We start from the raw sequence: 118,600 nt of genomic DNA on the forward strand, positions 1-118,600 counted from the left end.
CAGGTGTGTGAATCTGCAATACTCTGCAATGAGTGCCCTCAGTGGAGGATCTTCATTGGCGGCACACATAGGCAAGGTCTCCGTGTGCCCACCAGCAACCACTTCTCTCTTCCCCAACAAGGTCTATGACAGCAATCATCTCCTTGCCCCCCACCTGGGTTTCTTACCTGATTATGCCGCTGTAGAAGGAGGCTGTGCGGCCTGTGTAAATGACTACGTGCTGCCTTTTTAACACAAGAGGCGTGTGGTGGGACTACAAAGACCAGGTGCTCTATGCTATGGGGCTCATTATACTATCTTTAAAGCAATACATTATAATAAATCAAATGATGGTGTACTCGAGATGTCTATAGTATTATTATATTTAGACACTCAAGCTATAGATTACAACGGACAAAAAAAATACATTCTGTTTACCATGAAATGATGCATATTTTATAAAGGTTAGTACTTGATCAGAAATGAGAACAAGGCCTATTGAAAGTTCTACATTCAAAATGAGGAACGATTTGTGTATACCCATGATTCAAACATTTTACTTCCTTATTGGCATTGCCCTGTCTGCAAGAAAGTTCAATACTACAGCGCACTCAGCTGGTGCCAGCTGTATTGCAGTTTAGCTAAGGAGGTTTAGTTATATGATTTTTTTGCAAGTAAAAACTTATCCAAAAAATGTATTACATTAAAGGTGGAAATGGAGCATATTTTATTTTGTTATAAAAGTTTAATAATCAACCTCTAACTAGTAACTGGCTACTGCACAGGACACATTATTTTCATCACGTTATGCCACCCAAGAAAATTACAGATTTGTACAATATTTCAAACACATCACATTTCCTGTTCTTTCATATTAACACACCATAAATGACTGCAATTTACCACAGATAACACTCTGACTATAAATCATTGTTGAAGGTGACTGTTTAAAGTAAATGGGAGTTATTTGAAAGTGTCCTCCCTGTTTCCCAAGCATAAACACATGGTAATAACGAACCAACTTTGTGCTGGGAAAATAAAATAATTCTAAGAGTATAGCAGCATGTTATTGGGAAGTCCAGTAATTTATATTTTATGTTTATTGCTAATCCCGAATATGACTGTGGGGTTTAAGTTTAGGGCAGTGATGCCAGGGCAGTACAATGCACCTATAGAGGCAGCCATTTTGAATGCTCAACCTACTTATGAAACTTTAGCCAATCACTCTACTACAAGCCAGTGATAACACTGAGGCATGAGCACAACATATGTAGAGGTACATTTTAATTCTTGAATTCTGTTTCACCGATAATTTTTAATTGCAATGCAATAATGATAGCTAAGCCACTAATATACAATATTTCACTGTGCCAGGAGCGATTAATGGATCATTTCTATCTACGAATCAGCTTTGTGGCCCACTGCTTAATTTTGTATTAAAAAGTGTACTTTAATTACTTTATTATTTAAAATGATTGTATTATTGTTAAGAAACATAATGCACAAAAAATGAGGTGCATTATGTTATTATTATTATTATTATTAATAATAATAATAATAATAATATAAAACATTATCAGTATTTTTTTTAAAAGAGGATCATGGGATAATGGCGCCCATCTTCTTGACCCTTATTCACAGGTAAGGGAGCCCTGCACTATGCTTTCCCCAAAAAATGGACTGTATTAATTTGCTTCCATATGTTTTATTTTTGTTGCTAATAGGGCACAATATGTATAGCTATATTGTATATAATAGAACACAAAGCAACTTTATATATATTTTATATATACCTGAATGTGTTTTACCATACACAACACTTCCCCAATATGTCAATCACTCCATATTACTTCAAAAGAGGGGCTCATTAACTTGAATTCAGACATTTTGAAGGTGTCTCTAAGGTGCAATGAGCAAAGGAATAATCAAACATAGCATACTAATATAACTAAATATTACATTTGCGCCTCTCCTGGTGAGAGCTACCCCAAATTTTGCCATATTAGAGGTCTGTTAGATGTCTGTTATGGCAGAATTCCAAAGCCTTACTGAGAAGTGCTGACCCATGCTACCATAAAATTCACAAATATATATAGTAATTCACAATACCTTTATATAACCAAAAATCTAAAAGGTAAATTAAATGTATGTTTACATTTGTAAAGATCCTGTCAGCAGTTTACTATTTTATTTTTAAGGATGATCTTCATTAATGTTTTCATTGCTGATCAAATGACAGAGGCTAATGTTATAACCTGCATGTTGTTATGAAGGAAAGCTAACCCTTACCAGGGCAGAACATCACCATTATCACTGGCTGGCACTTCTGGCTAAGGGGGTGATTATTTTCCCTGCCTAAAAATGATCTGTATGTTGGACTATTACACACACGTCTGACTTACAGGAGATATTAGCAGTAATGTAACAATATTCCCCATTAGTGGGAAACTGCTAACAAATTCTACAAGCAACCTGTAACGTTATTGTTATTACTTGATGTTGGTGAAGGATATAATTCGTGTGGTGCATTATGAGTTGGGATTTTTGGGTGGAAATTGGAAATTCTGTGCACTTCCTGTGATTATAAAAGAGACTTGTAAGCACCTTACTAGTCAATGGCATGACATGAAAACACAGCGAAAAGTGCAACTCATCAACATGCACATGGAGGGTGACAGAGCTGAGGGTGGAGAGTGTCAAAATAAAGCTTAAAAAAAAGTGGGTGGAGGAAGAACGAAAAATGTCCTAAAAAAAATACACACACAATATTAGAGAAGGCAGAGAGTGAGCGAGGGGAGCAGCGCGCATGCGCAGTGGCAGCCTCTGGGCCATATTGGAATGAGGCAGTGAGCAGCGGCGGGGGGTGAATAGCTGAGAAGCAGAGGGAAGAGAGAGCGGCGCACCGGGCCAAGCAAATCAGCCTGGAAAAAGTCCGTGCGGGTAAGGAAAAGCTCTGCAACGGGTGTCCTTAGACAGGGGAGAGTCTGAGCTACCTGCTGAGGGGGTTTTCTCCGCTTTCTATAGGTTGTCGGCTTTTTTAAGAGCTTCCCAAGTTTGCAACAATGTATTCCTGTAGGAGGATGTTGTGTATATGTGTGAGCATGGGAGGGGGGCCAGCTCTCTGCACTTTAGCAGTGCATGGGTAATAGCTATACACCAATATACCCAGCAATGTGTGCCTGGGTGCTGGCATTGCCCTTCTACTCTCTTCTGCCCTTACTTTCTCTAGATCCATACATTTCAAACAAGAAAAACACAATACAATAAAAAAAAAAAAAGAGATATGGAGATCAACAACTTCATGCAAAGTCAGCAGCTATAGGGCATCATGTGTGTGAGTCTTGGTCACAGTAATATTGGTATTATAGAGGGAATGGGGAGAAGCGTTCATTGAGTCCCTCACAGTCTGATTTGTTTGATATGGTAGTTGTATCTTCTCCTGTCTTACAAGTGTCTCCCCCCCCCCCCCCCCCACCGTCTGTGTTATTGGCAATCATAAAAAAAACTGCATATATACAGTAAGCACAAAATTTAGTTCTCAAATGTAGTGATCTACTTAATGAAAATACAGTGTCAGTGTTTCCCTGGCACTGTCTTCCTATGTAACCCCTTCAGTGCCAGGTTGTAGCATTTTAACTTGTTTTTTTTTTCTGTATCCACACCTAGCTTTATCCATTCAAATTTTTAGTTATATTTTTTTTTTATTGTTAAAGTAGTTATTTTATTCTATTTTTGTGAGCTAAATATCTATCTGGAAAGAGACACAGTTGCAGACTACAGTAACATCAGACAAATAACTACAATAAAATAAATCTCAATGAATTTGAATGATACAACTTTATAATAGTTATAGTAATGCTTTGCTTCTTTGGCTAGAGATTTTTAGTCTGTGAGTCACTAAGCAAGAAAAAAAAATCTGATTAGGGAAGATCCCCAGAAGTATCTTTTTTTTTTTTTTTTTTTTAAAGTACTAAAAATAAAGAACTAATGGATCCTAATTGATTATCTGTATTTTCTACCAGTTGTATAGTAATACAAATAACTTGCAGTCAACAGTCGGACAATTACAGGAAATATGTCATCATTTAGGGGCATATTTATCAAGCCTTGTTTTACATAACATTAGGCAGAAACCAGGTAATTTCACTGAAATCTAACCAGCACTGAAAATCGCAGCCCCCATTACTTTCAATCTGGGCTACAGTCTGACCCCTATGGTACCAAGGCCTGATTCAGACCCGCTCGTGAGCACACAGCGCTTGCAAACAGGTCGATATTCCCCCACTGCGCATGCGCGAGCCTCAGTGAGCAACGGCAGCTCTGGGGCTCACTACAAGACGGGGCGGCTGTCTATGTTGATTGACAGCTCGCCCCGTTTTGTAGGCGGGGTGGCTGCACAAATGCAGGCGTTCCCTTAGGAATGCCTGCAGTTTGTGAGCGGCCCTACTGACCTCATTCGTGAGGTCAGTAGTGGACTTCCTTGTCTATTAGAGCAGGAAGTCCTTTCGGGCTTGCGGGAGCCGAGACCCTCCCGCAGGGTCCCGACGCAAGCCCGATTGTCGCAATAATTGTGACCACTGCCAGGCTGCTCGCACTAGCTGTGGGTGGTCACCCACAGCTTTGCGAGCATCCTGGCGGCCAAAAAAAAAAAAAAAAGCCCTGATTCAGAGCCAGCGCGCCTCTGAATCAGGCCCCAAGCTCCACAAACAGTGTTTTTTGATGACACTGTACTTGTGTACTTTACGGACTCATTGCAGAGAGAACCCAAGTGTCCTACACTCATTATTATTATCGATCATCGTAATGTCTAAATCCTCTTCACAGAGAGGACCCTGACGTCATCAGCTAGTGTCCAGAGTCATTCCCTACCATGCAAGTGGGCATAGAGGGGGAATATAACCTTGTGGTGAGCCACCGAGCCCGAAGCGTGGTGAGCACACAACTTAATTCTTTAGGTGGGGACAACTTTCAGTACTTGTGTACGTAAAGTACACAAGTACCATTTAACAAATTCATTGGGTTCTCTCTGCAATGAGTCTGTAAAGTACACAAATACTGATGACACTAGTCATTTTATGCTTATCAAGGTATTTCTGATGGAGAGGAATTGTGAATTCTCCTGTAGCCTCAGGGTCTCATTGAGACCCGCTCGCGAGCGCAGGACGTTCGCAAGCGGGTCGATGGTACCCAAATGCGCATGACGGAGGGAACTCTGTCGTGCGCATGCGCGAGACCCGGATAGCGACAGCCAAGCTGTCGCTCCGGGTCTTGCACCAAAGGGGGCGTGCTGTCGATGGTGAGTGACAGCACGCCCCCTTTGGTGGGCGTGCTGGGGGCGGTGCTGCCAGACGGAGGCGTTCCCATGGAAACACCTACCGTCTGGGGCCGGCCCCACTGACATCACTAGTGATGTCAGTGGGAGTGATTTTGGCTCTGATAGAGCCAAAATCACTCCAGGGCTTGCGGCAGCGAGACCCTACCGCAGGGTCTCGTCGCAAGCCCGATGGTCTTGACCATCGCGACCATCATCATGGACGCTCGTATAAGCTGTGGGTGGTAACCCACAGCTATGCGAGCGTCCAAAAGGCCGCTCCAAATTTAAATAGTACGGCCCTGATTCAGAGCGAGCGCTCTAGTCAGAGCGTCCGGCTCTGAATCAGGGCCTCTGTCCGGTGCAGAGGAGTTTCAGAACCTGACACTATGCGATGCACAGTGACAGTCTTTGTGGAGGAACACAAAAACACAAAACACTCCTCTGATATGCTGATGGGTATTACTCAGGGAATGTAGAGCTTTTTAGTACATAGCGAGTACAATCATGTAAAAAAAAAATTTCCACTGTGATATGGATTGAAAAAATAATGCTGCTTCTGTGATATTATTACTATACAGGCCTCTTCATGTTTTCTGTACTAGGATGAAAAAATATATATATTTCATACTTTAATAGGAATATATTGGATTCCTACAACCAAAAAAACCAATCCATTCAGAACTGTAAGAAAGTGGATGCCTACAATGGCACAGGGTTTCATACTAAGTGGAAGGTTGTTGGCAAAATAGATGTAAATGACTAACAAAAATAGAAATAATAAAGGACACACATAAAAATATCTACTTTCCGCCTCTATGTAGAGCTATGTGCCTTTGCACCAGCAGCATATACAGTATCCCCATTTTATGACAAGTCATTGTTATCAGTGAGTACTTGAACCTGCTATGTTTCAGGTGCATAAGATACGTCTCTGAGCAGGTGTCTGTGTATTTCTGCATGAGCCATGTTTGTGAAAACACTACTGTCCTCAGCCTATATTACACCGCACCCTCTCTCATCCATCCTGCCTCTCCAGTCGCAGGGAGTCATAAGTGTCAGCTGTATGCAGGCCTGCAATTGTGCATGTGTCTTCACTTTCTGAGCAGTGCGTGGACTAGAGTGATATCTCTCATAATACAGTACGCAAACTTACAAAGCACTTACTCTACAACAGCCTCTAATGGTCAGAATAACTCAGCGGCCCGCAAGTAAAGTGCCCAGAGCTATTCAGTTACAAACTATTTGGAGGCTTGAGCAGAAACAGAAATGAGCACTAACTGCTGCCTCGTAACTGTTCATGGGTTTGTAATGGAATTGCTCTGGGCACTATACCTGCAGGAACAGACCACGTGACTCAGTCCACGACTTATAAAGCCTTCCCCTAAGACTTAATTCATGTAGAACATATACTATTTAGATACCTATGCTATAAATATTTTTCTTGGAGAAATTAAAGATTGTGGTTTAGTATACAAGACTTTATTTCATGCAAGACATCACAGGAGAATTAATAAATTAGAGGGCTGGTTATCGCTTTTTGATAGACTCCTTTTTATGGTAGGTAAGAAACAGGTGTTCTCTCTTTCATACTGATCCATGTGAGCTACAAGATTTAATTATTTCAAATGGAGCTCCTCCAGTGTGAAATTATAGATCTAGAGAAGGACTATTTAATAGCTGCACTTGCCCACTTTTACAGTTCGTTAGATACACTCTAATGCTGGCCATACACCTGCACGATTTCGGGCCGATTGCCAGATTTTCGTTGAGTCATAAGATGGATCTTGTGAAAATCGTGTATTATTTTAGTAAGATAAGATCCGATGCGCGCTCCCGCAGCTCCTATAATCGGATCTTATGATCAGATGTGCAGCCCATATGTTCCATCGTAGCATGTGCAGATCGTGACGTTTATTTTGTACATGCGATCCATCGTGCAGCAATTCAAGTAATTTCAATGACTGTTTCCCTAATGAGCATGTGAGGCATAGGATCGATCATACGACAGATCCTGTGCTAAGAAAAACAGCAAACATGCTGCCGGGACTGCCAGGGAGCTCCGGGGAATCGAAGGGAAATCGTATGATGAATCGGATCTTATGCTGGTCGTATAGGTGTATGGCCAGCATAAGAGTTTATCTTGATACTTGTATCTGAAGATTCTTCTGTTCAGTGGGAGGGAGAATAAGAATTCCTCTACTTGTGTGTCCAACCCCATGCCACATCATAAACCACTGTAATTCGGCATATGGGGTGTTTTTTGATCTGCTCTATAAACTTTACACTGAATCCAGTGGCAAACGCAGGATTTCTAGAGGGGGGTTTCCAAATGCCTGATTTTAGAGTGAGTGTGGCCTGTCCATGAAGAGGGCAGAATTAGTACTCAACCAGTTTTAAATATGCGTCATACAAAGTATATTGTGTGTAATAATCCCAGCATATACAGGACCAGCGATGACAGTAAGCCATTAGATGCGGCAGTAGGACCATCCTTCCTGAGCTGGATGTATTTATTTTAGATGTGGGCACCATTCCAGAGTATTAGAGCAAGTCCGGGAGTCTGGGGGAGCAGCAGAATAACCTAGCTCTGCCCTGGACATATATGTACATATTGGGCTCTATAGCAGTGCATCTCTAACAGTGCATGTTTTCCAGATCTTCTAGTTGGTGCACAGGTTATTTATTATGGATGGATACATGTTAAAAGATCTTCGGGTGTTGCTAATTATTTAATTTGTGATACTGATAAGAACATGCAGCACTAGTAACAATCTATTATATTACTATTTCTATTGTGGTCATTGTGTGGGTTGGGGAGGGGGGTTTCCAGGCAGACGGAAACCACCCCTGCGTTTGCCTATGGAATCCTGGGTTCCAAAACAGATTCCCAGATTTCTCCATCCAAAATGAAAGAAAATGAATGAATTAGTTCTATCCATGGAAGCTAGTGCTATTATGTGCTACAGGTTGAGTCTCCCATATCTAAAATGATTGGGACCAGAAAAATTTTGGAGATCAGAATTTTCTGTACGTTTGTAGCGCTATCATTATGTATATAATGAGATAACTTGGGGATGGGATTCAAGTCTAAACACAGAATGCATTTATGGCCCTCATTCAGAGCCGCTCGTAAGCGGCCGCTCGCTCGTTCTGACTGATGTTCGCACATCTGCGCATGCGTACGGATTTTAATACGCATGCGCGAACCAGTCAGTGCGGCCGAAAATCGTTTGTTCGCTATATAGCGAATGCCTGCTATTTTGAGTGACAGAGGGAGGCGTATGTGGGTGGTAACAGGGGAAGGTGCTTGAAAACGGGGGTGTGGAATTAGATCGCAGGCGTGCTTAAAGGTCAAAACGGGCGTTTTAAGGGAGTGCATAATTAATACAGCAGCGTCATTAACCACGTCACTTGGTTTTTTTTTTACTCCGAACTGCTCGCAAAATAGCAGTTGAAAAAAACAGCCACAAGAATAGCGAGCAGTTCATATGCTGTTCGATGTACTCGATTAATCTAATAAATAGCGGACATGACGTAGGATGCGAGCGGCCAGGGGGCGTTTTTATCAAGATTACAACCGCAAGTTGTGAACAGACCGCAATTAGCGAACGGGTCATTTGAATAGCCACCCATTGTTTTAGAACGAACGACCGCAAATAGCGAGCGGCTCTGAATCAGGCCCAATGTTTCATATACAACTTATACACACAGCCTGAGGTAATATTGTACAATATTTTTAATTTTGTGCCTTAAATTTTGTGTACATTGAACCATCAGGAATCAAAGGTGTCACTATCTTGGTCATGCTCAAAAAATTCAGTATTTCTGAATATTCAGTATTTTGGAATATTTGGATATGGGAGACTCAACCAGTATGACATTAAAGACCTTATTTATCAATAAGTTTATCATTCACATTGAGTGATAAAACCTGTTGCGTATGATAATGGTGATAATCAGCTCCTAACTGTCATCTGTTTGAAAAATTACAGTTGGGAGCTTTATTGAGTGCATCCTATAAAACAATCCAAATTGACCCACTATCTATCGTGCATCCTATACTATTCCTGTGCATCGTGATAAGATTTTCAGATCTTGCCTGCAGCAGGCAAGATCTGAAGATGCAATGTATGACCAGCGAGTACGCGCATCGGCATCGTAATCGTGAGTAGAGACTCACGATTAGGACATATTTTACACGATCTGTCGTCCCGATGCGTTGGAATCGGGCTGATCGTGTAAAATATTGTCTAGTGTGTGGGCACCTTAAGTATATTAGTGTAGCGGGGAGAAACTGGTCAAATAATATTTATACATTCTTGGGACCTAAGCTGAGTGCGTTTTCTGTTGTCCTTACAGAAATTGATGTCAGCATGCATGGGTAGGAAAAGTTTTCAAAGGTGCCCACACATTGGATGATTTTTGCCACGACTTGCACTAAAACGACACATCGAAACTGCATTGTTTAAAAACGTGCAAATCGTGCAGCTTCCAGGAACGATAACGATCTTATGCGTGGTCCCGTGGGTGGTTTTTCGTATCTTCAGATCTTACCTACTGCAGTTAAGATCTGGCAATCTTTTTAACGATGCACTGGAGATCATTAAGGACGCACGATAGGTCGTTAGTCACACTGCACAGTTTAGCAAGATATCATCTGTCCAGGAGTGCCAGTGAGTTGCCCAGGGAGTTCAAGGGAAATTGTTGATGACATCGCATCTTTTGCGAGTCGTCCAGTGTGTGGGCACCTTTTAGAGAATGATCACCTTTATTGGACCTTTAGAAAATCTTGGTAGACAAATCCGAGACATGGATGTATTTGTTTAATTTTATTAAAAATTCCTATGCGCGCATTGTAGTTATTACACTTCTAACTGGACAGTAATTGTGCCCACAATTCAACAGTCAAGCGCCAGGGTTATTGTTCATGGTGGCCAAATTGAACAAGATCGATCCGTTCAGCTATTGGGATAAGTGGCTACACTACTTCTGGCTTCATTCCTGCCTGTTAATGCAGTCAGAACATTACCACACAAACCGGTCATCATATTGACCACATTCCCTTCCACGCCCTGTAATAATTCTATTGATTTCAAGAAGATCATTACCAAGCATTGAAATCATTTTGGAACTAAACATGTTGCAATATCAGGCAATCTGAAGACCATCAATTTCAGCCCTTCACTCTTCTGTTTACAAGTAATCCACAAGAAAGTGGAAAATATATGAATAAAATAAATATCCTATTGAGTTAAAGAGGGACAAAAATTACAGATGTCCTGCTACATCTTTGCTGCATACGCAGCAAATCGCAGCACCTGCAAGGCGTGCACCCGTGAGCGGATAAGCTCACTGCGTTCGCACCCACGCCTCCATAGGATTGCATGGTACGATCTCAGTGCGCGCAGTAACGCACCATAGCATATGCTGCTGCGGGTAATCACATGCCGCAATGCGTGCGCACATATTTTAGCGCTATCGGCAAAGATGTAGCAGGACACTCTGTAATTCTACTGATTCACAAAACTAGGTGCCCTGGTGCTCCTTTTGTATAATTTGCCCCCTCAATCTGACTGCAGGAGCCTCCGTACAAAAACAATATTGTGTATTACTTCTGTATTTATATAATATTTTGTATATCATACTCATTAGCAGGAGCTTCTAGAGCATTTATTTTGTTTAATCTTATACGGTATATTATTATTTATTACCAGTTATTTATATAGCACACACATATTCCGAAGCGCTTTACAGAGAATATTTGGCCATTCACATCCGTCCCTGCCCCAGTAGAGCTTACACTCTATATTCCCTACCACATATACACTAGGGGTATATTTTTGGAGTGTGGGTGGAAACCGGAGCACCCGGAGGAAACCCACGCAAGCACAAGGAGAATATACAAACTCCATACAGTTAGGGCCGTAGTGGGTATCGAACCCGCGACCTCAGCACTGTGAGGCAGTAATGCTAACCATTACACCGTCTGTGCTGCATATAATGTATATGTATTAAAATATTGTCTATGTAGATATTACTGTATTTCTAACTGTGCGTGTGGGTTCACTTGTTATGTTTGATATAACTGTGTGTAGTAACATTAGTAGGATGGGAGACCATCTCGTGTAGATTTATTGGTTTCTGCAGAGGCTCTAGTTAAGGGACTCCGTGAAATTTTGTTTGAATGAGGAGATTCCCACTTAAGCTGGGTACATACTTCAGCAATGTGGCGATGCGATGCAATGATATATTGCATCACTGTATATACTGCACAATCCGCTGTACGATGACATGATATATTGTTACAGGCTTAATGTACTTAATGTAACAACACCGTGTCGTCCGTCACATTGTCCAATCTGATGTGCAAGGAGTACATACTATACAATGGTCGTCGCAATCTATTGTAGATCGCAAGTACCTAGTTTTAGAGCATTTAGCAAGCCCCTCATCATAAGGCTATTAAAGGTGCAACCCCAAATAGGTTTGGATTTTCTTTTAATAGATTTAAAATTAAGCTATTTTTATGGCTTCTACATCTGGAAATGGGTTCAAGTCAATAGATCTACACTAAAAAGGTTGACAATATCTAATATTCATTAGGGTGGACAGGGACAAAACATGCGTGAAGATAGACTCTGTCAAAGGCTTGACCGTGAAATGGTCGACAAAAAAAATGGTAAACACATGTTTTTTTTGTTAGGGTCAAGCACTTACCGGGGGGTAAGGGTTAGGCCCTTACCCCGATAGTTAGGGTTAGGCCCTTACCCCGATGGTTAGGCATTAGGAGGGACGGTTAGGCACTAGGATGGATGGTTAGGGTTAGGCACTTACCCAGACGGTTCGGGTTAGACACCAGGAGGGAGGGTTAGGGTTAGGCACCAAGTGGAGGATTAGGATGAAGAATAGGGTTAATGTGCGTACACACTGTACGATTAAAATAGACAATATGAATAACTATATCGATTATATTGTTCATATCGTGCATTTTTGGCCCACCAAAGACCTGCGATGCGCGGGCATGTATTGTCGATATCAACCATCGCTCATACATGCAGGCTAACCTGGTCAATATCGACCAGGTTACTATAGGGACCAGCGATCATTTATCGCGGGTCGTTATAGTCGTTGGTGGGTAAATGGTATGCTGTATGATCGATATCGATCATCCAGCACACTCGGGAGATCGAACAACGATATTGTTATTTATCATCCCGTCTGTACGCACCATTAGAAAAATAAATAAAAATGTGTCAACCATTTCAGTGTTGATCTTTTGATCCTGTCAACCTTTTGTACCCATCTGTCTTCAGGATCGTTGTGTGTGTCGACCTTTTGTCCCTGTCTACCTATTGACTGATCTTTTATACCAAACCTCCTGGAAACATGTGATTTCTGTTGGTCCCAGAAAAATGTAAACTAAAATCTTCTGAGCCAGTTTGTCACCAAGCATCTTGGTGATCACATGATGTCAAAGAGAGGATAATACTGGCAAAGTTGTATTCTATACATTTCTCAAAGCCCCTCTATTTACTGCACCATATCTCTTGTGATTGTGTTTATCATGGCACTTGGCAAACTGTACATTTTTAATACCTATAATCAAAAGATTAAGGGGGTCATTCAGACCCGTTCGCGAGCGCAGGACGCTCGCAAGCGGGTCGATGTTGCCCCACTGCGCATGTGCACGACGGAGGGAGCTCCGTCGTGCGCATGCACGAGACCCGGATAGCGACGGGCTCTCCGTCGCTCCGGGTCTCGCACCAAAGGGGGCATGCTGTCGATGTTAATTGACAGCACTCCCCCTTTGGTGGGCGTGCCGGGTGCATGGCTGCCAGACGGAGGCGTTCCCATGGGAACGCCTACCGTCTCAAGCCGGCCCCACTGACATCAGTAATGATGTCAGTGGGAGTGATTTTGGCTCTGATAGAGCCAAAATCACTCCTGGGCTTGCGGTAGCGGGACCCTGCCGCAGGGTCTCGTCACAAGCCCGATGGTCTTGATCATCGCGACCATCTTTTTGGCCGCTCGCATATGCTGTGGGTGGTCACCCACAGCTATGCGAGCGGCCAGGAGGCCGCTCCATTTTCAGGGAGGAGGGCACTGATTCAGAGCGAGCGCTCTGGTCATAGCGTTCGGCTCTGAATCAGGCCCTAAGTTTAGAAGTACAAATAGTAAGGTACAATTCCATTACAAGTTTATTATAAACTGCAAACCAGAATAGTGACCCAAAACAAGTACCATGTCCAAGAGTAACATACTCAAAATTAGTTGGATGATTTTCAAACGTGTCAATGGCTTCGGCGCAACCTCCAAACTGCAAAATCATCCATCTCGCATGTGCTTCTGGATTGGAAAGTCATCATTTGTAGTTACAGCTAGAACATGGAAGATATGGCAAATTATGTATTGTTAATATAAACCCTTTATGCACATTTAATTTCGCTGACTACATCTGTCAGTTGTCTCTCAATACCAGTGTATCTGGTGCATAGAGGTTGGTCTGCCCTTACATTAAAGCAGAGGTTCCCACACGCGATCCTCAAGGCACCCCAACAGTTCAGGTTTTAGAAATAACCAAGGTTGAGCACAGGTGGTTAAATCAAATTGACTGAGGTACTAATTAAGTGACCTGTGGTAAAGCATGGATATCCTTACCATAGGCAAACGCAGGGGGGGTTTCCGTCTGCCTGGAAACCCCCCTCCCCAGCCCACACCATGACAACAATAGAAATAGTAATATAATATAATTTTACTAGTGCTGCATGTTCTTCTCAGTATCACATATGAAATAATTAGCACCACCTGTGGATCTTTTAACATGTATCAGCCAGTAATAAATAACCTGTGCACCAACTAGGAGATCTGGAAAACATTCACTGTTAGGGATGTGCTGCTATATATGTCCAGGGCAGTGCTAGGTTATTCTGCTGCTCCCAGATTCCCGGACTTGCTCTAATACTCTGAAATGGTGCCCACATCTAAAATAAAAACATTCAGCTCAGGCAGGATGGCCTACTGGCACATCTAATGGCTTAAGGTGATTCCTGGTTCTCTATATGCTGGAATTATGACACACAATATACTTTGGAAGATGCATATTAAAGCTGGTTAAGTGCTAATTCTACCCTACTATGGACTGGCCACACTCTCTCTAAAATCAAGCATTTGGAAACCCCCCTCTAGAAATCCTGCGTTTGCCACTGCTTACAACCTGGACTGTGAGGGTGCCTTGAGGACCGCGTTTGGGAGTCTCTGCACTAATGTCTTACACTTTTTTTCGGTTATTGCTCTTTTAGTCTGTGGGGATCCTGGAGTACAGAACAGCTGCCTTAACAGAGGCAGCTGCTTACATGTTCTCTATAACATCTTCCTATCACTGCTGGTCTGACTAGAGCTTACTGCTGACAGCTGCTCCAATATGTGATCTCCTTAGCCTTAAGCACTGTTTTTTTTTAACTAAATATTATTGTTTTTGTAACTAATTTTGGTAAAGGTATGTTCCATTCCCAGTGGAGACTTTATTACATTTGAATATTGTGAGGAAGTCATACACATTTAATGTAGAGACTTTGCTTTGTAAAACAGTTGTATTACACATATACACTACCGTTCAAAAGTTTGGGTCACTTAGAAATGTCCTTATTTGTGAAAGAAAAGCACTGTTTTTTTTCAATGAAGATAACATTAAATTAATCAGAATTACACTCTACACATTGTTAATGTGGTAAATTACTATACTAGCTGCAAATGTCTGGTTTTTAAAGGAATATCTACATAGGTGTATAAAGGCCCATTTACAGCAACCATCGCTCCAGTGTTCTAATGGTACATTGTGTTTGCTAAGAGCGTTAGAAGACTAATGGATGATTAGAAAACCCTTGAAAACCCTTGTGCAATTATGTTAGCTCAGCTGAAAATGGGTTTGCTCGTTAGAGAAGCTATAAAACTGGCCTCCCTTTGAGCTAGTTGAGCATCTGGAGCATCACATTTGTGGGTTCGATTATACTGTCCAAATGGCCAGAAAAAGAGAACTTTCATGTGAAACTCAGCAGTCTATTCTTGTTCTTAGAAATGAAGGCTATTCCATGCGAGAAATTGCCAAGAAACTGAACATTTCCTACAGTGTGTACTACTCCCTTCAGAGAACAGCATAAACAGGCTCTAACTAGAGTAGAAAGAGAAGTGGGAGGCCCCAGTGTACAACTGTGCAAGAAGACAAGTACATTAGAGTCTCTAGTTTGAGAAATAGATGCCTCACAAGTCCTCAACTGGCAGCTTCATTAAATGGAACCCGCAAAACGCCAGTGTCAGCGTCTACAGTGAAGAGGCGACTGCAGGATGCTGGCCTTCTAGGCAGATTGGCAAAGAAAAAGCCATATCAGAGACTAGCCAATAAAAGGAAAAGCTTAATATGTGCAAAAGAACACAGACATTGGACAGAGGAAGATTGGAATAAAGTGTTATGGACAGAAGAATCGAAGTTTGAGGTGCTTGGATCGCACAGAAGAACATTTGTGAGATGCAGAACAAGTGAAAAGATGCTGGAAGAGTGCCTGATGCCATCTGTCAAGCATGGTGGAGGTAATGTTATGGTCTGGGGCTGCTTTGGTGCTGGTAAAGTGGGAGATTTGTACAAGGTAAAAGGGATTTTGAATAAGGAAGGCTATCACTCCATTTTGCAACGCCATACCATACCCTGTGGACAGCGCTTGATTGGAGCCAATTTCCATCTCAAACAGGACAATGACCCAAAGCACACCTCCAAATTATGCAAGAACTATTTAGGGAAGAAGCAGGCAGCTGGTATTCTGTCTGTAACGGAGTGGCCAGCGCAGTCACCAGATCTCAACCCCATTGAGCTGTTGTGGGAGCAGCTTGACCCTATGGTACGCAAGAAGTGCCCATCAAGCCAATCCAACTTGTGGGAGGTGCTTCAGGAAGCGTGTGGTGAAATTTCTTCAGATTACCTCAACAAATTAACAGCTAGAATGCCAAAGGTCTGCAATGCTTAAATTGCTGCAAAAGGAGCATTCTTTGACGAAAGCAAAGTTTGAAGGACAAAATTATTATTTCAAATAAAAATCATTATTTCTAACCTTGCCAATGTCTTGACTATATGTTCTATTAATTTTGCAACTCATTTGATAAATAAGTCAGTTTTCATGTAAAAAACGAAATTGTCTGGGTGACCCAAACTTTTTAAAAGGTAGTGTATATCAGTGGTTCCCAAACTGTGCTCCACGGCACCCGGGACACTTGCAGGGGTGCTTCAGGTTGGCGGTCCAGCATCAAATCAAATTATTTATGGTCAATGTAATGTAAATATGTGCACAAACCTGTCCACCACTATATAACAAACCTAAGGATAACAGGTAAACACCATTTACTTCACTACATTTTTTTCTGAATTTCTCAATAACAAACTTTTGGGGTGCCATGAAAACATTGCTCATACACAAGGGTGCCAAGATTCAAAAAAGTTTGGGAACCACTGATATGTATACTTCTATATAACCAATGTGATGGGGAAAATGTATCACAGTTAAATATTCTATTTTTTTTTATATATAACTTTAGAGGTGAGGTTCTACATGGTGGCACAATTATAAGGTTAATGCCTCTCATTGTCAGCTATCTTGCAAAATTATTTTTGACTCCTTGGCTGAGTACCTACCTAAGAGATATATCTGGAGATGATGGTTGTTCATACACACTGAACAACCATCCTCTCCCTGCGTTTTTCTGCAGCACATGTATGGGCGGTCGTCTTACTGCCCGTACCACAACTTGGTCATTGGCTGTGCAGCACAGCCAACGTGATATGTCTGTGAACGAAGTAATTCACAGACATATTGCTGGTACACACTGGCCGACACACGCAAGATATATTGGCCAGTCAAATGATTAGTCAATATATCTGCCAGTGTGTACCCAGCATTAGCTAAGCTCATGTGATAGACTTGAAATTGCAAATTCTGCTGAAAGCTTGAGCTAAACCAGAAAACCATACTGTACTTGTGATTCTGGGAAGCTCTAAAGCACATTGGTGGGTTCCCAATGCCTCTAAAGCATATCTCTCAATATTGCCGGAAAGCAGATGGTTTTAGTATGTGTATATGTCCCTGCTTTGCAACTGCATGCCATCCAAAGGGCATGGCCACACCTGATGCCTAGCACTCCTGAAGCACTAGGCCTCCCTTGAAAACACCTCTGCATTGCATGAACCTAATCACACCACATTTTTAGCAGTCTCTCATATATCGGGACAGTTGCAAGGTTTGCTCTTAAGGTCCCAAGACTGAGAGCCTTTTCATACGCGCACCAGAGGGGGTTTCTGAGTACCCAGAAAACCCCCCTGCCCGCCGGACAGTAAGTGTAGTGCAGACCGCAGTGAGTGCGGTCCGCAACTCACAGTAACAATTGCACAGCCGCCGGCGGTGGGTAGTACACTCTTACTACCCAGCGGTGGTGTGTTTGGTTTAGCAGCCAATGAGAGTCAGACAGACTCTCATTGGCTGCTGTGCCCACGGAACCGGCCTGGCACTCACTCATGAGCTCCACCTTCCCGCTCCCTCAGTGGGTGATGGGAGAGACCTCATGATGACTCTCCCATAGTGCAGAGTGGGTCGGGAGGACGGAGGAGCAGACAGCGGCAGATGCAGGGATTCAGGTAAGTGTTTGTTTTTTTCTTTTCTTTGTCCTATATATGTAAGGGGCACTGCATAGGGGTGCGGGGACTACTACTGGGGCACTACTACGGGCACTGCTGTGTAGGGGGACCACTACAGGGGGCACTACATAGTGGGGCACTGTATATGGGGCACTACTGTGGCCACTGCATAAGGGGCACTGGCACTGCTGGGGGCACTGTATAAGGGACACTGCATTTGGGGACCACTACTGGAGGCACTGTATAAGGGGCACTGAATAGGGGGACCAATACTGGGGGCACCACATAGGGGACAATACTGGGAGCACTGTATGAGGCACTACTGGGAGCACTGTATACGGGAGCACTGTAAAAGAGGCCCTACTGGTCGGGAGGGGGTCTTTAAGCATGCTGGCTGTATTTATTTGCCTGCTGCATTCATGTTTTTTAGTGATAGAGGTGTCTGTGTGTGTGTGTCAGTGAGCATATACCCCGTCATGGGCTGAGTGGTATATTTTACTGTAGTGGTCCTAAATCCTGTGTAAGCTCCCTATCTATCTCTCTATCTATTTCTCTATCTCTGTGGCTAGATTTTTTTTTTTTTTTTAATTTGTTCGGTAACCAAGGATTTGGAAACCCCCCTTTCAAAATCCTGCGTTTGCCACTGCTTTTTCAAAGTGATAGCATCATTGTTGAAGCCTCTTTACCGTGAGCATGTGCATATGAAGGGAAAAATCATGACTGAGGGCACTTTACAACCGTGTTAGCAGGTGGAATAAGGCCCATACAATCAGGAGCGAGGATCACTGGAGTAAAAAAATTTAATTATTTAACTTGTACTAACATATTATGCCCAGCACTATATCATTAGTTTTGGATGGAATTGGCATTGAAAGAAAAGAGATGTGGCAAATTAAATATAAAACCTACATTGTAAACAATTACAGTTGTTTATGTATAAAACTTTAGGTTTGTAAGTAATGAAAAATAAAAGTCATTGATCTGCTGTGAAACCATGCATTTAAGTATCATTACATAGTGAGCGTTTATACTGTACACATAGAGAGCGGAACATAATAAAAAGGAAATTTTAAGGTGTGTGTGTAATTGTTGTTTTTTTTTTTTTTTTAATTTACATTTTTTTAATGTCACTGTTATCTGTTAGTTGGTCCCAAACAAGAGAAAGGGATAAAAAGATAGATATAGATAGGGATATTATATAATTATATATATATATATATATATATATATATATATATCTCCCTAACGGAGAGTGTTGTTACTGGATCAGTATCTCTAATTGTGCGCCTTTGTTGGGTCCGGCCGCTCCACTTCAGATGCTGCTTTTCCAAAATCGACTTGTCTAAGCTCTCCGAGGTGGTGGTTCCCTCCCATGAGTCTCCCTTTACTAATCGAGGTCGCCGACTTCATTAAGTCCACCCAGACGAACAAGAGCCTCCCGGATCATATGCCTTTACCATCTTATATTACAAATTATTCCTGGACAAGTTTGTGCCCATGCTAAACCAGGCCTTTAATCATATCACTGATTCCAGTCACTTTCACCTGCAGAGTTGTCCCGACACGTGAGGCCAAGGACAACATCGCCAAAGTTATTGATTTGATTAATTCTCTCTCTGCTTCAATGTCCCATATGCTCTTATTATCCACTGACACTGAGAAGGTTTTTGATTGCTTGAGTTTTATAAGGGGGTGCAGAAGCACCTGGGCGATTTTATGCCGTGCCCATATACTGGTGCTTTATGATAGCCCTTCAGCTCAGGTGAGAGTGAATGGAGGAAACTCAAACAGATTGGGTCATATCTAGCTACTGGGGAACCCCAATGTTCCTTGAAAGTTAAGTGAGAGCTATGTAGTGAAAGCCATGGACTCCATATTTTGTCAAATGATTTGGATGAGTTATTTAGGCTACTGGTCATAAATTCCATATGATAAACCAACAAATTTTGGAAATTATCATTTGTAGTGATGCATGTTTTTTTCAGTCAACTGGGATTTGTTCTGATGTCAGGTGGCAGAAGGGAGTGCTAATGGGAGAAGGACAAATTTGGGGTCATGTGGGACAGCTATTTGGAGATTAGGTCGATGTTTACTCTGCCAGAGACTCGAGCGTTTGGGACATGTCCACCAAATAGGAAGCAGAAAAGTACCATATATAAAGTAGTCTGTAGACATTCTCTTGAAGTTCTGTCCAATCATCATCTTCCAATGATTTCCCAGGCTCTGTTTGCCAAGTCAATTTGTGCAGATCACAGGGAGCGTTGGGGGTCTCAATCAGTATAAAGTTGAGATTAGACCTTTTGTAGAGGAGCGTCTGAGCATTTCAATCGCTGTGAGGGAACTATGGGAAAGGCGGTGTTTGACATTGGAGTGAAAATGTCTAAGCTGGAGTAAGTGGTAAATTTTTTTTTTTAGAGAGGATGGCAAACTTAAGGTGCATACACACGTAAAGATTTTCTGTCCAACCATCCAACTAGTTGATTGGTTGGAATGAACATTTGGTAAGGTATGAAAGCAAATGACAATCATCAATTTGCTCCCAAATGCCGGAAAAGGGAAAAAAAAATTGTTTGAAAAATTGTTTAGATCAAACATTTAACAAACTTGTCTGACGACCATTTTCATCTGTTTTCTGGCATTTAGGAGCAAATTGCTGATCATCAGTTACTCCCATACATTACCAGATTTTCATTCCAACCAATCAACTAGTTGGATGGTTGGACAGAAAATCTTTTCGTGTGTACCCAGCCTTAGATTGAATATCCGTGAAGGAGGGAAAAGTGTCACATTGAGTGAGGTTGTTTAAATATCGGACACTGCAAGCTGTCCATGGGATAAGCAGAACCTAGTGATCTGCCTGGAGGAAAATCAGGATTATGAAAAATTGGGATAATAGGAGAGGGAAGAGAAGAAAAATTAGAATTTTCTATATGCATTGTCCCAAATTGTCAGTGAGTGTGCAGCTGTTGGATGATGGAGAGTAAGTCTGGGGTGTTGTGGTCGAGCAAGCCACAGAAGAGACTAAACAGAAGCTAGGCCTAGTCTGTCTACCTCAATAACTTTTCAAATTTGATTAGCTCAGGAGTTGCACCATAATAAGCATTGAGTGAGCTGCATGGCCACATAATACAGTTTGAAATCCAGTATGCCGAGTCCACCTCCCTGTGAGGAGCATTTGAGCAATTTTAAGTTGTACGCAAGGATGCATACCTGCCACGATGAATGAGTATGGTGTTGCATGACTTTAAATACATGCAGGGGGACATGAATTGGGAGAGGAACCGAGGGAGTATGTTAATCTTTACTGAGTTGATGTGACCTATCCAGAAAAGAAAATGGTTAGACCATGTATGAAGGACTGACCTGATTTGAGTAAGGATATGGGGTTAATTAGCTTGGTAATGATAATAGTGATTGGTTATTTAATCTTCTGGGTGTGCTAGTGGAAGGGAAAAGTCTCTTCCATGGAGGTCCTGTCTGTAGCGGGGATGTAAAAGTCTGTTGACTTTTACATTCCCATGCAGGGGATGTAAAAGTGTTGAATTTATATCCCAAGAATTAAACATATAAATCAATCTCGCAAGGGCAGTGTCAGGTAATTAGAGGGTTTGCTATCGACAGGAGGATATTGTCTGCATATAGAGCAATATCTGTTCAGAAGGCCCAACTTTAGTTCCAGAAATTCCACTCTCTACCCTTATTTATATCTTGTCTATGGAAAATTTCGCTAGAGTGATCAGAGCCAACCCAGATATTTCAGCACAAATTGGCTTTGTTTGCCGATGACCTCTTGGCTATCGTTTTTAACACCATAATCTCTTTTCACAACTTGTCCAGTAAATATCATTGATTCTGCACCCTTTCTAACTTTTAAAATCAATTTCTCCAAAACAGACTGCTCTCAACCTTTGTATTCTTCTTCATATAGTGGTCATTCTCTGCAAATCATTCCCCTGCCATTGGATTCCCCCTCAAATTAAATACCTGGGGGTTTCTATACCAAACTGCATTGCTGATCTATTTGATTTAAACATTCTTCCACTGCTTCAGGCAGTCAGACGTGATTTACAAAAGTGGAAGGTTTTAGAAATGTCTTGGTTTGGTCGGATCAACCTTATTAAGATGAATATTCCACTAAAGGTGTTGTATCTACTTCAGATTCTCCCGATCCATGTTCCCTCTGGCTTATTTAAGGAACTAAATGGGGTCATGTGGGAGTTTGTTTGGGAGAGCCATGGCAGGGAACTCCATTGAGGTTCTTGCCACAGAAGGGATCATTCCCAGAGTAGGATGTGTGGCAACTACACTGACCCTGATGTGGCCTATAGCATCTGCTATCAATGCTATCCCTAGTAGTGCTTGTAGTCATGTGGAGTTTCTGCATTAATAACAAATCCAAATCATTATACTGGAGAAGGAAATGTCTTTTATTTGAGTGCAATTTTAAAATATTGTATTGAGCAAAGACACTTGCAGTTGATATCACTCTCTGTGATGATGCCCATGTTAAACTACTACACTGTTTGGGCCAGGTATGGCTTTTCTTCAGACAAGTGTGTGTGTGTGTGTGTGTTTCTGCACACGTGCCATGAATGGACACAATAGAAGATTTAAGCAACAGTTTAAATAGCATGAGTACTACTTACCAGGTGAGAGCCATGTAATTAATGCCTAGTACACACACCATGCTGGAACACTTGGCCCAACCCACCTAGGAGGAATACAACCAAGCCTCATTATCAGGCAACAAATCAGCAAGGAGGACAGTCACATGTTGTAAAGGTCACATGGGGCAGACACCCACTATGCCACCATACAACACAATTCATAGTGAAATCTCATCATCAATAATAGCTGCACTTATACCATGCAGCCAAACAACACTAGTGCATCTGTCCACAGTATAAGGCACCTGACTGTATGTGTATATCTGTGTATTAAATGAGCACTCTTGCTGGGCGAGATGCACTAACACCTCGCAATACTTACCGCCGGACACCGCCTCCCTGCTGATCACATATGCACTAACATATGCGATCAGCAGCACAAAGGACAGCTCTTCCGATAAGAGCTGTCCTTTGCGATCTGCCCTGCGCCGTGGACTTCCGGGTTTATGACCCGGGAGTCCATCTGCGCATGCGCAGCGTGACGGCCGCAGGGCATGCTGGGAGGGATCCGATCGGATCCATCATAGAAGCGCGATGCGTTAGAAGCCCATAGGCTTCTATAGGGTAACGCCAGCAAAAGCTGGCGCATTTTCCGTTTAGTGCATCCCGGCCGCTGTGAGAGCCCTCTATAGATGTATTTTTGATATCTAAGAGAATATCGCAGTTGCAATACTATACTGTTTCATGATATTGCCACTTTTTTGTTTACAAATGTTGCCTAGAGATACCTATGCTGTTTTTCTATTGGTGATTTAGAATGAACTCCCGTTATGTGATTGGCTTAATTATCTGTCAAACATGCGTGATGTGTTATTGCCTGTCTATAGAATGGGGTGCTGCGGCTGCATGTCTTTTTATGCTGTGACTGCTGTGCCTTGTATTGTGGACAGATGCACTAGTGTTGTTTGGCTGCATGGTATAAGTGCAGCTATTATTGATGATGAGATTTCACTATGAATTGTGTTGTATGGTGACATAGTGGGTGTCTGCCCCATGTGACCTTTACAACATGTGACTGTCCTCCTTGCTGATTTGTTGCCTGATAATGAGGCTTGGTTGTATTCCTCCTAGGTGGGGTGGGCCAATGGGGCTTGTGTTCCAGCATGGTGTGTGTATTAGGCATTAATTACATGGCTCTCACCTGGTAAGTAGTACTCATGCTATTTAAACTAATAATCTGTTGTGTGTGTGTGTGTGTGTGTGTGTGTGTGTGTGGCACCTTTTCTGATGGCTTGAGCATTCTGTGGCGTTCTATTTACCTTGACAAAGGTCCCACATGGGATCGAAACGTCGGACATAGCCTGAATATTTTGACACTGGTGGTATGTAACAAATAAAAAGAACTCTTTACCTTCTGAGATGGTGAGTGCCCTCTGAATTTGAAATTTATTGTATACAAGTGAACCTCATCATTTGCGACGGATACATGGAGGTTGCGTCCCAAATGGATGAAAATGTTGCAGTGCGTGCGGGATCCCTTGGATTCTCTTATCTATATATATATATATATATATATAATATATATATTATATCTCGAGTAAACACGTCATCGTTTGTCTCAGTAAATATATTTGTAATGGGGATATTGTAATGAAAATTTCACCAAATGTCAGCAACAACCCATGTAATCCACACATGCAATGAAATCAAACCAATGACACAGGGAAGGAGTATTGAACACTCTTACTGAAATTTATTTAATACTTCGTACAAAAGCCTTTGTTGGTAATGAAAGCTGCAAGACGCCTACTATATGGAGAAACTAGTCTCATGCATTGCTCAGGTGTGATTTTGGCCCATTCTTCCACACAAACAGTCTTCAAATTTTGAAGGTTCCGTGGGTGTCTTCTATGAACTCTAATCCTTGTTATTTCCATAGATTTTCAACTGGATTTAAGTCAGGTGATTGGCTGGGCCATTCTAGCAGCTTTATTTTCTTTCTCTGAAACCTACTGAGAGTGTCCTTGGCTGTGTGTTTGGGATCATTGTCTTACTGAAATGTCTACCCTCGTTGTATCTTCAGCATACTGGTAGATGGCAGCAGATTTTTAACAAGATTGTCTCGGTACATTTTTCCATTCATCCTTCCTTCAACCTCATGAAGTATGCCAGTACCATATGCTGAAAAACAGCCCCACACCATGATGTCCCCACCTCCAAACTTCACTGTTGGTATGGTGTTTTAGGGGTGATGTGCAGTGCCATTTCTCCTCCAAACATGGTGTGTATTATGGTATCCAAAGAGTTACATTTTGGTCTCATCTGACCAGACTACTCCCAGTATTTCACAGGCTTGTCCAAATGTTGTGCAGCAAACGTTAAACGACCTACAACATGCTTTTTCTTCAGCAATGGAGTCTTGCGTGGTGAGCGTGCATACAGGCCATGGCGGTTGAGTGCATTACCTATTGTGTTATTTGAAACAATTGTACCTGCTAATTCCAGGTCTTTCTGAAGCTCTCCACAAGTGGCCCTTTGCTATTGGACAACTCTTCTAATGCTGGTCATGGCCGGTTTATAGTGAAATGATATTCTTTCCACTTCCGGATTATGGCTCCAACAGTGCTCACTGGAACAATTCAGTAGTTTAGAAATCCTTCTGTAACCAATGCCATCAGTATGTTTTGCAACAATAAGGTTGCGAAGGTCTTGAGAGAGCTCTTTGCTTTTACCCATCATGAGGCCATCAGTTGGGAGTGAACCAACTTATATTAATTTGCAATGACAAGGGGTAGGATTGCTTTCTAATTACTGATAGATTTCAGCTGGTGTCTTGGCTTTCCATGCCTTTTTGCACCTCCCTTTCTTCATGTGTTCAGTACTTTTTCCCTCATTTCACATTATTACACATAACTTAATTTATGGACATCTATGGTTTGATTTCTTTGCATGTATGGATTGCATGGGTTGTTGCTGACATTTGGTGAAAATTCCATTACAATAACCCCATTACAGATATCTTTACTGAGAAAATGTTGATGTGTTCAGTACTTATTTTACCCGCTGTATATAAATCCATTGATCTGTATGTATCTTCAATTCCAATGTGATAAAAGTAACAGTGTAACCTAAGTTATGTACAAAAATGGAAGGATTACCAGCGTTTGAGTTGTAGAACGAGCCGTGCAGAGGGAACCAGCAGCTGTTCCATGCTCATCAATTTTTTTTTAAGACTTGGTTATTTTGTGATATACTTTTGCTACAGATGTTGCACTTTTTGGGGTGAAACCTGCCCCTTGCCTTTACACTGCCTGTATTATATCATTGCCATGAGAAATAGTAATACTGAATTACCACTACCAATTGTTCCATTAATGGGCTTTGGATGTTTGCAATGTTTGTTGTGTATTTTTTACTCTAGTTTTGTTTTAAAGTATGTATGTAATGACTTGAACCTAGCGAAAAATGTATTGGGAACAACAGTGCTGTTGTGTGTTCATGCATAGTCACCACGTTGTGGGTGTATTGATAATGGAAGACCTGCACTTGGAAATGAACTGTTGAAGAAAGGAGCCAAGTAGAGGATGAGGCCCCTTTATTTATGTGACGAAGGCAATAACGTTTCTGCTGTTTGAACACACACCGTATTACATTTTACTTTATACATTTGAAGCAGTGTTTGAATGATGCAGGGTATGTAAAACCCTTTATGGCTACAATATACCGAATTATGACATTGTCAGCAAGAGGATGCTTTTTGACACAAGTCCTAGAACGTTATGCTACCCAGTCACCAACCAGATCTCAATCCAGTAGAGCATCAGTGGAATTAGATGCAACAACTGTGGGACATATTGGTCTGGGATTCCTTTGTCAAGTCTTTGACTGGTTCAGTTCATGCCCTTACAAATTTAGGTGGTTCTAAGGGTAGTGGGGAAGTAGCTATAAATCATTTGTAGTTCTGTGTACATTCAGTTAGAAAATTATATATGTATTGCCCTTAGCAACCAATCAAGATTCTACCTATGATTTTATACTAAATTAATGAAAGCTAGAATCTTTAGAAGATGTCATAAATCTTGCCCCTTAGAACTAGAGAAGAGCTGTTCAGTTTTAGCTTGGATTTTCCCATCAAGTTTGGAAGCCCAAACTAGTATCCACCTCCAGACAGAAGTAACCCTTCAGTTCTTAGTAAAGACATGTTCCGTGAAACAAGCTATAATGTTGCACAGTTGCAGAGATTTGTGACAGACAATAAACGTAGGCTGGTGTTCGATCAAAAAGTTACATATAATAGAATTAGTTCTATGGTAACAAGAAAAACTGGAGGTATTGTCTTTCTAGATGCTCCAGGGGGGACAGGAAAAACATTCCTCCTAAATCTAATCTTGGCCAAAGTTCGTAGCCAAAAGCAGATTACAGTTGCAGTGGCCTCCTCAGCTATTGTAGCAACATTGCTTATACAACATTGTTTATACCTCAGTGTTGAGGTAAGTGTCTAAATTATATTAATGGACAGTTGAGTCCTTTTCAGGATCAATAGAATGTGGTTAAAGGCAAGGACAGTGTAGAAATTGAAGGCTGCAGATGGACTTCAAGGTCCATTCTTCAACCAAGGCAAGGTCTGGTATCCTTTCTAGTTTCTAATCTAGATATTGGTTGATCAGAGTTATTTCTATTAACAAAAAAAGATGCTTGTGATCCAATTTACTATAAGCTAAAAGTATATTTCATGTAAAAAAAAAAAACTACACAGCGAACAAAACTGAAATTATGTGGTTAGAAATTAGCATTAATGTGGATATGTATATTTAGTTTCAGTGTGACATGTGGCTGGTTTATCTGCATAGCTGTAATTGTTCAGTGGTCAAGAGGTATTGCTGAACCTCATGGTGCTCTAGAAGTGTGACCGGCCAATACAAACCCTGCAATTCTGTCTGGGAACAGCTGAAATCTGTATTTTAATCATTCTCGTCCACTTATCTTGGTCTCTGGAACATCATGCACTTGGCTCTTTTCAGCTAGTTTCGTCTATATCATCTAGGTGGCTAAAAGTGAAGAGAGAAATGTATTGACAAGCAAGGGAGGTTGCCATGGAGACCTGTACATGGATTAAATGCACAGGTCTTACGAGTTTCAGCATACACTTTTTCTGGCTGTGATTTGCTAAAAGGCTATCGGTTGACAATTAGTCAATGACTAACACGTTTGTTTTGCCAAAAGCTAAAAGGCACGTTCTGATCTTGGCCAGTTCCATCTGTTCCTGCCTGAAAATGTTCCATGATGGCATCCATAGCTGTCAGCCATAGCAAGACCTGCATATGAGAATAACTTGATATGATTAGCCTGTTCGTGTTCATATTCTAAATCTATTTGTATCTATTATTTCTTTTTCTTTATTGAAGCATAATACAATAGCATTATCCAATCATGATAAATACAAATAACTAACATTTCTGTTTATATATTGTATCTATTTAAAATTTCTATAAATAGAAAAGTGGAGTATTACTTCAATTAGAAAAAAATAGCTTGCTGCTGCTTTTTCTCAAAAACTTATCACAAATGTAGCTGACTGATGGAAGAGCAATTGAAATGCAAGCTGAGATTTAGGCTAATGTGGGAAAAAATTGTTTAAAACTGTATTAGGTTTTTTTTTTAAATGATTTTAATCTGTTGAATTCATTTAATTATATGGCGACAACATAAGGAGGAACAAAAGCTTGGGGTTGCCTTCAACATGAAAAGCAGTGAATCTTATTCCAGTCTATCGCAGAGTTTTCAGCAGACCTATCCTGCTGTTTCACCCAATTGCTGCTCTCTCAAAATAATTGCCACCAAAACTAATCCAATATGAAGACATTCTGATAAACTGTAGATCTTTTTTTTTAAAAAGAAGCATTCTATTTGGGTGAGTGTTCACCTTTAAATAAAGGTCTTAATTTTAATTAATATTCCTTTGATGCATCATTTAATGCTACTAGTAACTATCTGCGAAATCTGGGCCTGATTCAGAGCCGGACGCTCTGACCAGACCGCTCGCTCTGAATCAGGGCCCTCCTACCTAAAAATGGAGCGGCCTCCAGCTTATGCGAGTGGCCAAAAAGATGATCGCGATGGTCTTGTCAGGCTTGCGACGAGACCCTGCGGTAGAGTCTCGCTGCCGCAAGCCCAGGAGTGCTTTTGGCTCTATCAGAGCCAAAAGCACTCCCACTGACATCACTAGTGATGTCAGTGGGGCCAGACCCAGATGGTAGGTGTTCCCATGGGAACGCCTCTGTCTGGGCAGCAACGCCCCCGGTACGCCCACCAAAGGGGGCGTGCTGTCACTCACCATCGACAGCACGCCCCCTTTGGTGCGAGACCCATAGCGACAGCTTGGCTGTCGCTATGCGGGTCTCGCGCATGCGCACGACGGAGCTCCCTCCATCGTGCGCATTAGGGCACCATACACCCGCTTGCGAGCGCTCAGCTCAGGGTCTGAATTAGGCCCTCTGTTTCCTCTTCTTCTATGCTGGAAAGTATTAATAATAAACCACCGAGATTATTTTTTTCCTTTTTTTTTTTTTTTTTTTTAAATTGAAATTTATGGGCAAGCTATTTACAGTGCTAGGAAAAAATAGTATGTATAAAGTATAAACACACTTTTATCTTGACTCAGAACTTCCTCTTAAATGTGCTCTGTACACCCCTTTTAACTCATGTAAACATACATCACGACCGTCCTGATTGTGGCGTGATGATCCCTATCTCGGGACTTCCTCACCTTACCGAGATGAACCATTAAAGTTGTTTTAATGTGAAAAAAGCTTACAAGGGGGTTGTGGCCACAGCATTTGCACTACACTTCAGTCACCCTGTTACTGATTTTAAACTGAGCAATTATTATTTATTATTATTTTACTATGATTCAATAGAGTCCCTCTGGAAAATTTTTACAAAACACAGGGGTAGTGTTGCTCATAAACGCATTAAAGCACTGTTACATGATTATGATTGGATAATTACAATCCAGGGCCTTTCTTAATATTGTTACACAAAATTACCTCTTGCTCATGCATTGTAGTGGCTTACCATTCGCCAAAGCATCTTTAAAGCTCCTTCATGAACTACAAGTGGATCTAGTTATCCATCCTGCACATTTCATGGTGCATGTCCAAATCCACATCTTTGGAAACTGCTGTAAATAGGTGGTGCATCTCCATTTCTGGGTTTGCGGATCCACACGAAAGCAAATGGTGGAAACAAGAAAAAGATCATTACTAAGTCTTGCATACATCTACTTTCTGTCTATCCTTCTATATTTATGTACATTTTTATGGATTTCTCTTTCCTAAACACTGTTGTTGACTTTGTTTAATTATTACTAAAATTTGTGTGAAAATCTGGATGTTTTTATTATTCGAGTCAAGCTTTTTGGGTTTGAAGCTTTTCATTACATTGGTGGAAATGCATCTACAAATGCACTTTCCAGCAACAGGATGGGGAATAGGAAGGGGAAATAACATTTTTAATCTTGAGAGGACTGAAATATTGCCCTAAAATATGAGTGCTAAAGCTCATATAAGCACGTGCTGAGCCCTGATTGGATCTGCTCAGCATTTATACCCGACCCTCAAATAAGGATCAGTGACATTTTGATAGAGCCACTATGCAATTGTGGGCACAGATGTCGAGCCTGCCTTCCGCATTATGGCATTGCTAGTGGTGACCCCAGCCGCACACACAGCAGTCAGCCATTATCACACACACACACACACACACACACACACACACACACACACTGCACCCCAGTGCACCATAGCATGCTTTGTGTAGCTGGCTGTGATGGGCCCTGTTCACTTCGCTCTCCAACTTGGTTCAGTCTGGGACCAACTCTGTGTCCGTCTCCCTGTCAAGAGATGCAGAGGTGAAGTCAGAGGGGCGGAGCATAGCCTCATGGGATTTGTAGTTTATCTTTAACTGCTATTGCAGCAATGTATATAAATTGTGTTCTTGTCCCGCACTGTAATGTACTGTAAGTTACTTGTTTCTTGTTCACTTATTAGTTCTATGTACTATGTAAGGCGCTGAAGAACACTTGTGGCGCTATATAAATAAAGGATGATAATAATAACTGCTCAGAGTCTGAGCAAGTAAAAGATAAACTACTAATCCTGTGTGCCACTCCACTCCCTTCTCTGGCCGGCTAGCTTGCCGGGTGCCTGTATACAACTCACTATCCATGCTTTACTGGGTGCAGGGGGTGCGGCAGGCCCTGGAGGCAGCCCGGGCCCCATAGCAGCCGCACCCCTTGCACCCATGGTAGTTACACCACTGTCCCCTACACTATTAATGGCTCCCTAAATGCATAAGACCAGGAAATATTCATAATTTGGTGAGAAAGCTAGAAAACTAGTTTTAATAGTCATGATTTATGGCCAACTGTGTGGCCAGCTGGTCATTACCATGCTGCCATGATGATGGGCCTCGTTTTATGTGCAGGCCCGGAGCTGTAGCTCCATCATCCCCATTGATAATCGGTCTCTACTATACTGTATATGCTTTTAAGATGCATACAGATCGTCAAGTAGTATACTGTATGTGCCTGGCTTAGCCCAGGAGGTGTGAGTGTACAGTGGTAGTACTTAATACTAAAGTAACCGTACACAATTCATGCACAGTATGGAATGTGGCTGGACAGTGTTATTAGTAACTAGTAAAGTAGTGTTTACCTTATAAAAAGGAAATTAGAACAAGATGAAAAGATAAAATTAAAGTATTAAGTTTAGATCAATACACATATCAGATGCCTATCCCTTTAAAAGATAGGCCTGATTTATACCATGGAAATAACCGTAAATATCAGGCATACCATATAATACACATGATATACAATGCAGCATACTTCATACACCTTGCAGTGTCAATATGAACTAATACAATATGTAACATTAGAATAGGATTGGTTTGTCTAATAAGCGAGTAAGTCTGTTTTGTTTTTAATTCACTGCCAGAGTTTTGTACCTAGCTCCACCAAATTTGGCATGGTGGTGTAGTTTGACCAGGGTTAGGTTTTTGCCTGAGTTTGAACTTTGTCAGAGCCACACACTGAGACACAATCCCTAAAAATGGGAACACTCTTACATTACACAGATTCCAGGGCTGGCGCCAGCGGAAATTGGCAGCCTGTCAAAAAACCTGTGTGAATGCTACAAAATGATCCTTTTAATTTCACAGGCTGAGCAATGACTCATGCAAGTTCATATTAAATCCAGAGTTAATCCTTTTTAAAGTGACTGAGGGGCCTATTCATTAAACCTAAAAATTCTCTAGAGATAATTAGGTTTAGAACTCGCATGGAGTTCTACCTAATTATAGGTGGAATTCATCATTCCACCTCTCCATAAGTATCTATTCCGAAAAGCTGTCATTTTTGCGATGACAGCTTTTCGGGAAATAGATACTTTTCCCTGCCTACACTACCTTATCGCATCTGGAAACAGTGCTGCGCATACGCTGTTACATCTGTAAAACCAGCGCATGCGCAGCACTGCCTACAGATGCGTTAAGTTTGTGTACCCCCCCCCTCCGCTCACCACTTCCCAGCAGACCACATGGAACACATGTCCGACCAGCCTCCGGAGCCTGAGGACGGAGCAGAGCGCCGGAGGGACTCGTCGGGGGACCTGCACACGCGGATACAGGTAAGTCGATGCTGCTATTCGCCACCTCACAGTGGCAAATAGTAACTGCATCAAATTCTGAAAATTGATAATTTTCGGAATTTGATGAATACCACAATTTCCACATCCCCATACTAATGTATGGGGAGTGTGGAAATTAACGCAGGGGAACTTAGCAAGGAGATATCTGTGATATCTCCTGTAACCCGGATGGGCTCGAAAGCTCAGAGACCAGATCTTAACCCCATTGATAATCTCTGGGATGAATAGGAGCGACTGGTGAGTTCTAGTCCAACTCGACCTTTTTCAGTATCACAGTTGGTCACTATATATAAGGCGGTAGGGCAAAACATACCACCTGCAGTTTGACAAGAAGGGTGTCCTTAGGTCCACCACGTGCAGTGATTACTGCAAAGTACTTTCGTCAATAAAATCTCGTTGATCTATTCGCTGTCTGTGTCCAATTACTTTTTCCCTACATAAGGGTCTATTCATAAAACAGTGAAAAAGCCCTTTTTCATTCTTGAGCTGTAAAAACTGAGCTTTTCACAGCTTTGGGCTATTCATGCACTGGGTTACCGCAGGGAAATCTCATATTTTTTTCTGCAGTTTCCCTATTTTAAAAATATTTTGCTTCCCCATACTTGTGTAGCGATCTGCCTGCAATTCATAAAGCAACGGTAAACTCCGTTTAGTGTTCTCTTTGGAAAAAATCCGGAAATGGCGTAAAATAGTCTCATGGAGGAGAAAAGGCAGAGAAGAGACATTTCTCCTGCTTCCTCCGCTGCATCAACAAGTAACTCCTCCCATTCAGTGTACAGCAGCATGGCCCCCGCTGACTATATCGCCCGTCGAAAGGCAGGAGCATGCATCGTCAGCGACACAGTCGATACGCACTGGCAGATGTCCCTGATATGTCGTTCAATCTGCTGGAGGCGGATTGAACGACATATCAGGGTGCCGCTAGGCACCCTGCTAGCCAGATGAGGCTAGCAGAAAAAAGCTCAGAGGACCTGACCAAATGATTCCGGGGGCCTTATACGGTCCCTGGGCCTGAGGTTCCCCATCCGTGATCTAGTGTGTACCCGGCATAGCAGCTCATTGCTAAAGCGCTCTTTATTTTTCATACTTTCTACCCATTTTCCCCGTGCATGTATGTATGGCCCCTACACACTACACGATATCTTTAACGATTTGGCTGATTCATACACATTGGAGCGACAAATCGTAAAAATGTGTAGTGTATACGCACTACATCGTGTACTGCGCACTCCCAGTAGGGTCATCGGCTTCATCGCCTGATCTTATGTGCAGCATGCTAAATCAGGCGATGTGGCTGGCTATTCCATGCAGCGCTATGTGGCGGGCGGCATGTCGGGCACCCAATATGTCGGCCCATCGGCGCTGGGATCGTCAGCGACCGCTGGGTACACGCATCATTTAGTGTGTACCCACCTTAAGTGAGACAAAGTAACAACTCCAAGGTCATAATTAACTAACTGAATAAAACTTATGAGCTATTCCTTCTCATTGTATTTGCAATTTTATACATGTTCTACATTGATTGTAGTGGTTGTTTATATTTTGCTGTAATATTTATTTTTGTAAGTAGATGTTTTTTACATTTGTCTTTGACACGCACACAGCTTCCTTGACTGTATGTCAGTGACATGTACACCTCTCTACTTAACGTTAAGAAATTCATTGCCAATAAATAAAAAAAATATATACGATTTCTCTGCAGCATTCTTACGGATGTACAGTAGTAATTCAATAAATCTGGCAGAATGTAGACCTCTTCTATGACCTGATAAAATTATATTGTTTTCATACTGTAGCTTTGTACTTCTGCTTACTAGGCAAAAAATGTATTATTTACAGTGTGTTTGGAAGTGTGTGAGGGCAATATGTTGAAATGAAAACGAAAGTCCTTTCTCAATTAACTGAAACATTTTATTTAACTGCTTCCTTACAAACGATGCAGTATACTGGGGAATTAAATTGCTGACTTTATAAAAACAATTCTAGGAGCTTCAGTCTGATCGGCACGGGGGGTGAAGATATTCAGAGTTGTTGTTTTTTTGTTTTTTTTTTATGTACTTTCCAGGTGAAAAACAATGCACTCTGCATTCGCTTATGGGGCACACACATTTAGGGTGTGTGTGTTCATAGTCCTTGGGCAATATAACCTGTAAATACAGTTCTACTGAAGTTCCAATTTCTTTTTCTTAATTAACCTTTTCACTGCCAAAGATGCAAGACCTAGGAGAGCTAGAGAGTATCAAAACCATTTAGCAACAACTGTTCCTGAACAACAGTTCCTCCTGCACATAAGTGAGAAAAATATACTCTCTGGAGCTGCCAGTTGCAAATGTTTCGTGAATGCTGCTATAAATTGTAAAATTAAACGTTGAGTGTAGGATTGCTTGTTAAATTCCTTTAATTTTATTTTTCTTATCAGGTTCACAAATTAATAATGTTTGTTTGTGCTTTAGTGTTCTGGGAATGGGAACCCCCACTGCTGGACTGGTGTCACAAACACAGCTCGCGAGTCCCACTGTAACCACTGACTGTCCTCCTACTAACATGAGTGTCAAGGAAGAAAATAAAGAAGGTACGTAAAAAGCCACTATGCCTTTTTAACGTTCGACTTCTCAAGTGTATTGTCTTTCAATGTGAGCCACTTATCTTGAATAATTGTGAAATTGTCATTGCTTAAGTAACTGTCTGCAAAATGGATCCTGTGTTGGTTCTAGACATATGCACTTGCTGTATTACTCCAGTGATGTAAAAACATTTTTTAATATAAGCAGCATTGTTTTATTATATTATGATCATTTCTTGCTTCAGTACTACATGGCAGCACATATAATGGTATAGCTCAAAATTCTAGATAGCTAGAAACTGGTAATTTAAAAAAAAAAAAAAAATAGCCCCCTTGGATGGTTTATAATAAAGCTCCACCCTTTCCTCGGTGACTCTATCTGTTTACAGCTGGGTAGAGTCCTGCCTTTTTGTTTTTTTACTGCCCATTGTAGGAACTTACCTTTCCTTTGGATTCAACGATGCATCATTCTCATGCTGGAGCCTGAGCACAGGTTAGCGACCTAGCTCACCAGTCTGGGGCATGTTCTTGCAGTGAGAAATTAAAATATTATACTTTCTAGACACGGTGGAGGGAGATAAAGAGCAACCAATCGGCTCCTAACAGTCACTTTACATCCTGTGTTTGAAAAATAACAGGAGCTGATTGGTACTTTTCTCTCTGCACTTTATATCTCTCCTAGGCTTAGTACATCTACCCCAGGATGGATTCTGTGCATATGCGCACCGATTGTCACTTTTTATGCAAATGAGGACTAGGGTGGTGTAACTTCTGCCACGGCACAGGGTACATACAGTACACATCTGCCCGCCGCTGATATTTGCTGCATATACATTACAAGCAGCGCTCTTTCTATACCTTCAGTTTGTGATCTACACTGCCGACTCCAAGCTTGTGCACAGATGTTCTAATGGACAAATCCTCTAGAGACCTTATGGATAGGACAATAGGTTTTGTATGTCTTCAGTGACTGCAGGAAGTTTAGTTATGTCATAGCCTTAGAGTCTAGAGCCCTCACTATGGGGAGGAACACATCAGATGGATGTCCAGTTAAAAAGACAATAAGGGATAAATTTACTAAAGTGAGTTTTAGAAGAGATGTTGCCCATAGCAACCAATCAGATTCTAGCTATTATCTTCTAGAACAGGGGTGGGGAACCTTTTTTCTGCCGAGGGCCATTTTAATGTTTATAAAATCATTCGCGGGCCATACAAAACTATCAACTTGTCTGCTATATAGAGCCCAGCGGCACAGGAAAATTAAGACTCACCCAGGCCAGTATTACACGACTCCAGTTAAGTCTCCTCTCCTCCAAAATGGCTACAGCAGCCAGACAGCAATGGGTGCTCCAGCAGGCACAGACACCCACTGTCTCACACAGTCATCAGTCACTGTGTGTGGGGGTGCAGCACCAAGGCTCCCTGGGAGTGCATCAGCAGGGCTCACTCCCTCCTCCTTCCATCCCTCAGATATTCAGCAGACCGCCTGAGGTCTGCCTGACTCCGTGTCCCACTGCTCTGCGCTGCACCTTTCCGTCCTCCTCCGCTTAAGATGTCTGCGGGCGGGCTGAAGGAGGAAAGGCGGCATGGGGCCGGACGGCGCTGCGTGACTTCTGATTTCACACTGCGGTGCCGCGCACAGCCGGGCAGCGTCTGAGCCGAGTGCTCAGGGCTCAGCGCTGCCCGGAAAAAAACAAAGAGAGGGAAGAGAGCCACAGCTGGCCCGGGCCTGATAAAATGGTCTTGTGGGCCGTATACGGCCCATGGGCCGGAGGTTCCCCATGCCTGTTCTAGAAGGTGCTAGTTAAATGTTAAGTAGAATCTGATTGGTTGCTATGGGCAACATCTCTTCTAAAACTCACTTCTAAAAACTCTCACTTTAGTAAATTTACCCCTAACTGTTAAGAAGTAGGCTATACAAATTGTGTAAAGGGGAATTGAGTTCCTATATGAAGCTTCCCTGGCCACCATTGTTTCTTCAGTTAGGTGTATAACCTCTTCTGTAGTGGTTATAAGAGCCCTTTGGTGCCTTCCCTGGTCAACAGATGCATGGTCTAGATACAGATTAACTGATCTCTCATTGGAAGTGATTTTCCTGTTTGGAGAACATATAAAATTACATGGCACTAAAATCTTCTGTAATATATCTAATAAATTGCCTTACAGATTTGTTTTCGTTATGTTTTTGTTTTTCTTTTATCCCCTTTACATATCAGCAATTTAGAGATGAAATCTATCTATAAGTCAAGAAGTCAATACAGAAGGCAGAATTTTCCTTCTTCCTAGACGGCCTTTTTTCGAGCCTTTAAATTCTATGGCGGAAGGAATCCCCACAATGTTGTCAGGATCAGTTCCCTCCAAAATCAACTGGGGACAGAATTTTGCAACATTCAGACATATGGACACCTTATATCAAAGATCATCATTGGTTTTATAAGAAATTGTTACAGGAGAGCATTTTACCAGTATCCAAGAGGAAATAGTTTTTTACAGTCCACAACTCCAAAAGAGGGCCTGATTCACAGCGGATCGCAATTCTGATTATACGCACGCAACTCACTTGCTAATATCAGCGGTGATATGTAAATGTGTGCATTCGCATTATGATCGCAGCCTAATAACAGGACGCCCACTTCCCCTTACTCACATCCATATACTTTGGCAACAATGCAAAATAATCGGTAACATCGGACCCATATGCACAGTTAAGGCAGGTCAGATCTCACTCAGGAATTGCTTACCGCTATGAGCCTCAGACTGCGTAGGCATCGCAGTGGCTAATTTGTGCACACCCCTGCAACGGCGGAAATACTAAAAGGGGCACCAGAAGCAAGGCAGTGATGGAGGAAATGGTAAAACTGTTAACTTGGATGGAAAGAAACCTACAACCATTTTCAGTTTTCCATGTTGCAGGCATGGAGAGTGTAGTGATGGACTATGTGAGCCGAAGGCAAGTGATTCCAGGGAATCTGTCTCTGAATTGAGAAGTCTTCCAGCCACTGATAAAGCCTTCGTCAAAATACCAAAGCACTAAGGGTATATTTTCTAAAGTGCGGGTTTTTAGAAGTGGAGATGTTGCCAATAGCAACCAATACGATTCAAGCAATTTTTTTTTTCTAGAAGGTGCTAAATAAATTAAGTAGAATCTGATTGGTTTTTATGGGCAACATTAACAGATAAAGAAAAATTGTGGAGTAGGTCAGTGCGCTAAAGCAGCTATTGGAACTTTTGGTGTAACTGTGTCACCAAACACAGAAAATAGTTCAAGTCATACAATGGTTCACCAATGAATTCCTGTAGCACTATGGAAGGGTTCACAACATGGGTCTGTTCTCTTCTTTCAGAAATGTAATTTCCACTTCTTTTATCTAGAGAGTACTCGGGAACACAATGAAAAACACAATCATAGTGTAGATGTATAAGATAATGTCTCCTTTTAGATCATACTGTATATATAGTGCACCTACCAGAAGATATGGTCTATCAAATGGGCAGATAATAACGCTTATGGATATCTGGTGGGCGAGGTCCCTCCTTGGAGTATGCACATGGATTTTTCAATTCTTCCACTGTGTTCTCTCAGTTTTATATGCAAAGAATTATAGAAAAAATGCTTCCATAGTGCATTACAAAATGTATTAACATGAGACCAAAACAAACATAAAAAATGCTGATAAAATTAAGGTGAAAACTACACCAAATACACATCATATACAAAAACAGGCTAAACATTCAATAGAGTAGAGCAATCTTCAATTCTTCACATCAAAGCTAAAAGAAAGGGTGGGCTCTCACCAGATTTATATGTCCACTAAAACGTAGACAAATAAGGCATATAAAGGTAGCATCCTCCAGGCGTCCCGGGATGACCTTTCGCTATAGGTGAGTTCCCACTCTTTCAGCAAAACATATTAGTTTCTCCAGGTATTCAACGCGTTTCGATACTTAAACCAGTGTGTATCTTTGTCAAGGCATCCTGGGAAACTAAACTAGTTGGGGGTATTTATACCTTCTTTCTTCTATTCATAATCAAAACCAAAACACGGCATGGATCAAGTGGATATATTGTCCCTTAATAAAAACTCCATTAGCTCTATGTAATTAGAGCCATCTCCAATTTTCATTTTTGCTGCCGCTTCTGAATAGCAGAAATGATGTCTTAATCCGGCATACCACTATTGGGGGAATTCACTTGCACGCTCGCTGAACTTCTGGTCTTCGGCAGCGTTCCCGGAAGTGCGTCACGTGGCACCCGTTGATGACCAATTCCGGCAGTGACTCTTTCAGTCTTTTGTTCACTACATGTCCTGAGGAAAAAGCCGTGCGTGGCTTTGAACAGTTGACAAGGTGATATGTAATCTTAATACACTTTATTCGTGATTGAAACATGGAGTGCTGCCCTATTATTTCCTGAAGGTATGCCTAACCAGCTGCACTTAGGAAGCACCATTTTAAGTTGTTTTGGGAAGGCAACCACACTAAAGAATATACAGATGAACCAGAGTGTCTATCCGCAACATTGTGTATGTATATGCGTGTGTGTATATGTGTGTGTGTATATATATATATATATATATATATATATATTATAATATATAGTCAGGTGCATAAATATTGGGACATTGACAGAATTATCATATTTTGGCCTCTATTCACCACCACAATGGCTTTGAATTGAAACAAACAAGATGTGCTTTAACTGCAGACTTTCAGGTTTAATTTGAGGGTAATTACATCCAAATCAGGTGAACGGTGTAGGAATTACAATGGTTTCTATATGTGCCTCCCACTTTTTAAGGGGCCAAAAGTAATGGGACTATCAACTCAAAAGCTATTTCATGGACAGGTGTGAGCTATTCCCTTGTTATTTCATTATCAGTTAAGCAGGTAAAAGGTCTGGAGTTGATTCTAGGTGTGACATTTGCATTTGGAATCAGTTGCTGTCGACTCTCAATATGAGATCCAAAGAGCTGTCACTATCAGTGAAGCAAGCCATCATTAGGCTGAAAAATCAAAAGAAACCCATCAGAGAGATAGCAGAAACATTAGGTGAGGCCAAATCAACTGTTTGGAACATTCTTAAAAAGAAAGAATGCACCTTAGAGCTCAGCAACACCAAAAGATCCGGAAGACCACGGAAAACAACTGTGGTGGATGACAGAAGAATTATTTCCCTGGTAAAGAAAAACCCCTTCACAACAGATGGCCAAATCAAGAACACTCTCCAGGAGGTAGGTGTACAGTATATGTGTCAAAGCCAACAATCAAGAGAACACTTCACAAGAGTGAATATAGAGGGTTCACAACAAGATGTAAACCATTGGTGAGCCTCAAAAACAGGAAGACCAGATTAGAGTTTGCCAAACAACATCTAAAAAAGCCATTACAGTTCTGGAACAACATCCTATGGACAGATGAGACAAAGATCAACTTGTACCAGAGTGATGGGAAGAGAAGAGTATGGAGAAGGAAAGGAACTGCTCATGACCCAAAACATACCACCTCATCAGTGAAGCATGGTGGTGGTAGTGTCATGGCGTGGGCATGTATGGCTGCCAATGGAACTGGTTCCCTTGTATTTATTGATGATGTGACTGCTGACAAAAGCAGCAGAATGAATTCTGAAGTGATTCGGGCAATATTATATGCTCATATTCAGTCAAATGCTTCAGAACTCATTGGACGGCGCTTCACAGTGCAGATGCACAATGACCCAAAGCATACTGCAAAAGCAACCAAAGAGTTTTTTAAGGCTAAAAAGTGGAATGTTATGCAATGGCCAAGTCAATCCCCTGACTTGAATCTGATTGAGCATGCATTTCACTTGATGAAGACAAAACTGAAGGGAAACTGCCCCAAGAACAAGCAGGATCTGAAGACATTTGCAGTAGAGGCCTGGCAGAGCATCACCAGGGATGAAACCCAGCGTCTCGTGATGTCTATGCGTTCCAGACTTCAGGCTGTAATTGCCTGCAAAGGATTTGCAACAAAGTATTAAAAAGTGAAAGTTAGATTTAGGATTGTTTAGTTTGTCCCATTACTTTTGGCCCCTTAAAAAGTGGGAGGCACATATAGAAACCGTTGTAATTCCTATACCGTTCACCTGATTTGGATGTAATTACCCTCAAATTAAATCTGAAAGTCTGCAGTTAAAGCACATCTTGTTTGTTTCATTTCAAAGCCATTGTGGTGGTGAATAGAGGCCAAAATATGAAAATTCTGTCAATGTCCCAATATTTATGCACCTGACTGTATGTGTTTATGTACAGGTTGAGTCTCCCATATCCAAATATTCCGAAATACGGAATATTCCGAATTACGGAATAATTTTGGCATGACTGAGATAATAAAACCTTTGATTTTTGATGGTTCAATGTACACAAACTTTGTCTAAGGCACAAATTATTAAAAATATGGTATAAAATTACCTTCAGGCTGTGTGTATAGGGTGTAAATGAAACATAAATTTATTTCATGTATGTACACAAACTTTGCTTGAGCCACAAAATTATTGAAAATATTGTATAAAATGAGCTGCAGGCTATGTGTATAAGATGCATATAACACATATATGCATTCTGTGTGTATATTGGAGTCCCATTCCCAAGATATTTCATTATGATATGCAATTATTCCAAAATACGGAATATTCCATTATCCAAAAAACCCTTGGCCCAAGCATTTTGGATATGGGAGACTCAACCTGTGTGTGTGTGTGTGTGTGTGTGTGTGTGTGTGTGTATATATATATATATATATATATATATATATATATATATATATATATCTCTCTCAAGGTGTCACAAGCTGCAGCCGTGCTCCTTTGGACGGTGGTTCTATCAGGCCAGTTGCTAGGAGACAGAGACGCCAAGCTGTCAGTTCATGAAGTCCTCACCTTTAGACGGATTTGTCATCCCTGCTGGAGAGGCATTGGTGCTTCCTCCTTTTTCTGTCCTGCTGGAGCATTGCCCAGGTGCCGGTGATAGCGTTCACGTGTTTACGGTTCCTGTTTCTGCATCGTGTTGGTCGAGTGTCCAGTACCTCAGCTTGACTGTCTCCAGCTTCCAGCCTGGTTGTGTCATCTTGGCGGCCCTAGCTATACTCCAGCGTCCTGCCGCTTGTGTCATCCTGGCAGCACAGGTCGCACTCCAGTGACATCTACCACTAGTGTCAACCCGGGGACATTAGCTGCACTTCAGCGTCCAGCCGCTTTTATCATCCCAGCGGCACAGGTTGCACTCCTGCGACATCTACGGCTAGTGTCAACCCGGCGACATTAGCCGTACTCAAACATCCTGCCGCTTGTGTCATTCCAGCGGCACAGGTCGCACTCCAGCGACATCAACCGCTGGTGTCATCTCGGCGGCACTATCCGCACCACGGCATCAACTGCTGCGCAGCCCAGAGACTGGATCTGCTACCAGCCCTCAAGGCTGCTATACCCAAGACTGTAAACAACTCTCTGCCTTCAAGGCTGCTACATTATCCAGTATCTGCATCTGTTACCAGCCCTCAAGGCTGCTACAAAGCGCAGTGGCTGCATCATCTTCTACTAGCCCTCAAGGCTGCTACATTATCCAGTATTTGCATCAGCTACCAACCTCAAGGCTGCTACTCTACCCAATGGCTGCATCTTCTACCAGCTCTCAGGGCTGCTACACAGCCCAGTGGCCGCACTGTTCCACTAAGTCCATAAGTCCATAGACTCTTGTTCAGTCCACTTAGGTCTCGTGACACAAGGCTGGATGAAATCATAGTTTTGTTATCTCCCGACAGGTGGTGATAGTACATGGGAATATCCTTCACAGAATATTATTACAATTTAGTTAGACGTAGGTGAGGTGATGTACAAAGTTAAGTTGCAGCTGTAGTTTCAGGGGTATATATATATAATTATATGTTAGGTGAATATATTGTCCGTATATATCCTGGGTGAGGCGGGTGAATTCAGTCACTTAATGTAAGATCACACGCTGTTTCTTAGGCTGTTGTACTTAGTGAATGCCTCAATGAGGTTACAGAAGACCTACACCTGTTCGGCTCTGGCTGAAGATGACTGACTTCCTGGTTGGTACAATTATATTTATAGTAACCATTAAACATAGATAATAGTTTTAATTTAATACTTATATTTAAATTCTTAACACAGTTCATATAGTCATATAACCTGTTTGCTGGATTAACCCTAAATAAAGATTACACGTTTATGGCTTGGTGTGACCTCAATTTAGTTCTTAAGGAACTAATGGATGCACCATTTGATCTAATGTTTGAAGTTCATCTGAGGTGAATGATACTGAACTTTGTTTTCGTAGTGACAATATTACCTCTGCCACAAGAGTTAAAATTACAGGTACTATTGTGCAAATAATACCCTTTTTAAAATATCTTTGAAGATAAAATGGTCCTTACAGCGGGATGCAGTCAGGAAGCCAACAGTCGAAATGCCAACCGCCGGCTTCCCGACTGTCAAATCCCGGCAAGGTACTAATGACAGGCGTTAAGGTTAGGCTAGGGGAAGGGGGGGTTAGGTTTAGGTACTATGGGGGGAGGTTAGGGTTAGGCACCCCCTAAGGGAGGGTTAGGGTCGGGGGTAGGATTATGGGTACTTATCTAAATCAGCTGTCAGGATCTTCACCCCTGCCGGGCTTCTGCTATCAGGATTTGTACCATGCAGCTGACGGTATTACATACTGATTCCCTTACAGCAAATCCAAATTTCATAATGATCAGGAAACTGTATTACCATCCTCTTACCCACAGCCATTGGAGGTAAAGGAGGAAAATCTACATTCACTCGATCTTGTGAGAGCAATCACTATATATTAATTTAGGACCAAGAATCTTAGGAAGACAGAGAAGCTGTTTGTGATTCAAATGGGATCTTGTAAAGATTATGACCCTTCCAAACAAGTTATATCCAAATGAATAAGAACTAATCACACAGCAATACAAGAAAAATAGGCATAATGTCCATTTTTGCATTCTCTATTGTATTGCCTGGCTGGTACGTACCACTGTAAGGGCAGGAGGGGTACAGAATGCCGGGGTTGCATTCTCTATTGTATTGCCTGGCTGGTACCTACCACTGTTGGTAGATACCCTAAACCTCTCTCCCCGGTGCCTGAACCTAACCCCCCCAGGGGCGTATCCATAATGGGTGCAGGGGCGCCCACACCGCACACCCTGCACCCATTATAGTCTTTATACATACCTGTCCGTTGCCTCCAGAGTGCTGCTCTGCACCATTTTCCCGGAGACCCACACATGAGCAGTAGAATCTAATGCACCCGCGGGCGCCACGGCACCACCGGAGAGATGCAGGGGCCCACACCGAGTCTGCACACGGGCCTCCTCCTCTCTTAAAAGCTACTTACCTTCTGGATTCTAAGTGCCGGCATTCCTGTGTCGGGATACTGAAAGTATCCCCTAAGACAGAGGTTCCCAAACTTTTCTACTTCAGGGTCCATAGGGGGTCCACAGGGTTGACCTTGGGGTATAGGTTGAGAACCAAATCCGGGCACCACGAAGTTAAAGCTTTTAGCTCCCAGGATGCACTTGGGTCCACTCTCCCTATAACCCCACCCCCAAGCCAGAGGCACCTCAGTTTAAGTTGGTGCCCGGTCGGAGTCGGGTCACCGTTTAGTGCAGTGGGGAGCAGATTAGCAGCCCGTAAGCTTTATTTTTTCTAAAGGACAAAGTTTTTTTTTTAAATATTTTTACTTTGGACTTTTAGAGCGGCAGCGTCGGACTGTCCATAGGACGTCTAAGCTGCCGCTCCGTCACCCCGCTGGCGCTGAGACGCCAGTACAGATCTGGGGATCTCAGCGGGACCCCAGAGTCTGTACTAGCCGGACTCTGCGGGCGCCCAGGACTGCTGCCGGATCCACGGGGAGCAGGTAAGGCGCGGGTCACAGCTTGCGGTGATCCGCGCATTTGAAATGCAGTCCTGTGCCTCCGGTCTCTGGGGACAGACCGGAGGCAGTGGCGGCGGGCCCCCCATACCCCGTGTGTCCACTAGACCACCAGGGACTTAGTGTTCGGTGCAGGGAGCCGGCGTCCCGGGAGTTAATAGCCGGCCAGGGGAGGCAGCCTTCCCTGTTACAGCGGCTCCTCCCCTCAGCTCAGCGCGCCTTTCAGTATCTATAGTCTGGCGTCGCTGAGCTGCTTCCTCCGCGGCCTCACGCTTCTTCTGAGGTCTCCAGCGGCCATTTTCTTGTGGTGCAGCAGAAATCTCTGGAGATGGCAGTGAGTCCAGTCCCCCTGCGTACCTCACCATCAGGTCAGTGTACACAGCGCTGTAGCCTTCCCAGACACTGAATCTGGGTAAGTTGCATGCAGTGTAATAGTGCAGTATATTATATGACATGTTTATGTATATATGTGTATATCTGCATTGTATGTGACTTATGCTAGTGCTGACTGTCTGTACTTTATTCTCTCACCTGTCAGTGTATATCTATCCCTTTTCCTTATCTGCCCTAATACAGCTGTACCTGGGGTGGTTCTGAGACCTCACATTTATATACTTGTTAATATTTGTGAGGTTTGTCACATACGGTTGCGTGCTGCACGTTGCCATATTTTGATTGGAACTGTGTGTTGCATACGCTGAAAATGGGTCCCTGCAGCTAATTTTTAGTATCAGTCAGGACCAGTATAGCGCTGCTTGATCGCAAGGCTTAGTCAGATATGTCTGACCAGGAGATAGAGCGTTATACTGCACCCATTTTTACTATCCTGCAAGCCATGTGCTGCAGGTGTTAGTGCGGAGGATTTAACTCTTAAAGGGTTCTGTATGTGGCGTCATCGGGTGCCGACCCCTTTCACGACCCCCTTGGGCGGTTTGTTTTCTCGGGATCCTCTTAATTGCGGATCGCTGGGCGGGCCCCATTGTTTTACCTCACTTGGGGTTACTTCACCATACTGCCCTTTTTCATCTCAGGGTATCTCGCAGTTTCTTGCACTCTTCCCCTGTGACACAGACTATCGCTCCCTGCAGGGGTTTTTCGAGTATATGAATTCTCCCTGGTGTCACAATAGTCTGTCATGTCCCTTGCAGGGATTACCACAACAGCCACCCTGGGTGGATGTTGTTTTTCTACGAAACGCAAATTGGCGTGGTTGACGCCCTGTGGTTACTTCCCAGTTGGCTCTGCCGTGAACTGGATACTGTTTTGGGCTCTTTCCCTCTTACACGGGGGGAAGCCTATTTCAAGTATTATTATCCCTGCTTTAGGGCTGGTGGCAGGTCCATTCTGGTTAGAGTGAATGTTGACCTGCACCTGTATCATACACCCTCAGTATTGCGTGCCTTCTGGTTCCCTGTTGCTGACTAGCGGGGGATCGCAGGGCGGGACTCTGGCTGTTGGCAGTTATGAGGTATTACAACAGTGTTTGGCCTCCTGTCCCAAATTCCCTGAGGGTCATCACGAGCCCCTCCTGGGGTGGATGGGCGTATTACTCATCGGATTACAGATGTTACTACGCATCCCATTCCTGCGTGGTCGGATTCTTCTGATCCGTAGGTGGTAACTCTGCCTGAAATCAGTATACTCGCTTTCAGGGGTTGTTACCCATCCTACCATGGCTATAGCATGGTTGGTTAATACTATTGCATACTGAGCTGATGCATTTGTAATGTTTTTTCCCCTCCAACACGTCTGGGGTTCAAATGTATTGGGTCGCTCACGTAATATATGCAGTTGTCATAGGTGGACATGCCTATATTGGATACCAGTCTCCTAACTTTCAGAGTTCCGGCTGCGACGGTATCCTCCGTAATACCCTATGGCTGCGCTCTGAGAATGCAGAGGTGCAGATACCATCTATAGGGTAGATCTTGTTGGGTCCTGACCTTGACAGTGGCAGTACAAATTTCCCGCCTTCAGCTATACCCACTACAGGGCCGCAGACTAAGTCTATTAAGTCTATTTGTCCTCTGGGTCAGCCTAAAGGTCTGTTTCTTCAACCGAGCAGGCCTGGACTGCCAGCCGATCCTGCTTCTGAACCTACGGATATATCGTCAGCATGACGAGACAGGCCTACCACTGGGAGATGGCGATTTTCTCAGTTCGCCCGGTACTAGTGTCTAGTTGCTGCGGCTACGTGGGTAGGAGGGTACGCCCTCTCTTTGCTCAGGCGGCCTATTTCCATGTGATGGTACGCAGGCCCTTATTCGGATCCGAACAGGGCCTTACGAATCCAGAAAGCTATACAGTTGTTGCGGTAAGCGGAGCTAATTGGGCCATCCCCACTTTCTCAGCGAGGGACTGGTTGTTCTGCTTTCTTTCTGGTGCGGTGGCTGAATGGTCCTCTTTGGCCTATTCTCTGTCTCAATTCCCTGAACCAGTTCCTAAAGCTACCTGGGCTCAGGAGGCAATCCCTATGCTCCATCATACTATGTTTGGAACCTGGGGACTTTATGGTATCACTGGATATACAGGACGCGTGCCTACGGGTACTTACAGAGACCTTGCCTCAGCATGGACTGAGGTTTGCTGTATCACAGCACTTACGGTTTTTCGGGCTCTGCCTGTTGGGACTGTTCTCAGCCCCACGGGGGTTTACCAGCGTTTTGGATTTTCTGACAGTTCTTCTGTTCAGTATATCCCAATGCTCCTAGTTTGTCTTTGACTGCGTCCCTACAGTGGTCTTACGGCTTCCCTGGCTTTGTCAGCGTTGGAATGATTAGAGCACATGGATCAGCTTTTGCTGGGACCTACCACAAACTGTGGCAGCCATAATTCTTATGGTATTATACCTGTCGATACGATCCTCTGGTGTCCAGGATTTCCAGATATTCTGGCATTCCTAACGGCTGGCTTGGGTTTCACCCTCGGCCAGGCCTTCCTGACAGTGCAGATCTCTACACTGTCCGTATGATTAAGATATGGAATTGCTCTGCTCTGATATCCAGTTCATCCTTTGGAGTGTTTTCTGGATTATGCCTCCATTTGTCCTCCCTGGGGACTCCTTGGGAGTTAGTAGTGGTTCTTCGTTAACTCCGGGGAAAGTTAATGGAACCGCTGGTTGTGATAGCCATTACATGGTCTATTGCTTTGGCTTTCTCTCTTTCTCTCAGGGAGTTTATATCAACCAGGTGAGTGTCGGAATTGGGAGCGTTCTCATGTGGCTCCCTCTTCTGGAGGGCATCTTGTCAGGATGTGAGTTGCTCTCACCCTGTGTTTCTTCTTAGTGATTTTTTAGGTTCCATATTATTCTGGAACTTATGGTGCGGCCATTCAGTCCCCAGTCCTCTCGGCTGGGGTGGCCTCATTGACTGTGGTCTGGCCTCTGTGGATTTATGTGATCCGTTCAAGTTCCTGACGGAAATCGGACTCCTTATTGGTGGTCTGAGATTTCTGGTTTTAGCAGGAAAGGATGGCCGGCCTATGGCCAAATGTTGGCTGGACGGCCTCGTATGTCTTCTTCAGGGGCCTACCCATGGGTAGGCCTTTCTGATGTTGATGCTTGTTTTTTCTCGGGCCATGTAACCCTCGTGGGTGGCTCGCTGTGGCGCCTTGGCTGTTTTGCCTTGCTAGGTGGCCACGTGGTCTTCTGTCCACACCTTTTTAAGGTTCTAGGCATTGTTTTCCTTTGCCTCTCAGGATGCTTCCTTTTTGGCGGCGGATTCTCCTCTCAGCACAGGAGCATCCCCTCCCTTGGTTGAACTGCTTTGGGACATCCCCAAGGTCAACCCTGTGGACCCCCTATGGACCCTGAAGTAGAAAACAAGAGATATGGTAAGAACTTACCTTTGTTATCTCTGTTTCTACGAAGTCCATAGGGTCCACAGGGCGCCCGCCCTGACGCACCTGGCTTCAAATGGGCTGTGTGACTGGTCACCGGCTTTCCGTCTCCCATTTCTGTGAGTATGGTTATCGAGTGTTCCAGTTTTCTCTCTCTTTTTCTCTCCTCCTCCGGCCTTTGGCTACTTACAAACTGAGGTGCCTCTGGCTTGGGGGTGGGGTTATAGGGAGAGTGGACCCAAGTGCATCCTGGGAGCTAAAAGCTTTAACTGTGTGGTGCCCGGATTTGGTTCCCAACCTATACCCCAAGGTCAACCCTGTGGACCCTATGGACTTCGTAGAAACAGAGATAACAAAGGTAAGTTCCTACCATATCTCTTGTTTTTTGAATCACACTCTGGGGTTCACATCTGGGACACAAGGCACCCCAAAAGACAATCCAGCCAAAGACCTCCTCAGGGCATCACACGAAAAGAAGGGTGACAGTGAAGTGTTAAAGTATCAAGTGTGTAAAAGTAACTAATAAGTGTTAAGATAATAATAAAAGTAGAATGTGTGTGAAAAAAATACATAAATAATAAACAAACATGAAGGTGATATACAAAGTGACTATATGTATCAAATGGTGATGCCATGAAGAGGTCCAGCCAGAACAGCTCAGGGGGCCCCATGTCCAAACGCTCACCCCAAGGTTAGGGATCTGCTCAATGAGGTGACCTTGACGATGGTGGGCAGGCCCGTATCATTGGCCATTGATATGCAAACTACCTCTGAAATTCTGTTTAATAAATTTAAATGTAAACCGGTTTGCACTTTTGTTTGTCCACATATTTACATTACATTGACCATAAATAATTTGATTTGGTGCTGGACCACAAACCTGAGGCACCCCTGCAAGTGTCCCAAGGCACCCCAGGGTGCCAAGGCGCACAGTTTGGGAACCACTGCCCTAAGGGATGGCATGAAATATTTAGAAGAAAGCAATTATTGCAACATTAATAGATTCTAATTCGGGACAGTGGGCCTGATTCAGACCCGGTCGCTAAGCTGCGGACACTCACTGTGGCCGATAGTTGTCCGTCTGCTCATGTGTATAAGTCACTGCGATCGAGAATCGTGCGCTCGTAGTACAGACTGGCCGCCACTTTGAGTGACAGAATGAGCCATTTGTGGGTGGTAACAGGGGGTGGTGCTGCCAACGCAGGCGTGTTTGGCTGTAAAAACTGAGTTTTATGGGAGTGCATACTTAGCAAAGATATGTCATTGTACACGTCACTTGGTTGTATTTTACACTGAAGTGCTTGCGGTAGGGTAGAGGCAACCACAAGCGCTGCGTTCGCTTCTGATGGTCCTCGATGTACCGATGGGTGCTTACACTTCCTGGAGATGACGTGCACTAGTTGGCGTCTTAAGACATGCTGATGGGCCTCTACATACACACAGTGATCGCACGCCTAGACATAGTGGGCGTGCTTATGCCTGGCCATGCGATCGCCTTCCATGCCGTCACTTAGCCGGATTTGCATATGCTGGGAGCGAGCGAATGCGAGCGAACGCATCTAGCGACCGATTCTGAATTCGGCTTAGTGTGTGGTTCGCAATGGTTTGCTCATTAGTACAGGTGTGATCATGCTACACGGGATGTTATTACATTACAATGGGGGCATATCCAGCATTCTGTAACACTTATTCTCTCCCACTCCTAAAAAGGCTGCTTCAATTCTGTGTGCACCAAGTGGATGGGACATATCTTACAAATGTCCCTTAATTGAGACAAAATTGATGATAAACAAGATACCACAAACATTAATTGTCCTGCCTAAATTGGGACGAGAGGTATGATTTGTGAATGTAATTAGTTAGTTAGTTAGGGCAACGTATATCATCCGTATAATGACCATGTAACTTGTCAGAGAGTTTGACATTTGGCCCATAAGGACTTGTTCAAATGAGTATTCTTTCATTCCAACCAGAAGTTGACATGAGCTCCCTGGTCTGACAATCTTGCAGACATTATAGATCACATCACGGTGCCTCCACTGTTGAGATGAGCAGCAGTGTAATCTGCAGGTGAATTTTTCTGTTATATACTGTTTCTACTTATCTGAACGGTAAATTTGTGCTGGAAAGAGTGCTCCTTTATACAGAGCAAAGAACATTATGAGGGGTATTCAATATGAAACGTTAACTTCACTGTCGAAGTTAATGTTTCATATCGGAGTTTTTACCTGCGTTAAAGTATCGGGCGCGCTCCCGCTTATACCCGTATTCAATATAAAATTAACGAAAACGGGTAACTCCGGAGTTGGATTTGCGTAAAGTTACGAATTTTTCCTTAAAAAAATTGTAAGACCCCCCCTAAAGTAGTAAAAACATGGGGGATCACTAGGGGTACCCCCGTTTTAGCCTTTAATTGAAAGTCGGGGATTTAAATAGCCGCATCAGGTGTTTTTTTTCCGACATTGAAGAAGTGATGCAGAAGAGCACTTAGGTTATTTTTTTCGGTTTTTTAAGTGGTCCCATCAAATTTGGGGTACATGAAAATGGGTACTAGAATATTTTTATGTCCCTAAAGTAAGTTTTTAAAAATTCTGCATTTGCGCACCTGCCGCTATAATTCTATTCTAGAAAACATCTGCCGCATACTTGCAGAATAGCCCTGAACCTATTTCCCTATTGTTTAACAATTTTTTTCCCATTTTTTTTTTTTCACCCCAATTTTTAAATTCATTTTTTGGGGTGTCCCTATTTTTTTTAAAAAACTTTTTTTGACACAGTTCTTTTTTAAATGTCAGTCCCAGGGGTGCAGGCTATTTTTTTTAAGCCTGCACCCCTAAACCCCAATTTTGCACTTTTTTTCGACACCTATTCAATGGTGAAAACTTATCCCCGTTTTTTATCAGAGACTTTTCAAAACTGCGATAAGTCTTTGAAATTGAATACGGTGTAAAACTAAAACCTGCGATAATGATGTCATACCTCCCGATATTAACGCAAAAACGATGTTATCGCGCCCATATTGAATACCCCTGTATATAATAATGGGAAGTATTTAATCGGATTATTTTTATAAAAGTGTAATGTTTATAAAGACGGCGGTCGTAAAAACAGAACTTTTCTGGCAGCCTACATTCCTAGTGAAGGAGCTTTCCATTCATAGATTTATTCCCAGTGTGGCTTTGGCATAGACTTTCACAGAAAGTTGCAATCAAGCAGCAGCGAGCAACAAAATGCGGTGTACCTTCCTCTTGAGAGTATTAAGTGCTATTCTGTATATAATGTCTACCAACAAGTTTTCTTATTTGTACCTTTGTGTGGCACAGATGCTGACTCCAGCATGGAGGAGGCGGAGTTTAACTGGGAGGAATATTTAGAGGAGACGGGAAGTACAACAGCTCCTCACAGCTTCTTCAAACATGTGAGTCTGTTGCTGAAAATAAACCTCACAATTTCATGTGCCTTATTGTCCTACTTAATCCAGTTATTCCTCATAAAATAAAGAAATGTAATAACATTTATATCCTTTTGAGAATTAAATAGTTATAACAGTAGAGGAAATATTCAGAAAAAAATTAAGATTTGCCACGATGTACCAATATATATAGCACCATTGTCTTGTTTTCATGTCAATATCAAAGTCCCATAATGCAGTGTAATTATGTGGCTAAAGATGCATGTGATAACATACTGCCTGGCTACACTGCAATACTTCCATATGCATGCCTTGCAAATGTTGGCCAGATACATGTATACTTACTTATATTGGATATATGGCTAACTATCCAATATAATATATCATAAAAGGAGAACAGGTTTTTTTAACATAATATTTTATTTGTGCATATATCACATTTACATCTCTGAGAACATAGTTCTCCTTAAGAATTGCATGGCATCAAAATAATCAACTAAAAGTAATAGAAGTAAAATAATAATAAAACAAATTCTAATGGTGAACCAATCGGTGGTGTAGGAAAGAAGTGAATCTTGCTAAAATCATGGAAGCCTTCTTCATTGGTCAGCCCTGCGTTTCATGGTCACTTGGCCACTTCCTCATGCTGTTAGATTTTTTTTTTTTATCTGTTTTGTAGCGATGCAATTTTTAAGGAGCATTATGGACTTGTATATGGAATTGTAATTAAGAACCGTATTCAATTAGAGCAGATCCGCGATACTTTCTCGCTTCCCAGACTTTTTGCCTACATCTCGTCTTTTGTGGGCGGAAAAGTATCGCGGCCGTCCCCGCTTTACCCCGTATTCAATATGGAAGGTTTCCCCCCCCCCCCCCCCCCCAATTTGGCTTGCTGAAGGTATTTGGTGATTTTAAACGGGCTCAATAGCTGCTAAATAGCATTTTTGTATAAGTGGTGCAGAATAGTATTCAGGAGTATTTTTTCCAGAAAATAGCTTATCCCATCAAATTTGGGGTACTTTAAAATGGGGGCCAGCATATTTAAAAGTTGCTAAAGTTAAGTTGAAAAAATTGTGAAAAATCCACCTTGCGCAAGCACCTGCAATAAAAAAAACACTTGGGACATACTTGGGGACCCCCCCCCCCAGAGTCAAGTTTGCTAGTTTTTATCTTTGTCCCCCAACATTTTTTTTTTTCCGCCCCCAAATTCAAAGTCATTTTTTGGGGTGTCCTTAAGTGATTTAAAAAATTTTGACACAGTTTACCTTTGGGGGACTGTCTGAAGGCTGCATAGGGGATCCCGCAATATTGCACCCCAAAACCCCAATTCTGCACTTTTTTCCACCTCAAATTCATAGGTGAAACTTTTCCGCCTATTACATTGCATTGACTTTCCGCCTAGGTGGAAAGTCTTTCAAATTGAATACGGAGTAAAACCAAAACAGGCAAAAATTACGTCATCTGTGAAAAGTTTTCGCCAAAAACACTTTTCGCTTCAAAATTGAATACGGCCCATAGTATATACATAGATCTTTTTAAGAAAAAAAAATGTTCTTCTTTAATGAGATATATTATATTAACCTAATTATTGCTGAAGCAATCGCTAGTGGGCAATGGTGTATGATTGTCCAAAGCACTATTCCAACAGCTAGACTGTAGTGCAGACATGTGGCTCTCCAGCTGTTTTGAAACTACAAGTCCCGTATGCTTTACTAACTGGTGGGCGGGTATGCTGGGATTTGCAGTCTCATAACAGCTGGAGAGCCACAGGTTGGCCAGGCCTGATGTAGAGGGTGAGTATCATTCATACCCACACAGACATTGACGTGATGCTCAGTGTGCAATATGTTTCTCCTTTCTCATGACATGACAAGGGACTGATAATCCCAGAATAGGCAACTATGACTAATCAAGTTTTAATATATACTAATGTATCTAGAATTATAAATACAATGGTACTCTAAAATTAATTTAGCTTCTGCTTTAGCCTTGTCTTTATTCATTGGGACAGGTGGATACTTCAATGCAGACTGGCTTGTCCCCTGGTATGAAGTTAGAAGTCCCTCTCGGAACAGACCCTCAGTCTTACTGGGTTGCCAGTATCATCACAACTTGTGGAAAATTGCTGCTTCTGCGGTATGATGGCTGTGGGGAAGATCGGTCTGCAGACTTCTGGTGTGATATTGTGACTTCTAACCTCCATTCCGTTGGCTGGGCTGAGCAGAACAAGAAGACCCTTAGACCTCCAGACAGTAAGATGCAGAATTCTTGATTGGCTGCTGATTTGTTTTGTTCCTCAGACTTGATACTTTTTTTAAAATACATTTTAGAGTCTCTAGAGTTAAATGTAAGGCTTATTTGTATTAGGCACCACGTTGGTGTCCCCAGGACATACATCCCTAAATTATGCCATTTGAAGCAGGCTAACAGCTGGTGAGCTGGGCTTTATCCTTCATCCTCTGTTTGTTCAATGACTTTTCCATGTTCCAATGATGGGGCCCAGGGGAGGTTTATATTTATTACAAGCTGATAATTCTGTTTATGCAAAAGATGTATACTTCCTCGCAGTAAGAGAGTCCCAGATCACTACTCCAGATACCCTATCTGCTGAGGGCTGCTTTCATTAGTCTTGTATCATCAGTGGGGTTATTAAGACGATCATATCCCCACTGAGTCATGAGTCGTTCATCGCATCTGCAGATCTGCCTGCAGTGCAGGTCAATCTGAAGATATTGTCAATGATTTTGAGCAAATCGTGCAGTGTGTACGCACTACTGGGCGATCAGGCGATATGTTAACGTTATATAGTTAACGACCGAACGACGCACAGTATATGCTTTCCTCGTTTGAATGATTGCACAGTGTGTATAATTTGCTCAGGAGTTCAAAAGAAATCTGGACAACCATCACGTAGTTTACACATTGTCAAATGTGCACATGGCTTTACAGTTTTGAAGAGTTTACAGTTGATGTGAAGAGACCATCATTGTTGACTTTTGGCCTGGTTCTTAGTAGAGTGGTGGAATATGTTGGTGCTTTATAATGTTTCTTCTTGTACTATTGCTTATGTTTGGGAAGCAAGATATCTGCCTATGTTCCTATGCCTTGGAACTGTGACCCCAGCTTTGGGCATTCTTTGGCTGCTCAGAAACTGCTGTAGTATGTTTCTTTACTACCAATACCCAACCAAGGCATTTGATGAATCTGTCCCTAGTCTAGAGTCTTAATCTTGTGTTTTCCCATATACACTATAAGCAGTCAGACAATACATGCTTAGGTCTAGTTGGTTGCTAAGGGTTAGTGCACTGTGTGCTTGTTCGTAAATATCTCTTTTTAATAGCTAAAGGGAAGCAAGGGACAGCTTTTGTGGACTAAACAAAATGAGCTTTGTGTGATGCAGTTAGCTGTATGAGTAACATTCTGTACCGGTAATACCACTGGCTTCATAAGCCGCAATCACTGCTAATTTATTTTTAGTTGCATTGTGAATTATGCAGTAATTGTCAGTGAATGCACATTCCGTAGATCAGGTTCATTAAAACAGTACTATGATCACAACAAAAAGGAAAACACATGTTTTGCACTGGCTAAGCTTCTATTTACTACTTCAAGCTACCATCGAGTTTGTGTACAACTCAGAATGAAGCCCATGGACTGAATTTAAGACATGGGGTAAAGAAGCTGAGAACTGCAACATCCAGAATGATTGCCAAAAAAATAATCTCTTAATTAAAATAATAGCCTCTCCCCACATCCAGCATCTACTATGCTTGTGTTATAACTCTGCCAGTAGAGAATTCACAGCACAGTGTATTAGTATCCTTCTAGCATTATCTATCCTCATAGGATTACCATAATACTACAGTACTTACTTACCCTCTTACTAACATTTATCCCTGTAACGGTCTGCTCAAATTAAAAGTGCGATGGGTACATGATCCTGGTTAGTGACTGTGGTTTGTGTAGAATACTGTGTATTAGGTTGGAATATATTAACTCTCGTTTGTATATCTAGCGATGTGCCTAGATTGAACGTTCAGTCCAGGCACATCCATCACCCCCGCACATGCTGAACCTGACGGGATCATCAAGTTGACCAGCATGTACTGGCGATGATACATGTCGGAAGCGACCAGGGTGCACGCGCATCGCTGGTTGCTTCCGACCAAAAAAATGCCCTATGCATGCGCAATTTGCAAGCGATTGCACGATAACGACGTCATTATCGTGCAATCGCTTGCTAAAATCACCTAGTGGATACCCCCCTTAAGGTGAAGAGAGAGGTTCTATGCACTTGATACTGGGTCTGTTTCATCTGTAGTATCCAACATAAATGACTTTAGAGATAAGAATATTTCACAATGAAGACAAGTTATGCAGCAATGGCTGCAACAGTTAACTATTTTTATTCCCAATTTTAGATCGTGGGCTCTCCATTAACATCTAGTTCATATAATGAATTATTTCTTAATGTATATCATAGGCAGTAGCGTCACAAGGGGGGTACGGGCCACACCCGGGTGTCACTTGCTGAGGGGTAACACCAAAGTGCCGACTCCTCCTCCGTGACAGGGGCCGGGTGCTACACTGTAGCAGCATTATGTGCAGCACTCAGCTCCTGACGCAGTGAGGGAGCCGACACTGCAAGAAGACCCCGGGGGCAGTCTGCATCTCCGGGACCCCCAGAGTGACTAAAACAGGGGGTTTGGGTCGTGAGGCCATGCCTCCTACCTAAGAGACCATGCCTTTTTTTTTTTTTGCAATGCACGGCTTCATCACGTGCACTATAAGCCTGCCGACTCCTACCCGCACCTGGTGTCACCAAAGGTAGGGACACCACCAGGGACAGACTGGGGCTGTAGATCAGCCCTGGCAGACACCCTGCGCTCGCAAAGGGAGGAACTGCCAGGGCCTCGCAGCAAGCCCCCGTCTCTTCCCGGCCGAGCAGAGCACACCGGCCCATCACTGCCGCCACCCCTTTCCTCAGGGCTCGACAAATTTTTGTAAAATCTAGTAGCCAGACCATCGTCCATTACCAAAATTATGAAAGCTTGTATAGACCACCACACATGCCCTTTCAGTGCCCCTCAGCCTTGTAGTAAGCCCCTTGTAATAGTGCCCACAGTAGTAAGCCCCCTGTAATAGTGCCCCTTGTAAAAGTGCCCCCAGTAGTAAGCTCCCTGTAATAGTGCTCCCAGTAGTAAGCCCCCTCTAATAATGCCCCCTGTAATAGTGCCCCCAGTAGTAAGCCCCCTGCAATAGTGCCCCCAGTACTAAGCCCCCTCTAAGTGTGCCGCGCACACACACAAAAAAACCCCCAGAAAACTTACCTTAGGCCAGGATCCTGCGTCCGCTGCCGTCCGCCGCTCTTCGGAACTATGGGAGAGACGTCATGATGTCTCTCCCGTAGTGCCCGTGGGGGGTGCTGGACACTGGAGCTCAGGCGTGAGCTCCGGCTGCCGCCGCTCCTCATTACTATGGGAGAGACGTCGTGACGTCTCTCCCATAGTGCCCGTGGGGAAGCCCGACGTCGGAGCCCAGGAGTGGTAATATTTTAGCGGGTGCCCGACAAATGGAGCTTCTCTGCGGCGGCAGGGGGGTGGCTTGCAAATCCCGGTCGCCAGGACTAAGATCTTAGTCGCCATGGTGCCCAGTACTTGTCGAGCCCTGCCTTACCTCACCTTGAGCACATACAAGGAACACCGTGGGGGGTGGAGGGCGAGGATACCTTCGAAGTCCGGAAGGTGACTTCTGCCCTGTGCAGCGGCACATGCACTACTCGAGCCGGCCCTGAGGCCATTTGCCAGATGGTCAGTCCGGCCCTGGACACCACTGATCATACGACTTGTATATCCCCTCCTAGGCAATTTTGAATGGGACAGAGGACCTCATTCAGACCCGGTTGCAAGCACTGAACGCTCGCAACTGGGTCGATGATCTGGTCCTGCGTACGCGCAGCGGCCGCACTGCGCGTGCGCAAGCTCCGGCGCGAGAGATAAACTCTCTCGCTCCGGAGCTCACTACAAAAGGGCCGGCTGTCGATGTTGATCGACAGCTCGCCCCGTTTTGTAGGCGGGGTGGTTTCACAAACTGAGGCATTCCTACCGTTTTGTGGGCGGCCGCACTGACATCAGCAGTGATGTCAGTGGGGAGTTTCCTGCTCGATCAGCGCAGGAAGCTCCCTGGGGCTTGTGGTTGCCGAGACCCAACCTTAGGGTCTCGTCGCATCAACCTGGTCGGTCACTAAGCTGTGGGTGGTAACCCACAGCTTAGCTAGCGACCAGGAGGCTGCACTAAAAAATAGAAGCGGCTGCCCTCATTCAGAACGAGTGATCGCTTCTTGCGACCTCCTCTGATTGAGGGCCAGAATCCCACAATTGTCCTAGATGTGAATGAGAGGAAGCAGATCTTTACCATTGCTTATGGGAGTGTCCAATGGTTCAGGGCTTTTGGAGACGGGTGATATGGGAAACCGCAGCACTCTTAGGCCGCTATTCAATTAGCCCAAATAATTTTTCAGGCAAATAAATCGGGGCTTACCCCATTTTTTTTCCTTGGGCAATTCAATCAGATCATGTTTATTCACCCGAAAATGTATCCGTTTTCAGGCGAATACATATTGGATCCTTTTTAAGGTAATGTGTTTTTGCGGCTGCAATCATGAAAACGGGGTCATTATCTGTTTTTTTTTTTTTTTTTTATCACCTGCCTCAGGCAGGTGAAACAAAACTGCAATAATTGCCGGCTTCGGGGCTAATTGAATAGCTCCCGCGGCTCAACTAGCTGTGGTAAGTTACCGCCGCTAGTTGTATTCCCCCCTATGTCAATTAAATTTCAGTCACTCCAGATTGAGCCATTCTGAGTATCTTCCCTAGTGGGCATAAGGTTACTCTAGGTAGTAGGAAATTGTTATTGGCAGTGAGTGCGTCAGCAAAAAAACTTATACTGCAAGAATGGATACACCCCACCCCTGTAAACTTCCAATTATATAGGGACAAACGTCATTTTATCTTTCATATGGATTGGGTGATAAAGAGAAGACGGTCGCTTTAGTTTTCGATACATGGGAAAGTTACATAACCCATTTTCAAAAATACACAACAATACAGAATCAAAAAGAAAACAGACGTGAGCATCCATGGCATACTTGCCTCCCTTTTGATTGTCCTCCACCGGAAGCCTGGGGAGGACAGCAGGTGGTCTGTGACGGGGACTGATGGGTCATGCCATTAAGCCCTGCCCCCTTCGTGGCAAATTGCCGCAAGTGGCTTAAATTTAAATAGGGAGCGGGGATAAATGACGCGTCTCATGGAGAATCGTGTCATTAGCCCCGCCCTCTACACGGGGACCCGCGATCGCCACAGAAATTCCTCCCCATTCTGCCCACTTCACTTTGGAAGTGGGCAGAATGGGGGAGAAATGCCTACCCTTCCGGGGGTGCGGGGGGATTAATATATATCCAGTCAAGGCATAAAACCCCAACATAACAGAAATAAAATATACATTTGACTAGGAATAAAAAATGAGGTGAAGGAGGGGGAGGGAAGAGTATGCAGGTGCGTCATTTGGGATTTTAAATTAAGTCAGTTGCCTATATAAGTACTAGTTGGTTGTCTCAAATAACTTGAATATGGACGATCGTTGAGAGTCCAGTTTATCAATACAGAAACTCTGTTTCTTATTACATTTTATAACTCCACTTTCAATAGCAGCAAGGCCACTCTCTCTTTCTTGGTAGTGCACGTCTGATCCGGTGGTATGAGACCCGCGCTCTTCTCTGTGATCCTCCCATTGCTGTGGCCAAAGGATGAGCACCAGAACCTTTGTTTCATGTACTCTGTAGCGCCCAGCTTTTACTCCAGCTCTGCCTATTGGCACCACAGCTACATGCTGCTTTCAATGTATGGGCCTTAATCCTTTGTACTTATTAATAAGTTCATTATGTAATGTCATATTCTATACCCTTATTTATCTGATGTATACCTTGGAGATATTATTTCAAGGTACCTTTCAGTTTATTTGGTAATATACTAATCAGTCTATACATTTTATTGTATTTTGTATAGTGCTTAAGTTTCAATAAAAATAAAATGTAAAAAAAAAAAAGAATATTTCACAATTAATTATATTGTGTAACAAGTTCTTGCGTACAGCTATTCTGAGAGTATTCATCTGCGCTGCTCTTCCCCTTCAGTTGTAAGAGAGAAGCTTCAGAACTGGGAAGAATTTCTTGCTGGGACGCTGAATGGAGCTTGCAGTGCCCCTGCTCACTTGCTAGAGGGCGTGAGTATACCCTTCACTTGATTTCTGTTTCTATGAAGAGAGTTGTAGTAATTATTAAGGCCTGGAACATTTCTCCTTAGTAAGCAATTGTAACGGGTTACTGCCAGCTTGGGCTTATTTTGTGTAATGCAGAGTATAAGAAAGTTAGTTTGTAGTAACTGGTGCATTCTAATGGTGATGGCTGGAGAAACATTCGGAACATAAATGAGTAATTAGAAGGCTGCTGGTTGGTGTAACCCTTAAAGGAGAAGTTCAGTTTCAGTTTTTTTGCATTTATAACTCCCTCCTCTTAATGGCTTGGCCCATGTAACAGATGGTGAGGGGGGGACTTGCAGTTAAAATCCCTGCAAGACCATCATACTCTGCTTGCTGAAAAGGAAGAGGCAGACCATTCATTTTCCATAGAGCTCAATGCAGGTATGCTACATTGGGGTAAGGGGTGGTGAGAAGCAGATGATAGAAGGGATGTTCACATTAGAATGACTCAAACACAGGGACGTTTCTAGAGAGGTGGGTGGCTGTGTGCAGTCTCCGTCACGGGCCCCCTCCTCTCCGTCCGGCGGTGCGCTGAGCGGTGCGTGGCCAGTGCCGCACTAATAGACTCTGGGCACTAGAGTGTGCCCAGGGTCTATAGCACATGTGCAGGTCTCCGGGAAAATGGGCGCAGCGGCCAATTTCCCTGTACTGCACATGCGCAAATGACGGTTAAATGGCCGCGGCGGCAAATTTTCCAGCCATTTTTTTACAACGCAGACACCTGCACTGCCGTGGGACTCCGGGGAGGTAAGTATAATATGGGTGCAGGGTGTGCGGTGCGGGCCCCCCCTTGTGCCCCGCACACCCTGCACGCATTGTAAATACACCCCTGCTCAAACATATATTTTTTATTTTCCCCCATTGTAAGTAAGATATGATGCATAAACATATACTTGTTTACTTTGCCTAGTTTATATATTGGTGTTGGTAGGATAACTTCCAGAGCGCAAAATTCAGTACAGGTTTCTTTTCTCAGATTTCTTGTTAAATATGTTGGTGCTGTAATCCTTTCACATTGCAATAACTTGGAGACATAGACTAGTGGCCAGGGTTGCATGTAACCACACATTGGGCAGGCTATAATGCCAATAGTGACATTTACCAGGCAGATAAAAAAAACACCAATGCAGTCTAGCTGGACCCATTTGCAATATGTATCAAATTTCTACATCCCTATAGATTGTAAGCTTTGCAACCAGGGCCCTCTTACCTTTTGTATGTCTGTTATTACTCTGTTTTGATTTATTACTGTTTTGTTGCTAATTGTAAAGTGCAACAGAATATGCGGGTGCTACATAATTAAATGTTAGTAAATACATGAGAGCAGGCAAACCCTCTGAGTTTGCTCATAGGCTGCACAGGAGAATAACCTAAAACTGTGTGTATAATATTTATATATAAATAAAATATGCTCATGGTGAAGGTGGTTGTACCGCCTAAACGGCCGTCGGGCATTTGATTGTATATTTGCATATGGTCACCAGGCATCGATAAGTATGATTGGAAATTTACTGCATTGCAGTTGTGACATGTGTTATATGGCTACCCGATGTAACATGGCTGTACTTTAATACAATCTTTATTTTGCTACATCAAGTTTATGGTGCGCTGGCATCGTTTTTGATCTCTTTGGGGACCAATTCATGAATATATGTGTGTGTGTGTGTGTGTGTATGTATATATATATATATATATATATATATAATATTCCCTCATACTAGATGCAATCAAGAAATTTAAATCCTTGCGGTTACTCTCCTTTTACATGTATTATTGTGCTTTTTCTATTTCCCTACAGCCACACAGAGGTAAAGATCCACTAGACCTGTTTGGACCTGGTTCCAGGTTGGAGCTACAGCATTCCCATGGTTCCCTGGCTGCATGGCCAGTCAGAGTGCTAGATAACATCGGTGGGAGACTTCAGCTGCAGTATGAAGGGGTTCCTGACTGGCCAAGTCTCCACTGTTTCTACCTTCACCCTTACCTTCATCAGATGGGGTGGGCAGCTCTGCATGGCTATGACATTAAGCCACCTCAAGGTACCTACTTTAAATAATTCTTATGCCTGCACGAGGGAATGGAACAGCATCTTCTATAAGGGTTACAGATGGTTTGGGGTGGGTTATCTTGCTGGTCTGCTTCTAGATGTTTGTCAGGTCAGACACTAGAAAGTCCTCATCGGGTAAAGTAATTGGGTCTTCTCTTGCAGAGATACTACACCTGAAGACTGAGGAGGAGTGGAAAGAAATAATGACCAAGCGCATCGAGGACACCGGAGATTTTATTCCCGCTGACTTCTTTCAAGTATGATCACATTGTTATGTGAAAGTAACAGCTCAATAAATCTGAATTCCTTCATGTGTTAAAGAGAATACCTAATGTAGGAGAACAGTAATTCCAGATGCATCTTATTAATCTCTGGAAATCAGTGGTCAAAGACTATTTTCATTCATATACCCATTTATTTATTTTTAGATATTCAAATACTAATAACAATCATGGATGTATATATTAGAAACTTGTCCGGGTGTACAGTAGTATTCAGGCTATTTCTGTGGAACTCATTTATTCTAATGACTTCCAGTCACTATCTTTTCTGCAGAATGGTAACGACAAATGTAAGAGACTTCTAATGGAATCGGAGAATGTTTCCCTCTGCATACGAACAAGCGTACTATAAACCAGTGGTTCTCAACTCCAAGGGGTATATTTACTAAAGTGTAGGTTTTTAGAAGTGGAGATGTTGCCCATAGCAACCAATCTGCTGCTGTTGGGCTTGAAATAAATAAATTGTGATAGGATAAAAAATGATTGCTATTAACTCATTATAATTCTATTATACAGTGTAATTCAATCTTGAAATATGTTTTGGCCAAATAGAATAAAAAAAAAAAATTATAATACATTTGGTTATAAAATATTTATTTGAGGTCATTACGTCATATGAAGGAAACACAATGGTTGGTAGGAATGTCTAATCACGGAGTTGTAAAATTTGCATGGGGCAGGGAAAGTATGCAGCATGAATGTTCTGGGGTTATTCTAGGAGGATGTGCAATGCTTAAATAAAGCAACATTTAGATTGTGTGTGTGTGTGGTGGTTCAATAAGTAAGGTAACAAGACCTGTCACGTATGTAATGTTCTCTATCTCATTCTAATTTCCCACCAGGCCAGAGCAGGTAGACCACTGCTTCCCCTTGCAGCCATTAACTTGCGTCTCATATCAGTCATACTGTCCAAACATCAGTTGTAAGATGGCGGGGCTGGTAGAAACATAGTCAAACATTGAGGTTCGTAGTGTAATCAGATTTCTGCATCTAAAGAGCACATCAGCAGCTGAAATTCATCGCCAACTTGTCCAGATGTACGGTGATGACATCTCATGGAAACAGGTTTGGGTTTGGTGCACTGCCTTTGATAACGGCAGGACAGATGTTCGAGGTGAGTAGCGATTCGACCGACCAAGCACGTCCACCACAGATGACAATTTGTGCCATTAGTGATACTGCTGACGAACTGAACATCTCATTGGGTACTGTGCACAACATCGTTCATGAGCAACTAGGGTACAGGAAAAAGGGTTCACTCTGGGTACTGAAGCAACTCACAGAAGTTCACAACAAGACACTGATTTCCTCTCTGCCGGGATAGATTCCTTGGTGTACCGTTGGAACAAATTCTTAGACATGTATAGGGACAATGTGGAAAAATCTGTACCAAGGCCAAACTATTAATTATACATAGATGTACGAGTTGCATACATTTACACAATGAGAGGTCTTGTTACCTTATTTATTGAATCACCCTTGTATATGCGTGTATTTCTTCAGGGTCCATAGGGCTCCACAGGGAGACAATGGGGTGTAGGTGGTACTTGGAGAAATGGACCCCAACAGCAAAGCCTTTTCCTATCACAGGGTGCTCTGGTCCTTCCCCCTATACCCCGCCCACAGCCTGAAGGCAGCTCTGTTTCGTTGGTGTACGGCAGGAGCTGGATCACCATTAGAACAGTGGTGCTGTTGTAAAACAGCCCAAGCTTTATTTTTATGATTTATTTTTTTAATGTCATTTTTCACAGAGCAAGCAGCGCTATCTGCACTGCTGCTCCATCACCCCTCCATGGCGCCGCAACTCCAGTCTCAGCTAGGTACTCTCGGCGGGGCTCTGGGGGGACCTAGTTAGCAGGGCTCCCCGAATCCCAGACTGCAGCCGGGACTCAAGGGGACAGGTAAGGCGGGATATTTCACTATCTATTGAGGATCCCTTTATGTTTTATGATGTTTTTTAGTTTGTGTTTTCTTATTTATTTAATAAATCTGTTATTTTAGCATCTATACATCCACTTTTCACATATATTTTATAGCTATACAAATTGTTACATGAGAGTTGGTTTTTATATTCCATTCAGGTTTGATTTATTAGAGTCTGAACATCAGCTAATTGGCAATCGCACGCAGGTTGTGTTCATTTTGTTTACAAATCTGAGGACAAGCCTTTAGCCTGACGGGGCGATCCTCTCTCTGGGGGCCGACTTCTTCAGTTTGCCCAGTTCTGGCATCAGACTAGAGATGCCTGGGTAAAAGAAGTGGTCTCCAACGCATGCTCCCTCATTCCTGAGGCGGCCCCCCCCCCAGCAGTTCTTTTGCACAGACCCAAACAAAGCCCTGGTGCTCCAGAAGGCCATTCAGTCCCCTCAGGGGTAATAATTCCAGTCCCCTCATCACCGCAAAGGAAGGGCTATTATTCTACCCTTTTCTTGGTTCAGAAGCCCAATGCGTCTCATCGGCCTATCCTCAACTTCAAGTCTCTGAGTTTATCATGGAGCCCAGGTTTCGTATGGAAACCTTACGCTCTATTGTCCTGGCTATGGAGCCTGGGGACTTTATGGTGTCTCTGGACATTCAAGATGCTTACCTTCATGTACATACTGTATAGCGCCTTCTTATCAGCAGTATCTCCGGTTTGCTATACTACAGTAACATTACCAATTTCAAGCTCTGCCTTTTGGGCTATCTACAGGTCATCGGGTCTTTACCAAGATCATTGTAGTTATGGCGGGCAGACTGCTCACATACTTGGACGTTCTCTTGCTCTTAGCAAGCTCCCCACTGCCGTCTATAAGTAACCATTGCCTTTCTACAAATTCACGTTTGGCTGATCAACTGGAAAGTCTTCCCTGACTCCTTCTCAAAGAATGGTACATCTGGGAGCCCTCCTGGACTCCCAGACAAAGAGAATCTCCCTGACAGCAGACCAAATCACTGCATTACAGCACTGAGTTCACAGATTACTCCTCAGTCACAGAGTGTCTATTCACTCTGCAATGCAGACCTTGGGATCCATGGTGTCCATCTTCGAAATGGTGGAGTTCGCTCAGTTTCACTCCAGGCCCCTACAACACCTGATCCTATCCAGGTGGAACGGCCTGCCCCATCTGCTCAGATCTCAGACAATGGGCCTCTCTCCAGAGATTCATCTGTCCCTGTCCTGGTGGCTACACACATCCCACTTAAACAAGGGTCGTCCCTTTTGGATCCCGGACTGGGCACTCCTCACCTCTGACGCAAGCCTCCGCGGGTGGAGCTCAGTGATCGGCCAGCACTCCTTCCAAGGACGCTGGATTCCAGCCAAGGCGGTCTTACCAATCAACATCCTGGAACTCCAAGCCATTTACAAAGCTCTCACTCTGCCTCAGGATATTCTCCAGGGCAGCTCGAAGTCGGTCGACAATGGCAGAGGTGTCCTGCATTCTCACATGGGCCCAACGTCATCTCCCAGCCATCTCCGCAGTGTTCATACCAGGGATTCTCAATTAGGAGGTGGATTTCCTCAGCCATCATGATGTGCATGCAGGGGAGTGGTCTCTACATCCATAAGTCTTTCAGCTCCTGGTGGATAAATGGGGTCTACCGGATGTGGACCTCATGGCTTCACAACACAACCATAAGCTTCCAGTGTACAGGGCCAGGACGAGGGCCCCCGATGCAGCCTTAGTGGACGCATTATCTGTGAGGTGGATCTTCCATTTGTCATACCTCTTTCCTCCACTCTCGCTTCTTCCGCAGGTTCTTCGGAAGTTCAAGCAGGAGGGGGGCACAGTCCTGTTGGTTGCTCTGGCTTGGACCAGACGCCATTGGTACTCCGACCTTCAGAGTCTCTCCATAGTTGTTCCTCTCCAACTTCCTCTGCGATGAGAAACAACTCTCCATAGTTGTTCCTCTCCAACTTCCTCTGCGATGAGACCTGTTGTCTCAGGGTCCCTGTCTTCATCTGGACCTGGCCCATCTGTCTTTAACGGCTTGGCTCTTGAGACATCCCTCCTAAGGTCTGGAGGGTTTTCTAACTCTGTGGTCCAGACCATGCTCAGATCTCGTAAACTGTCCTCTGCCAGGACTTATCACCGAATGTGGCATACATATTTCCAGTGGTGTGCTACTAGAAACTATGACCCTTAGGTTATTAGGGTTTCTAGAATCCTTGCCTTTCTTCAGGCTGGATTGGATCTCTGACTCCGCCTAGCCTCTCTGAAAGTACACATCTCTGCTCTGTTCATCTGGTTACAGCGCAGAATTGCTCCTCTACCGGATGTTCACACCTTCCAGCAAGCTGTTCTACGTATACAACCACCCTTTGTCCCTCCTGTGGCTCCGTGGGATTTGTCCGTAGTTCTTCACACACTTCAGAAAACTCCATTCGAACCCCTGGAGTCAGTGGATGTGAAATGGCTAACTGCGAAGACTTTGTTTCCCCTGGCTATAGCATCTGCCCGTAGGGAATCGGATTTAGGGGCGCTCTCCTGGCGCTCCCCATTCCTAATCTTTCATCCAGACAGGGCTGTTCGCCGCCACGCCCTGGCTTCTTCCCAAGGTGGTCTCCCGTTTTCCACCTTAATGAGGAAATTGTGGTTCCGGCCTTTCAATCACCAGACCTCTCAGCAGGTGAGGCCTCTTTGGATGTGGTCCATGCTCTGAAGATCTACGTAGATCGTATTTGTTCCATCAGGAAATCAGACTCCCTCTTTGTCCTATATGGATTTTACAAGAAGGGATGGCCAGCTAACAAACAGACTCTGGCCAGATAGCTTTGTATGACTATCTCACAGGCTTACATGCAGACTGGCCTTCCTGTGCCGGCTACAGTATCTGCTCATTGTACTCACTCTGTGGGTGCCTCATGGGCAGCCCGACGTGGTGCCTCTGCTGAACAACTATGCAAGGTGGCCACATGGTCTTCTGTCCACACCTTTCTTAGGTTCTAGGCCTTTGATAAATTTGCCTCTCAGGATGTTTCCTTCGGGCACTGGATTCTCCTCTCAGCTCAGGAATGTCCCCACCCTTGAAAAACTTCTTGGGAAATCTCCATTGTCTCCCTGCAGAGCCCTATTTACCCTGAAGAAGAAAAGGAGAGTTATGGTAAAACTTACTTTTTGTTAACGCTCTATCTTCTAAGTTAATAGCGTCCACAGGGCACCCACCCTGACGTACCTGACTTCTATGGGTTTCTTCTCTTGGTCACTTGTTTCCTTCTCTGTGTGACAGTGTGATTCTTCAGTGTACCAGTCATCCTGCTCCTGCCTTGGGCTTGTTAACAAAACGGACTTGCCTTCAGGCTGTGGGCGAGGTATAGGGGGAAGGACCGGAGCATCCTGGGATAGGAAAGTTTTGTTGATGGTGTACGGTCCTCCAAGACCACCTACACCCCATTGTCTCCCTGTGCACTTCGAAGAAAGAGTAACAAGGGTAAGTTTTACCATAAAACTCCTTTTATATATGATCAAGGCATGTTTCTCCTACAGCAAGTATAGTAGTCTGTAATCTGCCGGTATCCATATCTTGTTGTATATTATTAGAATTCATAGAAAAAAAACAAGTTGATATAGCTGCTGGGTTGCTTATTTGTCTTCATGAAGTTCCAAGAAACAAGTATATTGCTGTTTTATAGGAGCAGCCACAGGTACCCAATCATTCATTTACATCTGGCATGAAGTTAGAGGCAATAAACCCCAAAGATCCATCATGCATTGTTCCTGCGACAGTGACCAAGGTAATGTGAAATTATATGTGTATGAATGTCAGTGGTTTATGGTGCTATTAACATGTTAAGACTGGGTTCTCCAAGATATGTGTTATTATTTAAGTCAAGTCTCCCTGTCCTCCAGGTGTTTACTGAGCAGTATTTCCTGGTTGAGCTTGATGATCTGAGACCTGAGGATGCCAGGAGCTGCCAGTCCATGGTCTGCCACAGAAATAGCCCAGGGATTCTCCCTGTGCGATGGAGCCTGAAGATGGGTCTGTCTGTCTGTGCCCCTCCTGGTATGTTCAGAGTTTACCGACTCTTTTTCTACAAGAGAGCATATGGAAATAAACACTAGCTCCTGTTTGTTTGGCCAGTGACATGAAAATATACATTGCAAGGTCACAGTTTATTTCTTTCTTTTTCCCCCTCACTGTTGAGTTTGATTGGGACTCGTCCTAAGCACTGCAGAGGGGCTCAAATGGAGGGAAAGGGCTTAATTTATAGTGGCCCCCCCTTATAGTTGCTGTAGCTGGGAACCGAGAAGGATGGCTGGACTAGATGATGTCACAACGGTTTACAAATTATGGCGGCACTCAGGGATTTGAATAAAGAGATGACGCAACCATCACTTTGGTCGACGTTTCAATGCAGAAGCATTTTCATCAGGACATATTATGTATATCAAAAATGAGACTGCACTCTGGGTCACTGTGTATAAATAGATCATCATTAGGCAATTACATATTGCATGCCAAAGTTCCAGTGCCACCGCACACCGTTTTCAAGACAATAATATAATATATACATACAAATATAATCTATTGCCTCCGTGTGAAAAGGATGCAATCAGGGGAGCAGTCAGGGTGGGAAGGTGATCTTGCCACTGGGTGCCAAAGCTGAAGATCTATCACTGTTAAGAAGCAAACATCAAAGTATCGGTCACCTCTGTGTCATTTGGCTGACCCTCTGACGTTAATACGCACTCTGTTGGTTAATAACATTTGATATTGTGTATATTCTTACATTCTTGCAATCACTGGCATCTTGACACACTCAGTTTGCTTACCTGTGGGATCCCGTGCAGAATTGGGCGCACGATGTTAACAGAAGTGGGGAAAGTGACATTGTCTTGTTCTTTTTGCAAAATGACATGTTTTACGTGAGGCCGCATTAAGCCAAAACCATCTGCCTCTACTAAGGTTGAGGAACATGTCTGATTTTGTCATTCTCCCTTTACTCCTTCAGGATACTTGGAACAGACCTTTGACTGGAATGAATATTTGACTCGCTGCAATGCTCACGCTGCTCCTGACAGTTGTTTCCCCGAGGTGAGCATTACTTTCCTGCAGTTTGCTCTGGTTTGATAATTAGCAGCTTTGCATTCTGTCATGCTAAGGGAAATCCACTAAGAGATTTTATTTGTGTCATTACACTTGAATGGAAAAAGACAGAAAAATATAAATGAAATACAATTGCATTTAAATCACTAATAGTAAGTGGTGGATTGATCAGATCCTTGAGAAAGAAATTCCCAATAAAATTTGTTGATAATAGCGATATGTAAATTAAAGTGTAGAAATTATTATTTATTTTTTTTTCATTTGAGCATATTGCTGGAAATTTTTACCTCCCAAGCCAGTGGATTTATCATCCTGGTGGATCTGCATGCAAAATGCTACGTTACAGTCGCTGACACTAACGTGGCATTTCGCATGCAGATAAGCCAGCAGTCACATACAGAGCATAGGCATGCTGCTTATCATTTTAATCATCAGAAGCTGCTTGTGCGTCCTATGCACATCACTGTGCAAATGAAACGCATATGAAGGTAAAAAGTCACCCGAAAAGACACTCTCTGCTAGAGTCACGTGGCACTCATGCGTTATGTGTAACGCGACTTGCAGCTCATGCAGGATAGATGTATGTGGACACATCTGTAAGTAGCACAGGCCTCCTACTTGTAGCCCTGGGCAGCGAGAGCAAGTAAAAAAGTAAATGTGCTCCCTATATTTTAATAAATTTTCTGTATGCCCTCTATACAATTACAGATGGGGTATGATTCAGAGTTGCACACACAGTGATCAGACCTGGAGCCATACTGCATGATTGGAAATAAACATTGATATTCATAGTTGGACGCATTTCTGAACCTGCACGCTCGTACACATTTGCTGGTAGCTGTCATCACTGTCATCGCCTTTGCAACAACTCTATCCTTGGTGAAAAAGATGTTTGTAAACCCCAGCATCTCTGTATAGAATAGCCTGCAATTGCGTCTCCACGCCGATGGCACACTTATCCTAAATGCGAACGTCCAGTTACACACTGTGCCGCAAAGCTGTGTATGCGTGCTCCAACTGCTTCCGGACTATAGATAGACAGTAAAAAGGTTGACAATGTCTAGATAGACACCAGATGTTAAACTGTCAATAGGTCGACGGGTACAAATGGTCGACATGGTCAAAAGGACGACACAGAAATGATAGACGTGGGTTTTTTTTTTAGTGTTAGGCACTTACCGGAGGGTTAGAGTTAGGCACCAGTAGGGAGGGTTTGGTACTAGAAGGGACAGTTAGGGTGAAGATTAGGGCTAGGGGAAAAAAACATGTCGACCATTATTTTGTGTCGACCTTTTGACCCGGTCGACAATTTGTACCTGTCGACCTTTTGTCCCTGTCAACCTATTGACTGTCTAACATCTGGTGTCTATCTAGACACTGTCGGCCTTTGAACTGTCTATCTCTTAATCCACACCCTGCTCCAACGCCTGCCCAGTTGCACAAAAGTTTTGAGATGCACCCACGATTTGGACTTGCGTGTGCCCTGAATCTGGCCCAATATGTGTGCCCCCTTTTTATAATAACAATCATAATGTGTGCCCTCTTATATATAGCAAACACAATGTGCATAGTTTTTCCAGCACTTTTGCTTTAATAAATGTAGTGGTTTATAACTTGCACAAAATCTCACTAAAATAATTGATATAACCAAATTGCTGCTCAATAAATCCCCCCACCCCCCATCTCCCCTCCCCCTTCCCTGCTGGCAGTGTTTCTCTTTCAGGCTGTCAGGCCATTTGTTGGGCTGCCCGAAGGTTGACAAACTTGTCAATGAGAGCAATCTAGGGTAAAGCGCATCTGTACTGATCATAAATAAATACAATTGTGCCTGGAATTTCTATTTAACATCATCATTTGCTAGAACGAAACCACAATTTAGACAGAAAAGACAGAAAGTAAAAGATTAACATGTCCACATTCCAACAAAAAATTCAGACAAGTCTAGAACATCTACAGTTCTGACCCCTAGTGGTCAGCTGCCTGTATTGGCCCAGTGTTAGGAGTCTGGAGAATTGTTTCCTGTGCTAAGAAAAACAGCAAACATGCTGCCGGGACTGCCAGGGAGCCTGGGGAATCGTATATGAATAGGATCTTATGCTGGTCGTGTAGGTGTATGGCCAGCTTAAAGGCTATCACTAGCTGGTTTGTCCTGAGTTCTTTTGGATGTTCATAAAGTTCAATTTACATATTTCAAGATGGAGAATCTTGTCTTGTGGTGGATAAGTAATGAGTAATAAAACAGTAGAATCCAGCAGAAATGTAATATCACAATAGCCGTACATGTGTACAGGTGGACGAGATGAACCATGAAGTATCTTAGGGCCGGATTCATTGATGGACACTAATGCAATCATAGCCTCAATTTTATATGGAATGCAGCTGCAAAAATATGCTAATGTTCCAAAGATCACCCGAGTGGAAGGATGCCCACTGCTGCCATCTCATCTGCATACAACGTCACTTACCTGTGTAAATATCTGTAACATCGAGCTGCCAACCTGTCCATGTGGCAGGGGGGTGACCAGCTGCAAACGCTGAGAGCTCTCATGCTGCGAATGCAATGGCAGTGGCTAATTTATGCATGCCCGTGACACAGCGTTCAGCGTTTTTCTGACCACCTCCCAACGCTGACAATGTGTCACTCACTTTTGCTGGATTCCTCTGTGTGTCCGTAATTGCAAGACGATCGTAAAAATCGCCATTGCGTTCATCTCTGATTCAAGCCCATAGTGTACTACATAGATATCAGCAGAACTTCACTGGGTCATAGCACATGGAGCTTCTATATGAAAGACAAGTTCTCTATCATGTCTCGGTTATTCATGGAAATTAAATAGTATCCTGCAACACATGGTTTGCTTTCATCACTGAATGTGTTGGTTACCACAGAAGATACACTCCAGTCTTGAGGTTGTAACCTGTGAGATAAAAAAATAAATTGTATATATATATTTTTTTTAAATCAGTTTCATTGATTTTTTTAGCCTTATAGTGGTAAAGAGCACCACCCAAAACTAAAACAAACAAACAAACAAAACAACGTTTTAGGTGGCGATCAATGAGTTGACAGAATTAAAGCACACTTGTACATAACTGGGATGCTGTATTCCGCAATAGCCGTAATGGTCCGTGCCGCAACCCCCTACATTTCAACTACATTTTAAGTTTGGATGGATTGATCCATTTAAGAAATGTATAATGGTGCTATCTTAATTTGTAATTGTTTCCCATGAACTGTGCTACAGACCAGATTTGAATTTCTCTGGTGTGTGAAGGGCGTACGACCAGTGTTGCATGAGTGCATTTGTTACCCAGAATCCTCTAAGATCTCTTGTTAACAGCAGAGGTGTAGCATGGACCCATGGTACCCAAAGCAAGTGCATATTATGGACCCCCCTCAATCATTTTAATAGTGGCCCTTGTAGGTATCACATATGACACCGCTACTGCTCTATATATTGTACTATACTAAGCATTTGAAGTAACTCTTAACCATTCAACTTCAATTGTTTTAATTGATACACTACTAAATTACCCCATTCTTTACCCACTGCAATTCCCCTCACTCACTACCTCTCCCAGGCAGCATACCTGACCCACATAATACCCCTCACTCATCACCACTCCCAGACAGCATACCTGACCCACATAATACCCCTCACTCATCACCACTCCCAGACAGCGTACCTCACCCACACAATACCCCTCACTCATCACCACTCCCAGACAGCATACCTGACCCACATAATACCCCTCACTCATCACCACTCCCAGACAGCGTACCTCACCCACACAATACCCCTCACTCATCACCACTCCCAAACAGCGTACCTCACCCACACAATACCCCTCACTCATCACCACTCCCAGACAGCATACCTGACCCACATAATACCCCTCACTCATCACCACTCCCAGACAGCGTACCTCACCCACACAATACCCCTCACTCATCACCACTCCCAGACAGCGTACCTCACCCACACAATACCCCTCACTCATCACCACTCCCAAACAGCGTACCTCACCCACACAATACCCCTCACTCATCACCACTCCCAGACAGCATACCTGACCCACATAATACCCCTCACTCATCACCACTCCCAGACAGCGTACCTCACCCACACAATACCCCTCACTCATCACCACTCCCAGACAGCATACCTGACCCCCACAATACCCCTCACTCGCCACCACTCCCAGGCAGCATACCCGACATGCCAATATGTTCCCTCAGCACACGTATAGTATATACCACCACTGCCCTCCAACTCCCCCCACCTCCCTGCACACCAACAAGCTCTCCTAGCACATCAATATGCGCCACCCCGCTCACAAACATGCCGATCTGTTCGACAACATGCCCCCTCAGCACACTATTATGCACCCTGTTACGACAACATGCCCCCCCTCCCTACTCCAGGGGGCACACCAATATGCTCACCCAGTACACAAACATGGCCACATTACACTTTTAACAGTAGGCCTACTTCCCTTCTGCAGCGGTCTGATAACAAAAAAAAAAAAAAAAAGTGCCCCGGAGGAAGCCCTGGCGCCTGCTCCACCCACACAACTCCCTTGTCAGCCACCCATATCATTCATTTACTGAGATTAAAGCTACTGGAATCAGATTCAGATGTACCATTAATCTATTAGTGTTTGAAAAATCCAAAAAGGTCAGGTTCAAGCAGAGGCATAAATTGAGAATTTGTTGTTGCTGTTATCTACAGTAGTTCTAGAAAAAGCAACAAACACTTTTTCAACTTGACCTTGCTCTTTAATTAGTGTTTCTGAAACAGGTTCACCTTACTTTTTTTTTTTTTTTTATTAAAAAAGGAATGACAATTCTGTTAAAATAACTACTTTGCACCCAACTACAGTCACTCGTTTCGCTTACATTTCAACATTAAAATTGTATATTGTACTTGACATCTCGTTTCATCCACTTTATTCCTTGAGAGAGACCAGCCATACTTGTCATTTCCGTAAACAACTGGCATATACTTTCTGAAGAACAAGGTTGCTTTGATAATTTTTTTGCATTGCTCCCAGTTTTCCTTTTTAGCCTTTTTACTTTTCTTTTGTCTTAAAATAATATCCTTTAGTAAACTTTACATATAGGTTATGTATGATGATATATTATCTAAGAGAGGAAAAGGATTGTAGCAGACTCTTAGCCAGTCTGTTTTATCTTAAACATGGTTATTTAAAAAAAACTAAATGTATCATGATTATTATTTCCAATACTTTGTCATACATAGAAATATCTATTAACAATAGTCCCATGCAAAGAAGTATTGCCAGCAAAATGACGTGTATTCGTTAACAAATTGATTGGAGAAGATCACCCAGAACAGATTCTGACCCGGACATTGTTTACCTTTATGCAGCCCCAGAACGAACATGTCTTCCAGGAGCACATGAAACTTGAGGCTGTCAATCCCTTTCGGCCACAGGACGTCTGCATCGCTACTGTAACAAAGGTCAACGGCCCCTATGTCTGGCTTCAGCTTGAAGGTCCATACTTTTACCATTGAATCAATTTAGACTATTTTTGTGCTGTATAGGCATTGTGTTTGGGTGTATGACCTAAAATGAAAGTGAATACATGGCGCGACCATCAGACCAAACGGCACGAGTCCCTTGTCATTCAGTGACCATATATTTCAGCCAGCCAAAGTAATATCAGCCTGGAGCATGTGCAGAAAATTGTTCAGCATGAGCCACATGTTATCGGAAGCCCTGTCTCTTTAATGTGTGCAGGTGCTTGAATATGTCCTACACTCTAAGGGACTTATGTTATTATGGTGCAAAGAGCAGTAACCAATAGCAACTACAGACTTCTCCACTTTCATTATCCTGGCTATACACAAATCTGCTAAATGGTTATATCTGGTTGCTGTGGGTTGCAGCATTTCTCTTTCCAATTGACCGCCTTATTCAATAAGCCCCTTAGTGCTTTTTCAAAGAGAAACTTCAAGCAGAATGTTTTTGTTTCGTTCTTATTTTGAACCTTTGACACTTTGTACCCTCAACCTATCTCCTGGTGATTATTTTGGGTGGAAGAAGTTTAATTTAAATTGTGCCTAGAGTTGCACATTCAAGTTTGAGGCTAGAATATTGTGTAATGGGAAATTCTATAAAGCAGTCAGAGTGGACATGGATGGCTCAGGAGGGCTCTTCTATACAAATATTCATGTGGTTGTGCTTTACCGCCAGGTGTGAAGACTTCAGTTCCAGAGTGCATTGTTCATGTGGAGTCCATGGACATCTTTCCAATGGGGTGGTGTGAGACAAACGGACACCCTCTATGCACCCCACCTCGCACACAAGGTGGGAACTTCTCTCTGAAGCTGATTTGCAGTCTAGTTTGATAAATTATATGAAAGCCTGAAATACAAGTTGAAGAAACTTAAAAAGACCATTAAAAAGAAGGGCACAGTATATGTCTGCAAAACCCTTTCACTATCCTATTCAGATTCAGGTCTACATTCACAAAAGTGTTAGTCACAAAAACAAGTATGTATGGGAACAATTCAAGCAGGTATTAGATACTAATTGGTCACTACTTGCTTGGCATGACCCCCAGTAGATGTGGAATTTCCCACAGCATGGTCTGACTACATCCCCTTTGCCCAATGTTTGGGGGGATGCATAATTATAGACCCTGAGAAATTATGCCATGATATATGTTGTCATAGGTGGCGATCAGAAGAATGTTTCCATAAATCAGAATATAAATTTGTATGTTATAGCTCTCGCTACAAACATCTCACTGGTTGTTTTTTTTTTTATTATTATTTTTATTTTAGCCAAACCTTGTAAGAAGACTGCCAGTCACTCTGAGAAGCAGTAAGTAAATGGAAGCCACATCTACTCACAGTGGGTCTCCCTTACGAAGCGCACTCAATGTTCACTGAAAAACATTTTCATTTTGCACCGAAGTATCTAGATGGTCCAACCGGCGTACACCAAGGTGCACGCCAAATCTCGTCTCTCGGGAGACGTCTCTGCAAGTACCTGGGTGTGCCGAAAAGGGTGAACCTTACAAAAGGCGCAGTGTGCATAAATCCAGCCTCCTTTATTATCTTCCCTTTCATTTAAATAAACGTTTCAGTTTTTCTTCAAAATGTTGCTTGGTTAGCCTTATTTATAGCTTAAATAAATCATGAGCTTGAGGTGACATCAGAAGTGTTTTCATTGGGGGTTTTACTTTTTGTGTGTGCGCAGCTTTTTATTATATTGCTTGGAGTTTACGTACAAATGCATTGATCTCTCAGCAGCTGGTGCGGATTGGGTATTTTCCTTTTAATGGAATCAATGCAGCAGCGAGATCTGAAATTGCAAGTACTCTCCGAATAATATAATATACATGACACCATCTGCAACAAAACCGTACCCATGCACTGTTTTAAAAAGAAAAGTAATAAACATACAGGCGGTGTACCCACCTATTTAATCCCTCAACCAGACCTCCCCCGCCCCTTTCCCTTCCCTGTTTCCAGAGACTACAAGCCCACTGCTAAGGATGGCTAGCATTCATCACAAACCCCCTTGGGTGAGTGTTGGATTCAAACCACTGGACCCATTATAATGGATAGGATTATTAATGTTTTTGATTTTCTCCTAAAATACTAAATAATAATTAAGGGTGTATCAGGTCTGTCTTTATTGCATGCGGCAGTGCTGTGTGTAAAGCTTTCTATTACTTTGCTCGATTGCACCTATAAATGTACTTCTAAGTCCAGTTGCAAAGTGGAAATGGTTGTGCAATCGCTACGCACAGCAAGGAGCTCCCATGAGTGCAGAACCAGACGCGCTCATACTCCATACTGGGCGAGGATCCAGCCATCTGCCTCCATCAGAACGGCCATAAGTTAACTTGAGATTAAACTGGTCACATCTGTGTGTGTCTGGCATCCTAAAAACGCAGATGAGGACAGGAATATACAGCTATTCAAAACACAGCGAACTTCTGAGCATCCATCCATGTATTTCAAATCATTTTGTGGCATAATAGATTATGGGCCAAATGTAATAGGGTGAGAGTCTTCTCACTCTTTTTAAACTCGGCCAATGTAATAGAGTACAAGAACAAAGCAACAGAGCAAACTGTTTTTCAGACTCAAAAAAGCTCACGATTTAAACTCTGATCCAGATGTTTTTCCATTTTGAAGATACAACTCGACCAATGTATCAGTGTGAGCGTTTTACTGCTAAACTCTCACATTTTCTAAACTCTCACCCTATTACATTTGGCCCGATAACTCTAATACGGACTAAGCAGCCTTGCATGTGATTATAGGAAGTAATTATACAGCTGATGGCATAGTAGTTCTATGGCAACGTGATGATGGTATGTATAGTGAGGCAGAAATGGTCATGCAGTGTCGTTATGCTGGGGCTTTCTCTTGGAAATAGGCACTAATAAAATATAGATTATAAAACCCCCTCAATGTGAATATAGTGGTGTACCCCGCGGACAATTGTCACGCCGGAGCTATTTAATTAGCGTGGATTACCCAGCACGTGAGACCCGCAGTTGGACTGAATCTTGCAGCTCATGGAGCAGCAAGGTAAAGTCAGCGGCAAAAAACACAATCGGGCTCGGCAGGGGAAAAATCCATTGATTCTGCAGTTTACGCAGAATCAATGTTTCCGTGAGTGAGTCCTGATTTTTCGGCGCAGGAAACAGGCTATTTAATGGAATAGCCTTTCCCTGTGCTGCAGGGATTTTGGCCGGCAATTAGTCGCGGGGTAAACCCCATGGCTAATTTAACACCCCTCATATTCTAGCATTGGTATTCAAGCAGCCAGTCCAAAATTTAAGGGATTAATGTCTGACTCCACAATAAAAAATAAAGCAGCAGGGAATACAATAGTTTGGACAGCGCTAATATGAATGAAATAATATTATCTATATAATAAAGCATGAACCAGGACAGATCCACCAAAAAAACTAAATTATTGTATCAATATTAAATGTATAAAACACACACAATGATCAAGGAAGCATTTCCCAATTCAACATAGCTACATAACTGGCAAAAATAGATGTAAAATATAATTGCACAGAAATAATGAATATATAAACATAATGCTAGTACTAAAGATAATGTATACCACTGGACATATGTATATAAATGCACATATTAATGCAGTTATTTCAAAACAGAGATTGCAGGTATAACATATTGTACAGACCGATACTTAGAAGACGTCCCACATCCACTGAGCTAGGCTAGAACTGTAATCAGGTTATATTAAGGCAAATGGTATACTGTGAGAGTGAACATGTCCTTGGAAATCCAATCCACTACTCACATAGGGGGAGATTTATAAAATCTTGGAGAGGGATAAAGTTCCAGCGAATCAGCTTCTAGCACAGCCTGTAAAGTGACAGAAGCTGATTGGTTAGTACTTTATCTCTATCCAATATTTGATAAATATCCCCCATAGTCTCTTGATACAGCTTAGTTCCACAACCATTCCATGTGTGTGCCAGCAGGATAAGCTCACCTTGCACACCGAAGTGTGTCCCAATTGCACTGTCCAGATATCTGTTGGTTCACCCCACTATGAACCCCAAGATGATGTACAAGCCGCAGTGCTTGTTACAAAGACCAAATAGATATAATAATCTGCTTAGTCTTTATGAAGTATGCCAGTAAAGCGATTTCCGTTTTTTCACTTCGCTGACGCGATTCATTTCACAGGTTTTCTCAAAGGGAATTGATGGTTATTGTAACAAGCACTGCGGCTTGTATATCATCTTAAGGCGGCCATCCATGAAGGGGATTTAGCAAACTGCTATCTGGACAGAGAACTTGGGACACCCTCTGGTGTGTGATTTGCGCTTATTCTGCTTGAACATATATGGAAAAGTTGTGGAACTAAGCTATATATCCAGAGGTTATGTGAGCAGTGGGTTTGAATTCCGAACACACGTTCGCTCTCACTGTATACCATTTGCAATGGACTAGATCTCACTTTAATACAACCTGATTCATTTTCATGTATAACTTCATGTAGAGGCGACGCCAACGCGTACCCACATCTGATGCATTTACATCCTATTTCAGTGTATGTAGGATGTCCTGTTCCTTACAAGACTCTATCAGAACAGTTCTATCTGAATTCCCTGTATTTAAATAGCCACACTAATTTAAAAACATCAGTGCAGTGATATTTATTGTTTTTTATTACTAGTTTTATATATTCATTAGTTTTGTGCAACTCTATTTTACATTTTTCTTTGCCAGTTTGCATTGTTAGATCTCTAAATGCTTCCATGATCATTGTGTATTTTAATAGTAATTTAGGAATACATGTCTCTTGTGGTTCTGTTATCTTATTTTGTTTATATTAGCAGTGTCCAAACTAGTGTATTCTTTGCTGGCATATTACGCTGATTTACAGTCCAAGAATGTTTCTTTATCTACATCTGTTCCTGCCCTAGTGGTGCTTGCAGCCTAATACCCTACCACTGGCACACAAACACTAGGGTAGTGATAGGTTAAAACATTACATTTAATCAAATAAAGGGCCACTTAACCTGTAAGAACATATCGGCAGTTAAACCTGTTACAAGGTATAATGGCAATGACAATAGTGCAGGAAGGAGCTGGGAGCCACATGTGAAGGCTTGGAGGGCCACCTACTGCCCAACAATGCTCTAGGGTCAAATTAGCTATGACCCATTTATCTTCCAATATGTGTTTGGTCCATAAAGGAAAACTAAAGCAATTGGAGGAAACCCATGCAAGCACAGGGAGAATGTGTAAGCTCTATGCAGATGCTGTAATGTGCTGCTGAGCATTGACCCGAAGACTCCAGTGCCGCAAGTCAACAACATTTACCTTTATATGTGGTGTAATATCATGGATGGAAAAGGAGGAGGGAGTGGTGGCATAATGTATTGGGGTTTATGCTACCATAAGTCTTTTGGGGGCCACTGTTGATATATCACATTGTGCAGTGTCACTAATAATCTAATGTGTGGTATCCCTTTGATTATTTAGAATCGTTGCTATTATAATGCATGCGATCGCTGCTGATTTTAGGGCTGGAGAAACAATTTAGGTGACCAATTATAATTTTGCGCTCAAGCTCTTTGCTACTTCAGTCTGCTATTGACTTACAGCACCTTTTTTGCATTTCCATTTATACAAATGTTCATACTTATTCCATCATGCAACAAACTGAAACAATGTGTTCTTTTTTATTTTAGAACCCTGCCAGCTAAGAATGGTGATGGACTAAGCGGATCACATTCTACAACATGCAACACCAGTAAGCAATTTCTCTACTTTCACTTTCTTGAAATCTCTAGACTTTTCTTCACCGCACAGTAATGTTTAGGACAGTGGATAAAAAAGTGATGTCAAACTACTGCAATTATATAAACAGTTATGTGATTAGAAACAAACTCTTATTCCCAATTATCTTCCTTTTCTAATGAGTTGCTTACATGATATGACTTTTTTGCTGCAGTGTATGGTACGAGTATATGTACTTCTATAAAATTTGGTAAATCAGATTAATTCTGTGATTTTAATTTTTGACAAACATTCAAAATATTCATTCAAACATATCATGCAAAAAACAATAGAGCTTGTAGAGCGAGACCTTTGGATGAATTGTCCAAGAGGCTTTTACAAATATGTTTCGGTGGATTGCTTTGGTGTGTTGGCCAACCTACCAAGAACAGGCCGACCACCAAATTCAGCCTATATGCCAGTGGTTCCAAGCACTCCATATAATGTACATGCATCTCTTGTTACAGTAAATGGCAAATGCACAACTCAACTGTTGGAGACAGAACAAAAGTTGGAAAATGTAGATAACCTCTGCTTACAAAAATATATTTCTTAGAAAGGAGATTCAAATGTGTGGGACGACTTTTGCAACAATTATGTTCTGTACAGATGAGTGAACGTTTGGGCTACCTAAGTGCAATGCCAGAGGTCATGTCTGCTAAGTAAAACCTGTCCTGTGAGTTGAAGAACGTCATACAAAGTGTAAGATGGTAAGGTGATAGTCCACTATGAGTTCCACATTTTACCTGTGAGAATGTGATCAAGGTATGAGCTAATCTGCCAGAAAGCTGCAACAAGATGAACACTGTAACCTAGTGACAGTGACATAACTAGGGTATTTGGAGCCCAGGGCAAGATGGAAAACGGACGACGACGACCCCCCCCCCAACCCAGTATGTGCATGCATTAAAAAAAGTGGGAGCGAACACTGAAAATGGTGGCGTGTCAACATGACACACCACCATTTCTCATTGCTGTGGGAACATACCTTATGCACCTTAGTGCCCATTGTAGTAATGCCCCTTATGCAATGCCCCCTGTAGTAGTACCTATTATGCAGTGCCCCTTACATATATAACATACAGAGACACAAAACTTACCTGAATCCCCGCTTCTACACCCGCTGCTGTCCGCTCCTCCACTATGGGTACTATGGGAGAGACTGTGGTGCAACAGCCAATGAGAGTCTGTCTGACTCTCATTGGCTGCTAAAACAAAAACACTGTCACCAGGTAGTACACTCACTGTGTACTACCTGGCACTGGCAGTGGTGTGTTTGATTTACTGTGTAGTGCGGACCCGCACTCAGGGCCTAATTCATTATGGATCGCAAGTGCGAATTCAATAGCGATTTACGCACACAGTTCAACTACGATAGTATGCTAATCCATTGTGATCACTATGCCGTCGCAGCACTACACAGGGACGCTCACCTTACACACATCTGAAATATTTATCAAGACTGCAAAACCATCGGTACAATCTAGTACCATTGCAGCCTCACGCACACTTACACAAGCTCCGATCTTACTCCGAAATTGCTAACTCTAGCGCACGCTATCAGGCCTCAGGCTGCGCAGCGCATCGCAGTGGATAATTTAAGCACGCCCATGCAACGACATTGAAACTCACTGGCACGCCTGCGTTTCCCCCCCCCCCCCCCGTCACCACCCACAAACTGCATTTCTTGTCAATCACTCTGTGATGGGTCTGCATAGTCACTGCAGATCGCAATCGCAGTCCCGATCGCAGTGGCTGGTTCGCACAGTGCGATGCATGCGCAGTTCGCAACAATCGGCTGATTGCATGCTTATTAGCAACTGCGATCCTTGGTGAATCAGGCCCTCAGTGCGGTCCGCACTACACATGGAAATCATGTACCTGGACTGAACCGCCGGACCGATGGCGCCCGGGGAATGTGTCTCGGCCGACTCCCAAAACAAAAAAACGAGTTTACACGACCGAGTCACACCACGTGGGAACTGTCAGCCGGAGCCAATCAGCGGCCGCTGATTGGCTCTCGGGATGTGCCAGCTCTGTGCATGTTCCGTCAGCTGGCATTCGGGAGCTATCAGTATGTGTGGCAACACACATACTGAGAGCTGTTGCGTGGTTCGTGTAAACTCGTTTTTTTGTTTTGCCAAGTTCCAGGATTACTGTGAAGACCAGCGCCAGGATATAGATGAGTATGAATTTTTCTTTGCAGAGTCATTCATTAAGGATATTCTACTGGACAAGGGGACATCTGGTATAGGTAAGTATGTGAGAATGGGTAGGTGTGTTTAAAAAAATTAAACTGGACACGGTGTGTATGTGTTGTCTTTTTTTAACTATTTATTGAAGTGAAGTTACAGGTGCCGCATGTCTGCTGGCACTTGTTGTTCCACAAGTGTAAAATGGCAGGCATACTGGCACTTGTAGTTCCACTGTAAAACACAATAGTTTTTCATTATTTGCCCCCCCCCCACCCCCATTATCCCCATACCCACCAAACCAGGGGTATGGGGAAGAGCCCCAGGCTTCAGCGTAAGCCTGTGGTGCTCGGGAGGGAAGGGACCCTTCTTTGGGGGGTCCCCGACTCCCCCGAGATCACCGGCTTGCCCTGACCGATTTTTGGTGCTAATGCTTTGGACCTGGAGCCCTGGTGATTGGGTCTCTGGCCTGTTGCATTACACCCCGGTCGGTTGGGTCTGGTGCTGGCCTTAAATATAGGGGGATCCCCATGTTTTTTTTTACCCCTATAATTAAAACCAGAACTGGTCCCTGCAGCCTTGGGTTGGTTTCTAAACTACGGTGGAACCCTATACATTTTGTTCCCCATATGTTTAGAAACCACCACTGGCTGACAAGCCTGGGGCTGGTTTGGCTTTTGGGGGGGCCCTATGTCATTTTTTAAAAAATGTTGTACTTCTTTTTTTTTTTTACAGGTACAACACAATGGAAATTTTCGGCAAGTACTCCAGGGAACCCCCTAAACATGTGTAGACCTGGGGGATCACTATGGGTACCCCCATTTTTAACTCCTGAAGGAAGTCGGGGTTTCAAATAGCCGTGGCAGGTGCATTTTTGCAGAATTTAAAAAAAAATGCGTTTTGGGACTTAAAAATATGCTGGTACCCATTTTCATGTACCCAAAATTTGATTTTTGATTATTTTTAAAAACGAAAAAAATAAGCTAAGTGCTCTACTGCATCACTTCTTCAAAGTCGGGAATAAAAAACACCTGCCTCGGCTATTTAAACACCCGACTTTCTTTTGCAGCCAAAAATGGGGGTACCCATAGTGATCCCCCATGTCTGGACATCTTTAGGGGGGTCCTAGGATTATTTCCCGAAAATTCCATTTTTTTTAACGCTGATCCAAGTATCGCCGGGTCCCGTTTTCGCCGCGTTAAATTATCGCATCTCAGTTCAAAATGAATACGGGTCTTGGTCTGCTAACAAACCTAGAACCAAGTCCTGAGACAAACAGTTTTACTGATGGCCATTCTGCCCACCCAGTGGAGGCTGTGGTGCCCGGCTGCTACTTTGCAAGACCATTGGTTCAATTCTACTTTCTGCTAGCTTTATGGGAATGGCAGGAAAATCTCTTGAAATAACTGAAACCAGCAGGATCATACACTGGGCTGAACAAAATGTTCAGACTGTATTGCCAGTCCATTCCAGGGGTGGAAAACCGGGAGGATGATTGCTTCAGCTGACATGTCCTCTTCTAACCAGACACCTTTTGTGGAGAGGTGGCAGCCCACTTGACTACAAGGTGGAGCGTTTCTGCTCAAGGACCACAGCTCTGTAGGTCTTCCTTATCGATGGAATTTTGTGTAATTTCAGAGCAATTTTCCATTTAATTGTATGGTTTCCTTCAGTGATGTTGCTTCAAGGCATTCTGAAAAAGGTAACACAATAAGGTCAAGGTGCTGTTAGAAGCACCAGACTGGCCAAGATGGTCATAAAAAAATGGACATTCTCAGAATGTCAGTAGGCCAATTGTGATGTATTCCTCAAAGATGGGAAACGTTAACCCAGAAACCATGAATCATGCACAGAGATGGAAAACTTGTTTCAGTGAAGAATTATCATGGGGTCTGGAATTTTTGTCAGAAGGTGTGATAGAGCAAGATTTCCAGCTACTTCTTTTGGAGTTTTTTTTTTGCTTGGATAACTTTTTAAAATTTACTTCCTTTTAAGGTTCAACTTGTTATCGTCCAGAAATTATTATTTTTTAAATATATGGCATATGTTCCACCACAATTCAAGTTCTCCAGCATCCCTTTGGAACTTGAAGTTAGTGCTGATGACATTATAACAATCTAATTTTTGGACCGCTTGATTCAGTGGTGTTAGAATTGCTCCCATGGAAAGTGTTTTCTTCTCTTCGCTAATTCCATGACACGGAGAGTGTCAGAACTATGAGCACTGTCTTGCAAGCCTCCATTACTGATCTATGTATCTTTAAGATAGGTCAGTTCTTCAAACAAAACCACTTGGTTCCCAAGTACCAATTAAATCAAGAGATTGTAAATCCAGCACTTGGTTGTAATCAGTCTGTGAAGGAAGAGTTCTTTAGTCAAAGCATGTTGTTTGAGTTTGGAAGATCTATCTGACAAGGGCACCATATGTCATAAATTTGAATGGTATTTTCATCCTCTGGTTTGAATGCAGACTAATCCCTTTGTAGGCATCACAAAGAATGCTAGATGAATCACATAGCAGTAGCAAATCCCATAACTCACATCATGAATGCCCATTCTACCGGATCGGGGAGAATCTTTATGGGCGGCATTGGTGCTTCGGATGAGCAGCTGTGTCTTGCATATTTTCACAAAATGTTATAATTTCATTGTTAATCACTAGTGAAATGGACCCAGCCTATGCTTGGTCGCCTCAGCCTGCCCACGTCCTGCCCCATCCCACCCCTGCTATACTTACCCCTTTGTTACCGGTGCAGTGGTACTCCTATGGTTGCCTATCCTGTCACCATTGTGGGAGCCATTGGATGGGGTGTGGTAGGGGGTAGCACACATGACTGAGACTGGACAGAGTGCTGCCACTTATTACCTAGATTAAAATATACACAAGTGATGGCAAACAATGACCTTTAATGCCATAATATTGGATAATTATAACAGCAGATTGATATTGATTGTGCCTTATAGGATTGTTTACCATTATGTGAAATTACAGATATAATGGTGTTATATTTTGTCTTCCTGTTTGACCCACAGCATCTAATGGGAAGTATCTTTGCCCTAAGATCTACTTCAACCATCGTTGTTTCTCAGGCCCTTATCTGAACAAAGGGAGGATAGCAGAATTACCAAAATCTGTGGGCCCAGGCAGCTGTATATTGGTCCTTAAAGAGGTAAAGATTGATTTGAAGGGACCCCTATCACATTACTTGTAGAGAGACACCTCTCTGCAGCAGTTGTTAATTTTATGCCCCATAATAGTGCCCTAGTACATTTTCTGAACCATAGACAGGGGTGTAGTGTTTAGCCATGGTGCCAGGAACATGTATGTGCTACTGCGCCCCCACCCCCCAAGTGTGCCAGGTAGGGGGCGTGTCCAGCATGTAGAGGCAAATTAAAGGGAAATAAAAGTAAACATTAGGGGCAGTATCAAACTGGGACATGGAGGGCTAGATATATTCCAACCCACTAAAGTAATTCCACCAATTAAAAATAAACCACACAGTAGTGCCCACAATTCATGTTATGCCACACAGTAGTGCCCATTATTCACATTACATCACACTGTAGTGTTTTTTTATTCATGTTGCGCCACAGTAGTGCCCCTTATTCACATTGTTACAAAATAATGGCAACAATGCACGTAATGCCACACTAGTGCCATTAATTTGCGTTATGCCACAGTTTGGGCTATTTTTTCACATTATGCTACACAGTAGTCCCCACATTTCATATTATGCCACAGTAATGTCCATAGTTCACATTATGCCTTATACAGAGATCAGTGCGTCCTTGCTGGGGGCGTGGTGTGGGACGGAGCCACAAGCGCCGCTCTGTCCACACCATGCCCCTTTTCTGGAAGCACTGATCTCTTTGTGTTTCATGCTCCGCTTTGCAGGTGCTCTGCCCTTCGTCATATGGCTGATTTCCAGCGCCCTGGCCAGAGCAGGTGCTCCACTGGAGCCACCCTCACCATTCCCATGACCATAGGAGTGCCCTAGTTTATTTTATGAACTTTAGTAATGCCCTAGTTCACATGTAACATTTTAGGGCTGCCAGTACACTTTTTATATCACATGGTACATCCAATTCACATTATCGCATAGTGTCCCCAGTTCATATTATGCCACACAATAGTGCCTCCTGTTAATATGAAATAGGGCACTGTAATTTAGCACAATATTATGTAACCGTGTCCTCCAGTTCATGTTATACCACATTACAAAGAGCAGGTCAGATTATGCCATATTATAGTGCCCTCAAATTCAGATTATGCCAGTTCCCAGTACCACCATCCCTGATGATGGAATGTCAGCCCACTCAGGCTGAGCATAGATCAGATTCAATTGCTTAGCAGGCAAATCCTGGATATTAGTATGCAACTACAGTACATAGCCTGGGCCCCCCTAAGCCTCTGGGGCCCATAGCAATGGCACCCTCTGCACCCACTTTAGCTACTCCCATGCGAGTGTCGCTAGAAATTTTGTTAACCTTTTAGTATTTTCAGATCTTTACCCAAATCCTAAAAACTCATAGGGATTACAGACATTTTTAGCACCACTGTAAATGTGTGGAGTGTTTTTATTTTATTTTTTGTCAGAGTTTTCAGGATGGCATCATACATAGTATGCTGTGTTTTATTTTACTACAGGTCCTATCTTTAGTAATTAATGCTGCTTACAAGCCCAGCCGGGTTTTACGTGAACTTGAATTACAGGACGAACCATCATGGCCCCAACTTGCAGAGACACTGAAAGCAAAGTAAGCATTTTCCCTTGTACTCCTGTGTGTATTGCTACATATTCTCTGTATTTCCATAGAGGTTATGCGGCCCAGCTTTTTTCAGCCTCATAGGTTGAATAGGTTGCAAATACCTATAACACATGGTATAAATTATTTTACAGAGATAGAATTTATAATTTTGTTATTAGTGATGCATGAGGCTAGAGATCCCTAGGATACTGTTTCCCTGTGTGTCTAATTATCCCCTGGACATCCTGACCTGCTATTGCTGAATATTTTCCAGTACTCAAGGTTGAGAACCAGTAGCTTATAGAATAAAGGCCCCCCATACATCAGCAATCGATTGTGGCAATTCTGCAATTTGCAGATGATTGTATAAAAAAAATCTGCAATGTATGGGCTTCACAGATTGCAACAAAAAAAGTGATTGGAATTGTTAAATGAGATTGTCCAACATGTTGGATTTCACAGATGTATTGGGGCTGTAGATTGCTAGTGTATGGAGATGATCAGCAGATTTGCAGACCGTTACTAGTAAAAGGATGGGCCTTTCAAGATTGGCAGATCTGTGTTTGATGAAAATGATCTGTAAATCACTGTAATGATCGTTTATGTATGGGCGCAGATTGCTAGATTGGGAAATCCTAACATCGGGCAATTGTTCAATTGTGGTTTTCAGATTGCTGATGTATGGGGGCCTTAAGTTAAACCAAACCATTGGCTGTTTGACAGATGGAAGTTGAGTTTGCCAGCTTTACATATCTCGGCTATGTTATTTTTTATTTTCTTTCCAGGTATAAAGGAAAAACCTATCGTGCAACGGTGGAGTTGGTGAGAACATCAGATCAGGTGTCCGAGTTCTGTCGGAAAACCTGCATCAGGCTGGAATGTTGCCCAAATTTGTTTGGACCACTTATGGTTCTTGACCAGTGCTCTGAAAACTGCTCGGTGCTAACAAAGACCAAGTACAGTAAGTATTAGTACATTATCATACCCTCCTTCAAGAAGTTTAGACACCTAAATTGGTACATATGTTTATAATATTAATAATTCACAGAAAATGGTGGAAACAAAGCCTGTTACATCTAGGCGCCCCATTTCTTTTTACAAATTTGTATTATTATCTTACTTATACCAAATGTCCATAGTACCCCTTACAGGAAAAGAAGAAAAAAAATACACACTATCAAAAAGTTTAAAACCAACCTTCCCAAGAGTTTTTGTAAGATCCAAATACAAAAAAATTATGAAATCTTCTGGTAATACCCCTTTTTTCAAGATTCCTCCAAAACGAGAAATACAGTATAGTCAATAAGTGGTAATTATTATTTTAATGTTACTAAATTGCCAGTGTTCCTGTTTACAGATACTTGTTGCAGTCAATAACAGTAGGCGTCATTATTATTATTATTTTCAATGTTTTCAGCCCTCTGCTGGTCCATTTTTTTTTTTCTTTTGTCTTGTGCTTTGAAGATGCTACTAATTGTGTGTGACCTAACTGGACAGACCCAACCAGCTGTATGACAGCTCCTATATCAGATTGTTATTCTACTGTCACGTTTTACACCTGTTCATGCATATGTACACAATGTAGTTGGAGAGTGAGTACTATGCAAGTCTGCAAAGAAAATCTAGTGTGAAATTGCCTTGCGAATGCCCAGGAAACAGATCCACGCATACGCACCATGTAGATTTGCATGAATGTGGCGTTTATGCCAGCTTGCACCAGGAGAGACGAGAAGGGGTGGTTTAACATAGGCTTATTGTAGGAATGTGTTCAACCAATTGCAGGAACATGCACAATGGAACACAGATGCTTATATTCTATACTGTATATATATATATATATATATATATATATATATATATATTTTTTTTTTATTTATATTTTTTTCATATGAATGAGAATATTTGTTTCTGCTATATTAGCAAGGTTTTAATGATGCATAATGATGAATCCATATTTTGCCAGCAAAAGAATTGGTTAAAACATGATCATAAGTGGGTACAGGGATGGAAGATGTACAGCCATGGCCAAAAGTTTTGAGAATGACACAAATATTGGTTTTCACAAAGTTTGTGGCTTCAGTGTTTTTAGACCTTTTTGTCAGATGTTACTATGGTATACTGAAGTAAAATTACAAGCATTTCATAAGTGTCAAAGGCTTTTATTGACAATTACATTAAGTTTATGCAAAGATTCAAAATTTGCAGTGTTGACCCTTCTTTTTCAAGACCTCTGCAATTCGCCCTTGCATAATGTCACTAAAGCATCCTGAGACCATTCGTGTGTGGGGTTGCTTCTCAGCTAAAGGGAGTGGGCTCACTCACAGTTTTGCCTAAGAACACAGCCATGAATAAAGAATGGTACCAAAACATCCTCCAAGAGCAACTTCTCCCAACCATCCAAGAACAGTTTGGTGACGAACAATGCCTTTTCCAGCATGATGGAGCACCTTGCCATAACGCAAAAGTGATAACAAAGTGGCTTGTGGAACAAAACATCGAAATTTTGGGTCTATGGTCAGGAAACTCCCCAGACCTTAATCCCATTGAGAACTTGTGGTCAATCCTCAAGAGACAAGTGGACAAACAAAAACCCACAAATTCTGACAAACTCCAAGCGTTGATTAGGCAAGAATGGACGGCCATCAGTCAGAATGTGGCCCAGACGTTGATTGACAGCATGCCAGGGAGAATTGCAAAGGTCTTGAAAAAGAAGAGTCAACACTGCAAATATTGATTCTTTGCATAACCTTAATGTAATTGTCAATAAAAGCCTTTGACACTTATGAAATGCTTGTAATTTTACTTCAGTATACCAAAGTAACATCTGACAAAAAGGTCTAAAAACACTGAAGCTGCAAACTTTGTGAAAACCAATACTGTACTTGTCATTCTGAAAACTTTTGGCCATGGCTGTACAGTGTCTACATAGACGGCCAATAGGTCGACACCTGATGGTTCAAAAAGTAGACAGCTTAACCCTAAACCTCATCCTAAGCATAAAAATCATGAAAAACTATGTCTACCTTTTGACCCTGTCTTCCTTTAAACAATATCGTTATCGTTCAGTCCTTCACTATGTGCTCCTTAAGACTTTCATTGATTGTGACGGTGATGTTTAAAACCTTTCATTTTTGCTCATACAAGTAAAATGTGCTGAATGATGTTGGACAAATCCTGGCAAATATGGAATTTTGGTTTGTCTAACACTTATAAACAGTAGTGTTGCTGCACTGTCTTGTGTTTGTTTTGCTAAAAAGAAAAATCCAAATATATCTTTTCAGATGCTGGCCAAATAGTATGATGGTTTATAACTTGCACTATTCTCTTTACTGTATAGCCCATTATTATGGAAAGCGTAGAGGGCGAAACCTTAACAACCCAACCGGCATATTACGCAGCATAGAGGCGGCTTTGAAGAAACCTGCTAAGAAGAGAAAGAGGAGGAAACATTTCTTTGTCCACAAGAAGAAGCGGTCATCTAACTCTGTGGATAACACACCTGCAGGAAGCCCCCAGGTATTTTCATTTTTTTAGGAGGGCAGATTGCAACAATCTGCGCTAATGCGATTATCAATTAGACTAAGAGTAAGAAATATATATTAATGTCAGAATATGGCAAAGCTAACAATATATTTTAGAACAATCTGTGTCCCTCCCAAATAATATCCCTCCCCCTCCTTATCTGCCCTCACTGGCTCCTTAAGTTTACACAGACCGGTAGGAATGCGATTACTAATCCTGTGATCACATGCCTCCTGCACCCCATGGAGCTCATTCGCTGTGACAGATCGTGTGACCACAAAGGGCACCCTGTTACAGCTACAAATGTGTCCTCATACACTTATGCTTTTTGCGTCATCCGGTGCGAGATGCCTGTCATGCAGGGCCGATGCTACCATTAGGCAAACTTAGGCATTTGCCTAAGAGCACCGGCCTCTTCAGGGCGGTGGTGTGGACGGCACATAAGTGCCGTCCACACTATACTACTAGGAACAAACACACAGCCGCCGGCGCCAGCAACTGTGTGTTTGTTTTAGCAGCTGATGAGAGTCAGACAGACTCTCATCGGCTGCTGCGCCCACTGCCGGAGCCGGGCTGCCATCTTCCGGCTCCTGCAGTGGCTGATGGGAGAGATGTCATGACTTCTTTCCCATCATGCAGAGCGGGCCGGCCCGGGAGGATGCCGGAGCGGGGATTAAGGTAAGTGGTGGTTTTTGTTTTTTTCGTGTGTGTCTGGCTGGGGAGGCGCGAACGGACTACTACTGGGGGTACTACTAGGGGCACTGTTGGGGGTACTAGGGGGACTACTAGAGGCACTGCTAGGGGGACTACTAGGGGCACTGCACACTGGTGGGACCACTACTGGGGGACACTGCACAGAGGGGGACTACTGTTGGGGGGGGCTGCTGGGGCGGACTACTACTGGGGGCACTACATAGAGGGGGGATTACTGCTGGGGGGCTATTACTGGGGGCACTGCACTGGTGGGATCACTACTGGGGGCACTGCATAGGGAGGGATTACCACTGGGGGGGGACTACTACTAGGGGCACTGCTGGGAGAGGGTTGCTACTGGGGGGCTTACTACTGGGGGCACTGCATCGGGGTGACCACTACTGGGGGCACTACATAGGGAGGGTTACTACTGGGGTCACTATATAAGGGGCACTACTACTGGGAGCACTGCATGTGGGAACCACTACTGGGGGCAATGTATAAGGGCTTGTGTAGCTATCAAGGGTGGGGGCAGGGGGGGAGGATGGGGGGGCTGGTGCAGGAAACCTTGCACCAGCCCTGCTGTCGTGGTTTAGTTGCTTAGTCACGGGTAGCGATTACTGTGCTTGTGTACTTTTTCCTGAATTTTTCCAACACACGGTCTCATTTATCAACGAGTTTTATCACTCACACAGAATGATAAAACCCGTTGTGTATGATAATGGTACTCCAGCCAATCAGCTGCCAAATGTCATCTATTTGAAACATGACAGGATGGAGCACCATTTATCATACGCAACGAGTTTATCACTCTCTGGACCAGATGTACTAAGCTGTGAAAAGTGATATATTGGAGAGTGAAAAACTACAAGCTAATCAGCTGCTGTAATTTTTCAAACACAGCCTGTGGCATGACAGTTGGGAGCTGATTGGCTGGCAGTTTATCACTCTCCACTTTATCACTTTTCACAGCTTAGTACATGAGTGACAAAACTTGTTGATAAATGAGGCCCTTCATTTGCTATTAGTGTACTATATACTAAGCCTTTAAAAGAGATAAAGGGGACGGAGATAAAGTACCAACCAATCAGCTCCTGTCATTTTTCAAACAGCCTGGAAAGTGACAGGAGCTGATTGGTTGGTACTGTATCTCCATCTACTTTCTCTCTCCAAGGCTTAGTACATAGACCCCTAAAGGAATTTGTATAAAGTAGCATTTTTAGGAAAAAGTCCCATGGTGTGGCTAAGTCCATGGTGTGCTAAATGGGCTTTAGCACACCATCTTTTATTTATTTTTTTTAAGTTTAAATGTAAATCTAGTGCTATTTCTGGGCGGATAAGGGGATAATAGTCATGGGAGCGTAAAGATGGTTGCACACTATACGATGTATCGTTCGATATATCGTTCTGACAGTGTATACCCGATTCCTTGTTCCCATTGGTCATTCATTGCATCTTCCCATCTGCTGTCCTGCATATCAGATGGGACGATGCAATGAACGACGCGGCGCTGTTACATGCAGCATGTAACAATTCATTGCACAACTATACGCCGGAATGTACAGTGTGTTTAGCGATCGCGATGTATCGTTAAACCGGTCGCTGCATCACACTATCGTATGGTGTGTAGCAGCTTGAACTGTACTTTGAAGGCTTCCGATTGTGAGCGATAGCTCAGGAACACCATCTATATGAAATTAGATCGGATGGGGAACCTTTTTTCTGCCGAGGGCCATTTTGATATTCACGGGCCCGGTGCAGGCCACGCCCCCTCCGTGTGATGTTACACGGGGATGGGTCCACAATCTCCAGTGATTACAGCAATGCCTGGAGCATCCTGAGGATGCTCTGGGGAGCTGTAAGGGCAGCAGTTTGACAGTCTGAAATGTCCTAAGAATGCTCCAGGCGGCACTGCTGCATAGATTCTGGCTGCAGGGTGCCATTATAGGCCCCCTGCTATCCAGATGAGGCTAGTGGAAATAAGCTCCGAAGGCCAGACCAAATGATTCCAGGGGCCTTATATGGCCCCTGGGCCTGAGGTTCCCCATCCCTGAATTAGATCATTGCTGAATTCCATCCACATAAAAATATTGATGATGTATCTGTTCTTCTGCAGGGAAGCGGTGATGAGGATGAGGAGGAGGAAGAAGAGGACTATTCCCCCAGTGAAGAGAGTGTCCAAGGACACCAAGAGGGTTCAGAAATTTCAGGAAAAGGATCCTCGTCAGCCTCACCTACCCGTAGCGAACAATCACTGACTTATGAAAAGAAAAGGAAGCCCTGGTTCATTGATGGTGACAAACTTCTTACAGCTAAGGTATTACAGAGAGTCATCACAATGACAGATCCTAATGGGGATCATGGAAATGGAAGAAGATTAAACTACTTAAAAAAAAGAATGATAAAGATAACTATACTCAACAGTGGCAAACGCAGCATTTCTAAAGGGGGGTTTCCAAATACTTTATTTTAGAGTGAGTGTGTCCAGTCCATGAATAATTAGCACTTAACCAGCTTTATGGTATGCAAGACTCAGCAAGTATATCTTTTTCTAAAAACATTTTTATTGGTTTAGCTATCTGCAAGCATCTAAGGCAGAGGTTCCCAAACGCGGTCCTCAAGGCACCTTAGTAGTTCAGGTTTTAGAGAGATCCATGGTTGAACACAAGTGGTTAAATCAAATTCACCGAGGTACTAATTAAGTCACCTGTGGTCAAGCATGGATTTCCTTAAAACCTGGACTGTTAGTGTCTTGAGGACTGAGTTTGGGAACCTCTCATCTAAGGCAATGTTGCATAAGGATTGTAACACATTCAGTGCTAACTTGCAGGATATTCGTATTGAATTGCGGGAACCCCTGACCCTGAATGGAAGCCCATTGGACTGGAGCATCACTGATGTAGTAGAGTACATCAAATCCACAGACTGTGCTCACCTGGCAAAACTTTTTCAAGAACAGGTGAGGTCCCTCTCATTAATTAAGATTTTTATTGGTAAATCATCAATATTCCATAATTTGGGTTTCTACAGATGTGTCCACATACATCTTACCTTCGTGCGCTACAAGTCACATTAAACATAACGCGTGAGCGCCGTGTGCCTCTGTAGTGCAGAGCGTATTTTTGTGCAACTCTTTACCTTCAAATGCGTCTTTCTTGCAAAACGATGCGAATACGTCGCTTCTGCTGATTAAAATTATATGCGCCATGCCTACATTCTGTGTGCAACGGCCGGTGTATCTGCATTCAAAATGCTACATTACAGTGTCAGCAGCCGTGACACTAACGTACAGATGTGTCCACAGACATTTATCTTCCATGCGCTACAAGTCGTGCCACACAACGCGGGAGCTCTGTGTGACTTGTTAGCGCTGAGCGTCTTTTGTGTGACTTTTACCTTCAAATGCATCTTATTCGCACAACGATGCAAATAGATAGCACAAGCAGCTTCTGGTGATTAAAATTATATGCAGCATGCCTATTGTTCTGTGAGCAAAGGCTTTCAAAATGTGACGAAGATCCTAGATGTTTCATCTGATTTACACCAAACCCAGACTGATTATTTTGTAATTGTTGGGTGAATATTATAGGCAAAACAGAGGCACGGCAATGGGCGCAAAGTTTGCGCCCTCTTATGCCAGCTTGTTTCTAGCTTTCTACATGCCATAAGTAACCATCATGGCAAATGGATTTCAAATATCCCGGGGGGGACAAGGCTGGAGAATAAGACGTAATTGTTCCAGAGAGAGTGACTTTAAAATACAGTCTGAAAAATGAATGACCAAATTAGAGAACTATCCAACGGATTTGCTTATAAGAGGCTAGTTGTATGAGGACCCATCTGTAGCATATTGCGAGGTGATACATCGGCACGAATTGACGCTCAGCGCTAATGAGTCATGCCACAGCATGGTATGACTTAAGGGCTGTTTAACGCGCAAGGAAGTAAGATGTATATGGACACATCTGTATATAACCAATGGATGCTACAGGCAGCACTGCCACAGTGATACTGGCTTCAGGGTGCCATCCCAGAAGCAGGGGCATTAGGGTGGCGATGGTGCCGCCCAGACAACCTTGTGCTCTGTGTGCGCCACACCTCTAAATTAGGGAAGGACCTGCCTACTGGCCCCAGGTCATATAACTTGCACCCAGAGTAGACCCCACTGTAGTGTGCAGAGCAGCAATCCCTCAATTTTCCCTATATAAATTCTGCAGAAGGCCATCTGTCAGGTGATATGCTCAGAAGGCTGGCGCAGGAGATCACAGTTTCATTGTGCAAGAGTGATTGAGATCTTCTGCGCATGTACCATCTTTCAGAAAATATCATCAGAAAGATGGCTACTGGAAGCTATGAGCAGGAGGCAATGCACAGGCCCCTTTCCCCACTCCCCCCTCTGATTATTGTGCATTAGTATGTAGTGCTGTCATGAAGGGCAATCAAGATAACCTGTTAATGACTGAATGCTTTCTTTCTTAATGCCTTAAACCATGAATGCTTTTAAAGATATTACTTTGTTGTGTTTACATTTCATTTTCTCTTTCCTCCTTCCAGGAAATTGACGGGAAGGCACTGCTGTTACTCAACCTGCCTGCTGTTCAGGACTGCATGGATCTCAAGCCTGCCATGGCTATTAAATTGTGCTATCACATTGAAAGAGTAAAGCTGGCATTTTACCAAAGTTTCTCTAGCTGAAAGATGTCATGCTGTAGGAGAATGGACGTAGAGCTGCCGGGCCTGGCCTTAAGTGATTTGCACTTTTTATAGAGTCGTCGTTTTGTTTACATGTCCTCATGGAAACTTCCATCCACACCTTGAGAATGGGGAGGTAATCTTGGGATATTCCTTTGCTACCTAATTAAGATTATATTATATAATATGTCAATATAACACCTTTTACTGGCTTACATTTAAGTTACGTCTGTGATATGCTTCAAGGAGAGCAGGGTAACCAACTCCATGGTTGTAATAAGCGCAAAACAATAAGCACAAAATAAGAAAAGAAAAGGTACTTGGTAACCAATCAATATTTATCTAATCAAATTAATACAAGTCAAACTAATGAGTTTAAGTTACTGTATGTTTCTCAATTGCTATCATTGTCAGAAGTGTATAAACTAAAATTTTACATGTTTAGTTAATAGGTTTCTTGTGTGGTAATGTTTTTGTATAGTAAGTCTCCCTTTTTAATGTGCTTATTATTGGAACTTCATTTTTTTTTTACTATTGTTTCTTAGCAGGCCCACAAATGTAGATTATTAAATTTAAACATTTGATAGTGTTAAATGATTATCGATTCATAAAAAAAGGAGTCAGCATGTAATTTTGTCATGAGTTTGCTAATCATTAAATTCAGTAGGAAGAATTCTATAACTAGAAGTAACTGTCACATAAAAAAGTACACCTAACACAAAAACATTCTGTACTTTACCATTTCCCCACAAAAGGTGTCTACAAAGTAGTGCGTCCATATACCATCACTTTTTATAATATGATTGATAAATCTTCATAGAACAAGTTATCTATGCAACTTTTTTTATTACATTACAATAATGTAGTACTTGCAGCCTATTCATAGCATGCAGCTAAGAGAAACTATTATACCTCTATATCTTCTGTAAAGGAACTGATCACACACCTTGCAGTATTGCAGGCAATATCTGCAAGATGGCCTGATGTTACGTGTGTGACCGCACAACTAGCACAATATGATAATCATCCAATTGCAATTATGAAACCTTATCAGACATGCCTGGAAATATATATAATATATACCTATACACACTTGTACACTGTGAACTTGAAATGCATCATTGATGACAGGTCGTGCCCTATAAGCATAAAACAGAGAAAGTTATTACTTTCCCTGTAAGACTAAGAGGAAATGTTAAAGCAAGCATAGGTCATACATGCAGGTTATTCACATGCATTTTGCATATTTGCAATTGTTTCTATGCAAATACATAGTACATGAAAAGTCACAATGTAATAATAAAACCTATTAAATAATAAGGTGGGCATATTGTTAGTGGGTTGAAATCAGTGCCTGCAGATCGCATAAAATGAATTTATTACAATGAGGAAGTTTGTGTTACATTATCTGCTGTAAACAATTAATGCTACAGTAAAAAACCATTGTTGGCCATGCCTGTTGGCAGTAATGTTCAATTATAACAGAATAATAACAGAAATTTGCTAAATAATTAATTGAAAATGAACACATAATTTTAATCCAGAGGTACCATAACAATAAGGTTTGCCAATACTAGGTACAGTATATTATGGTTGAGTATAACTGCAATTTAAGAGGGTGACCAAAAAAATAAATGTATTAGGCTCTATATACCATAGCACTAATATGAAGGGAGCTATAAGTACAAGTAACATACACATAATGATTATTTAAGCCAGTTTAAATGGTTACTTGACACAACAAAAGAAGATTGCCCTTACCACTGTAAATGCTGGTGCTTTTTTTTTTTTGCCAACCCATTAGGGTTAGGCACTAGGAGGGGGGGTGCTATAAGGTGTATGCACCAGTGTTCTTAGGGAATTCAGTAATGTATTGGTCATATAGGAGCAGCTCAGCTTGCGAGGCGTCCACTCTCGCGTAGTTTGGCGTAATGGTATTAGGTTTTTTAAGCCAAGCGCTACACTGGGTGCGTGGTACATATATTCGTGGCCCCCTTGGTGATCAAGAATGAATGAAATGCAGAGGGAAAGGTGTAGAATACGATATCTTTATTGTATTTGGAGTCACAATGCTCCTGGTTAGGCTAAACACTTAACTTCCTGGAATGATTAAGTGGGGAAAAGTCACCTGGTGTAGTACGCGAGGTGTGTAAGTAGTGTTCTGATAGGGCAGCATCCCCTGCCCCCAGGTGCACCAACTTACCCTCCGTGTTCTTTGTGCACACCTCCTGGTGTGCGGTATCTACTCCTAGTCGCTGGTGTCCTGCGCCTCTCCTCCTGTGCTGACTGGGAAGCAGGTAAATACTGCCTGGCCGCAAGACTTCCGGGTGCCGTGTTCTCGCGAGATCATGCGGTGCCCGGGCTCAGCGATCTCGGTAGCGGCTCCACTCTGTCTCAGCCGAAGAGACTTCAGTGTCCTTAGCAGGGTAGTGGATGGGTGTGTGAGTAATGTCAGTGTGTCTCCAACGCGTTTCAGCCTGTATAGGCCTATGTCAGGGGCCCGCTGCAGAGATCGCTGAGCCCGGGTGCCGCGACAACACCCGGAAGTCTCACGGCAAGGCAGTGTTGCCAGCTTCCCAGTCAGTGCAGGAGGAGAGGCGCCGACATCGCTAGAGGTGCAGGACACCAGCGACCAGGAGAAGACCGGACGGAGGACACTGCACACCAGGAGGTGTGCACAAAGGACGCAGAGGGTAAGTTGGTGCACCTAGGGGCACAGGACGCCGCCCCACCAGAACTCTACTTACACACCTCGCATACTACAAACGGTGACTTTTCCCCACTTAATCATTCCAGGAAGTTAAATAATATGTGTATTACTCACATTCACCCAGCCTAAGCAGTAATAACTTTTCAACATACTCGTTTCTTTTGTCATTTGACTTTATATACAGCGCTACAGAGACACACACGTTATCTGATTCTAATCAGCAATTCCCTACTGGACTAAGGATTTAGGTTAATCAGAAGCATTGTGACTCCAAATACAATAAAGATATCGTATTATACACCTTTCTCTCTGCATTTCATTCATTCTTGCTCACCAAGGGGGCCACGAATATATGTACCATGCACCCAGTATAGCGCTTAGCTTAAAAACCTAATACCACTAGGAGGAGGGGGGGTTAGGCACTGGGGGGGAGGTTAGGTTTAGGCAGCGGGGAGGGAGGTTTAGGATACTGACCAACAGATGTCTGTATACTAACCCTGACTGGATTCTGGCATATTTCAAGTACATTCTATAAACTAATAGGTAGAATATTTTTTTTTTTGCTACGGGCAACTTTTCTACTCTTTAGAAGGCTTGATACATCTCCCCCAGAATATGTGGTTTCTCTCCATGGGAATTTGACCTTTTGGTTATTTTTAAATCAAAGTTTGTATTGCTGCCCTAAATTTCAATCTCTACCACAACAAAAATGTACCCAAAATTGCCAAATTAAACTCTTGCAACACTTACACTGTGTAACCCAACAAGGCATACAATTCTGAAAACTAGAAACCCCACTGCATTACCTGAGGGTGACCCCTGTATTTTCTGACACAAGTTGGGGAAGATCTGGGCATTAGAGTGTGCCCCAATCCCCCCCCCCCTCTCCCCATTTCATAATATAAACACCAAACTGAGACAAAAACGAAGGGGAATGAGGTTGCCCACTAGTTCTTTCATGCCAGCATGGGAGATTGAGGGCACTTTGTGCTCTCACCCATCTCTGGAAAAGGTTTTTTGCAATGTGTGGAGTTTTTGTCTGCTGATCAAGAGCAATAACTACTCTCCTCTCCTCTTTCAAATGAGGGTGCTTATGAATTTATCAGAGAGATGATGAATAATACCATACCCGTCTTCTGTACTGTAGCAGGTTATTATCTGGTGATTACACTGATCCCCAGACAAAAAGTCATAAGGAAGACTCCCCTCTTTCAAACGAGGTACCCCAGGTTTGTAAGTGCACTTAAGGTTTTTTTCTGTAGTGTAGAGTCACACCCTCCTTCTCTGTGATATCATTGCAGTGACCCTTAGTGATGTAGCTACAGCACAGCCTGTACTGCCACCCCCCCCACTGTTAGCAATTACTGGTGGGTCTAATAAGAATGTTTTTTACTTTTTTGATGAGCTTAAGTGCTGCAGGCGAGGGACTCCTTCAGCATGTAAATTAAAAATGCTGAAAAGACTTGTCCTTTGCATTCAAGGGGTTAATCAATTGTTGATTAGTAGAGCATTAACGCATGTCTTGCCACTATTTTTACTTTTATATCCATAATGACTTATTTATTTAGCTTTTTTTTAGGCTTTTTTTTCCCTCTGAACTGTATAAATTGTTATTTTCTCAATTGAAACGAGAATCATGTGCATTTCAAATTCTTTATTTTCTTTTTTTTTTTTGTTTAGATAACTGAAATTAAGTGTTTGCATTTATTTATTTTATTTTAATTATGCACTTTTGGGGTTTATTGTCATGTATTTCAAAAGTGTAGACAAAACTGTGTATTTTTGCCCTTGCCTTGACCGGACCAGATAATGCAATTTTTCCTGCAGCATAGTGCACTATGAGCTATGTTAATGCCTGTGAACACTGCACACATTTTACAGTAAAATATTTTCTGTAGCAAAAATAAACTAATACATTCAACCCAAGTCACTAATAGAGTAACAATTATTTGAGAGTTTTTTTGTATTGTTTATTTTATGTATATAAAATGTACAAACTAAAATAGATTCATATGGACTTGATTACCTGACACCTCTTTTGTTTGTAATAAATTTGTAATATTTTACGATTCTGTGTTAGCATTTTTTTTATTTCATTTTGAAGAGTCTGCCAAAACGAATCCACTTGTACTCACCTTTGTAATACAATGGTCATCATGTGTTACTGAAGATATGCCCATTATTGTCTGAACAATGGAACTGTACTTATAGCGGGTAGGCCGACCTATCTGACGATTAGTAAGTGTATACACCGCTACCAATTCGTCTGCCCGATGTGCCGGGCTTGACAGCTGAAATGGATGGGCATTTAAATTGCCCACCCAGTTTAGCTGTCAATCACCGCCGAGTCCTGCAGCATGTGTACAGGCGATTGGCGGGTCATCCGTATACACCAGCAGATGACCGATATATCTTTCAGATTTATCGGCCATCTGCTGTGCTGCACAGCAGATCGGATAAGTCTGAACGTCGTTCACACACATCCGCTGTACGCAACCAGCGATGCACTATAGATATATCGCCCGTTCAATGAAACGTGCAATATATCTATCAGTGTGTACCCAGCTTAAGAAACCAGTGACAATAATGGTCCAGGGTGGCTCCCAAATGGCTGTCTTACTTTGATGGGTTCACTTTAAATGAGGTCCATAATATGCTCCTTATGTCTATAGGAGTTTCCATTAAAGTAGGGTGCAAATTTATGGCCCAAATGTAAAAATATAGCAACAAAATTACAATGTTATCCAGGTGTCTGAGCCAAATACAGTGTGAATCCAATGCCTGCAGTGATGATGCACAATAATTAAGCAGTATAACTCACCAGCTCCAGATTTAGGAGAGCGCTAGTGAAGCTGCACCTGCAGTGGGATTTGTCCATCAGAAGTGCACAAGCCTGGAGCCACCAGTGTAGATCACTGCCTGAAGTTATAGAAAGAGTTCTGTTTGACAGCCATAGTTATAGAAAGAGTTCTGTTTGACAGCCATGGCCAAAAGTTTTGAGAATGACACAAGTATTGGTTTTCACAAAGTCTGCTGCTTCAGTTTTTATGATAGCAATTTGCATATACTCCAGAATGTCATGAAGAGTGATCAGATGAACTGCAATTAATTGTAAAATGTCTCTTTGCCATAACAATGAACTTAATTCCAAAAACATTTCCACTGGATTTCAGCCCTGCCACATCATGTCAGTGATTCTCTCGTTAACACAGGTGAGAGTGTTGACGAGGATAAGGCTGGAGACCACTCTGTCATGCTGATTGAGTTAGAATAACAGACTGGAAGCTTTAAAAGGAGGGTGGAGCTTGAAATCATTGTTCTTCCTCTGTTAACCATGGTTACCTACAAGGAAACATGTGCAGTCATCATTGCTTTGCACAAAAAGGGCTTTACAGGCAAGGATATTGCTGCTAGTAAGATTGCACCTAAATCAACCATTTATCAGATCATCAAGAACTTTAAGGACAGAGGTTCAATAGTTGTGAAGAAGGCTTCAGGGCACCCAAGAACGTCCAGCAAGAGCCAGGACCATCTCCTAAAGTTAATTCAGCTGCGAGATCGGGGCACCACCAGTGAAGAGCTTGCTCAGGAATGGCAGCAGGCAGGTGTGAGTGCATTTTCATGCACAGTGAAGCGAAGACTTTTGGAGGATGGCCTGTGTCAAGAAGAGCAGCAAAGAAGCCACTCCTCTCCAGGAAAAACATCAGGGACAGACTGATATTCTGCAAAAGGTACAGGGATTGGACTGCTGAGGACTGGGGTAAAGTTATTTTCTCTGATGAAACACCTTTCAGATTGTTTGAGGCATCTGGAAAAACGCTTTTCCGGAGAAGGAAAGGTGAGCGCTACCATCAGTCCTGTGTCAAGCCAACAGTAAAGCATCCTGAGACCATTCATGTGTGGGGTTGCTTCTCAGCCAAGGGAGTGGGCTCACTCAGAATTTTGCCTAAGAACACAGTCATGAATAAAGAATGATACCAAACATCTTCCAAGAGCAACTTCTCCCAACCATCCAAGAACAGTTTGACGAACAATGCCTTTTCCAGCATGATAGTTATCACTTTTGCCTTATGGCAAGGTGCTCCAAGTGGCCCGGGGAACAAAACATCGAAATTTTGGGTCCATGGCCAGGAAACTCCCCAGACCTTAATCCCATTGAGAACTTGTGGTCAATCCTCGAGGCAGGTGGACAAACAAAAACCCACAATTCTGACAAACGCCACGGCATTAATTAGGCAAGAATGGGTGTCCATCAGTCAGTATGTAGCCCAGAAGTTGATTGACAGCATGCCAGGGTGAATTGCAGAGGTCTTGAAAAAGAAGGGTCAACACTGAAAATATTGACTCATTGCATAAACTTAATGTAATTGTCAATAAAAGCCTTTGACACGTATGAAATGCTTGTAATTTTACATCAGTATACCATAGACAAAAAGGTCTAAAAACACTGAAGCAACAAGCCTTGTGAAAACCAATACTTGTGTCATTCTCAAAACTTCTGGCCATGGCTGTAGTGTACATGCAGCAAATATGAGCGGCGGGGAAGTCTGTGTACTGTGCCGGCAGCTGAACACACTGGCAAAAGTACTTGTGAGCTGGTAACATCTGGGTCAAGAATCGCTGGTTGTGTTCAGGGCTGCCATTGCAAATTGTGGGGCCCAGTACTCATCCTCCCCACCCTGGTCTGTTGGATGCAAAAGTTCCAACAAGCCCAGAGAAACCACGTGCTATGATGCCCTTTCCTATATGACACACACATGTATATACAGTGTGTGTGTGTGTGTATATATATATATATATATATATATCTCACACACACACACACACACACACACACACACACACACACACACACACATGTAACATGTATAGTAAACTTTCAGAACACTCCAAGACAAATTTGGAAACCAATCCTCTTATACCACATTCATGCACTTGAGAGCTCCTTGTCATTCAGTTATATTATCATTTATTTTAAAGCACACATTTCTTTAGCAGTCATACCCAAGACGTGAACCCAGCACCTCTTACATTGGCAGACAGGCTTCTGTAAGGACAGGAGAATATGTGCCCCTTCAGTTACAACCTCCTTTATTTAAGACATATTTTAAAATGAGATGCCTGGGATGAAAGAAGAGAAAGCTACATGTGAGAGATTATAAAACAGAAAATTGACAGGCGCCCCCCAAACAGCACCCTCTGCCATGCGCCGCGGCACATGTCTCCTCCCTCCCCCCCCCCCCCCCACCTCTGCTGTGTGACTGCATCTGCTGTCCGTATGAGTGGGGGTTTAGGAGCTTTGGGGCATCAGCTGGTTATAGAAGAGGTGCCTCTTATATATAATTATATGGACAGTCCTCCCCTTCTATTAAGGCTGAATCCGAAAAACAAGAGATATGGTAAGAACTTACCTTTGTTATCTCTGTTTCTACGAAGTCCATAGGGTCCACAGGGTTAACCTTGGGGTATAGGTTGGGAACCAAATCCGGGCACCACGCAGTTAAAGCTTTTAGCTCCCAGGATGCACTGGGTCCACTCTCCCTATAACCCCACCCCCAAGCCAGAGGCACCTCAGTTTGTAAGTAGCCAAAGGCCGGAGGAGGAGAGAAAAAGAGAGAGAAAACTGGAACACTCAATAACCATACTCACCGAAATGGGAGACGGAAAACCGGTGACCAGCCACACAGCCCATACGAAGCCAGGTGCGTCAGGGCGGGCGCCCTGTGGACCCTATGGACTTCGTAGAAACAGAGATAACAAAGGTAAGTTCTTACCATATCTCTTGTTTTCTACTTCAGGGTCCATAGGGGGTCCACAGGGTTGACCTTGGGGATGTCCCAAAGCAGTTCAACCAAGGGTGGGGACGCTCCTGTGCTGAGAGGAGAATCCGTCGCCAAAAAGGAAGCATCCTGAGAGGCAAAGGAAACCAATGCCTAGAACCTTAAAAAGGTGTGGACAGAAGACCACGTGGCCACCTAGTAAGGCAAAACAGCCGAGGCGCCACAGCGAGCCGCACACGAGGGTCACATGGCCCGAGAAAAAACAAGCATCAACAACAGGAAGGCCTACCCATGGGTAGGCCCCTGAGGAAGACCTACGAGGCCATCCAAGCCAACATTTGGTTATAGGCCGGCCATCCTTTCCTGTGAAAACCAGAAATCTCAGACCACCAATAAGGAGTCCGATTTCCGTAAGGAACCTGAACGGATCACATAAATCCAAAGAGGCCAGACCACAGTCAATGAGGCCACACCAGCCGAGAGGACTGGGGACAGAATGGCCGTACCATAAGTTCCAGAATAATATGGAACCTGAAAACCACTAAGAAGAAACACAGGGCGAGAGCAACTCCCACCCTGACATGATGCCCTCCAGAAGAGGGAGCCACATGAGAACGCTCCCAATTCAGACACTCTCCTGGTTGATATAAACACCCTGAGAGAAAGAGAGAGCCTAAGCAATAGACCATGTAATGGCTATCACAACCAGCGGTTCCATTGACTGTCCCCGGAGGTAACGAAGAACCACTACTTACTCCCAAGGAGTCCCTAGGGAGGACAAATGGAGGCATAATCAAGAAAACACTCCAAAGGATGAACTGGATACCAGAGTGAAGCCATTCCATATCTTAACCATACTGACAGTGTAGAGATCCGCACTGTCAGGAAGACCAGGCCAAGTGTGAAACCCAAGCCAGCCGGAAGGAATGCCAGAATATCTGGAAATCCTGGACACCGGAGGATTGTATCGACAGGTACAATACCATAAGATTTATGGCTGCCACAGTTTGTGGTAGGTCCCAGCAAGAGCTGATCCATGTGCTCTAATCATTCCAACGATGACAAAGCCAGGGAAGCCGTAAGACCACTGTAAGGACACAGTCAAAGACAAACGACCCAGGTCCAAGGCAAAACCAAGGACCCTGAGACAACAGGTCCGGGCAGTGAAGCATCAGGGATGGAGTATCGATGTAGAGACTCCGAAGATCCAAGTACCCCTGACATCTGGAGCAATCAGGAGCCACCAGCAGGAAAGCATCTCCGTCTCGATTGAAAACACTTCCAAAGACCTCGAGGAAGAAGGGAGACCGGAGAACACAGGTACACAAAGTGGAAGGACCACTTCACCGACAGAGTCGCTGAAGTTTGCTTCAGAATCCCCAGAGCTGAACTGTAACACCATAGTGTGATAAAGTCAGAAGGCCATGAGGGTCACCTCAGGGGGGCCCCCCCTGCTCACCAGGAGATGAAACCTCTCTTGGGGAAGAGACTAGTCCCCGGGATGCACGTCGTGACGGCTGAGGACTCCCGCTTCCCAATGGAGAGCTCCTGAAATGAACGCTGCCGAGATGGTCGGGAGGAGACCCTCGGACTATGTCCGAATATGTGACATACCTGTCATTGCCACCCAACGAACAGTGTTGCTAAAAAGGAAGCCACTGTCCTGACCCTGTCGGACTGAACCTTTTCAGGTTCACCGGGAAACAAGAGTTATGCCAGAGTAAGTTAATTGACAGGGTGGAATCGACAGACGTCCAACTGCACTGAAAAGGATTCGATCCAGACACTGTCCCTAGCAAAGAAAACCCTGGACGAGATGGCCATAGCCACCCGGACAGGGACCGACTTGCCTCCGGAGAGAGCATCATCGTTTGAACAGTTATCCGACAGAAAAAACTCATTCCATCTGGAGATGAGCCAATTATGGAAAGGCCTGGAATGGAACTGAGCCCATTCCACCATGCATCCCAGAGTGTAAAGACATCTGTCGACTGCGCAGACAACCATGTACTCCTAATGGAAGAGAGGAGATTCCGTCTTACGCCAGAAGAATTCTCAGATTCTGAGAATCCAGCAGGGATCCTAGATGAAGAATACCCAGAGAGGGATGCAGGGAGGACTTTTTCCCCGTTGATTAAACGTCTGCACCCTGAAGAAGCCACAGTCATCCTGACCTGGCCGTAAAGTACCCCGGTGATCCCGCTAAGAGCAGGAGGCCGTCCAGGTACAGGAGCATTGGGATATACTGAACAGAAGAACTGTCAGAAAATCCAAAACGCTGGTAAACCCCTGTGGGGCTGAGGACAGTCCCAACAGGCAGAGCCCGAAAAATTGTAAGTGTTGCTGTGATACAGCAAACCTCAGCCCATGCTGAGGAAAGGTCTCTGTAAGTACCCGTAGGCACGCGTCCTGTATATCCAGTGATACCCTAAAGTCCCCAGGTTCCAAACATCGTATGATGGAGCATAGGGATTTCCTCCTGAGCCCAGGTAGCTTTAGGAACTGGTTCAGGGAATTGAGACAGAGAATAGGCCAAAGAGGACCATTCAGCCACCGCACCAGAAAGAAAACAGAACAACCAGTCCCTCACTGAGATAGTAGGGATGGCCTAATTAGCTCCGCTTACCGCAACAACTGCATAGCTTTCTGGATCTGTAAGGCCCTTGTAAAGAGGGCGTACCCTCCTACCCACGTAGCCGCGGCAACTTGACACTAATACCGGGCGAACTGAGAAAATCGGTATCTCCCAGTTGTAGGCCTGTCCCGTCAGACTGAAGAGATATCCGTAGGTTCAGAAGCAGGATCGGCTGGCAGTCCAGGCCTGCTCGGTACTGGATATGTCGGCCCTTGTAGATGCCGACAGTCTACGAAGAAACAGACCTTTAGGCTGACCCAGAGGACAAAAAAGACTTAGTCTGAGGCCTTGTAGTGGGCATAGCTGAAAGCGGTAAACTTGTCGTTAGTAATACTGCCAATGTTACTACAATCTTGTCAAGGTCAGGACCAAACAATATCAACCCTAAAGATGGTATCTGCACCTCTGCATTCCCAGAGCACAGCCATAGGGTATTACGGAGGATACAGTCGCAGCCGGAACTCTGAAAGTTAGGAGACTGGTATCCAATATAGGCATTTCCACCTATGACAACAGCATATATTACGTGAGCGACCAAATACATTTGAACCCCAGACGTGTTGGAGGGGAAAAAACGTTACAAATGCATCAACCCAATATGCAATAGTATTAACCAACCATGCTATAGCCATGGTAGGATGGGTAACAACTCTTGAAAGCAAGTATACTGATTTCAGGCAGAGTTACCACCTACGGATCCGAAGAATCCGACCACGCAGGAATGGGAGGCGTAGTAACGTCTGTAATCAGACGAGTAACACGCCCATCCCCCCCAGGAGGGGCTCGTGATGACCCTCAGGGAATTTGGGACAGGAGGCCAAACACTGTTGTAACACCTCCTATCTGGCAACAGCCAGAGTCCCGCTATGCGATCCACCCGCTAGTCAGCAACAGGTAACCCGAAGGCACGCAATACTGAGGGTGTATGATACAGGTGCAGGTCAACATTCACTCTAACCAGAATGGACCTGCTACCAGCCCTAAAGCAGGGATAATAATACCTGCAATAGGCTTCCCCCCGTGTAAGAGGGAAAGAGCCCCGAACAGTACCCAGTTCACGGCAGAGCCAACTGGGAAGTAACCACAGGGCGTCAACCACGCCAATTAGCGTTTCATAGAAAACGACATCCACCCAGGGTGGCTGTTGTGGTAATCCCTGCAAGGGGAATGACAGACTATTGTGGCACCAGGGGGAATTCATATACTGCGAAAAACCCCTGCAGGGAGCGGTAGTCTGTGTCACAGGGGAAGAGTGCAAGAAGCTGCGAGATACCCTGAGATGAAAAGGGCAGTATGGTGAAGTAACCCCAAGTGAGGTACAACAATGGGGCCCGCCCGGCGATCCGCAATTGAGAGGATCCCGAGAAAACAAACCGCCCAAGGGGGTCGTGAAAGAGGCCGGCACCAGATGACGCCACATACAGAACCCTTTATGAGTCAAATCCTCCGCACTAACACCTGCAGCACATGACTTGCAGGATAGTAAAAATGGGTGCAGTATAACGCTCTATCTCCTGGTCAGACATATCTGACCAATCTTGGCGGAAATATTAAGCAGCACTATACTGGTCCTGACTGATGCCAAAAATTAGCTGCAGGGACCCATTTTCAGCGTATGCAACACACAGTTCCATCTAAAATATGGCAACGTGCAGCACGCAACAGTATGTGACAAACCACACAAATATTAACAAGTATATAAATGTGAGGTCTCAGAACCACCCTAAGTACAGCTGTATTAGGGCAGATAAAGAAAAGGGATAGATATACACTGACAGGTGAGAGAATAAAGTACAGTCAGCACTAGCATAAGTCACATACAATGCAGATATATACATATATACATAAACATGTCATATAATATACTGCACTATTACACTGCATGCAACTTACCCAGATTCAGTGTCTGGGAAGGCTACAGCGCTGTGTACACTGACCTGATGGTGAGGTACGCAGGGGGACTGGACTCACTGCCATCCTGAGAGATTTCTGCTGCACCACAGAGATAAAATGGCCGCTGGAGACCTCAGAGGAAGCGTGGCCCGCGGAGGAAGCAGCTCAGCGACGCCAGACTATGGATACTGAAAGGCGCGCTGAGCTGAGGGGAGGAGCCGCTGTAACAGGGAAGGCTGCCTCCCCTGGCCGGCTATTAACCCCCGGGACGCCGGCTCCCTGCACCGATCGTTAAGTCCCTGGTGGTCTAGTGGACACACGGGGTATGGGGGGCCCGCCGCCACTGCCGGCGCCTCCGGTCTGTCCCCTGAGACCGGAGGCACAGGACTGCATTTGAAATGCGCGGATCACCGCAAGCGGTGATCCGCGACCTTACCTGCTCCCCGTGGATCCGGCAGCAGTCGTGGGCGCCCGCAGAGTCCGGCTAGTACAGACTCTGGGGTCCCGCTGAGATCCCCAGATCTGTACTGGCGTCTCAGCGCCAGCGGGGTGACGGAGCGGCAGCTTAGACGTCCTATGGACAGTCCGACGCTGCCGCTCTGAAGAGTCCAAAGTCCATGAAAAAACTTTGTCCCTAAAAAAAAAAAAAAAATAAGCTTAGGGGCTGCTAATCAGCTCCCCCTGCGCTAACGGTGACCCGACTCCGGCCGGGCACCAACTTAAACTGAGGTGCCTCTGGCTTGGGGGTGGGGTTATAGGGAGAGTGGACCCAGTGCATCCTGGGAGCTAAAAGCTTTAACTGCGTGGTGCCCGGATTTGGTTCCCAACCTATACCCCAAGGTCAACCCTGTGGACCCCCTATGGACCCTGAAGTAGAAAAACTGAATTCTCCCATTGAGGGGGGGCATGGTGTTTAAGGGGCTACACCTCCAAAGCTATTGGAGGTACCGAGCTGAAATTTGGCATGGGTGGGTAGCACTGGCGCTTGGTGCATGCCAAATTTCAGGGCAAAAAAAATAAAAATGAGGATTTGGGAGTAATCTAAAGTTCCAACTGTCAGTTTTTTCTGACATTCTCAGTTGGGACCACTTTTCTGCTGTTCTCTATGGGGGATTTTTGTGAAAGCATAAGTCAGGGTAGGAGGCAAATTTAGACTTTGGGTTTGTTTTATTAGGTAGCTATTGTACCAGAGTAGGTGCTTTTGGGGTTCATGTAAATTAGAAAGTTACAGTTTTTAAACTATTACCTCACAAATGCGCCATTATACAGACAGGCAGCTTCAACTTGTTGCGCAGCCTCAGTAGGTGTCTCCAGCAGGGGGGGTGTAATCTGACTTCACTTGGGTGCACCAAGATGGCTGTCCTTTGGGAGTGTTAACGATGGTGAAACTCTGCAATTGTAGCGGGTGTTAGCGACAGTGGAGACCCAGTGATAGTGTGGCAGTTAGCCAGGTGGGGACCGGTAGCGGTGGGGGAATCTGGCAGCAGCGGGACCCGGCAGCAGTGCGGGTGTTGGCTGCCACCCCTTAGGCGAAGACTCCGAAGCCCTGGCGAGTTGGTGCCCACCAGACAAAGACCTGGGTGGTGGTGGCTTTGTAAATAGAGCTTAAATGCCGCCGCCCCCCAGACGAAGACTCAAACTCTGAGGGGTTGGCATCCGACAGGCTTAGACGCCGAAGCCCTGGCAGGTTGGCATCCGCCAGGTGAAGATGCCAAAGTCCTGGGGTGGTGGCAGCCACATAATAAAGCTTAAGAAAATTATTGTAGTGTTTTTTTTTGTTTTTTTAAATATTTATTTTACAAGTGTACTACAGGTACCAGTGGGCCCTTAATGCCCTGCTTGCTGGTACTTGTGGTTCTCCAAGTACCAGCATGCTGGTGATGGTTGCTGGGATCTGTAGTTTACTTGCAAAAGACAATATTCTTTCAAATGCACCACACTACACAATCAACCCGGCACCCACCGCCCAGGAGTGCCGGAGATAGACCCAAGCTATCAGCCCAGGCCTGGGGTGCCCTGGAGAGAGGGCCCCTTTATTGGGGGGTCCCCAGCTCCCCAGGGATCCCCGGTCTGGGCTGATTAGCGGTCAGGGGTAATGCTTTGCCTGGGGGACCCGGTGAAAGGGCTCCCCTGGCTGTGGCATTACCCCCCCTGCTAGAAGGTGCTGGTTTTGGAATTTACAGGGGAACCCTGCTCTTTCATTTTACATTTTACAAGAACCAGCATCGGATCAGAGCCCAGTGCTTGTTGCGCTAAATACAGGGGAAACCTAGGTCCCCTAAAAGCCTGGGGATAGTTGTGCTTTGGGGGTATGTCATATTTTTATCATATATATAATTTTTACACATATTCAACTTTGAACAGATGCATGGATGGATCTCACGGATACGATTTTCAGGTGCATGCCCAGCCTAGTGAGTCCTCTGTCATCCGCTAATGGCCGTGTGCACTGCTGCCACTGTCCTGCACACCTGCAGCTTGCCCCCACAGCTGTCTTACTCTGCACCCCCAAAACACCACCTGTGTGCTGTCCCCTCCTCCACCCGCACTAGGGTAGCATTTTGTTGCCCTTCTCCCCTGCAGGAGAGAAAAAAAAAACAGCTATGAAATTCCATAGCAGAAACCTTACAGTTTCACATGTCCCATTAAGGCTTCTTAGACATGATCTGAAATTTCACAAAACCTACTGAATTTCTGACACTCAAACTTAAAAAAACAATGACATTCAGATCATTAAGACTGATGTCTTAATGGGTGTGTTCCTTGCGCAAGACAGATACGGTATGCCATCACACCCTGTGGTTAACTGCAGATTCAGCACTCCCAAAATGGTGGAGCTGCTAATTCACAGAATTGTGTGCTCATTGCAATACACACATGCAGTCTATGCAACTGAGGTCTGAACAGATAGAGCTACACAAGGTGTGGAGAATGGGGGGGGAGATTAAGCAGCACAGATAGGGGGGAGCCAAAGTAATGCAGATGGGTGGAAAACAGTGGTGTGGATGGGGGGGACAGAGCAACGTGGATGGGGAGTACAGAGTGGCATGGACGCGGGAAGACAGTAGCGCAGATGGGTAAAGTCAGATTGGTACAAATGAGGGAATACAGACTAGCACAATGGGAAAACACACATCAGTAGGGATTGGGGAAGACAGAGTGGCATGGTTGGGGGGAAGGCAGTGGTGCAGATGGAAGGAAACCGAGTGGCACGGATGCAAAAATGCGTATGGGGAAAGACAGATTGATGTGGATGAGGGAATAAAGAACTAGCACAATTAGGAGACCCCACAGCTGTAGGGATTGGGGAAGTTATAGCAGCATGGAAGCGAAGATAGTGTACATGCATATACAGAGTATGATAGTTTTAGCAATTAGGGAGCTGAATGTGTATTCCGAGTAAGATGAATGTATGGAGTGAGAAAGATGTTGGAACCCAGTGGGATTGTTGGGGTGACCGAATGGGAAGATTGTGGGCACTGAGTGGGATGTGTGTGCCACATAACTGCTCAGACCTCAGTTGCATAGACTGCATGTGTGTATTCCAATGAGCATACAATTCTGTGAATTAGCAGCTCCACCATTTTGTGAGTGACGGCAATCTCACTCAGAGTGCTGAATCTGCAGCTAACCACAGGGTGTGATGGCATATCATATCTGTCTTGTGCAAGGAACACGTCAGCCTTAATGACCTGAATTTATTTGTTTTAAGTTTGAGTGGCAGAAATTCAGTAGTTTTATGAAATTTCAGATCATGTCTAAGAAGCCTTAATGGTACATGTGAAACCGTAAGGTTTTTGTCTATGGAATATAATAGTATATAAGATTTTATCAGCACCCTGGCTACCAATGGCATTCCCTCACTTCATGGTTAGATCGCTTGCTGTACTTTCACTATCGATTACTAACAAGTAATAATCCTAGTTTATCTTACTTCTGTTTACAATTCAACCACATTCAATTCATTTTAGCAATGAGATTGCCTGTCTCTAAACCCTCTCTGTCTCATGTATTAACATTGTGATGTCCACAACTGTACCCCATATTCATGACATATGACTGTGGATTGGGACTTTGTTTGCACCATGTGCACTTATCACTTTTTATGCAAACTATTTATTTGCATCCTGGCACTGTATGCTGCTAGTACTTGGCTTTCAGTCAACTAGTATATCTATGACCTTTCTTCATCTCCATTTACCCCTATAGTATTGCATTCGTGAGTTCCTTAATAGTTTTTTTTTTAACTCATTCATATCATGGCTCTGTAAGGAGCAAGATCATGTATCTTTCAATTATGTTCTTGCTTTCCTCCAATGAAACCTAATTGAGGGAATGTTTGTATTTCAAATAAATGAAATTGAAATCATTTGTATGTTTTTTTTATTCTGCATGTTTACAAGTTGCATTACACTTTAGAGGGGATCAGAGCATGTAGTGAACAGTAGAGCAATTTGTAAAAAAATAAATGAAAAATAAAAAAATATATATATATTTATTTAATTTTGTAATAATTCCACACAGTTCACCAGTGGAAATAGCCCTTTGACAGAAAGACCACATTATCACTGCTAGATTGACACCAGTCCTGTTTGGCATGATCCAATTATAGAAATGTCATGTTTAAGGGGACCCTACACTTTTTGGAACCCTTATTTTGCAATTACCATCTTAGGCCTGCAGCAGTAGTTCTGTTTTCTTATTTTTAGAAAATGTATTTATACATACAGTATTTCTGCTGGTACAATGGCCCGTGCTTATGATCATCATCAGTACAGAGAATGTAGAAAGGGGGGGAAGCATCTAACCGCTTTGTGCATCTACGCCTCCTTCCACTCTTGCATAGAAAGTATAGTGTATGAACATGGCGTAAATGTACTCTAAGCAAGACGCTCCTTCCCAACCTTGATCAGGCTGTCATGAACCCCTTAAAGTAGCATAGTTATTAACTGTGGTCAAACACTCACATTAGTGACATTAAACTTCATCTGCCTTGCTTCAGACCATTTTTCCATAGTGCATACGTCTTTCTGCAGCAAGTTATAATACTGCTGTGCATTAATAACCCAACATAGCTTTGCATCATCAGCAAATATGGACACCTTATGATCTAGACCAGAGGTTCCCAAACTTGGTACTCAAGGCACTCTAACAGTCCAGGTTTTAAGAAAAACCATTCTTGGGCACTGGTGACTTAATTAGTACCTCAGTCTTTTGATTTAACCATCTGTGCTCAACCATGGATATCCTTAAAATCTGGACCGTTTGAGTGCCTTGAGGACAGAGTTTGGGAACCTCTGTTCTAGACCATTTACAAAAAGATTAAAAAAAGGTTAGAACTAGTATTGGTTCCTGTAATACACCATTAATTACTTTAGCGTGCTGAATAGGTTTGACATCTAAATGCCCTTGGGGATCTACTAAAGGTTGAATTTTACAACCTATTTTAATCTGATCAAAGTTACTATAAAAATATATATATAATATGCATTGTCCCAAAATCAATAAAGTAGCAACTTGTAGCAGTTTCATTGATTTAAAAAAAAAAACTAGTGACTTCCTAATTTGTTCTCATATATTTCAATGGATACATTCTAAAAGGATAGAAAAAAGATAAACCTATGGAGATTTAAAATAATTGCCCACTGGGCTAGTAATATAATTGGTTTCCAAATAATAGACTATTCTGTCAGACTGCTCTATAACTAGCCATATTTGGTTACATATGTGAAAATGTTTTTCCCATTTATTCAAATGCACCCATTTATTTCAGTAGGTGTTAGCACAGCTGTGAAAACATTGAAATGAAAAGGCTCACTAATGTTTTACCCTAGACCAAGGGTGGCCAAAACATTGATCGTGGTAGACGTACGGGAGCAGCCAATAAGTCAGGAAGATTCTTATTGGCTGCTGCACCCAGGGCTGGCACCGCAGGGATACCGGGCTGGAGAGGTGCTGCCTACTGCTTTTGCTGGGCGCCTGCTGAGATTTTGCTACCAGCAGGCGCCCGGCAGCTCCTTCCCTGCAGCTGGAGCTCAGTCCTGAGCTCCACCTTCCGGCTCCTGCAGTGTGTGAAGGGAGAGACGTTATGACGTCTCTACCATAGCGCTCAGCGCAAGGAGCAGTAGGACAGGGATTCAGGTGAGTATAGTGTTGTGTGTGCCTTTATGTGTAAGGTACTACATAAGGGGTACTACTACTGTGGGCATTGTGTATAAGGGGCACTACTTACTGTGTGTCGTAACGTGAATCAGGGGCACTATGGGGGTGATTCAGCCTGGGACGGAATTGCAAAGCTGCACACAAGCAGCTTTGCAATTCTGTCCTTGTAAATATGCAAATCCAGCAGGTGGTGTATGACCCTCCCTGCTGCATTTGCAATCCCAGCACTGCGACATCGGTGCCTTGCCCCTCTCTGAAAACGGGGCAGATGCCCCCATTTCCGGGAACGCTGGCCGTCCCCGTCCCATAAATGCCTCTGCCTGTCAATCAGGCAGAGGCATAAAAGGAGCTGCGTGCAATCACACAGGACCCATTCTGCACATTTGCAGAACGGGACCTGCGCACGCGCAAATTCCCAATAATCGTAAATCTGCGTTCAGCATTGCACGCTAACTTATTGCACGCTGACTTAGCGCCTATGTGCAGTGTAATGTGAATAAAATTGTGCTACTGTGTGGCGTCATTTTAATTGAGGATACTAATGTATGTGTGATTTAGGCAGGACAAGACCCCATGCCCCTTGCTGCGAGGTCACACCCCCTTTTGTGGGCTCAGGAGATCATGAATGGATTTTAGCTTTATAAGTAGATCACAGAGTCCAAAAATCTGGCCACCCCTGCCCTAGACCTATTACTCTTATCTTGTGTACCAGACAAGAGCCAATTCTACATGTTTGCACAATATTTTCAAATTATTTTCTACAATATATGTAAGAATCAGATCCTTCCAATAACTTACCCACACCAGAAGTTGGGCTAGCTGGGCCATACATTCCTGGTTCCGATTTGGCTGCCTTTTAAAGGTTTATGCCACATCTGCCTCAGACCATCTAGTGGCACAGGCTATGAGGAATAAATAAAATAAATAATAATCTATCACTTACTGAATTTGAGAAACTGAGTTTCTTTACCACAGTGGGAGGATGCCATCTGCACCAGGTGCTTTATTTGCCTAATATTATTTAAGCATAACAGATCATCATCTTGTATTAGACAAAGGGTGGGGAACCTTTTTTCTGCCGAGGGCCATTTTGATATACAGTCAGGTCCATATATATTGGGACACTGACAGAATTTTCAGATTTTGGCCTCTATTCACCACCACAATGGCTTTGAAATTAAACTACAAGATGTGCTTTAACTGCAGACTTTCAGATTTAATTTGAGGGTAATTACATCCAAATCAGGTGAACGGTGTAGGAATTACAACGGTTTCAATATGTGCTTCCCACTTTTTAAGGGGCCAAAAGTAATGGGACTATCAACTCAAAAGCTATTTCATGGACAGGTGTGGGCTATTCCCTCGTTATTTCATTATCAATTAAGCAGGTAAAAGGTCTGGAGTTGTTTCTATATGTGACATTTGCATTTGGAATCAGTTGCTGTCAACTCTCAATATGAGATCCAAAGAGCTGTCACTATCAGTGAAGCAAGCCATCATTAGGCTGAAAAATCAAAACAACCCCATCAGAGAGATAGCAAAAACATTAGGTGTGGCCAAATCAACTGTTTGGAACATTCTTAAAAAGAAAGAACGCACCGGAGAGCTCAGCAACACCGGAAGACCACGGAAAACAACTGTGGTGGATGACAAAAGAATTATTTCCCTGGTGAAGAAAAAACCCCTTCACAACAGTTGGCCAAATCAAGAACACTCTCCAGGAGGTAGATGTATATGTGTCAAAGTCAACAATCAAGAGAAGACTTCACAAGAGTGAATATAGAGGGTTCACCACAAGATGCAAACCATTGGTGAGCCACAAAAACAGGAAGACCAGATTAGAGTTTGCCAAACAACATCTAAAAAAGCCATTACAGTTCTGGAACAACATCCTATGGACAGATGAGACAAAGACCAACTTGTACCAGAGTGGTGGGAAGAGAAGAGTATGGAGAAGGAAAGGAACTGCTCATGATCCAAAACATACCACCTCATCATTGAAGCATGGTGATGGTAGTGTCATGGCGTGGGCATGTATGGCTGCCAATGGAACTTGTTCCCTTGTATTTATTGATGATGTGACTGCTGACAAAAGCAGCAGAATGAATTCTGAAGTGTTTCGGGCAATATTATATGCTCATATTCAGTCAAATGCTTCAGAACTCATTGGATGGCGCTTCACAGTGCAGATGGACAATGACCCGAAACATACTGCAAAAGCAACCAAAGTTTTTTAAGGCTAAAAAGTGGAATGTTATGCAATGGCCAAGTCAATCCCCTGACCTGAATCCGATTTCACTTGATGAAGACAAAACTGAAGGGAAAATGCCCCAAGAACAAGCAGGAACTGAAGACATTTGCAGTAGAGGCCTGGCAGAGCATCACCAGGGATGAAACTCAGCGTCTGGTGATGTCTATGCGTTCCAGACTTCAGGCTGTAATTGCCTGCAAAGGATTTGCAACAAAGTATTAAAAAGTGAAAGTTAGATTTAGGATTGTTTAGTTTGTCCCATTACTTTTGGCCCCTTAAAAAGTGGTAGGCACATATAGAAACAGTTGTAATTCCTACA

The 118,600-nt window shown here is 43.3% G+C and overlaps 1 protein-coding gene across 1 annotated transcript; it reads left to right on the forward strand.

Moving 5' to 3' along the window:
• The first annotated feature begins 2,769 nt into the window (after positions 1 to 2,769).
• SFMBT1 (Scm like with four mbt domains 1) lies at positions 2,770 to 98,793 on the forward strand. Its single transcript, XM_088456913.1, has 21 exons — positions 2,770 to 2,919; positions 34,734 to 34,852; positions 51,918 to 52,012; positions 54,018 to 54,258; positions 60,201 to 60,289; positions 62,124 to 62,364; positions 62,535 to 62,629; positions 68,268 to 68,369; positions 68,485 to 68,638; positions 69,588 to 69,670; positions 75,076 to 75,202; positions 75,905 to 76,018; positions 76,498 to 76,537; positions 80,916 to 80,977; positions 86,228 to 86,364; positions 87,843 to 87,952; positions 88,729 to 88,904; positions 91,281 to 91,459; positions 94,275 to 94,475; positions 94,989 to 95,117; positions 96,713 to 98,793. The coding sequence occupies exons 2-21, from the start codon at positions 34,744 to 34,746 to the stop codon at positions 96,851 to 96,853; spliced, it is 2,625 nt and encodes an 874-aa protein (XP_088313039.1). The 5' UTR covers positions 2,770 to 2,919; positions 34,734 to 34,743; the 3' UTR covers positions 96,854 to 98,793.
• Positions 98,794 to 118,600: the final 19,807 nt, after the last annotated feature.

Source organism: Taudactylus pleione, unplaced genomic scaffold, assembly GCF_031769625.1.
Source record: "Taudactylus pleione unplaced genomic scaffold, aTauple2 ptg000726l, whole genome shotgun sequence".
NCBI classification, from domain to species: domain Eukaryota; kingdom Metazoa; phylum Chordata; class Amphibia; order Anura; family Myobatrachidae; genus Taudactylus; species Taudactylus pleione.

Coding starts and splice junctions, on each gene's coding strand:
- SFMBT1 (XM_088456913.1), top strand. CDS start 34,744: ATGGGAACCCCCACTGCTGGACTGGTGTCACAAACACAGCTCGCGAGT. Junction 69,671..75,075: donor CTGACAGTTGTTTCCCCGAG/GTGAGCATTACT, acceptor ACCTTTATGCAG/CCCCAGAACGAACATGTCTT. Junction 91,460..94,274: donor CACCTGCAGGAAGCCCCCAG/GTATTTTCATTT, acceptor GTTCTTCTGCAG/GGAAGCGGTGATGAGGATGA.